The 144,179-nt window shown below is 35.2% G+C and overlaps 1 protein-coding gene and 1 long non-coding RNA gene across 2 annotated transcripts; both read right to left on the bottom strand.

Annotated features, from left to right (window-relative positions):
* Positions 1-20,308: 20,308 nt before the first annotated feature.
* Positions 20,309-30,122, bottom strand: LOC129256749 (uncharacterized). The gene is made up of 3 exons (XR_008584088.2): positions 29,982-30,122; positions 28,144-28,222; positions 20,309-20,425 (listed from the first exon to the last, which is right to left on the bottom strand). It is a non-coding gene; the product is annotated as an uncharacterized LOC129256749 (long non-coding RNA).
* Positions 30,123-78,239: 48,117 nt separating this feature from the next.
* LOC135153460 (atrial natriuretic peptide receptor 3-like) lies at positions 78,240-128,303 on the bottom strand. The gene is made up of 2 exons (XM_064096072.1): positions 128,213-128,303; positions 78,240-78,583 (listed from the first exon to the last, which is right to left on the bottom strand). The coding sequence occupies exons 1-2, from the start codon at positions 128,301-128,303 to the stop codon at positions 78,240-78,242; spliced, it is 435 nt and encodes a 144-aa protein (XP_063952142.1).
* Positions 128,304-144,179: the final 15,876 nt, after the last annotated feature.

Below are 144,179 nucleotides of genomic sequence, written 5' to 3'. Positions count from 1 at the left end.
TAAACAACTTTCGCCTGTATCGTTTGCTTTCGATGATAAGACATCAATATTTGCAAAAATAGGCCTATAGAGAGGTACAACAGACAAAGAAATAATACTTATAGTATAGAAAATGCTGCCGTCCTCTTCCCTCATGGGATTATTTACTATCCTTTAAGCACAAAATCTATCTCTTTTTACGTTTGTATTTTCGTTGATCTCAACCGTATATCAGTTTCATTGCTGTCCTTCCAATTTCCCCTCATATTTACACCGTATTCATTCCCTACAATATTAAATTTGTTCTCCGAGTTTCCAACGCTTATTTCATCACATTACACTTTATCACCAGAGGCATCAAAACCTAAACGAGATTACCGATGTCAGTTTTGTATAATAAAGGAAGCACCCTACACACACCCGCGGCGCCAATAAAACAACCATGCATTAATATATAAATATCCCTTTTGCTTTGTTAGCGCGTAATTATTCCTCAAAATTGAAATGATATCACGGATACTATTTCTTTTAAGTTATGGATATCAATTTTGTTTTCAGAAACATGTCCATCTTACCTTTTTAAAAGATTATCGAGGTAAACCCAATCCCGAATACATCTGAGCGTTGCCTATTCTTTCTTTAAAGTTAATTTGGATTTTTTTTAGGAAATCATGTTTTTAAAGATTGTGTGCAATCGTCGTTAATTCAAACTGAATGATTCATATTCTACTTAATTATAAAGAAAAGATGCGTTCCCGCACAGGCTTATCATTTGCTCTCAGCTTCATGTTGTAAAATTTAAATTTTCCTTTCCAACAATCAAACTAATCGAACCCATCCTACAAAGTATGAAAATAAAAGCAAAATGAAGCTGACTTTAATAATAATATTTTGCACGAATGCATATTTTCGAGAGCTCTTTCTTCTAGAATCCCTCATGAAATGTACAACCCTCAAGCACCCTTGTTCTGCATCAGACTTTAAAACACAAGTGAGTTGAAGCACATAATTCTCAAACAAATGAAAGTTTGACACAGAATCGCGGAAACGGCTGATTGAGATCTGAGAGCAATACCCACAAATCCACGAAAATACTATATTACATTAGTCCATTGATAATCAAACTCAGTTTACATCGATGGCAAGGCACAACGGCAATTACACTACGAACAAAATAGAATAGTAGTATTTTTTAAAGGCGTTTCTCATCCCACAAAATAAAATGTAATGTATTATATTAAAATAAATGAAATCTGAGATCAGGAAGATGGAAGTAAAAAAAAAAAACAGTTAAAATTAAGGTCTTTCTATCTTAAATAGACTATATTCAGTATGATGCATGCAATCTGAATTTATATTCACCTACATTTTTAAGAGGGGGGGGGGTAAGTTAATATTTCAGTAAAATGTGCATTATTACTAAATAATGCATGCAATTACAATCAGTATGCCCTCTGAAAATCATATACATGTTGCAGAAATGCTCTATTCTACTCATTTCATTTTTCCTCTGGCAAATACAAAACGAGTCCAAATAAACACGAATCGGAAATATGCCTCCATGTTTAAGATTTAGTATCAGACCTGGCAGGCAACTTCAGAAATGTGACATGAAAATAGATAAAAAGACGCAAGGCATGATTTTAGATAAGGGTGTAAAGGGAAAGGGAAAACCTCTCGATATGATCTTGCCTAGGAGAAATACCAAGAACAAATAATCAGTTTCGAGCAGAAGTGCTACTCTGCCTGCGTTTTTTAGATATTATGTGCACATTCACATGTCTCTTCCTCCACCTTGTTCTATTTGATCAAAAGCTAGGCAAGCACTATCACGAGGACTTTGACTAATATCACCGACATCCTTAAGACGAATACTGTCATGGCATTCGAATAAAATGCATGAAGGGCACATGCACGACAGTAAAATTGAGGTACAAGGGAGGGTTGTCAGTCGGTTGAATTTCATTATCACACAATCTGATGAGTGCAAGATTTTGTTCTCTTGGGACACCTAACTCAAATATACCCAACCAAACCCCCTTCTAAACTACATGCATGCCTCTTATATGTCCCTATCCCTTGGCATTTTACAGGACATTATACACCAAAGCAATCGTCTAATTATAGGTGTATGACCGACCGGGTTTGATCTCTACAAGACAAGATGCGAATCATTGACATTCAGGATGTAGAATTAAACCCATCATGATTCCAATCAGACTTCCGATAAAACCACTAAAAGAACAACTTCTGCATCCTACTTTATACGAAAATCATTTTAGGATAACGTATTATTCGAAATGTGATGGTAAATCTTCCCATACAGTACACAATAATTAAGGGTGATTACTTAAATTGCTTTTGGCGAATATTGGTTCAAGAGTCATTGCAACCATGCGTGTATTAGATCGGATTTATTTCTTGCAATACATGACTGTGGTATAAAATCCAAGCTGTTTGATTGTTATAAAATACAATTTTTGTTAGTAAATATATTTGACTGTCTACAGGACTGAACATGCTGGATTCCTTAAAGTTCTTAAATAAAAAAAGTAAAGGGATAAGGGTATAAAGAAGTGCAGAAAATGAAGGCGGTACATCAAACAAAGGGGGGGGGGTGTATCTAAACATTCAATATGAACCCTGAAATAACTCGATGTCTCGACAGATTTACAATTGTGTTTATGAAAATCGACCTGGATGGCAAATTAGCTTCGTTATCGACGGGTGACATAGAATTGGTTTCGACTGATGAAATCAGATCCATAGACCATTAATGACATTCCAGAAAACTTCCGCTGTTTGATTGATTGTAATACTCGTCTGTCTTTACTTCAATCCCCATACTATACCAATAGAAAGAATGGGTTGGCAAACGCCAGATGTGGAATTTTAGGTATTTTCAAAACCGTACCGCAAGTCGCTAAAAAGGACTGTGAAAGGAATCAAGAAAGACGTTATTTTGCAACTCCATTTACAGGAGTAAGAAAATGAAGAAAAAAAACGCATTCAATTTTTGTATCAAGACCTTTTTAAGGTTTATTGAAAAAAATCATTGAAACTTACTAAAAGTTCCAAGTCGATCACCATTATCAATCCGCATATCAATGGAAAATATGTTTTTAAACATATTTTACCAATCTATTTATTCCTGATATTGAAATAAATTTCATAAGTTAAAATAAGGAATCCAACGAGCAGCGACGAGGCACAACAGACAAATTTCCTACGAGCAGGAACTGATAATGAGTCTCTTATGTAGCTAAAATCTAACAAAGTGACTTTGATATTTTTTTATTCTTTGATAGCTATTATTGGTGCCTTTATAAAATCAGGAAGATCAATACCGCAACATTTTGCCAATATTTTAACTAAACATCGTCTTGCTAGTCAATGGAAAAAAATATAAATCCTCCAGACGAGTACATTAAATACAGGAAGACTCACGTCCTAAAGCAAAGTCTGTCGTTGTCCTAAAATCCATTTCAAATGTATGTGAAGTTAATTAAAAGTCCTGTGTTTGCTACAAGCAATTAACTTGAATGGCGGTCAATAAAATAAGTGGTTAGTATGAGTGAAGGGAAGCAGAATCTATGTAGTTGCAGACATTAATAAGATGTGATATATAATTCCATTGTTCAATACAGGTTGAAGAAAAGGAAGAAGAAAAGGAAGAAAAAGAAGAACCTGGGAAGAAGAGAGAGAGAGGGGGGGGGGGGGAGGGAGGTGGAGAAAAGAGGAATAAGGGATTGATGGGGATTCTATTGATGCACCATGCAAGCATAGAGCTATTATGCAAGCAAGGCAGTTATCTCTTCTTAATTAGGTTATTGATTTTGGCAGCGTTTCTTGATTGGTTGAATGTTCATAAATGAAATAATTGTGTAAATTCATATTGCAAACAAGATGACTCTGTTGTTAATTTTGCTCTCAATATTACTCACTGAATAGAGGGGTGGATGCGAGACGAAATAATGATGACATAATGGATAATAAAATAAAAGTCCCTCCTGCTTTTGACATGAAGATAATAATGTAGTCTTAATTACGATTAAAGTGTCCGCATAGTGCAGAGGGATGAACGTATATAGAATACGTATATAGAGAGCAACATGTAATAAGAGAGATAGAAAGCAAGATAGAAATAAAAATAAAAGATTTAAAGAAAGAAAACAAGCATGAGAGAGAAAGAGAGAGGAAGCGGGTATAATATAACGGGGTGTTTGTGTTTGTGTGTGAGTGTGAGGGTGTGTGTGTGTTCTCTGGAAAAATATTGGAAGGGAACTGAAGAATAAAAAAAAAGTGAAAGAGGGACAAATAAGTGGTAGTGAGATGAGAGAAGGCAAGTATAACATGTATAAGTGAAGATGACAATCAAAGCTACTTACCAATACCCCTCCTTCCAAAACATACAAAAGTGAAAGACTGGATGCAGAAATTCTATTTCTGTCTCTTCCAATCTCCCAACATTTCTTCTTTATATTCATCCTAAATTCTTTTACGTAATCAAGCATGGCGCCGAGAACAAGGGCCACTCCCAAAGGGCCCATTAGAAATGGAATTCTATATTTACAATCCACGGACTATCGAATGGGTCGCTTGATTTAAGAAGATTATATCTCCTGGGACACACAGGCATTTTTTCATCTTTAGCCGCATGGTAAAAGGATGGTAACCACGTATTCTTTTAAGGGTATTTTCCTCCTATTTTTAAGAAACGCAGTCAAGGGAGATGTTAAAGAAGAGAGCGACAATTCAGAATTGTACAGTTTCAATCTTCATTATCTTGTCAGAATTGTTTTTTTTTAATTCTGGATACCTACATTTATAGAACTTTTAAAACTATTTTACTTATGAATGTTTGGTGAGGCAGAATGAATGTGATGTGTTTTTTTTCCTAAAGAAAGTTTTGGGTCGTCTTTTTTCTTTGTTTTACTGATCTTCCCAGTCCTAAAGCAGTCTCTGACTTTTTTTTTGTTTTCATCATGCCTCAATTCCTACTTTAAATTTTATACCATCGATGGTTGACTACATATTAATTAACAATACTCGTGAACAACGGAAGAGCACTGTAATAAAATTCTATTAATCACATTTTAAACACGTTCATGAGTGTTTCCTCAAGTCATAATAGTTAATAAGACCCCAGTATAGTCTGAAAGCATCATACAGATTATTTCATTGTGATTCTATATGTAATTATTACTCCGATGATACATTTTCATGATTATGCGTGTAGCGGTCAATCGACCATGTAAATACTGTCATAAGTGCCGTAATGAGCCATACATTTTGAAATATGAAGTATCGCGTAAAATTTATTAAAAGTTGCGAACGAACGAACGAAGCCAGAGAGCAAAAAGTCGACATTTTTATTAAGAAATCAAATTTTGGAAAAGATTTTGACACGATATTCAGAAAATCATATCATATTACACCCTTCTCTCTGTCCTTTTCTTTCATTTTTTTTCTTGGTCGTGAAAAAGCCCCCCCCCCCCCCTCCATCTGTACGCCACTTACTATATCGCATCGCTACGTGTATGCTACGTATATGAGGGTCTTAACGATGACTTTCAAATTACCCATACAATCGTGTAGAATTAAACCCACAAAGGATCTCGATTTATTACCGCACGAGTGAAAGAAATCAAGTGTTTTTGCGGACCATTTAGGATAAAATTGCCCATTCGGAAAAGATTGGTTCGTTATACCAGCACCTGAAAGCAACAATACCACACGACTGTTTTCTATTTGATTAGATTATAACGCTTCATCAGAAATATTGACGATGTGCGGAAAAGGGGTATATAAAAATCAAATATGATGGTAGGGTTGTCATAATTTCGCACTGATGTTTCAGGATAATTGCTTGGCTGACAACCACTGTTAATTCAGAGTTAAACTTGAAGCGAAACTGGTATATTATAAAAAAAAAATTATAATCATTTATAGACAGGTTTCAATCTAACCAGAATGCACTACACATATATGGCCATAAAAAAAAAACAGTCACGGCATATTGGTGACGACATTAAGAATAACTGACCGTGGTGACTAGAAAGTCGAATACATATGTACATCAATTATGATTATTTATATACATAAAACATATATATATATTGTTTACAACTGATAGCCAAAAAGAACAGTGTGTAAATTGCCCTTTTCATGCCCATGTAGGAACAGGAAGGCAGACATCTCGGAAAATATTCAATAAAGGTCGATAAGGATTCAAAGATTGCAAATGGTGTGCCTCAAATAAAATCACAATTTCATATGCCAACTCTGTACCTTGGAGCATGGAGAAGATGATCGTAAATTCCCAAAAACAAATCAACTAAGCTATTACAATGCGATGTGATTTCCCATCCTATAGTCATGATAGTCGTTTGTTTCAATTTGTGAGAAGACCTTTGCTTCCTCCTATCATAGTGTAGTTTGTGACATTTCACCTTCTTCACTTCTTCATTGATTTGCTTAATGTCGTGGTATATTACATAAAAACTCACCATACAAAAGGATTTCTCCTGTCAATAAACGATAACTGTGATTATTAATAAGTACAGAGCATTGGTGGATCCAGGGAGGTGGCACATGCGGTACATGCACCCCCCCCCCCCCTTGAGAGTCATAGTTAATATTTTAAATGTAAATATTTCGTTTCTATACAAGTGTGCCCCCGCCATTTTGAGAGGCATAATGTTAATGAGAATATGTCATCCATACAAAAGTGAGGGCCTTTTTGTTTTGCTGGTCAAATTTAACTTGGGATAAATGACTTTCATTATTATATACCAAAATGAATCATACCCGCATATTGTATTTTGCCCATGTCATAAAACCCACTAATTGTTATTGAAATCACTTTTTAGAAAACTTTACAGAAATTGTCTGTTAGCGAGTAAAGATTTTGTTCTTTGAAAATGGAAAGAAAGCACCGAAATCTGTAATAATAATTCCAGCTTATTACTTGCTGTCATTAAAGTCATAAACAAAATCCTTGCATTTCAATTGCTTTGTTATTGATAACACTTTTAGAGAATTTGTCTGTTTGCGAGTAGAGATTCAATTTTGTTTCGTCAAACTAAAACAAGCAAACGAGAATCCCTCTACATTAGTTGAGAAAATGAATGTTAATGTCTCTGGCCGACACTAACAATACATCATCAGATGTTTTACATACATTTATCAATGTTTACGATACCCAACACTGCACGATTAAAAGTATCATACAAGCGTTTACTCAAATATATCATGGCTTTTATTGCGAACAGTGCACTGCTAAACGAGACAAACTGAAAGTTATAATTGCATTTGGTTGTCCCACATGAAAAATAAAAGAGCATTAATTTATGATGATTGATTCACACTGGTGCCTGCAATATATATATATAAACGAGACACAGCCTGAGAAAAAAACAGAGTTATGAAACCAAGCTGAGATGAATTAATATCTGTAACGAGCCCCGTGGGATAGGGCTGACCAAAAACATATAATCGGCACATAGAGATCACAAGAAACTTTTCCATAATATTTAGGAAAGATAGCAGCTTTTAAGCTAAACCGGTAGAATGATATTATAACCAGAAACTATATGTGTAATAGGATGACACATTTTAAAGGCCTTATAATGTGATAGTGGGTGGATATTCAGCCGGGTTTAATGGTGCTATAATTGGCGCGTGGTATTCTTCGGTAGTGGCGGATCCGATCGATATGAAGGCTTTGCTTTCAAAATATTTGGCTAGCCAGAGGTAAATTCCTGAATCACCATTCCTACCACTGTATTCATAAGTCTACTAAAATGTTCAACCTTTTCTCTCCCCTTCCTGTCTCCCATCTACCTTACCTTTCTCCAGAATAAAGGCGAGAAAATGGGTACTCCTGTCTGAGTAATAATAACAAAACGTTTATTTTCAATAGCACTCATTTTTATAAATAGAACAACATCACTCGTGCCTTGATGAGAAATTTGTACTACGGTGAGATGACACGCAATGAGGTGCAAGAAAAAAAATCAGTGAAAAATCCATGTATGGCCTTGACTTTATAGGTCAGAGCAAGGTAATCGTGGACGTTTGTGTTCACGATTATATGATTCAATAATATCAAAAGTCTAATAATTTTGGTTGATATATATGAAAAGAAAACATACGGACCCTCAGACCGAACAACATATAAGTGGCATAAACATACATACATACAACAAAACAAACTAAATTCCGATTCCTCTATTCTTTTCTCTGCATTAACCCAATATGAAAGACACAAAGCACATGCAAAAATACTGTTTTATTATCATTACAACAGCTACAATTCCTCAATGAAATTTTGACATATTATTCCATCTTAAAGTGTATTTTTTTTATTTCCCTAAAGTATGCTAAGTCATGGAATACCTACTTTACAATATTACAAATTTAAATAATGTTATTAACAGAAAAAAAAAATGTTCTAATGTATCAATTTGGTTGCCGTTTGGCAAATATCAATGTGATTTAAAATCTTTATAGTCGAATAACCCAAGTGTGGAAATGGCAAATAAAAGTGCAATAATGTTAAAATCAAGGAATATTATTAAGGCAAAACCATACGAGGATGAGCATTTCCCTTTCTCTTGCCTCTTTATTCTCAGTGATAATCGCCTCAATAAATGCTTGCTGAATTTTTCGGGTGGAACATATTATGCACTGGACCAAATAATATGTCACACTTAGAGAGTCAGACTTGCGTCAAATATATCGTGGGGAAGATTTTATTCAAGGTTGCATAGCAGTTGACAGACTGTCGAAGACCCCTTTTCAAAGAGCTGGTAAAATACATGTAAAAATAGAGCCTATTAGTTTTTCAGAGCATTTATAATTAACGTTATATTCTTTAATTTACTGTAGAATTCGTAATGCGCCATTATGAAAGTCGTTATGTATAGTCTTTAAACAAGTAAGCAAAAATAGTTACTTTGTGAATTATCAACTGTATATCGCCGAAAATTGCTTCTCGTCCCGTGCAGAAAAGTGAAAGTCTGCCCTCTGTCGATCGATAAGTTCCTAGACACAGCTCTCTTAGATTAAAGGTTAGTTTTAAGCATGGGCGGAAATCCCAGGGGGACGTGTCCCCCCTACCAAAAATAGTAGGGGGACACAATATCAAATGTCCCCCTACTATTTTTGGTCTTTTATGATGGAGAAAAATACTTCACAATCGAAATAATACATGTATTTTGGGCTAAATGATCTTACATTTTGGGTGAAATCCTTTTTTTTTTGCTTGTCAAATTTTGTTTGGGTTAAAATGACCTTACATTTTTGGGGATAACTTTTTTTTTGCTTATCAAATTTTCCAGGCCCTGGTCCCCCCTACCTTTTGGGACAGATTTCCGCCCATGGTTTTAAGACTCCAACATCAAAACAACTGAATGAAAATTTGGAACATTAATCAAAATAAATTATTTGGATTTAACATCAAAACAACTGACTGAATATTCGGAACATTAATCACAAGAAATTATTTGGATTTAGCAGAAACAGATATACGAAAAAACGAAAAGGAACACATAAAAGAGATTTTTCATCTATAATAGATCTGAACATCATGGACAGACATTAACTTTGGCAATAAACGTTTAATAAAACATAACACCTAATATTTCACCTGCGAGAAAGGACAATGCTCCAAAGTAATAGTTTCATAGTGTGGAAAACATTATATTCACACTGTTCAATTTCAGCATTTTAACAGTGCGAATTACATCTTTTTTTATAGCCACGATAGTCCACGATGTAAAGTTGTGAAGACATTGTGAGCATACTATGTGACAATTAGTCATTTTCAGCAAGGGATGATGATCTTTGCATACCTTTGCCCCAGAAGTGAGACTAATTTTAATTTAGAAGACTAAAAGAAAAAAAAGAATCCTCTTCTGAACATGTTTACATGAAGGAAAATCTATGACACAATTCTAAGTTCATTGGGACAGAATGAAAATGTGTTTTGGCAAGGAGCTTCCAACAGCTCCTTGGTTTTGGGAAGGACGGGGTGGGGGAGAGATAAAGAAATAATACCGTCGTCGTAGACCACCATTCATAGGACATTCTAAATGCTATAAATGGTAAGCCACACTGATATGGTTTCTAACCTCACCAAAGAAGATGCAATAAAGATGAAGACTAACCACTAGCCCCTAAGGTCTTGATACTTCCTGCAGTGAAGATCAATAAACCCATGTCAGTCTCACAGTACGCTTTTCACTCATTTTCTTAGCTATATCCTCATCAACTGTAATACAACCATAGAAAACAAAGCAGTAGTATGTGCCTTTCACCTTCACAACACTCTAATTATAAAACATCAGTGGGCAAGGTATCTTCCATGTGGATTAAAAATAAAAGCTCAGCATTGATGGGTTACTCTTTTCACTTGGAGGGATAATTAGCAGCCCATGATGGTGAGAGTATGTTGGTTAATGAGGTAGAGTAGGATGGGTGTGTAACTAATGGCACAGACGTAATGACGAAACCTATAGTCCAGACCGGCAAGATATCTTATTTCCGATGGCATACTACCGGTCGACTTGGTGTTAGTCCCTTGGTGTGACTGTAACAAGTGAAGGATGGAATTACACATGTACAGCGGTGTGAATGAATTTGCGTGTGGATCGCCAGACATCTGCTTCATCCCTTTACACCTCGTCTCTATTCACTTCTTGTAGAAAGGTGTATAAAACAAAAATAACATTAGGGCTTCCTCTTTTATATCAAAATTCATCACATCTGTCTTTCTCTCTCTCTCTCTCACAAACACACACACACACACACCCACACACCTTCTCTATCTCACCTACCAACACACACACACACACACACCCTCACACGCACGCGCACCATGACCCTCTATCCCTGCCTGTCTCTCTCTCTCTATATATCTTTCTCTCGCTCTCCCATATACTCTCATCCAACCTCTATTTTAGTTTCCTTTGGATATATTTGATGCCCTCTCCTTCACATGTTCTATGCTAAATGTAGTACACCACACACCTTACACATTATTCCACTAATACACGTCCCTGTCAACGATTTCCTCTTCAATTACTCGATCGAAATATTAAATACGAAGCATAAAATTGGCCCTTATAAAAAACGACCCTTTCTGCACCATGATTTTAATTTCATACCACGCTCTTTACGGATCCTTTCTATTCCATGCATTAGCTATAAGCCTTCATATGGAAAGGTGCGTAGGCATGTATTATTAATAATGTTATTGCTATTATTGTTATTATAATCATTATTAATATTCTAATTATTATTATTGTAATTATTATTATAATCATCATCATTATTATTATTATCATTATTAACATTATTTTGATCATCATCATCACCATCATCATCATCATCATTGTTCTTATCGATATTTCGGAAAATAGCTGAAAGAATCTTAAACATGATAATCAATACGTAAATAGGAAAATAAATAAATACTGTATAATGTCATTTTAAGTAGTCTTAGTGCATGAATAATTATTGAGACAAAGATTTTCGCTTATAATTCAAACAAACAAAATAGTGTGACATAATAACTTGCTGAAAGTTAAGTATATATGCTTGAAAATAATTAAATATTCCCCAAACAAATCATAAGCAAGTGTATTATAACCCTCTTTAATATGCATTACTGATTTTTTTTTTTTTTTTTTTTTTTTTTTGTATATATGTTATTCAACACACCAATACTTTGTGGTAATTCCTTAGAATTCCGAACGGATTCATTTCAACATGTTTATTGCATGTGCGATAGTTTGATTTTTCCAGTTAGCTTGAATCTGACCACACCTACCCAACATGAACTCAATTAGCTTATATAGAACTGTACGCCTAAAGCACGATATTAAACCTGTAAATGAAATAAAATGGAATAAAATTATTTATCCAGCAAACCACTGATGTTTCGTTTATTACATTGTGTTTGGGCAACTGCTTTTCAGTAACGGTGCGGAAATAACATACCTTTATAATAAACAATAATAATAGTAATACTAATTATAATACTAATAACAAATAATCAATCTCTTTCATGCATGGTATAAATCATTTTACACGATATTCGTTGTGATTAGTTTTATTTACGTGAATACCTTGGTTTAATCTAATAAGTTTTTGAAGGAAATACCATATCGTTAATAACCTAAGTACGCAAATATAATATTTCGTCTTGTTTTACTCTATAATTATGATTTTTATCAAAGGAACTCGAAGTCTACATTAAGGCTACATCACTTAAGTATACATTTAATATCTTTATTGTTTTTGACTTGGTCATTTGTTTCATTCATCTTCACCTAATTTACATCCGTTTTGTCTACTTCCATTTGGTCTCACCCCTTATTGTCTAATCCTATAGTTCGTCTATTATTTGGTTTTATTGCATTTTAGCCCTTTATTTTTTTACAATTTGTCTAATTTAAATTTAGGCTATATACTCATAATTTCTGACTTTCATCTAAAAATGGGACATTTAACATGTTTAAGTAGACGCAGTGAATATTAAACCATCTGGATATTAGGCTATAATGGCACAGGCTATAATGGCACTTAAACCCAAGTTGGTATAAGACCCAACGATGTATGGAATATAATAGAATAGTAATAATAAGAGCAATTACCGATTTAAATCAGCTGTTATACACTCTTAAAATAGTTGGGCAAAAATGTCAAACTTTTAACCAACCCTGAGCAACATACTGTCCACGCAACTATTAGTTAAAATCTGCCCGAATTGGGTAATACATTTGCTCAATTGGATAATTGCCACGAATATATATATATATATATATATATATATATATATATATATACATTTTTTTTTCTTGCTTTTTTAGCCTTTATTCAGATACTATTACATTTTTCATACATACAAGGGTAATAAATCAAATACATGTATGCAAATTAAAGTGAAGTACACTTATACAGCAATATAACAAATGAAATAATTTACATCTTGATATAAATTTTTCGAACAAATATTATCATAACCCATAATACCAATAACAAAAACCTCGTACTTTCACATGTATTTACTGTATAATAATACCGTATTGTATGATGAAAAATCAAAAGTGCAGACTTTTTGAAGTGAAGAGGTTATCCCATAATAAAGAAAAGTACTTATACATGTATATCCATTCCTCCAACTTTTGTAAGACAATACAGAAAAAAAAGTCTCTATGTTTATTCTTAGAAAGTATACAATAATCTGAATAAAGATTTTATATATAAAGCACACACGAAAACAAAACAAAACACAACATCAACAAAATAAAACAAACAAAACCTTTTCCACACCCCAAACAAAATATTATTTCTTACACACACACACACACACATATATATATATTTATATTCTTTTTGTATTTTTTTTGCCAACATACATTACCAAGAATGTGGACAGTATGTTGCCCAACATTTAAAAGAGTGTACAGACAAGCGTTATACGACGATACTCCTTGGAGGTTTATGTACACTATACTGCTTTTTTATATGCATAAAACGTGGAAATGTCTTAAATCTTTATTGCCTACAAAACGTTCGTCCGTTCCATCTAGTATATATGACAATGAAATGGTTTTTTATTCAGATAATGATATTGCTGATGCTTTTAATTATTATTTCATTCGAATTAATGCTAAATCCCAACAAGAGATAAATGCACATGTTGAAAATGATTAAAATAATTGTATTAATACTTTTTTGGATCCGACTTTAACAAGTGTTTTTAACTTTGAGCCTGTTAAAGAAGAATGCGTTGAGAAATTGATTTCAGAGTTGGATATTAATAAAGCAACAGGATCTGATGATATTGATGCAATATATTTATCAAAATCTTAAGCTTTTATCGTTTTTTCGATAACGAGGCTGATTAATTTATCTTTTGCATCCGGTGTTTTTTCCGATGAACTGGAAGTATGCTAAGGTTTTTCCATTTTTTAAAAAAGGTGACTTTAATTCTGTTTGCAATTTTCGACCAATTTCTATTTTACCGACTTTAAGCAAGATCTTTGAAAAAATTGTTCATCAGCAGTTATATGACTATTTGATTTCCAATAATATTCTTAGCATAGCACAATTCGGTTTTCGACCGGGCCATTCCACAGCTTCGGCCCTCGGTTTTTTAACTGATGATTGGTTAAATGCTATAGACAAAGGTTAAATTACAGGAGCACTTTTCATTGATTTAAGACGTGCTTTTGATACTGTAAATACGTCTATTTTGTTCAATAAATTGAAGAATATTGGTTTAAGTGATTTGTCTTTAGCATGGTTTGATTCGTATTTAAATAACAGAAAACAATATGTTGCGATAAAAAATGCTAAATCAAATGATCGATGTATTTCCCTTGGAGTTCCACAAGGATCTATATTAGGTCCCTTAATTTTTTATTTATTTATATTGATGATATGTTAAAAGTTTTGAATCATAAAAAGTTAGTAATGTACGCTGACGATACTACCCTATAAAGTGCTACGTCTATTTATGAAATACAAGTAAAACTTCAGAATGATTTTGATGCAATCACTAAGTGGATCAAGTTAAATAAGCTATGTTTAAATGTTGATAAAACCAAATATATAATCATTGGAATTAATAAAAGCCTAAATGTATTAAAAGATAGTGCAATTTCTATTAAGTATGAAAGTATTAAAATTGAAAAGTGTAATAGTTTTAAATGTCTTGGTGTTATTATTGATGATAATTTGTTACTGTGCAATCATGTTGACTATGTATGTAGAAAAGTATTTGCAGGACTTGCCATGCTCAGAAGAGTCAAACCATATATGTTGATGAAGCTTCAATGAAATTATTATATGTATGCCTCATTCAAACACAAATGGATTACTGTTGTGAAATTTGGGGGAATAGATATTTAGGTCAAATTGATAAGTTGACTAAATTGCAAAAGAGGGCAGCAAGACTTATTTTAAACTGTAATATATACACCCCCTCTAATGAAATGTTTACTCGTTTAAGATGGATGCCTTTTAAGAAAAGAGTAGAATACTTCAGGTGTATATTTATTTATAAATGTCTTCATGACTTATCAGCAGATTGTTTTAAAAATGTTTTTAAAGAAATTTCTAAAGTTCATAATGTAAATACTCGACAAAGTGCTCATCATGATTTAGTTATAGGTGAATGCCGTACTGATTATTATACAACTGCTTTATATTATGATGGCTGCGTTCTATGTAATAGTCTCCCCCTAAGTGTTAAAAATGTTAAAACCCTCAATAATTTAAAACTCTCTGTTAAAAGACATTTCCTCAATCTTGCCTAGGCCGATCAACTGGGATGCAATACCATTCCCATTTCAGGACTGATGCTATAAACTATCATCTCTAATACTGTTGTCACTTTATACGTCTGTATTTTAACAATATCATATGGTCTGATGATTGTATATGTATTATCACCATTGATTGTTTTTAATTCTATATAGTTGTATTGTTTGATATCCAGGGCCTCATGGAAGATCAACTTTTGTTGAATGGGCTACCCTGGTGAAATATGAATAAATAAATAATAAATAAATACTGGAAGAAGGAGAAGGAGAAGAAGAAGAAGAAGAAGAAGAAGAAGAAGAAGACAAAGGAGATACAATCCACTTCATTGAGATTGAAGAAAATTGTATTTTTTATGAGTTCAGGTACCATGCCACGTGCACACTATACCATCTTGACTATATGCGAACGAATTCGAAATGGACAAATCTCCTGGCAAATGAAACGAAATGCACCCACATAATGAGGTGATATTGCTTTCCCGTTTCGGCAGTTATATCCAACTTATTATTTTCATTACGAATTTTATATTGATAAAAGTAAAACATTTCTTGAGTGGAAATGATTTTGTTTGTCACGTGGGCGCCGAAATACTCAAGTGATTAGGAGGAGCCCGTGGATCTTGAAGACCCCCCATCTTTGATCAATCAAGAAGGTACTAGCCAGAAAGAAACCCATTTACACACAGATTGAGCTTAAAGGTGCTATGAGCCTCCATGCCCAGTTTAAAGAAAAGTAAATTTGACAGATGGTAGGGAACATAGAATATCTTGAACACTGTGTGTGGAAATTCTGATTGATATTATTAATCAAGTGAGTAATCACACCGCCAAACCGTGTCCAGGCCGATCATATTCTTTATCGGTATACCATCGGTCTGTGGTGTGACTGTTACATTATAAGATCGTACTTATCGTAACATTACAATACACAGTCACTTAATTTCGATGATTTTTATCAGTACATTTTTATTATCCTGAATGACAAGAAAGATGAATCCTAGCATTCCTTAGAAGTGTCAACTAAAGTTATTGTGAAATCTGAAGATATAAATAGGTTTTAAATATTACAGCAATGCTACTGTGTATGTTGAGCTATGCATCTTTGAAGACTTTAAAGAAACAAACTCAAGCCTAATCTCTAGAGCGACAGAGACAAAGAAGTAGAGGAGAAAATTTAATGTTCGAGAGGGAGTGATCAGAAGGAAATTAAAGATAATCAGATGAGATTGAAATGGAGTTTGAGACAGGAAAGGTAAGGAATGTAGGTTGTTAATGACGAAAATATATCCAAGGGAAAGTTGGCATGGTTGTCAAAAAAGATAAATTTGTATATAATGCACGAATTATTAATAATGCAGACATGCGTTTTACGCGATTTATTCGTAATGCATCCCGCTATACTCAGGAGTAGTGATACTGAAAATAATTTACCATTCTTCTTCTCCTTTTTTTTACTGAATCATTCAGTGAAATAAGTTATTTTCTGAGGTCAACAGACTAAGATATCAATCTCGGGTATTACCTTGAAACATGTCTCAAGTCTCTAAAGAGGTGACCCAGGTTACTGTAATGGAAAGATTGAATCTGTTGATTGTTGCAAGAAAAGATCCACAAGATACGCCATTTTTGCTGCATGAAGAGTTGTGAAAATGTTGGGTAATGTGCATTATGTATGGAATAGGAAGGTGAAGATCAGTCAGACGTACTCATGTAATATTCATGGCATAAAGTGATTGACAATGCCTATTCCTTCTCTCTTGATTGGCATGCATAGACATTCCATTGTAAATTTCGTCGTGCTATTGATATAAAGACTTTGTATAATTGAGAAAATTGAAATAAATATTCAAGCAAAGATAACGGTCTGAAAGCGTGAAGTATGCATTTATAGTTATGCTTGAGTAATATCAAGCTGGTTTTTATTCTAATTCAATTTCCAACTGACTCAACAACAACAACAAATACTTCATAGTCCTGAAGGTCAACCATCGTCCAATTGTTGATCAATTATTACAACTATAACAAGGTCATTCATTAGTTTTGCTATTGTTAACTATTACAGGTGAATGCGTTTTCCTAATGCTACTTCCTGATAAAGAGCGAATCGTGTACTGATAGGAAACATGACATCACAAGAAGTCAATATAAATGAATCAATGTTTGCACACTTCATGCAAACACTCCATGTCTTTCTTTAAAATTGTATAAAACGTGTGCAAAAAAGAAATGAATTGAGACAATTGCGTTGTATTGGAGCACTTGTGACAACGAGATTTTGGGAAAAAAACATTTAATCATACTAATTAACCAGGATAAATAATCTGCTACAAAATATTTCACTAATACAGTCAGGTATAATGCAGTATATAGGCTACTGCTATTTTAGATTGATATTCTCCTGTTCATTTGGTTGACTATGCTCATTGTTATTTATATCTTTTTTCAATAAATTCTGGGTGATCTAGAAAAAAAAGAAAATCTTTTGAAAACCAAATCGATGACCATTCTTCTTATTTTAAAAAAATCACAACTGAATTGGAAGAGAAAATTTAGATAATTGGAATTTCACAGTTCAAAGGGAAACTTACATTAACATGTCCAGTTGCACCATTTATCTTTCCCTCACAAGCGTATAAAAAATATCTGTCGGCAAGGCCAACAACAATTTAATTTGTCATTCATTCAAAGAAAATCTTACTCTCTTTCTTTTTAAAGACTGAAATGAAAGTATAAGTGACTCGTTCGACCATAAGCACAAATTGTTTTCTTCTACAAGATGTAAATATTATTTTGCAAAACAAGGCAACGGTATAATAATGATCAAGTATTCTACACACAATATCGCGTAAGATACCCCTAAACCATGTAAACAGGCGTGGTTCTGCGGAGAGAGAGAGAGGCGGGGGGGGGGGGGAGGGGGGTAAATACCCTTTCCCGCACTCTGAACTCAAAACTCCTGCAAAAAATAAAGGTTAAAACTATGAACTTGTCTATTTTGAGCTCAAGCGCTCTGATATTTAGTCATTTTCTCAGTAGTTTCCATTTTGAGAAACCATTCTATTATGAAGAAAATTTCTTTGTAGCCTATGCAGATGAGTGTCCCATTCAGGAATTTCGAAAATGTAGGCCTACATTGTATTGGATGTTCTTTGATCCGTGTTTACACAGTGACTCGGCTCGGGGTTCGACACGCGAGCCGTGCTCAACACGGCAATTTCATGCTGTGTAAACGCGATCAGTGTGATCCACGAGCCGTTTCGAACACGGCTTTTTCGATCAGTCAAAATCGAAGGTTTGAACCCGCGAGCCAGGGGCGGCGGAACGGGGGGGGGGGGGGCAAGTGCCCCTCCCCCAAATTTCCCCGTAGGAAAAAATGCCCTTTTCTCAAAATGGAAAATGCCCTTTTTTCAAAATGAAATGTACCCTTTTTCAAAATGAATACCCTTTTTGAAGTAAAACAAACATTTTAGGTGAAAAAATGTTTAGTATAATGTATTTGTCCTGTTTATGGTTACAAAAATGCTTAGAATGTCCAGTTTTCAGGTTGGAATATCACACATGTTTGGCTCGTGTTTCGTGCTCGCATCAATGATTGTTTAGTAAGATACTCATCCTGTTCATACAAAAATGCTTAGAATGTCCAATTTGGAATATCACACATTTTTGGCTCGTGTTTTGCGCCCGCACCAATTATTGTTTATTAAGGTAGTCATTCTGTTCCTCCTTACGAACAGTGCTCACAATATCCAGTTTTCAGGTGAGAAAATCACAATTTTTCCGGAATTTTTCACCTCGCACTTCGCGCTCGCATTATTAGATTGGTGAGATATGTAGCCCGTATCCTATTCATGAGTCACTAAATGCAGTCTTTAAAGGCTCCTTTTCTGGTCAGTATATACAAGTTTCTGCTCGCGCTTTGCGCTCGCGTTAATTCTTTAGTTAAATTCACATCCTTTTTCATGATTACAAAAATTGCTCGGAATGTTTACTTTTCATATCGTACTACATGAAATTCTAAAAGTTTGAGCTCGTGATTCGCGCTCGCAACATCTCGCAAGAATGCCGTTTTAATAATTGACCAAAAAGCAAGTTTTACAACTTCAGATTGGAATTTTCTTCCATACCGCTCGCTCGCTACGCTCCCTCGCGCAAAATAAAACCTAAATATATATATATATATCTTATCAATCAGAAATCACTTTAAAAAAGACTTTGCTCATTTTAATTACAACAAAACACACAACTTGTTCACACAGATGATAATCTCATGGTGAAAATATCCGTTTGTACCAAATTGCACTTTTGGCATATAGGTGCCCCTTTTGGCTTTGCCCGCCCCAAACGAAAAAACGTTCCGCCGCCCCTGCCGCGAGCCAGTCATACTCACCCATTTTGTCGTGTGTAAACAGAAAGCCGTGTCGAACGCGCATGACCTAAGTCAACTTGACACGGAATATATTTGTGACGTCTATCCTACTTCCGTTCGCGATTCGCGTGCCGTGTCGAACTCGTCTTTTTTGTTTCAATATAAACGCGATCACAGTTGCCCGGTATTAGTAAGGTATAGTGTGGAATATTTTAAGGGGGCGTTGAGATTGGCATTAAAGCCTAATTCCTGCAACAACCTGGGGGCGTTTCATGAAAGGACTTGTCGGACGTTTTATCCGACAAGTCCCATTTTATCCGACAGTTACCATAGTAACAGTACCTCTCAGCCAATCAACATCAGAGAAAGATGTCAGATCTGACAACTTGTCGGATGAAAATGTTGATGAAACACTCCCCTGTTATAACACACCAACCATCCAATATGTCAATGATAATTGTCAGTCTGGTATCACTTTAGCTGGTGTGGCTGTGATATTATACATAGTTACACGCTCAATATTATGTGCATACTCGCTCTTAAAAATAGCAAATATCCTCGCTCGCCATGTCCTCTCCATGATCAATTTTGCTGAAATTATCAATCACTTGTTTTACTTACCGAAGCGAGACTCATCCGACTTCCAAGTTTACGCATCTTATCTCCTTTGCTATTGAAACTAATGTCCTCCCATCGTATTCGCCATGACATGTTTGATAATTCTCTCTCCAACCGATATTTCCTTAAATAGTAAAACAATTATGAAAAGAATTAAAATTGTAGCATACATACAAAAAAGAAGATGGTAAAATTATTATTTCAATGTGTTTGTCATTAAAGTGTACATCTTTAACAAAATAATGTAACGAACCATGCTGAAATAAAGTCCATATTATAATTGTTATTCAATGATCGAATAGGAATCAAAGAATCAACATAAATATCAACAAGGGATAACTAAATATACATATGCATATATACATCTGTATTAATAAACAAATAAACAAATTCATATTATCAATATGATATCTCACTCAATTATCGGTCATAAATATTTTTCAAGATTTCTCTTAGACAATTTCCGTCCGTATATTTTGTAGAATGCTTTGCATTCCCTTATCTCACTGTATCCTCATCATTTATTATGATGCTAAATATGGTTTAAAATAAACAAAATATAGATGGTCATTTGTTATATAAGGCAGTGGGTGGCATAGCGGCATTTTAATAATTACTATCGTCTGTATTTTCACCGGAGCTTACTTCTTATGGGCTGTGCCCTCACATTGGGTTATCGCGTCCGGTCGGGCAATCGCGTAACTTGACTTTTTTTAGAAGCCCCCCCCCCCCTAGATTCCCAAAACATCTAGTTTACCCGACCTTCTGTATATTTGGCTACAATTTTTACAAAACATCGGGTAAACTGGACCCGACGTTTTGGCATTTTAGAGGGCCCTTTTCTCGAATGGTCGGGTGACGCGACCGGACGCGATGACCCGATGTTGATGGCGCGAGCATTTTTTTTCAAATGTTTTTTTTTTTTTTACTTTAATCAAATAAATTTGGCCTTACGCAGAGTTTACTTCCGTCGGGGGGGGGGGGGGGTGACGCGTAATTTTTATTTTTTTAACAAACTCGAAAGCCATGGAGCGAGGTGAGCGAGTTTGTAGTGGGGACACTTTTGCATTTTCTAAAATGATTCCTCCCCCGTGCGTATGACCATGAAAGAAGTGCATCTGTTCTAAAATTTTCTTGGGCATGTGTCTTCTTATCTCAGTGAGATAAGAAGATCTCACTATCTTTTTATTGGTTTGTACGGTTAAACAGAACTGTCACTATTTTGTTTATCTTTTTACCTAGCAAAAGCTCAAACACCACATCCTGAAATAGGGCACGAAGAAAGAATCACTACCAACGACAGACATCTTAGGAATGAGTTTCGATGATCCCTTATTCAACCCGTCCAATCCTTTTTTAGATGCACCTAATTGTTTGGCTCCCCTAAGCTCTTCTGAGATCCACTGTAATGACATTATTACCAATTAGATTACATTCTAAATCTACCTCTCCTTCTTAATCAGTTTCCTAACCTCATATAGATTCAACCCACTCTCCATCATGCTTTCTGCTTATAAGAAGGAAGGAATGCAATGAACAGGCTACATGTGAATGGGGGATTGCAACTAACAGAAAACAAAACTCAGACTACTCTTTCACCGTAAGGCGATCGTGGCGACCATGGCGATCTGTGTAAATCCCGCAAATCGTAGCAGAATCTTCCTCGAATTCTATTTTTAGCCTGCGAGACGATTGCACTGCAACTTCTATGCGACCGACCTGCGCTGAAGGCGATGGTAATACGCTGAAAGTACGACGATGCCACTTTCTTGCGACGATTCGAGGCAGATGTGATGCGCTGCTTCTGCGATCAAAGCGATCGTACAACGAGGCTCATACGCTAATTAGGACCTCGGTACGGTGGTGCTACGAATGAAGCGATTATGTTACGTTCATGATGGGCTCTTGAAACGATTTCAAGCAATCGGCATACTAATCGCGGCACATGACACATTTTTCAGTCGATTGCCAACCTCCGACCAACATGGATGTCCAGAATTTGGTTGGACTTATACATCTTGGCATTCTAAAAACACATCAGTTAAAAGTTGAATGCGAGGACAGGAGAAGGAGGAGGCCAAAAAGATACAGGGTCCGATCCTGGCTGTCACCTAAGTCATAATATACAATATTTTTAAAATTTCATTCAAAAGATGTCGATGCTGAGCCTAATAATTAATATGAGGGATGCATCCAGAATTTCATAAAAGAGCATAAAAATCTTTGATATTCTGTTTATTTTTTTCCACAAAGTTTGTCACTCAAAAATATTTGTTAAATTCCTTTCAAATTTGCTGACAAGAAGTAGTCTACTGATGTGAGAGCACTCATAAAAAGGGAGGGGGAGGGGGGCACAATGCCAGAATCTCCCTAAAGATTGCCTTTCCCAATCAATACATTAGTGATCGAATCATTAACAAAATTTGATGTTGTCTTCTGTTACTGTGGTTAGAATTCAATTTATTTTCAAAACATAATCAATTTATTTATTTCTGCAGAGGTAACCCATTTCGTCATCAAGACATGTGAGCGTCTTTTTTCTCTTTCCAGCTGGCTCAGCAGTAAGATTTTCATCCTCCTCCTGTACCCCCTCCTCTTCCTCCTCTACCTCCTCCTCCTCTACCACCACCATAACCCCTTGTTCTTCCCCTTCGACCGCCGGCCTAAGAGGGGTAGCTTGGGCAGCTTTCCCTTTTCTGGTCCTTTTTCTGGGAGGTATGTTTGAAAACGCCGTGGTATCGCCTCGTAATCTGTTGCAAATATGATAATCCGCCACCATCGGCACGGCGTTTTATAGCAGCGCGGACGGTTGTTGCGCAATCGCTGCCCAGTCATCAGCGGCGCAGCAAAAGCGCAACGCGAACGCCTGTAGCGGGCTGAGAACGTGTGCCACATGGGCCACATGTCACCCAAAGAAGGAAGCGTCGTGGTGGAAGCTGCGTGAAGCGTGTCGAGCGCAAGGCAGTCGCCTTGTAAACGGAAGCAGCGTAGCAGAATTGTCTTGGAAACGGGCCTGAAAACCACGGGCGATCGGTGCCGCTTTTAATGCGCTTATACTACGCTTTATGCGTTGGGGCTCCGTTACAGCTACGAATATGTCGTTTGTAATACGCTCATGACTCGATTGTGATGCGCTTTAGCACCTCCGCGACCTCGCTACGTAAGTTTTGAACATGTTCAAAATTTTGTGGCGACCATAAAGATGGTGGCGATCCTTGCCGCTTCAGAAAAGATCAAGGTACGACGGAGAAGATTGAAAAGATCAAGGCACGATCAAGCTACGTTATACCACGCTTTGTCGATTTTTGACGATCGCAGTGGAATCGCCATCTAGTGAGATGGGGGTATAAGACGCGTCTGGCTGATTTTCTACATTTGCTATCGAGTCATTCTGAGATTTTCATAAGTTTCTCATTATATAGGGGCTATCCCATGGAATTAATAAACTGCAATATTGAGATATATTGAATTACGTACATCTTCCGATAACGAGTGCAATCACCTTCTCTTGGAAGCAGAGATGGATGGGGTTCGATTCCATCACCAATTACTCTATTGACTACTAGGCTCGTGGTTATTACATAAATCAATTTGAAAGTATTTTTTTCATCAATGAATGAAAACATTACTACCAAGTCACAAAATGAGGCCCATTTTTATCCTATGTCATCAATTTTGATCAGTGCTTAGACAAAATTGTAGAAGATATACCCATGAAGCACAATCATGTGCTCGTGCATTAAATTTTGTTCGTTTATAATACTTAGTATCAGGATCTGCACAATGCAAGTAATATCATTTGAAATATAACATGCAAGTAGTCAGCATCATGACGCTTGTTTGTCAGTTTTAGATGAGCATATACTTATCAGTTCTACCCTCACTGTATTGTCTCATTTGCACAATACAAAACCTGTGGTATCAATAATTGAGTTTTTATTGACATTATGGTACATGTTTTGAGATCTTTTCACCAGGTACTTTTCATTAATATTTCAAGAATATTTTTTCCAGACCGAAGTTACGACCACATTTGAATGATTGAGACCGAAAACCCACTACGACAAATAAAGTGGATTTATCAAAAATCAACGAATCGTGTCACTGGGACAAAAAAATGGCAAGTGAGACTACTTTCCTCACTTGATTTAAAACGGTTCATTTTGGGGGATGAAATACGATATCAGTTCATCAATGCATTTATGTTCAAACTGAAAGATCGTGTGTTTCACCACCATCGATAAAATTGTCGAAGATAATAAAATGGTGCGATAAAACAATACCTGTAAACCCTGGATAAATATTAAGATAAACTACTCTATAGTAATAGTCTCCGTAACGAAATTGATGAATGAGGCGCATCTGATATAAAATTATGAAAATTTGTTAAGGAATCCCATTCTGTATTCAAATGACATATTGTGATGAAGTTGCATGTCACTGGAGAAAGAAAAATCAATGCTCAGTAAATTTCCAAATTTAGATTGGGTGAATTTGACCCGCCATGAACCCATGCATTTAATGAAGGCGCCAATCTCATCATTACCACCATGGCATGCACCAACACTGGCTTCTTGAAGAGTGCTTTTCATGGTTCTATGTGCCATCTTGTTGGTCTGGTTAAGGCGTGAACCTATGTGTACAGGGATTGACTGCAGACGTCGGGATATTGTCAGAGGTCATTCCCAAGAGTTAGTCGGAATGGTTTATCAGCCATCTTCAAGTCGATGATGATGGGGGAGGTTCATGCAACCGAATAACAGCCTGGCATTAAAGGAGGGAGCAGCCAAAAGAAGAAGGGATATGCCATCGCTTGGAATATTTGTACAGCATGAATGCTTTTCTAGGTTCGCTGTCACATGCAATTATAAACATTGTGGTCCACTTGAAAAATAAAAAAACCCAACCTTTTCACACATATTTGTTTGTAGTGATTTTATCCTACTTTATATCGAAACACAAAAATAACAACACAACATTTAAAGAGTAAAGTTTGCAAATAATTATGGCTCCGTCATGGATTTGTTGTATATTTTGAAAGTTTAACTTTTCTTGCATTCTTATTCTCATTTCTAGCGAGCAAATAGATCATCGCTGATTAATCATTATCATTACCATTATTAGTATCATTATTTATATTTTTTATTATTTCTACATTTTGCTATTACTTAGGACATTTGCATGCAGTTATAGGGTTTGGTCTATCTATGAAAACACTATTATGAATAATAAAATACCTATCATCATTATACAATCACCATTATGTTACACATTGGATGAGATCAATGAAATAAATATTGGTAAAACTGCAACAACTGTGGAGGACATCAAATCTCCCTTTTTTTTGGGGGGGGGGGCTGTGTACTAAAGTATAGCTACACATAATACAAAGTGAATCGAGGCATTTTACTCTTTTGTTAAGAAAAGGCGCATGCGAATACCAATAGAGAGGACACGTTACCTGAGGGAATTATGGCTATATAATTGAATAAATCATATGGCTATAGTCGGAGAGAAAGGGGCACCTATCATTATTCTTGTAGAAACGATGATTGGTAAAAGAGGCATTAGTATAAGGAGTGTGTTTAAAAGAACTCAAAATAAACAAGGAATGATAGGCCTATAATAAGGAAAATAACAATCAAATATTATGGCATTCTTCACAGAATTCTGAAGTGACTTTAATTGCAAAGTTTATAAAATGGTGCACAAAATAACACAAAGTTAGAGTCAATATATTAAGTGTAATGCCATAGGGCAAGTCATCCCCCCAAAAAAACCCCCACACAATTGTAGAATTTAAAGGGGAACATTGCTTTCATTAAAGCTATGATTGCACTTATTTATGATTATTGTTTTTTTTCGCATATAAACTAAACTTTAGTGACAATATTCAAAGGTAAAAATTACATATGAAAATCATTTGTATAGAGCCCCTAGTCCAACCCCTATCTAAACGCCTCTATAGTCTAATGCTATTCAATGTTACGGGAACATGTAAAGGGGGATGAAACAGGGGTGACAATTAGAAGACGATTTGTAAAATATCGCATATTATATTTAACCTTAAAACCTTTCTCTAAATATATTTATGCTGGGATAAAATTATAACTTAAACCCGTGTGCCGTTTTACATGCACATATTATTCACTAAGAGAACGGAATCTTGATTGCCCTATTTCAAGCCCCTGTATAATAAGTCTGGTTAGTGATGGTGATATATCATTGAATTGACAGCAGCACTAGAATGGTATGATGATTTTTATGCATTATAGTTAAAATAGTAATGACAACTGTGCATCTAGGATGGTATGCAAAAGGGATGAGGCCATGTACTTATCAGAAGTTCAGTTGATCTTTAACTCTTTTAAAAAGAAATCCCAGGGTTCATAAAGACAATATACATTCACCATTTCTTGATCTCCTCTTGGTAATACAATTTGTCTCCCTTTCGAAAAAAAAAAATTCAGTAACATAATTATTGATTCATTTTTCTTCTTTTTAATCAAATCTTAAATATAAATTTACCAAAATTTCCTTTAAAATGCCCAGATATGCACCCTTTCGATGATAAAAGTGTCCTGGTACGGCTTTAAATTCTTGACCAGGTAATTGTAATGACGCCATAACATCAATGAGCGATGCCGAAACATTCATGTTAATAATTTAAGGAAATGCGTTTCACAGCCACACGTTTAAGTACCAGAGAATGGAGTTGAATACCCAGTGTATTCATAAATCACAGATGTGATATACTGAGGTGATAAGATGTAAACAATTTCAAAATTAAGAAGTCTTTTGACTATTTTTTTTCAACTGATGAAAGAATAACAATGAGACAGAATTTGTTTAGACGTATATATTTATATAAATATATAAGATTGAATTGCCAAGTAACATGATAGTCGAATCACTCTATTTTTATTTTTGAATTGAGAGCCTTACATAGATGATTAAACTCGGTTGAAACAGTTTGTATGGCATGTATATATATGATGTGTGAAAATGATGATTTACTGGTGATGCGAAGTTATAACACGTTTCAAAATTGCCAAAGCCTAGTTTTATTCTTTCTTTATAGACTGATGCTCAAATACTACTTTGATACATAGAAAATATACTTTGTCCTATGATATGTAATTCCTTAGTTGTATGGATATCACCATAAAGAAGAGCTGGGTTTAGAGGATGACTCCAACATGGTATCTCTATTCATGAATGATTTCAACCCTGGTTTGCCTACCTTCAGGCCAGGGGCGGATCCAGGATTTTCCAAATAGGAGGGGGGTGCACATTTTACCGAGGAAAAATGGTTTTCAACATAAAAATAAGGAAATTTCAGGCAAAAAAAGGGTTTCACTTTCAAAGGGGGGGGGCTTCTGTTTTAACGCCATCTTTACATTACCAATTTTAATTGTGCCTCTTAAAAGGGGGAGGGGGCACGGGGCGGCTCCCCCCTGTATCTGCTAGTGGTTCAGGCAAACATGTATTCTCGCCCTCTAATTGTCAAAATTTGCAACATGAACCCCTTTGGTAAATGAACATGAGAATGGTGTACACCAATCACAATACCCTTTTGGGAAGCAATGCCATTAAGGTAAAGCTGAAGTGAGTATGACACGTCTTATACCCACTCACATTCTAATGTTAAGCAAACACGAACTTGTCGTCATCCCAGCTATTACAGTTATTATGGGGAATCCAGAAGCTGAGAAGACTCTTCCATTCATTGAGTAGATAGTCTGACAACTACCAATCCATTATCACTCTTTCACTTTAATGAAACACCCTTCATCATCTATCCCTAGTTTGACTTGATGGAAAGTATTATCTTTGACTTACCTCAACACAAAGAGAATAATGACAACAGCACTCAGAATGATAATGGCCATTGCACCCATGATCCAAAGAGTCATTGGACCTAGGGTTAAATAAAAAAATGTTAAAGTAATGATTATATGAGGTGTCGTATTCCAGTAAGCTGTTGGAGCAAGTAAAAATTATGACATAATATTTGCTTTATTTCAGCTATCCTATTCAATATAATCTACACAATACATTATGAAGTTAAAAATATTTTTCCTTTTCTTTCCATAGCAAACTGAATTTATAAAAACGCCCCTGCTTGCAATATGATATCTGGGATATTCTAAAAAGATGTGTGCTTTATCAAATCCTGCATGATTTTATAGGTTTTATTTTAGATATCTATCGAATGATGAAGCAAACTATATGTGCATTAAATTAAACATAATAAGACAGGAGGGGAAAACAAATTGTACAAGAAAAAAAAAACAAGATGCAAGAATTTTTCATTATATTTTTTATATAATGAAAAAGACAAGTGAAACCACGTAGGGAGCAGCGCTAAGTTTATTTCACCTTCGAAGGTAATTCTTGGTTAATATCTTTATTAATGAAAGGACAGCAAAATATGCTGAAAGAGTATATATAAGCCACCAGGGAAATGAAAATGTCAATATTTTAAAGTAATAATTTCGAAAGAGTTTTTTTTTTTAATTCCAGTCACATACTAATAGCAAACTTTAGTTGATTTGAAACACGTTAATCAATTAAGATTATTGTTGAAATCTTCGGTGCAATATAAACCGTTCATGTCACTGATTATAGATCATGATGGAAAGTGAAAGACGTCACTTAATCGCTTCGAAATTTCTTTTCCCCTAAAAATATTTTCAACGTGGAAAAAACGTGCGTGTTGAGCATTCTTGAGTGTTTCACTTGTCGATCGTAGAGTTTCGGCCCATTAATTGGCATCCACCAATGAATCGAGATGATTGCATATCTTAATTGATGTTAGCAGGTTGATGAAGTTTAGTTCTAAAATCTGACATATAGCGGCACTGTCCCAGAGGAAATCAGTAGCCTGTCTCCCATACCCCGACTACTACATATATTAATCATCGCACGTTTTGATGAAACGTTTGATCCATTAGAACGAACATCAGATAAGACGCGGTTTTGATTGAAATTATAATCGAATTAAAATAGATTACGGAACATGACAGATTTCTCTTCACCATGACAGTTCTTCTCTTAAGAAAAAAAGATCATCATTCTACAACTTTGAAAGCGATTGCCTACAAATTTAATTTGATTGTGTTTGTTTCAATATTTTGTTTCAATTTCCACCATTTTCTAATCTAAAGCACATTAAACTTTAAACATTAAAGTCCCCGATTTGAGGAGAATCAATAAAAAAGACAACAATAAAACTATCAAACTGACGATTTGAAAGGTTTCTCTTATCTATTTCAACAGAGGCATAGCTCTGTACTTAAACGGTGTTCCTCAGGCTCCGATATTGAAAAAACGGGAAAAGGAATAAAGAAAAATCTGGATGTGACCGGGAAAATTAAAATGTGGGTAATTAGTAAGCTTTTAATCTTATATCTAGGATTTGGTGCACATACTGCCCAATTTGCTATTCACTAACAAATACTCTGTCCCACATAACCGATGCATTCATTCCAAAGTTGACCGAATTCTCACTCGGGTATTTTGGAAAGATTCACCGCCTATCTGCATACAAATCGATTTGGGGGTATGGAATTTCATCGTAATCTTTTCTAAAATTGTGTCAACCAAGAGAGGATATCAACTGGAAGAAAAATCCTCCCAGAACACCTCGAGATTTCGGATGGAAGGTCTTTACTTACTGTTATCGGTAGGTGGGCACAACTCATTTTCAAATCCACATTTTGGAGTATCAGGTGGAATCACACTACCCGGCCAATCAATTGTCTTTCCTGGTACTGGCTCGTATTGTCTCTTAGCTCCATAGTATATACCTACAACCTGTAATTAAACAAAAATATAACAGTAAATATAAGTACAATTGAGCCTACCGAAGCACATTACTTCAACTATATAACTATTTTGCGAAACCAGACGTGAGAATAACGACTAGTCAGAGGTCTTCTCAAATTTATGTCATGACAAAGAAATGAATGGTATTGAATCATTGAGACAAAAACTTGTTTAGTTTCAATTATAACAACATATACTATGGCAACATGCCAACCAACACACCATTCAATATCCATATAAAAATGCAGTTTCTATAGAAGAAAAATTGAATACAGTATAATACGCAATAAGTAGTATGAAAGACATAGTTATTTTCATACATATATTCTTTCGCATTTAATCCATTTACGGGATAAGAGTGTATAACAGAAGAGAATGAGAAAGAAAATTGAAAAGAGAAAGAGAGAGAGATAGAGAGTGAAGCTGCGAGAGGGGGGGGGGGGGGGGAGTCGGTAGAAAAAAATATAGTATTGAGAGTGTTGAATCTATTAAATGAATCACTATCATGTTATGCGGGTATGGCGCCATCTTTGTATTCCAGCATCCGTGTAAAGGAAGTTATTTGGTGACACTGGTTAGATGCTTCACACGATACAGCTGCCATTGATAATTTATAAAGCAAATCAAATATAGAATAAGTTATTGACATTGAGGAATTAAACATTCGAACAAAAACTCCACTGGCATCCTTTTCCATTTCAGATTGATGTAATCATTGACAAATCTTGGACATGCTGGACAAAATGGTTTCAATAAGGATTTGTAGAACTTGACTGGAAGTGCAGAAACCATTTGCATGAATATTTGTGAGTGTGTATGGGTGGGTGGACGCAGCGGGATTGTGCGCATATGCGGTGTATGTGGTGTGAGTGGGTGTGTGGTGTGTACGCGCGTGTGAGGTATTCCGCTGTGTTAGTCAGTAATCACATTACAGTCATGTCACAGACGATTCATTATGGCATACAAAAATGCGTTTAAAAATGATAATCATTTCTTCTTATCAGGAAATATAGCAAAAAGAAATTAAAACAGTTCTATACTAAACAGAGATTCATTTGCCTCTGGAGCAAACATTATAATTTAATATTTGACTATAAAGAGCTAAACATAAGAAAAATGAAATCAATAAATTTAAGTATACTCAGAGGTAGAGAATGTTCCAGATGCAAAATATATTTACAAATTAATGCATACATCCGATAAACGCCTGGCAATAGGTTAATAGCCCCTGACGACCACTTTTACACAGTTTTGTGCCACAACTAATGTATTTAACCTACATTCTTTATTACTAAAACCCAAATTTATACGAAGTGAATAGAACAGCCCACGGGATCAAGCGCAGGCCCCTTTAATTATAATTTTAATTATAATTTCGATAACAAAATAATGCAACATTCTTGAATGTATAGAAAAGAGGATTGAATTCGATAATACTGCGTCTTGAAGCAAGGCGGCTTTTATTAAGATGTCTAATGAATAAAGTCATGTAGTTGTTCCTGGCTTCAGAAAACCCTCGTATCTATCATTGATTCAACATAATAAGCCCCAAGCTCCTGACGTCTTGCATTCTACCAATCACTACAGACTCATTCAAAATGGCGGCGAGAAGTCGCCAAGTTTTCAGAATCTCGAAGTCATTGACCCAATTAGAACGACCTAGATGTCACGTGTGTTCCCAAGAAGAAAATGATTTTCATTTTGAAGCGCACTGGTACTCCTTGGGTATACGTTAATTCGGTTGACGTGCCGCATGCATTACAATTATAACACGATGGACCAGAGTTAATTAAGAAACCTATGGTCGAGTGAAATCATTCCGAAAAGAAAAAAAAAGCTGGGTAAGTAATACTGGACGCTTCAAGACAGGATTAAAATGTAAGAAAAAGGGAAAACACGTTTGTGAGAGAGTGAAAGAGCAAGATAGAAATATAAAAGAAAGATTCAGGGAAGTAAGAAGAGAGTATAGAAATTCATATGGGAAAGCCAATTTTATGGCGGGTGGAATAAAGAAGGTTTCATGACCACAGATACTTTTTTTTGCTTTGGCTCTCTATATTATGGCAATAAAATGGTTACTGTGAGGGGCCAACTATAATGACACCACTAGTGCATTGATGGAGGGTGTTCATGTCGCACTGTCTGTGGATAAAATCATGTAGGGATAGGCATTACACTATGTACACACATTTCTTATATACAATATTACGACAAAATAAGCTTATGTCAAGTAATGAAGATGTGGTTGAACATTAGAGAGTTGCTGTTTACTTTGGTTTGATACGACATTATCAACATATCAAGAAATGAGAAGAGTGATTACGGATTTGGCAAAATTAGTTCCTCTGTTATTAACATGTAATGTAAAATGACAGCCGAAGTGACAATGAATGTTGGTATGATCATGCTTGTATAGAATTTAAATAAATACATTATCAGCAACAAGCAAGAATGTGGGATTTATAATTCCTGTTTGTTTGTTCAGACAAGTACACAGATCACATGCATAAAATATTTTCTTGATGTCTTCCTATCTACTAGTCTCCCATTACCCCTCCCAAGCTCCCCCTCTCCCTCCCTCTCCCCCTCTTTCCCTTCCCACTCTCTATCACTTTCTATCCTTCTCTCCCATAGATCTATCAAATTCTCTCCATACAGTCATAACCGGATCTTGAAAATGCATTAGTAAATCGACCAGACTCCTTTCTTCAGGGCGAAATGAATAATAATAGATGGGACCACATGGTAATACTTAACAAATTTCTGTAGTCTTAGAAACCAGTTATATTATCATAATTTTGTTTCATATTTCCAAATGTAAAACTATATTGGCCGCTAGTGTATATTAACGATAAAAAGTGATAAAATACAGAACATCCAAATTGCCCAATATGGAGATGGTGAAAGTGAGATAGGGAATGGAAGAGGAGAAAAAGACAAAGATAAAGAAAGAGAAAAAAAGAGGATGGGAGAGAGAGAGAAGGAGAGAGGGGGAGGGGGGATAGAATGGCTAGTTTACAACTTTAAGGATTATCTAGGGAAGAGCTTAAAGAGTATGTCTTTTTTACATGTTGGAAAAGAGAGTTGATATTGGAGTGGTTTCACAGATTTAGCAGCTGCTGTTATAGTAAGAAGGTACTTCCCGCAAGAAAACGGTCCAATTAATCTCTTTCTTTTTTTATTTGTGGACTGGAATTGTTTGGGGAATTTAAGAATCATTTTAACAGACATCACTTTATACTTCAAACATTCGACACAGTCAAATGGGCTTTCTTTTAGAATCTTCATGTAACACACACACACCTACATAATCCCCGCACCATCTTATGACGACGAAGGTAATATTCGGCCTATGATACTATTCAGTCTCCATTTCACTTTGTCTTTCCTAACCCCCTGGCAAGTCCGTTCCTATATTAAGGTCACTGAACAGCGCTCTTTGTGTGTTTTCTGTCTACAATATTAGAGGAATCTTGGGTTTTGCGTTGGGCAATAATCTAGAATAAGAATGCCTGAGTGGCATTTGCAATTATTGTAACAGCAGTAGATGTAAGGGCGATTACTCAATAAGAAGAAGAAGAACTAAAGTAGGCTGAGGGATGGAGTGTCAGGAACACGTGGTGAAAATCTAATTGTAGATTTACCAAGCGAGCTAGATTTACTTCAAACTCGAAAACTCTAAATTAAGATATTTTCCTGTTCAAAATTGTGTGTCCGTAAACATGTAGCACCGGAAACTATCAGAGACAAGTCAATTGTAATAAAATATGTGTTTTTAAGAAGTTTTAGGAAAATCTTCTAGGGATTGCGTAATAAAAGTAAAAACATTATTTGTCGTTTGTTTTTAAGTAATAATAACCAGTTATTGATTTTTATTTTTTTATTTTTTTCGGGGGGCAATCCCACTTTAAAACTCTCACTAAACTAAAATTACCAAGTACTCAGCAGTATTTCCATGGATTTTACGTCGTATTCATCAAATTAGAAACCGTTCATATACATTAAAAAGGGTAAAAATTTCGAACAACTATTTTAGAGAAATAATCCAAATATTATCAGGTAAACTTTTGATGTGCATGAAGTCATCATTATTTTAGCTGAAACTCCAATGCATACCCTGTTAAACCATACGTTATCACAAGCTTCTCGACTATACATTAACGTACAAATAGACCTTCCAATGATATTTTGCATAGGATATAGGCACTTAATGCGCACGAATATTTTAATGGGCCGAATTAACTGAATGAAACTTAGATTTGTTAGCTGCTAGACTGTTAAGTATTGGTTTATACAAGTTAATCTCCTTATGTATCATGTGTATGCTGTTTGAATTAGGACTGATAATGTAACCTTTAGATCATGGTCATGTCGTCCTTGAATGTTATTGTCTAAAGTAAGATTCACCGTAAACCATTCTTAACCAGACTAATGAAGCCCTCGCATTCTCTTCTCTTTACTAATCACACGCGATATTAGATAATGGTGATATGATGCTTTCCTGTCAACGGCATTTTACCCTTCATTAATTCATTCGATCTCACGGCTCGTTACCATTCTTCTATGATATTCTCCATCCCTCGCCTCTTATTACACTGGTAATCCCAACACCATTTTAAGTTATTCCTTTAGATACAACACAATGGTTTAATTCATATCCCGGTTTCGGCATTTTCATTTGTAAAATTAATTTCACCTTAAATTTTAACTATTTAATTACAATTTATACAACTGATTTCATAGCTTCAATCAAATGTCTTCTTAGTAGATCAGTTTTTTTATTGAAATTATCTTGCAATGATTTTAAATTTTTTTTCTTTGGCATCAAATTGATAAAAAATGAATATAGTGAAATCAAATAAGCAAACTACCTAAAAGAGAAAGAGACATTGAAACACACAGACTCACACCCCCTCTCCCCACTACCCCCACCCCCTCTCTCTCTCTCTGCTTTCTGTTTTGTCTTCCATATTTTCTCCATAGTTTTCATTGTTTGGATGTCTATGATGATTAAGAGAAGAGAAGGGAAACTGATGAAAGTGTGCATAGTCAGACTAACAGATTCTAAACCGACCGACAGATCGAGTGTCATTGTAAATAATGTATAATTTGATCGCTATGGAGTTGATTTCATATAATGTGATTTCAACTGAACAATTTTCTAACATTGAACTTGTGATGCCCGAAATCATCTCTTATTAGTCATAGACATTCAGCTATTTCTTTCCTACCAAAGATGATTTGTAATTTGTTACCTTAAGTTTTGAATAGGTTGTATTTATACTCATTTTAAAAGAAAAAGATTGCACATGTGATAAAATATATGCATTATAATCGAAAGTAAATAGAATAAAGGAAATGACACAACATATTTACAAGTGTTCGTTAAATGTTTTGGCCAAAATTTCAATTCATAGGAAATGTTGCATGATTATCATAAGATAGTGCATAAATTCAAGTATCTGTGAATAGTTGATTGTACTCTCGATAAGTAGAGTTTATTGATAACTCTTGACTAATCATCCATCTTTTATTAAAATCTTGCTTTGTACACAGATTGGTAAGGTGAGGGTATGGTGGTAAACCACACACGTCATAAGTTGATTTTGTTGAGGTGTATAATTTTATAGATTCAACAGAAAAACCACGCTTACATCATAAGAATGACATACCTAATGACAATAGACCAGTTTATTCCAACCAAAAATCTCTAAGCGATTATTTTCTTCTCTTTCCTCTTTTCTTTGCAACAATCTTGAACGTATGAAGGGCCAATGTAGAGTGGAACGGGGTAAACGTCATCTTGTTCATCTCATCGTGCCTTAGATTGGAGAGGATTATCCCCAGAGGGTTTAGAAGACGTGAACCAAAAACATTATGCGTCAGACTCGAGTCATCTTCATGATAGCAGGCTAGCATAAAGAATCGAAGAAAAACCAAATCATTTACTACAGGGTTTTGTCGTCTCACAAGTGAACACAAAATATATAATGAAACCATAAAGTGATTTGCCCTACACCAAAGCTCTCATCTTGATGCTAAGACTTGGGAGCCATAAGGATGATCATTCATGCAGATAATATTCTTTCTACTTGACACAGTTTAGTCGAGTGTTTTCTGAGGTTTCTGAGTTTTCTTTGGTATACATTTCACTGAGAAGAAAACGATCCACATTGTGGAAAGTTGAATTTTACAGCACAGACATATCATTGCTTTTTCATCCCAATGAAAAAGGAATAATTTCATGATATTAGATAATTATTTCTCGCAAGATTACAGTGCTAATTCTTCTTTAAAGTGATGAGTTGAAATATTTGATTGAAATAAAATCTAGTACATTAAGTTCACCCTTATACATACATGTAACAGTTACAGGTATAGGTCTGTTGTGTACAAGGATTATATTAGGAGTGGGCTATAAATGGGTGATTTTTGGTTTTACTGTGGGAACAGTTTTTTTGTGTTCCTTTTACCTTATCTCAACATGAAATGACAATATTTTTTGTCTCGGGTCCGAGAAAAAAGTGTGCCGGGCCAAAATCCAAAATGGCCGCCAAAACCCCCCAAAATCACAGTTTTGGCCACAACTTTTTTATTTGGTGGTCATTTTCTCTGGTTTTGGTGTCTATTCATATGTTTTGGGGGGCAGGTAATTTGTTTTTCCTATAATTAGTACTTTTAAACCATTATTTGTAGAGTTAAAAGGTAATTATACCTAAATTTCCCAATTTTTGTAGCCTTTTTTCAGCCAAAAAGTGGGTTTTATCATCCTGGGGTTCTGGGATATTAGATGGTACGAGGTCAACAATAGCAAGCAGCTTCATGTAGCTATATTGCTTTTATTCCTCCACTTTGGGTTTTACGGATATTTGTGAAATATATCTTATCAAATAAAAGAAAATGTCATTTATCCATAGGGTCTATACGGTGTACAATGCACTGTACATACTACACTGCATATATCCATGCATTGACCACCATGGCATATGACAAGGCCTGTATATAAACTATAGTGTCATAGAAATGAGCTTCAAAGGTTTAGAATTAGATTGTGAATTTGATTCTTTGTCAGCTGATGTACATGGTGAAACCAGCAACGTAAATTACACTTACATGTATATATCACATACATGTATATATACGTACATCACATTTTTAGCCATATCTTCTTCATTTGGAGGCTTTTTTAAAACCTGGTTCTGGTGTCTAACTGGCCTATGTTTATAGGGTCAGGTAACTACTAGTATCATGGTAACGCTGATCAACAGCCAATCAGAATAAAGGATTGCATGCAAGTTACCATTAAGTTTAAGTTAACATAATGGTAAATTTTTATGCAACGGGGCCCAGAATAGCTACAGTGTAAATTACCTCTCTCCGCCCCCTGAATTAGCATATTTGACAAAGCATGTCCTCAATTTCTGAGACAAAACATATCTTCAATTTCTGAGGCATCTAATTCTAAACCTGAGAGCTCATATTGTTATGACACTATAGTTTATACAAGCCTTGTTATCTGTCATGGTGGCCAATGCATTTATGCAGTGCAGTATGTATGTACAGTACATTGTACATAAATGTATGTATACTGTATAGCCCCAATGGATAATTGACATTTTTTTATTTAATAAGATATATTTCACAAATATCCGTAAAACCCAAAGTGGAGGAATCAAAGCAATATAGCTATATGAAGCGATTTGCTATTGTCGACCTCGTACCATCTAATATCCCAGAACCCCAGGATGATAAAACCTACTTTTTGGCTGAAAAAGGGCTACAAAAATGGGAAAATTTAGGTATAATTACCTTTTAACTCTACAAATAATGGTTTTAAAGTACTAATTATAGAAAAAACAAATTGCCTGCCCCCCAAAACATATGAATAGACACCAAAACCAGATAAATTGACAACCAAATAAAAAAGTTGTGGCCAAAACTGTGATTTTGGGGGGTTTGGGCGGCCATTTTGGATTTTGGCCCGGCACACTTTTTTCTCGGACCCGAGACAAAAAATATTGTCATTTCATGTTGAGATACATTACAAGGAATAAAAAAAAACTGTTATCATACTGAAATTACAAAAAAAATATTTTTGACCCATGTATAGCCCACTCCTAATTATATATAAATATATCGCAATTTCTTTCATTCCAATATCCATGGGATGTATTTTTAAAATGTGAACATCTAAACTAATGCTTGAAAACGATATCTAGTCATGTTATTCATATGTTCACATGTTGAAGATAAAGAAAAGATATCTATTTGCAGCATTATGCGTTGAATTCAAATGATTCTTTGTTGGTCTCAGGTGTTAATGTAAAGCTATATCATCTTAATTTTCAATACATACTGACGATGTCCCCTCAAGACTTGAAGACTATTCCCATTTCTTATATTCAATCATTGGAAATACTAATTCATTCATTAATACAAAAAACAGTTCTTGCGAATATACATAAAGCAAGGGGAAATTCCATTTCTCTACATTAACATACGCAGCATAATGCATGGGGATCAATACAGCGGCGTATTCCGGTCAATATCTTCTGCATGTTGAACAAGCTAGATTATGCTTCTACATCTATTTCTACCATGTTTTCCTCTTGCTCAAATTAGCATAATAATTCATAGCTTGCGGCTATCATCTCCTTATCCTCATCTTTTCTCTCTTGTCCTACCTCCTTCTCTATTTAGCTTGTAATACACACATATGCTAATCTTGTCCCCTTGTTTTTCTCTTTGTCAACTACATTGCATAGTAATACCATAGGCGCGTATAGAGTGTACATGTAGCTCACTCTCGTTGTATTCTAATTTACCTCACTCGATCATTAAACCCAAACTAACTGATTGAGACATAGAGTTTGAACTTGACAATGGAATAAAGAAATCAGAGAACGGATTAAGGTTAAAGAACTGTATCATTTAATAGCATGGTTACATTTTTGAAATATAGTTGAAGAAGGTAAACTGCACTTTGCTTTTCTCGCTGTGAAAGTGAATTTGCGTGTAATCATGACCTTAATGCACCATGAATCAATCATTGACTATAATACACGACATACTCATCCATACAATACAACCACATTCTTCACCACATCCCATCTTAGTATCGTTCAATGAACTATTCAGCTTCCTTTCAGAGGCGAACGCGGAAAAGGGAGGGAGGCACTCGTGATTTTATTTTTCGTAAAGTAACAAGCATTGATATCGATTAATCAATAGCCCAAGCAGGCGCCCTATAACATAAACTCCATTAACTAAAGAGCATTTAAAATACCAATGTCCAGTAAAGCGTTCCCTCTGTGCCAGCAGGTCAAGCAGTTAAGCGAAAATTGTAACTGGTGACGAATATGACAGCGGGAGGAATGCAACAATGGGGATAAAAAAGTGATATGAGTCCGTGTAGTATTATCACACAGACCAATCAATTTAATCAAGTTTTTACGAATTCATATTCATAATACTGGCAATGTAGCACTGTCCTTTTTATCTCGCCCACCAGAGGTGAAGGCGAGACTATCCAAATGTCGTCCGTCCTTTCATAAACATTTTGACACATAAACTTTGCAACAATAAGTCACTTTTCAACCATGTACTTAGGGGACCTGCATGTTATGGTGCAGTCGCAGGTCACATGGTAAGGTCAAAGGTCGTTTTAAGGTCAACGATAAAGTTTACGTTCAGGTCTACTTTAAAGTTTACGTGCAAGACTCTCTTATGACACATAACTCCGCAACCGTAAGTCACTTTTCATCCAAACTTGGGTTGTAGATATACTTAGGAGACCTGCATGTTATTATGAGGACAACGTTAAAGTTTACGTGCAAGACTCTTATGACAAATACTATTTCATCCCAGTTATTTTACAATGAACTTTTGGTACAACTACAAGTCTGTTGCGTAACGTCGCGAATCGCGATATTTCTGGTTATTTTCACAAGTGGGCGAGACGTAACATCGCTTATGCCTTGTATTATTCTGTCTGGTTTGAAAGATTGATCATTGCTGACAGACAACCTTGTAATGGCGATAGAATATAGTGTCAGGCATGAATGCTAATAGCAAAATGTTGGGTAATATATTTGGCACACTTTTAAAACATCAGAGTTAGTATGGGATAAAGTGGAACTGTACAGTTCTTTAGGAACACTGTGGGGCACAAACTTGTAAGAAGTGTTTTCATGATAATTATCTGTTTCAGAAAATCAGCCCTAAATGATGATTATTATCAACCATGTAAGCATTATGCAGAAGTCAATTCGGCCATCATGCTTAATCCTTGACTTTGATACATATTGGATATCATACAGCTTCTATTGTCATGTAACTCAAACATCAAACTGTTTCAATGTATCTTTATGGCATCAGTATGATAAAAATTAATTCACACAAATAAAATTAACATAAGGAGATATTCCACTTTCTTCTTCACCTTAAAATAATTAATGGTTCATGTAAAGAATATACCTGCAATGACCCATGCACATGCCATGTAAAATAAATGTTGATCATGGTTACGCATCATGTTTCTGAATTAAGCATTGAACTTGATAATCCAGCTTTATATAAAGGAGTGCAATGGAAGGTAACAAACTAAGCCTGTAGGCCTATGTAGGTTTTCAGGGCTGTTTTATTGCGATTAATACAGGGAAACATATAATATTGCATAATATTGCAAAACATAATCGTCTAAAATGAGTGACTATCATTATCATATGGAGCGTTGTGGCCCAGTGGATTAGTCGTCTGACTTTGAAACGGAGGGTCGTGGGATCGAATCGCAGCCATGGCGTAAGTTCCTTCAGCAAGAAATTTATCCACATAGTGCTGCACTCAACCCAGGTGAGGTGAATGGATACCCGGCAGGATTGATTCCTTGAATGCATAAGCGCTGAAAGGCAGCTCGAGCTAAAGCCGGGGTAATAATAATAATAACATCGCGCCTCGGAATATAATATTTCTAGATAGATGGCGCTATATAAATGCCTTTTATTATTATCATTATATTCATCTGGGTGGAAGTGCTTCTAATTATATTTATATTGCCCGCATTTTTTCGGGTATAAACGCAACAAAAGGTAAAAGCGTCCCAGAAAAAAAAACGAAATCGAGATTCAGTGTATTTTTTTTGCTATCATGATCATAATTTTGCTTCATGTAATGTACATGAACGAAAATATAATTATGCTTCTCTTCTTTTATTTGAAGTCCATCTTAACGTTCATATTGCATGCATGACTGAGTTAGAACAATGGAAAGGTGTTATCAAATTTTCATTTGCACAAGCAAGTTGCGATTTTGAGTTAGTTTTTCTAGTTTTTAGGGCTGTCTCTTTGGAAAACAAAGTTCATAACGTAAATATCCATCTTTTCTTCTTTCATATGAGACATCACGCGTTAAATTTGATTGACGCATGGTTGAGAAAAAGTTGCCTGAAAACACGCTCGATTCCTACCTATTCGACAGATCGTTGAAAAACGAGCATTTCGTTTTCCCAATAAAGCATCAGACAATGGGCTGACGGTGAATGGGTTAACTGTTCAGGCCGGGGTAGGAAAACCCTTTATTGTTGCAATAATAATAATTTTGATAATTACATGAAAACATGCTCAATTACTACCTATACGACGGATCGCTGAAAAACAAGCATTCGTTTTCCCAATAAAGTGGAAGACAATCATGGACTAGAATATACGCGGTGAGTGCGATCTTACAGTTGGCTTGAAAATTATGTTGTTTGGATTCTTTCAAACTTGTAAAAAGTTGCTTGAAATTACTTGATGAGGCAGGGTCAGCGACATGTTGGATAGGGGTGACCCACGTAAAAAAAAACCTTCCGAGCAAAAAAAAAACGGCTTCTCCTCTGCACTTGCAAAAGGTGATGCAGCCTGTTCCTGCTTCGCTACACACCCTGTAAAATGTAGCGATAGAATGCAAATGTAAGAAGTTTGAGATACAAAATTATAAAAATTATTACTATTGCAACATTGAATTCCCATTCACAAAATCCACGGCGTTAGGCTCCAATCAGTGTCATAGCTTATTCCAACCACTTTATGAAACATCTACAACAGCATTCACCGTTAGCCCATTGTCTTCCACTTTATTGGGAAAACGAATGCTTGTTTTTCAGCGATCCGTCGTATAGGTAGTAATTGAGCATGTTTTCATGTAATTATCAAAATTATTATTATTGCAACAATAATAAAGGGTTTTCCTACCCCGGCCTGAACAGTTAACCCATTCACCGTCAGCCCATTGTCTGATGCTTTATTGGGAAAACGAAATACTCGTTTTTCAACGATCTGTCGAATAGGTAGGAATCGAGCGTGTTTTCAGGCAACTTTTTCTCAACTATGCGTCAATCATATTTAACGCATGATGTCTCATATTATGAAAGAAAAAAAAAGATGCATATTTAAGTCATTAACTTTGTTTTGCGAATAGACGGGATTAAAAGCGAAAACAAAACTAACTCAAATCCTTTGGTAACACTATGTACTTTCCATTGTTGTAACTCAGTCATGCATGCATTATGAATGTTGAAATGGGCTTCAAATAAAAGAAAAGAAGCATATTATCTTTCCGTTCATGTACATTTCATGAAGCAAATTTATGTTCATGATAGTAAAAAATTACACTGAATCTCGGTTTCGTTTTTTCTGGGACGCACTAAATACATATTTTATGTAATCATATTGACATTTCGGGGTATTTAAACCAATTAAAAAAACATCATATTTTCTGTTTTTCTCTTTCTCTGTGGTTACATGTCTCCTGCATCCTTTACCCCGACATAGATTCGATATGGTATACCAGCTGATTTTATGCATGTCGCGTAGTCAAGAGTGTTTTATGAAAGGACCGTGTAAAGACTCACGAGGGTATGACGGAATAGATTTGAGCGGAGAAACACAAGTGGTCTCCTTCACATTTACCAAAAACGCCCCAAGGGGGTGGTTTACTTAGTCCCCCGTGGCTCATTCATTCAATCCCTCATTTATGTGGTCATCTCCAGTATCCTTCCGTATAAGACTTGGTTTTTATTTCAAGGTATAGGAGAGAAGAATACGAAGAAAGTATTGAAGAGTAAACAAGACAGATATTTAAAATGATATGAGTGTCATTTCTTTTTAAGAAAGTGTATACAGTAAGAGTGAGGTACGCGGTAACTTATTTCTGTGTGTCGTGATCGATGAATTATGCTAGTTGCTAATCACGGAAGGCATGAAACTATCAAATGAAAACAACATTTCTTCACATACTACTTAAGTGGTATCCGTTTAAACGCAGGAAAATAAAAGCACTGAAATCGATTGTTGTATTTTGACAGAACTCTATAAAACAATATTATGTCTCACGGTTAAGTGTCTCCCTTTTTTAATTTCAAGTGCTATTCTAAAATATCAAGATTTATGATTAAATATCATCTATAGGGGCTTTTAGTATAAAAAGGGTATGTTGATCATCTCTTTAAGTTTTGATGATTTATTACTTAGGCCAAGTCGACCCTCTTCTCCAATTCCCCCCCCCTTTTTTTTTTTTCGCCCTTCCTTCCCGGCCTTAGCGTTCTATACTAGGTTACTCCCTACAAAGACCACATCACACCCCTTCACGATCCTTCCATTTTGCCCATATTTGGTATAGAAACATGTTGCTGTACTATAACACACACCCATATCATTCCATTTGAAGGTACTGAGGAGACAGGAAACCACTGAAATAGACATTCTCAGCTGCCTCTAAACCTAGAGCATTTGGGAAATTCAGCTGTTTACATACCCCACCAAAAGAATCCGTGTCGATCATTCCAAAACCTTTCTTCCACATTAATCTACCCCCCTGTCCCTACATCTTCCTCTTCTCCTTTTCTTTCTCTCTTCTGAGAATAGCCAGGAAGAGGTGACCCAATAAAACCACTTTCTTATTCAATGACTGACAGCTCTCACACCTTGTGTAGTTTCGACTGAATTCGATTATAAGTGATCGTATTCTGCAATCTGACAAGAACACACAAACATGAGATTGAACCCCATGAATAAATTCAACATTCAATCAGTGAGTTGTCCAGTTAGAATACGGCCATTCCAATTCTCGGCCAGTGCACACATGCACGCTGTCTGAGCCAATATTCACGTAGCCTCTGCTATTTACTCCTATGTATGTTCCAATACTGTTTAAATATCACCTGGACATTGGAGACGTGTAGACAAGTATGATTATAACATCTAAAATAATCGATTCTGTAGTGTCATTGGTCACGATTAAAAAAATTATGTCTTAGAGAAGAGCTTAGATGTTAAATTTGCTGAAAAGGGTCAACAACAATACATAATATGGCACTAATACTTAAAACATTGTCAACTGAGACCCAAAGTCAAGTCAGATATGATTTATTTCTAATTATTCAAATTAGTATAACTTTCCTTAAATAAAAGAAAAACAACTCTCAATAACTCGAGAAAGTGAGTTCATATCTTCAAGAGATATCTACTGCGTAGACGCACATCCCACTTTGTCGCACCGCGGTGCGACAAAGTGTGATGTGCGTCTACGGAAAACTGGCAATCACTCAGAGGTAGGTACCTTTCAATGCACATTCGCATACAAAACTTGAACTATAAATGGGAGTTGCTTCTAGGCTATATAACGTACGTACATCCTGTAAGAAAATTACTCTTAGCTTTATCAAACTTTTATATATCCTTATTCGCTTCCCTATACAAACAGACCACTATTTATGAATCCCCCCCCCAAAAAAAAATAAACAAACACACACATACAATTTTATCATAATCATTATTTTGGTAACCTCAAGTTTGAGCATGAAAACATGGTACTATATTTTCTATATATCAATAAAAAAAATATCTTGATAACCATTTTCTATGCTATGTGTCATTTTGTCTGTCTATTTTCTTTCACACTACGGGTCGTCAAAAACCGGAGATAGAAACAGATGTTTCGACATGTTCGTCTATTCATAAACCGGTGTAGATCATGACATTGATGGGTTGCATGCTTTAAAATATGTCTGACAGAAATGCTAATTTACTGATTTATGATCACGTGTGTTTGTACCTCATGAAAGGTTCCACTTTCCACCAATTCTTAATCCTAACATAATCCGGACGTCAGTCGTTCAGCACATAATTTTCATCACCCCATACACCTAGATATGATATGTACTCTATGATTTTTTAGAAATTATTTTATGAAGTGGTTCTACACATACTTCAATTTTAGATTACAGTAAAGAGGGCTGATAAAGACCACCAGAATAAACGGAAACTGGCTATTAACCAAGTAATAACAAGTGATTATCAAAAACGTTTCAAGAGTTTCTCACTCTTCCATAAACTCTCTCTTCTCTTTCTGCATAATTACATTTGGATAGGTTAAAACTTATAGCAAAAACGTCAAATAAAAGGATTAAATGTTGTAACCCATCGTATATTTCTTTTAAGATCATGATGACGTAGAAAATATGATTACTAGATGTTTAATCTGAAATGACATGGGCATCTGGGCGGACGTGTCTCGTTAAAGCTATAACTCAGAATGAGTTTTCAAATGATTTACAATCTGCACTTAACAGGATCAAATTCTTGCCGTCTCTTTTCCACAGCAACCGGTAAATCAGTAGTAAACAACCTGGATGAATTAAGGACTTGAATTTATCACGTGTTCAACACCATGATAGCTCCTCAAGCTGTTATCTGATCAAATGAGGGCTGGCTATCTAATTCAATTGCTTGCCCATTCATAAACATATAATTGCGTTAAAATGGTTAAGCGATGTAATAATTGGATCACAATAAGGGTTCTTGGTGCATATCGTGGCCGCTATTTATATAGACTATATATAGGTCTAATAAAGTTAGAGATTAAGCGATTGTGAAGCTGCGTTAAAGTCCCATTTATATGTTCTAATTTTCTTTATTTTCATAATTATGTGTGTTTTGGGGGGGTCATTAATGGGGCTTTTTTCTATGTCCATCCCTCGATCTCAATCTACATGCATACTTTGCAGTAAAATAAGCATTTTTTTAATATGGCTTTGAAAAATCTTTTTTTCTTTTAATACCTTCACTATCTCTGCCATAACCTGTCAACAACCAAGAGAACAGGGATTGAAATCATGTTTAACTCTTAAAAACAGTGCCTCAACAGATTTCTTTAAGAGCCCAAAAGACTGAACCGTCCCTGACCATGCAGACGATGCAGCAGCTCTCCTAGAATAACCCGAGGGTAACACGTGTCTTACCTGAGATGTGAGCTAATAGAAAAGGGGGCTAGTTAGCCTCGCTGCTTCAACTCTCTTTTCTTATTTTAGTCCTTTTTCGCATCATCAATTATGCATCTCCGAGGTAAGAAAGTCGAAACGTGCGTGACAAAATGGGCTTGATAAGCATGCTAAAAGACAGCACGCAAAACATTTCGGTGGTTTTAACAAGGGAATTTTTAACAGGCGATCTAACAAAACGCTTTCATAATAGTCACTGTGGGTGATATTGAATAAGAATGATTATGTTTAATCAGATTTTTTGAAAAAATCTGTGGAAGTTTAAATATTTGGAAGCATTAAGTGAACATAAAAAGTCAAGGTCACGATTTTTTTATTGGAACACGTTTAAATGCTATTTTCCCCCAAATTTTTTTTTTAACATGCGAAGACGACTCTTTTTTTATTTGACAATGTATTTTTATTTATTTCAGTGAAGTATCAATACGGTTCAGTAATATAATATGCTCTGCCTTATCATCCCCTCCTCTATCTCTTTCTCTTCTGTCTCTCACTTTTATCTACTTCCCTACTCTCTCTTCTTCAGCGAACTCTTTGCACTAATATCATAAATGATATGTCACCCAATATAGCCGCTCATTCCAAACACCTGAGAAGGAGAAAGAGAGATCAACATATCAAATCTATATAGAAGGAACTACATATAAATACAGTAGGTTTGTTAGAGGAAGCCAGGCAATATCGAATGAACTGTGCTGTCTTCTTAGCAGCCAGGTTATTGCATGGCGTTATGTTAACTCAGTAAATATTATAGTCCTGTCTATATCCATTCTTTTCCCTACATCTCTTTGACTACACCACATGGCATGAAGCTCGCATTTATTTATCCTCCGTGGATAAATGAAGTTGAGAAAATATGCTGGTTATTGATAACGACCGGGATTTATGATTCGATGACTTCATGATAGCTTCTTCTCATTACATTCCAGATACAATATCATTTTGCAATTATATCTCGTGACGTTCGGAATGACGCACATTCAATTCGAAAATTTAAGTAGAGGATAAACTAAATACATATAAACGTGAAAAAGTGATCCGTCGGCATACATTCAAATCAGGTTTAAATCTATAAAAATATCCAAGAATAAATTTATACAATGGGTAACATCTAATGCTTTAGTCCACAAAGTTTGTCTGACGTGAACAGAAATTATAAATGTATTCGTCAACATGTGTGATGACATTTGTGAACACTATTTGGCAAGAAAGTGTTCCTTTAAGAAATATTTAAAAACATGGTGATATAATTATACTTCTCATTCCTGGGACCACATTTTTATTATGCTTATTATTGAAATAAAATGCCTATATATAAGAAAGACTGTAGATTAAGGTTTGTCTTCTGAGACCTTGGATTCACAGTTTGTCTCGTATTGCAAATGAGAAGAGAGCCCCCATGCGACCGCTCCCGGGCAACCTCCACTCAACTTCCATTTCAGTCAATGTTTGTTTCGATTTCTGTAAACCTCTTCATCGATACCAAGAAAATATTCTCTCTAGCCTTTGGCTTCTCGTGTCACCATTCATTACTCTCCACAGAAATGACTTATGTCTCCAGGCGGGATAAATTTTCGATATGAATGAAATACACTACAAGCAATCCCCATGTGCCTAATATGATAATAATAATCATACATGGCAAACGAAAATGCATTATTCGAATCGTAAGAGTAAATGCATTGCAGCGTACAAAGGCATATGAACAGCAATGATTGGATCTCTACCCAGAAACTTCAGGTAACTTCAAATATCAAAGCTCAATCAGAAATGTTATGAACTGAAGAATAAGTTATAAAAAAGGAAGTGAGATAGCTTCATGCATAACCTTGATTTTATTCACGACAAAATCTCTCCTCGCCTCTAACATTTTCCTGTCATCACAAAGCCTAAATGAGAAAAATGCTTAACCATTAATAAAAGAGGACCTCATCATCTCACTTACTTACGACTCAACAGGGTTGTGTTATTCATAGAAAGAAAGTTTCTTCAGGAGTGAAGGTCGAGGGGATAAGTCCCTGCACGGTTCAAAAGAGATTGTCTATTCACTCGTTAACACAGACGAGGACTAATTAAAATTGTATACCCTCCCATCACACAAAGATGAACTCCATACCAAATCACTCATAAATACCGTGTAACATCAAGCCAGTACATTCCCTTGAGGAAGCACCCAGGTGACTTTCTTATTAATATTATGCATACATATACTTTGCGGTCAGCAAGGTTCACGTCATACAGTGTCCCATTCACAAAAGATGCCTTTGTCTGGTCATTTCTTTTTTGCCCCCCCCCCCCAATAATCCTAACTTATTCATTTTATTTGGCTAACTAGATTAAACATAAAGAAATACTCAATTTTTTCACTCATCTTTCGCATTGTCAAGAACTTTGGAATTTGAGAAGAGAATAGAGTCTCCACAAATCAACAAAATCCAAAAAGCTACCACCCCAAAAAAATATATACATGTATATATATATTATATAATACTTTCTTATTTTATTCTTTGCATTGATTGTGTTGATTAGTGCAAAGATGGAGCAACAATTTTTAAATACATTTTTGTTTAATAATTCCTACTCCTAGATGGCGAATATTGATTAAGAAAGATTTATACATAACATAAAAAAATATGAAATATGAATTGAAGGAAGATTCGTTGAAATTCAAAGAATATGCTGATATCATCAACTAGAGGTATAAGGTTGCATTCAACATGCCTTTGAATCGATGTTACTATTGTTACATAGGTTGAAATGAAATTTAATAGAGATTATCTGGATAGCCACTTTACGACTGACTTCATTTCAAGGCGACGACATAGTTCTACCGACCCCAAAGCACAACTTTAGTTGGATCCTCATCTATAACGACAGCTCCCAAGCAAAGTCTCTTTTCCGCATGATTTCATCTTTCCTTATAAAGGTGAAGCTAGACATTGACCCCATTTTGCTGGCGTAGTACATATCAATTAGAGAATTGCCTTTCCCGCTCGGTTCCACCAGCATACCAACAGGGAACCTCTCTAGAGACCCTCTCAATAATTGCGCTTTATTCTACCATCAATAATGTATCACTCCAAGAGGTGAATAGGCCAATGCATAAATGGGATATCGGTATCAATCGAAAAGAAACATGAAGTCATTCAACTTGAAAGATTGCTACCAATCTGAAAGATTATCCTCGTATCACCTTTATGCCTACTTTTCAATTTGTATCTCGGGTATTGTGAGTGTGGTGCAATGAGCGAAATAATTGTATTAATAAGAACATCAAACATTAAATCAAGCTCAAAGTATCGCACAATATGATAAAATGTTGATTTATTTTCAGGCTCATAAATGATATATGACGTCAGAGAAGAATCATTCACTGTATTGGGCACATTGAACAGTTTAGATAGAGAGTTTGCCACCCTCCTTCCACAAGTCGCCAAATTATCCTATATATTGCCAATTAGGTACCACACTATTAAACTGCGATTGATCGTCCGTAATTCATGACCTAAATTAATTCCCAACTGGAATCATTAACTTAATAAAATATCTCAATGTAGGACAATACAACAAGGCCAATAAAAACTTCCCATAGAAGCTTGGTTAGTCACACGGGATCTATTAAATGTTGACTGAATGGATAAATGGTAAATTGGTAAGGTAGGTAATAAATGAGCGGTACTGTTTGGGAGATAAGATTTAGACGAACCAGGCGCACGGTCTAGCCAATGTTTGCTCCAAACCCACCATCCCCTTCATTTGATATCACCGCTCTATTCGCTCTCTTTTCCTATCACATATTTAACCGAGAGATCCCATGCAATTTGGGAAGGTAAATACTCTATATCACTCAATATCGACTCAATCATTGTCTTTAGTGAACCTTCCAGAAAGTGCACTTCTTATTCGTCCCGCACCCGTGAGAAAGATTTTTCATTCCGAATCTCAACGATCAGCTTACAATGTTGGACCGGTGGCACACGCGATGGGAGGTGTATGTAGTGGCGTAGCTACGGGGGGGCATGGGGGGCACGTGCCCCCCCTGAGATTTGGTGTGCCCCCCCAGGTGCCCCCCCTGAAAAAAATTGGCAGAGCAAAAAAAGAAAGAAAGGGAGAAAGAAAAAAAAGAAAAGAAGGAGAAAGACAAGAAAAAAAGAAAAGGAAAATTAGAGGAGTGAATAAAATATAATGTGAGGGGAAGACTTGCAAAACAAAACAAAATTTCATGTTACTATATAAATTTTTTGCTTGCGCTTCGCGCCCCCATTATTGAAATATATACAGTCTTTGTGGGTAACTGTAAGCAGTCCTTAACAGGTCCCTTTTCGATAATGCTTAATATAAATTTCTGCTCGCGCTTGGCGTTCGCAGTAATCATCTAGTTACATGCGAATCTGACTGACTGATCGGGGAAAATATAGGTGAAGATAATTTCGGGCCCCGTCCCCTATTGGCGATAGTCGGATCCGTGACACATACACACACACACCAGAAAAAATGGTACCCCCCTGAAAAAGCAAGGACCCCCCAGTGCCCCCCCCCCCCAGGATAAAAATCCTAGCTACGCCACTGGGTGTATGTCAAAGTACATGAGCCAGAGAAGGGATGTGTAAACTAGAGGTGACACCATCGTATTAAGTTAGGAATGAAAAGGTACGTGTCTTCATCCAAAACTAAGATGGCAATTAGGGTTAGAGGCTAATCTACCAATCTCAGGAGCATGTGAATGAATGAAAACTTTAAAATCTTGGTTTCCAGTCAGGCGAGGCATTACTAACGATTTGTTAGTTCTAACTGTACCCCTCCACAGACAGACATAGTGCGTGCCAATGCATGGGGTAACGGCACGACTGCAAGAACCCACCCTCAACTCCCCCGGGTCATTTTATGGATAGAGATGAACAGATTTCTGGTATTTGGTCTTTCGAATCTGGAAACACGGTTGAAAAGAAGACAAACTTGTGAACAGCGACAAAAAAGACAAACACTGATTGCAGAAATACTGTCACGCACTGTCTTCATTTTGTTTGTATTTGCTAAACAATGACTTTTCTAATCGGGATTAATCAAACGGATGACTCCTTCATGCATCAAGGCCCCCTTAACGCACTAACGAGACCCCAGCACCAACATATCAAATTTATACCTCTATACGCTATGTTTTCATTCCAAGTAACTCAAAGTAGAACTAATACTAAGAGCGAAGTTTTACATGAAAGCAAAAAAAAAAAAACAATAACAAAAACAAAACAACTAAATTTTCATGTTTTTAACAAAATAATTCATGTATATATCTTGAAATATAAATCGATAGAGAGTTCTGATTTCTGCTGCTTCCGAAATACAAACATCTACAGTAGATGGTAACCTATTCAAGAATAGCGCCATCACCGGTATATATTTCCATGCATAAAGTATTTACCTTTTAAATCATACTATTCGTCTCTCTTCTAAATTACCCCTTTACTCCTCTCTCTTATTTCATTATTCCCACTGGTTGCTCCACGTTCTCTGACCCCTTTTCTCTCACTATATTAGCCAATAATCCATTTTGTTTAAATTTCAGGTAGCTTGTAACAATTAAGTACAGTTTGTCTGACAAATGATTAGATATACTTTTGTTATTGTTGAATAATAATGGAATGTGTGAACTGTCTTGCAGTAAGGCTTTTTCATAATCCATTTTATGATTTACAATGAGATTGATAAATAAATATTTTATAAGATATTCTTATATTTGATAAGAACTGCGAAATGAGTAACGTTTTTTCGTGAATGAATTTTAATGAAAGATTGATACTTTATGGTGGATCCACTCTACTCTCTGTCCATGTTGATGAACTCGATATAAGTCTGTCAATACTTTTCAGACTGAGAAAATCCTTGTAGAACATTGTCTGTTAGATAACTTACACCCGTTCAGTAAATCACTGGCCCGCGCCTGGCCAGCCTTTTATATTCTCCTAATGCAACATTTACCGTGTTTACACTAACCCTTAATCGGCTTTTGCATCGGCTTTTTCATAGCTTGTAAACGCGATTAACTTGCATCGGCTCGCGGTTCAGAACCGGCAATTTGTACCACTAAAGTAAGTAAGTGCACGGATCCAGCGTTGTCTTTATTATGACGTATATTGTTGGTGCGCGGATCATTTCAGGGTTTTGCCCCAAAAGCCGGTTCTGAACCGCGAGCAAATGCAACGTGTAAACGCAGTGCAAGATGAACCAAAAGCCGATTCTGCATCGGCTTTTGGTTCTGAACCAAAAGCCGATTAAGTGTAAACACGGTATAAGTTAAACGCTTAACTGAATCACATTCCATTTTAACGATGGTTCGGAATCCGATGCGGTAAACATAACATTTTGAGTAGGTGTTGATGAAGAGTCCTCCATTTCTCTGAGTTGGTCTAGAAACATACTCGGGAATTTTCCTAACTACAAAGGGGAAGAATGAAAAAACACGGTAAATGCACTGACACTGACCGTCAAAATGACATCCCCCCCCCCCCCAATAAAAAACAAAAACCTAAGAGGTCTTTCTAAACAAAATGGTGAACCGGAAAAGTAGTTTTGTCCGAAGTTTCAAAGCAGATGAAAAAAATCTAATATATCGTTTATCCAGATTCAGGAAAAAACTGCCGTTTTGATTTACCAATTTTCGACAAAGACTTGTTTGTTGTGCTTTGAAGGGCATGCGAAAATGTTTTATGTTCTCGAATGCATCGTGCTTCGTGGAGGCGGAAACTCCTGAACCTCGTTTGGTATTAAACAGACTGCAGGAGATTATCATAAACATTCAGGATTACGCTGAGCCTGATGATTGTTGACAACGACAATGTCACCATCAGGCATTCGCTGCTGATTCAGAAGCCTAGTTACCTCATAAACGTGTAAATGACAAAACGATGTTTGGTATGATGTAAATATAGAGATAGAAAATTAAAAAATCCTTGCGAAAATAATATTTTTTTCGTATTCGCACTGACATTGATTAACAAGATGAACCTTGACCTTACAAGGAATGGTCTATTTCGAAGGTGTTGAGGACGGGTGGGGGGGGGTATGATAATGATGATCCATTTGTTCCAAGCCGTCGTATAATTATTCTTCACAAGAAATACTTCAAACCTGTATAAAATCTAAGACAACTGTTGTTTTTTTATTTGTCATTAATCAACTATACAAATTTATGCTTGAAGAAAATCATTTGCATATTAAACACTCATTTTCACTTGATATTTCAATCAATGACTTTTCTGCAGATGTCAGCTTTGACACTCTTGAAAGGTTTTTAGTACGACTAATTGGAACGTCATACATGTCCTTTTTATGTGTTTCTTCTGTTGTTTTTTATTCGTACATATTTCATTGTTTTGTAACTTTTGGTTTTAATCGTTTTCTACAATGAATTACAATTACAGACCATTCAACAACCACAACTAATCTTGAATTTATCAATCAGACCCAGTAAGAATGACAGAATAAAAATAAAGAAAAAACAATAAATAACAACTATAAGATGAATAACAATGATTTGGTGTTCTACTGACTAATTATATACCAAAACGACTATTTTGGCACAACAATTGTCTCAAGGAAATCACGTTGAGATGCTGGACAAAAAAATTTGTCGCAATTTCGAACTCAAATATTGAAAAAGACCTCAAAAAGTCATAAAACGCGGGATAATCTCTTTGTGTGTCGAAAAACTGCGCAAAACATCGAAGTGGTCACGATGTCCCCCAGTCGTTTTAGGATAGAAAGTGTACTCAAAGCTGAAAATAGTCTGATTGGAACAGATAAGTAAAATCAAATTAAGAAAACACTGAATATATAAAACAAAAAGTCGGACAATAAATAATAATGTTGTGGTATTTTAAAGCTGTAAAGCTATTTCTGTAAAACGTACGTTTTCATGAACAAGCGATGGATTAGCTGATGTCGCCATTCTTTCTTTATTCTTTTGAATGAAATTATACATATATTTTTTATTTTGTCTTCCAAAACTGTAAAAATATGGTTGACTACTAACTTACTATGTTGAAGATAATCATTAATGCAACTTATTTTTGTTACAAGGGATACACCTTATACACACATGTACTCATATATGTAAAATGGAACGATTGTGGTGAAATAACTCAAGGGAAAATAGGGACATGACATCATCAGCCCATCTATGGCGAATTTAAATTCATATAATTTATTTCAAAAAATATTGTAAAATTGTAAGATTTAATTATTTCGTTACTTTTGATCAGAGTTTGATGAAAATGTCAGTGCTTTTTCTTGTTTAGTGGTACTCAATTTATTCAGATGTTATTTTGAGCCTGGAGTGCCCCTTTAAGACAGAGAGAGAAACAAACAAACACATGACCTTGATCTAGTGCGGAAACCAAAGCATGTCAATATACATTATAATGTTGTTGTAATTAAGATCATCTGATGCATTCAAAGCGACATTGTTGAATATCTGAACGCTTCCTTACTCTAAAGAGACTCTTTCATAAACATTTTCATTTGGATTCTCATTATTTTTGTAGTATATATACAATTACTATTGATATTATCATGCGCTATAAGTGAAGAAATAATAAATCCATTAAAAAGGGATAAATAATATTCATCATTAGTTTCACACGGAAACTCTTTGAAATCGTCTTACGTACCATGCATACTCTGTTCTAAATTATATCTGATACATATTTTGATTGGGTTTAAGAACGGTCACTTTACTTTCATGAATATTTTTCTTGAAAATAAATTATTTAGTTAAAGTATTTTTCATAGTAAGACAGTTCATTGTATCATTGATGAAGTATTCGTGTTTTCCATTTGTGCCTTATTTTGAACAGGAACACTGGTCTGTGATGTATTCCTCGAATCATTGAATAATAATTGAAATCTCCAAGAAATCTCCTTTTCTCTCTTCTACACACACACACACACGCCCACACACACACACACACATATATATATATATATATATATATCAACTCCTAAAATAAGAATGGAAATCTGACTTTGATCGATGATCCCTCCTCGGTTTTAGTGAATATCAATGTGTAATTAATTTCAATGATTAGATCATTTTATTCTCTTTAAAATAATACCCTACATGATATGATTATGGTTCACATGGAGGTGCAGTGCCTTGAAATGCGGGGCAAGGTCAAAATTAAAAAGTTGCAAAATGACACAATATTGAAAGTCACTGTTCTTTTTTCCGTGGTGATGAGTGAGTTTCTCAGCGGTTTCTTTTGACTTTGATCGATAATCCCTCCTCGGTTTTAGTAAATATCAATGTGTAATTAATTTCTATGATTAGATCATTTTATTCTCTTTAAAATGATACCCTACATGATAGGATTATGGTTCACATGGAGGTGCAGTGCCTTGAAATGTGGGGCAAGGTCAAAATTCAAAAGTTGCAAAATGACAATATTGAAAGTCACTGTTCTTTTTCCGTGGTGATGAGTGGGTTTCTCAGCGGTTTCTTTTAATTGTTTTCATGCACCTTAACATCAACATTAACATGGAATCAAACACACCTCTGCACAAGCAAACACGTAACAAACAAACAAACATACATGGGTATTTCAAACCACGACTCAAACCATGTTATCTCACAGAACCATCACTACATAAACCATAACAAAACATAAAAAAATGAAGAAGCAGGGGCTTGATTTGAATGGATTTTCATCAATATTGACACAGACAAGAAGCATGTTCTGTATAAATTGACCCTTCATGACTATTTCTGCTCGTTTTGCAGCTTTTCAATTCAGACCTCATTCAACACTTTTGAATCCTACTTTCTTCGTGATGGCATGATCATAACAAGCATATTATAATTTTAAAGATAATTAAATGATCTTTTGAATGATATTAAATATGCATTGTGTAAAATTGGAAGTTGGGAGAAATTAATGGCCAAACTCAGATTTCCAAACTTTTTTTGAGGGGTTTATATATATACAGTGCGTCCCAGAAAAAACGAAACCGAGATTAAGCGAGGATTTATCATAACTTAATCACAAAAGACAAATGACCTACCAATGTAAAGCTTAGAATCTCCTCTTTCATCTGATATTACTTTAATTATTCCCCATTCGCGCATGAGTGAGCAAAAACAATTTGAAGAAAGGATACCAAAAACTCATTTGGCGGGGGGTGTCTCAATTTCAAAAAGAAAATCACATGCCTAAAAAGTTCAATATCTGCCCTTTTATTTGATACCTTAATCACAAAAAAATGGTCAAGAAGTAAAAAAGTTATGTACTCGAAACAATGCTTGTATTTCCATAATTTCATTAAATAAACGTGTTTTCACCGGTTTCCCACGGAAGCTATCGCATGGTTAACAAAAGACTTAATGCATGGCTGATCGTCAACAAAACGGAGTGTCAAGTGAGTTTGAACGCTAGCCTGGAGAACATCTTAATTTTATGAAATTATTGAAATTCAAGCCTTATTTAAAAAAAACAGAACTTTGTTATTTATTGACCCTTTTCTGTAATTGAGGTATCAAATTAAAGAGCAGATATTGAACTTTTTAGAAATGTGGTTTTCTTTTTGAAACCCAAATATAGCCCGCATAAATGACTTTTTGGTATCCCCTCTTCAAAAATGTTTTTGCTCGCTCATGCGTGAATTAGAAATAATCTAAGTACTTTCAGATGAAAGAGGATATTCTAAGCTTTACAATGGTAGGTCATTTGTCTATTGTATTTGTGATTTGTAAGTAATGATAAATCATCGATAAATCTCGGTTTCGTTTTTTTGTGGGACGCACTGTATATATATATATATATATATATATATATATTGTAACAAAATGAAACTGTTTTTAATCCATGTATATAGTTGTATATCGAAATTCAGTAATCGTTTGTAATCGATTATCTACAGATTTTCTTCTAACATGCATTTAAGCACTACTTGCTTAGAAATAAGTCGATGTTTACACCTGTACGATTATGTTAATTATGTATTTTTTTAATTATTCTTTACTTTTCGGGTATAAATAGTAGTGAAAATTACCATTACCGTTGCTGAAAAGTTTTCTTTCATGACTTTAACTGTTTTTAAAACAAGATCCAATTCTATCGACTGAGGTTTCTGCACAAATATCTGTACGAAGGTGTTGGAAGTACTGACTAGAAGGAGTGAGAAATCTGAATTTACGGAGATACTGAAACACTGAGATGAGTGAGGAACTGAAAGTACTGAAATTATTGAGATACCGAAATACTTAAATTACGAAGAATACTGGAATGACTGAGATAATGGAGATACGGAATAACGGAGATGTTGAAATCCATGAGATATAATCGTAAGTTATACTGAGAAGGAGCAAAGAGTCAGAAGTGAGAAAAACGGACTTAACACCAATCGGTTGTAAATTGCAGCCGAAACGAAAGAAAGTCGGTTCGGCTACAATATTATGTATATATATATATATATATATATATATATAAATATAATCACAAATAGTTTAGAAAATGCCGTAGAAATAATATCGTAGATTTTAAAGGAGCATAGCTCTCAAAAATTAAAGGTAAACTGACACTCTTCGTCAGTGCCCATGATGTGACAAAAAAAAAAGAGAATTCAAAATCCGTTTCTGTCGTCAAAAACACGTCTGTTCATAAGGGGAACGGAATAGGGGGCTGGGGCATATACTATATGATTGTTATTTTGTACAATTTGAATCCATGAAGTGGCACAACGTCCCAAAATCACGTGAAAGGTAAATGTTAAGTATCTTTTAATTTAAATAAGTGTTTGATACCGCAAAATGGTAAATTAGCCTTAAAAACGGACATACTGTAACTTTTCGACATGCACTCATCGGAGCGAAATCGAATGAATGACTAACACGCTAGAGCAAAACAATATATAATAGAACCGAAACTAGGCAATGGACGCTAAATGGCGAGCCATGCTCGGCTGTCAAGATAAACAAGTTAGGCTTAGTACCAGCCGTAAATTGAAGCGAAGCAACTATAACGCAAGGGTTCTTACGAACTCCCTTCTGGCGGCACAGAATCAGGTCTGTTAGTTGGATATATGCTGCCTCGAGCATGCGCAAATGAGTGAAACTCCTTGCTCGGCTGAGCACCATAAACCAAGATGAACAGTATTGCTCAGCGCATGCTTGGTTGCTCAGCAAGTGGTTAGCCATAGCCGAGCTACTATACCACCATCCGTCGCAGTACAAGCGGTACGTTTCTGCGCGCGGTGGTTGCGAACGCGCACTAATTCGACAATTTCGGATAGAGGCGCGCGCATGCAGAAAACGTACCGCTAGTACTGCAACGGATGGTGGTAGTGTGCCACTTCGTGGATTCGGTGACGACATGGTAAGCCCCCGGTAAGCCCTCCACTTTCAAATCCGGTCCGCGTCCCCTGATATACACATCATACTTTGATCAGATAGTATCTTATCCTGCACTGTTGCCCAATGTATACAATTCGACTTAAGATTAATTCCTCATCACTTCTGATTGAGAAAAGAACAAACATTACAAATAATTATGTAACAATAGCCTGTCTACACTTCAATTCCATTCCTATGTGGCTAACGGACCAAACTCGTACGTCTATTATCATTATGCTCGGGGAGGATGAAAACATTCAATTGCTATTATTGAAAACCTAACGTTTCTATAGCAATGTGGCTCCACCCTAAGGCTTAGCGGAGAGGTAGGGATGGGGGAGGGGGAAGTGTGTGGCTTCTCAAGGGAACATGTCTGATTCTAACATTAGGATGATTTCCTCCAGGCTCTGCGTTCATTCTCACACTAACGTCGAAAAACCAAGCGGGAATTCAATTATGTGTGCTATCATGAAGAAATTGAATTATCCCCTTTTCCTCTCGAGCGATGCTTGGCCTATTTTTATAATGTGCACTGGAATGGTAATGAAATAGGTTGTGACCATTTTATATGTTTTAATAGTTAAAAACTCCAGATTTTGCTCAAACATTATTTGGACAACATAAACTTGAATATCTCTTCCTCTATATCGATCCATCTATTTATTTATCTGTAACGACCCAAATTTCTATATTTCCATCTAATAATATTTACCACCTATATATCTCTATCTATCATATCTGTCTATCTATATATCTACCTACCTACCTATCTACCTTACTTTTAACCAACGAAGTAACTATTACATCATTTTTTTATTTCAATCTATACTACATGACGGATTAGATGACTCTTTCCTTCTCCTTCCATAGAGGTGTACATAATCCACATATCCAAGCAATAGCCCCGCCCCCGATAACACTCCTGATCTCATAAACTACCTCTCATAAATATTGTTTTGATATCAATTAACAGGTCCGATCAAACTCTGCCATGCACATGATTGTAAGGAAGGACAGACCGGCAAAGAAAACACAATATGGAAATGTTTTCATTTCACGGCACAAACGCGTACCACTGCTATATGGGACATTATGTTATGACAAAGCTGTCATTACACGTTTACTCTTTTTGCAGTTGACATTTAGCCCACACATCATGCTGTAGATATTGGCTTCGTATTGATGGGTGTGTTATTTTATCACTTCCATCTACTGTAGATATGAACATATTTAATTATTCAATTGTATTTTATATGAACTCAAAATACTCCCATTTGGCTCAAATTGATAATTATTCTTTTTTACCTTAAATCAGTTCGTCCACGGATAATACCCCTTAACATAGGTCGAATAAATTTGGCTTCGTATGCTTCAAATGTACATGCACTCTAATCATGTAAATGGTGAGAACAATTTGTCAGGTTGCTCATTATGATAATTTAGTTACTGCATTATACTAATTAACATTTTCAACCATTGATTTAGATTTTATATATCTTATTATAATGAAAAAATATGTAAATTTGCTACGAATCTACAAACATTTTACCCCAATTAACCAACACAAATATTAAACATTTTAAATTGATGTGCAATGGAATTATTAAACTTTATTCATATAATATCACAGCAATACAGTAGATGCATGTGACTGGCGCGAACATACTCGAGAACAGATGGAATCAGAAATACTGTTGTCACTCATGCTAACACAAGAGGGAGCTCTTTCATGAATATTTGACGTGCCTTGATGAAAGGTGGATGACTGCGGGTTAACAGGATGGTTACAGAAAGATCAGAGTTAGAGATAGGGTTGTGGCAAGAGCCTTTATATACAATAAACCTGCAATAAAATGGAAGAAGTGAGCTGAACGAATAAACACAGAGAAAAAGAACGAAGGAAATCCGGGGAGGATAAAGAAAATATCACACAACTACACATAATCACAATTGGATTTGTACTAGACGAGTTGTTTATACGTGTATACATCAAAGGGACACAAAGGAGTACAGAGAAACATAAAAAAATAAAACATCACACTGATAGAGAGACAAGACGAGTATTTGGAATAATAATGTATTTTTATACGAAATGAAGTGAAAAGAGAAAAGGGATGACAGAAAGAAGGATTGCTAGCGAAACTAGTAAGTTTAAAGGACCAATCTCAATCCCAGGGTTCTTTCTCATGCCAAATCGACCAAGACACTCATGGACTGGTTTGTCCGGCAAATATGATTAACGAGTACAGGACACGGTATACGAACACCTGCAATCGACTTGATTTTACAAGTTGTAATTTGTATCCGCCATTTTCATAACTAAATTTGGGTGATGTATGTACCGTCAGGTGACGCAGATGGAAAGGATTTATTTGATCAATGGTTTAGGATTAGGCACTCATCATAATTATTCTCTTATCTTTGTGTGGCTTTAACTTACTCATTATTTTAATCCATACTTCATTTGTTTCTGCTTTCAACTAGTAACACTATTTACTTTAGTTTTTTTTTATTTGTCTGTATACCATGTACATTGGCCTTTCAATTTGTATCTTGTCGCCTATCCACCTCGCTTGGTGTACCCCCCCCCCATTCAATCACTCTCCGTCTCTCTCGTTCTCCCACCCCCTCTCTCTTTCTCCCTGTCTTTCTGTATATATATATCTATCTATCTATCTATCTATCTATCTATCTATCTACATTTCCAACTATCTATCCATGCATAAATGACTAAAACTATATCCATTTCCGATTACCAATATTCACTCGTTAAAAAGGCACAAGTTTGAATAGTTTGTTTCTTGTGTGATTCCATTGAATGTTTTAATAATTTTTAATTTTGATTTAGTTTTAATTGTTAATGTGTTTTACTGATCCCCTTCTTTTAAAAACCTTTAAAGCTTCCAACTGTTGGAATCTTAGCAGTGTGTTTTCATCTCAGTATCTACCTTGTTTAACCATTTCAATTATTTTGCTGTGTTTCATGTTTTTGATGTCATGTTATTCTTATTCTCTTGTTCTATAATTTTTCATTTGAATTCCAGTCGATTACAAAATATTGAGTGACCTTCCGCCAATTTAATTTCACGCCTCCTCCAAGGATCTGACTGCATGAATACTTGAGGGTAAATGGAATGCAAAAAATTAGGGACGATATAAATCGATAATGATATGCTTACCTCAAAAGTTCCGTTCTCAATATCGGTCATTTCCAAAAGAGAGTAATCAGAATCGCGATCTCCATTCTCATCAATCGATATTTCACCAGATATTCCTGAAAACAAAAGAGGAAGAGCATTCAATGTTAAAATATCCATATCCCATAAAACATCGAAGATAAAGACTGCAGTTCGGTTTATCAAAGTCATAAAATAAGTTGTAAACCTTTTTGAAATAAATTATGGCTTAGTAAGTGATAATTAACTCTGCCATTAAACATTCATCTATAATCTTCCCGGAAGATCTAGGAACTTTGACAATGATTATCAAATACATGGACCATGCGTTGACACTGGCTTATTTATTACTTGGGCGGCAATCGGATTTCTCATGGAATCTCCACAAATTGTTAATATTACAGTATCCTTTGATATCTGGAAAGCAAGAAAAATAAGAGATGAATATTGCTTATAAAAGTAAGACGTTTCGGGTCTCTAACTCGAAGAAAAGTAAATGATTTTGCATTGATATATTATGTTAATTGCATCATATTTAAGGAGATGAGCAATGACACTACGCGTAGCATGCATTCTACATTATATTATTGGGGTTCGTTGATTTTTTTCTCTTTAATCAAAATGACCGATATAATTCCTGCCCATATCGATGTCCTCAAAATAAAAATTTCAATGTTTCCGATCAATAAAAATAATGTTAGTCCATACGTCACCTGTCACAATGTAAGTGATATTCTGCCGTATGATATCCATGATCAAATAGTGATCCGCGGTGCATGAATACTTTATATAGGCCTTGTTTTATTCCTCAACAATATCAATTCACTCTGCATCTAACTAGCACATTAACTTAATATATCCTGACGATCTAATTTTGTTTTTAAGCTCCATGCGATTGAGCCAGATTTATTTTCATCACGTCACGCTTCCTTTTCAAATTATATTAATATTTCAACAAAGTTATTTTTCAGGAAATGATGAAACCATGCCTCAGTTCAAACATCGTTTGTTTTTTAATTAACGAAACACGGTTTCTGCTTGGCCGTCTATGTTCCGATATTATCGAAACTTACAACTTAATATTCATCAACCATCCTTAAAATTTAGCCAGTGCCATAGCCGAATATTCATAATCGAAACTTGATTTACAAATATTTGCAGGAGTACATAGTAGTTTGTCAAACCATTGTCCCAAATAACTCAATTATTTGTATTATTTCCAAACTTTGTTTCCATGAGTAATCGAAACTTGCCATGTAGGCAGAGGATGAAAAAACACGTAATCGAAACTAAAAGTAAGTTTTAATAGATTTCAAATTGATCTGTCAATATAATATACCTTAGCGTATAATGTTTGCTTGTTTTATTTTCTCATTGGTGTTCGTGGTATTGAATGCTGCACTAGTGAAGCAAGCACAGGTTTCATGTCCAGGTTTCGAAATATAATTATCAGATCTAAGTTTTTTTTAAGACTCATGCAGTAACACCTGGTCCACCTCCACGCGCCAGGTGGGGTGATTAAAACCTGATTAATTTCTTTTATAAACGTGGATCATGGATCTAATAACCTGATAAGAAGAATCACTTCAATGGATGCGAAATATAGGAACTTTTGCGTCTGATTAATTATTTTCAATTATTTATTCAATTACTTTATTTTGTTGGACATAAATGTTATCTACTCCTACTAACCTTCGAATGTTCTGTTCCACATACGGCTTGTGAGGAGGGCGCCATCTCTCGGATCAGCGTCAGGATCTTCGAGGGTTTCATTGAGAGCGATAGCGTACATGAGAACAGCATCATGGAATGCTCCAACGAAACTATTCACCTGAAATAAGAATATAATAAAGAGATGATGTCATAAGGTAAGCAGTCAACGTTTACTCGCAATTTTGATATTGACCAAATCCATTAAAGTTGTTATCAATCAAGTATCTATTTTAAAGACGAAACACTATTTGCGAGTAGAGGAGTGTCTGCTCATTCTATAAATAACCAACTAGTACATAAATTTGAATTCAAAATGCTATACAAATTGTTAAAATGGCAGTTTGGAATAAATGAAGTACATTCATGTCTGATATCTATTCACTGAAGCAATATTTCAAGTATAATTATTCTTTATTGATCTATAGTATTATTAGGATTTTCAAGATTGAATCTTCATTCATTGATCGATTTGAATATATTGACTGGTATCCAAAGCAGATGTTTCATTCTCGTGGTTTTATGAGTTGTCTGGTTACCACTTTCTTACACATCCTTCTATATAGAAAGCTGAACATTTACAGCGTGTCTGTTGAGTATCTACGTATTGTGTGTTCAAGTTTGAGCACACAAAGCAAAACGCAGAGGTTTCAATCCTGGGTGCTTTATACCCATAGATCAATACCAAACGCTATACATGCAAGCAGACCACGCAGGGGATATATGACAAGGGAAAATGGGAAAAATATCCCCGAGGAATTATGATGGAGAAGTTTATCAGGATTGCTAATGAAACAAAGTTGATGCACAAAGAATCGAATAGAATGGGAAAAGAGGAAGGAAAGTCAGAGAGCTGAGGGAAGATTAAGAAAGTATCCAAGGAAACACCAACTGAACAGAGAGTATGGTACAAAATAATGGGTTAGAGAATATAATTATCGCAGTTAAAGAGGAAAAGTGGAGAATCCAGAGGGGTAGCGAGATTGGTTTGTAGAGAGTTACTATTTCGTGGCAGACCTCCTCAGACCTCATTCGAGAAATACATTTTATCCCTCGTTACATCATTCTCTGCAAAAACACGATTGATCGACCAATCTAATCTTCAGGTACGTTGAAATACACCTCCCCATTCTCCTCCTCGCGCCGCCCGCCCCTCCCCATTACCAACCATGCAGCGTCACCCACACAATCCGTCTGAGCCAACGAACGGACATCCCTCTGTTTCTTCAACCGCAAGATAGCACATTATAGGGGCCATCGATGAGGGAGCAATATAGGGGGAACGGAGATGGAGGATGGGGATGAATCCAGGCGATCGAAATGGATGTCCACAAACTTTACAGACATTCCTCGAGAGAAATGAAATAATGGATGGGTAATGACAAACGTGGCCTACTTCCATTTTGCTTGTAACAGATTCCTCCTGATTTCCAAGCACAAATATAGCCCTCCAGCTGAGCGAATGCTTTCCCCTATAACTTCTCGGTTAAAAATCCATGTTACACATTTCCGGGCAGCTAGGCATTGCTCTTATTTATGAACACCACCATTCTCAGATTTATTTTTTGAGGAATGCGAATCTTTATCATCATCACCATCACTCTCATCTTCACTGCAATTATCATCATTCCATCAACATCATTATCGTAATAATCATCACCATCATCTTCATTATCATAATTTCAATATATAATATTTCCTATCCTCCCAGGGTAGCCACTTCAGTTCTAACATGTCTAATGAACTGTTCTCAAGCGGGCCCTGTTTATGATGTACATCACTATCACTATCGATGCTGTTCTTATGATAAAGGATGCGAGTTTCTTTATATGCTGTAATGATATGAATATGAATGGTATATGATGAATCTGTAGTTAATTGCTCAGGTGATACATAGTTATAGTATCTATTTCTGATAAAATTAATTATGAGAGTGGGCAAAATGATATACCCATACTGCTATGTCTCCTATCAGGTCATCTTCATAAGCACTTTGTTGTAGTATATGGGACTAGTCAGGCGCCACAAATCTTTTTTTTTACACTCTGTCCTTATTATTCGAGACCAACACATCCCTATTTCATTTGTTAAATCGAGCCTCTGTGATTGAATGAGAGATGGTAGATTGTTTATGTAGTTGACCAGTCAGACGTGCACGAGTCAATCGATTGATTCCTTCAACTAACCGCCATTTCTTGTATCGATCTTACTCCATATCATATCACATGAAGCAAAGTGATTGGATCGCAATGCAGTCGAGTGGTCGGATGGTTGTGTCGCTATATTCAATTAAGTCAATCCAAGCGAATAACACACGAAAATCAAAGGAGACTGATATTCACACAAAATACATGGAGAAATAATATGACTAGCATGCATATCGAATAGAAAGACTTGACGTGTTTCGACAAAATTCTCGAGAAATCCCTTGAAACTCATCGTTCATGAATAATGGAGTGTCGAAAAATATGTTATAAAACTGATCGGGGGGGGGGGTATCTTCTTATCATTTGACAACCAGTCAGTTTGACTATTTTCGCCATGCTATTTCGTCGTGCCATTGTCATCTATCTTCTTCTTCTGATATCCTTCTCCTTCTTCTTCTGTCTTGTGTTGGATTGGCAACCAGTCAGATAATTACTATTTTTGCCACTGCTTGATTTGGAGCCTTCTTTGTGAGGATGGAAATTTTTTTCCCTTCATCCTTTTTTTCTCTATTTTACTTTCTCTTTTTTTCTTTTTTTCCTTCATATTTTTTCTTCTCCTTAAGACTTGTTTTTTCTGTTAATTTTTTTCCATTTTTTTTTTTTCTTTTCTTTTTTTTCACTTCTCTTTTCTTTTCTTTTCTTTTGTCTCCTTTCTTTTTTTTCTTTTATTTTCTTATGCTTGTTTTTTTTTCTTGTTTTTTCCTTTTCTTGATCTTGTTATTTTCTTTTCTTATCTTTTTTTGTCTTCTCTCTTTTCTATATTTCTTTTCTGTATCGCTAAACTCATTGTAAGTCTTCATACCCAGGCGGTAATGATTAATGATAAAATACATCTAACGCAAAACATCATTTATCATTTGTTTACATGGGTTTTTTGTTATAGGACAGTTAAAATGTTAATGAATTAAAGTTCACGATACTATGAGTTACTTCTTGGTTATTCATAATTTTTCAAAACGATTTACATTCTTTTGAAATTAGTAGGCCTATGCAGGGACAAAGAAAACTATGAAGTAAATATTTTCTAAACAGCGTTGGTTTGCTGTATGCATTAATGCAATATACCTTGCCTCCAATCATGTTTCTTTATTCATGTAGGGTAATTGATCTTACTAAGCCAACACAGACATACATGACATCTCATGTGTAACGATTTCTTAATTCGAATGGAATTTTAATGCAGATAGATAGATTAATGTTTATTGTATAATCCGTTCTGCTTTCAGGGATTTAAAGGCATAAAGAAAAACTCAAATGAGCGATCTATTCATTAGAATGCATGCCTCATTAAACATGTCTTTAAAGAGAAATATATGGAAACATTAACATTCGTGGCCGGAATATCTTATCAGGAACAAAAATAAGGTACAAAAAACCTTACGAAGAAGATCCATGAAATATTTCTTTAACTTCATCCGGATGAACACTCACATGCAATCATTAACATCCAGTAGATCAAACGATGGTGTAAATTTATCAAGCCTGACACTTTGAATACAAGGAAATTCAGTTCATTAACAATTATATGAGCTCGACAATGTCATACGTATAAAGCTTGACACTTTGAATACAAAGATATTCCATTCATTAAAAATAATATGAGCGCGATAGTCTCATACGTATCTTGACAGTCCCTGACAAAAAAATGTGAGACCATCTTCACACTATTCAAATGCTTGGTGAACATGGTGAATATTATATTATCAATGTAAACTATGTGAACACAGAGACCCGTCCATGCTAGAAAGAACAGTGTCACACAGTGGTGTGACATATAGGAAAACAATGTGAAATCCCCTTCACACTGCTAAATTTGAGCATTTCAACAATGTGAATCACATATTCACATAGTCGACCATGTGAACACACTGTGATCAGGCCCAACTCAATGCTGTGATCACACTGTGTGACATTGTGCTATTTCCAACAAGGTTAAGATCGAAAAAAAAATAATTGAATGATTTAAAATCTCATATTTACAAGTGTAGTAAATCTTACATTGGCAAATTCATCATTGGACATTGACGCCATAACATGCATAAGGGTCACAATCTTCCTCTATTTAAGCACCATATATTTTCGTTTCTCCCTCTAAGTAACTTCTTGTCTTTAGGGCTATGAATTTAAGATGAATTATGGATGTCATATAGTGAAGTATGATCTAACATGAAAATATGCTGCTCAGAGGATTAAGTAAATATATGTTGAAGGATGAATGCAGATATAAAGAATTTATCTTTTGAAATGCCATTACAGTATTACAATTTCATCATGAAACATGTCCTGCATAAGCTCTTCATGAAATTGTACATTATTGTGATTTCTTGATTTTTTTATTCAAAATTGCTACCACCTGAACGAATAATTAAACTTCTTCTCCTTTAAGAGCAGATTGTGACTGGAATATTGAATGGTGTTCTTGTTTGTCAATCATAAACCGCGAAATTCAAATTACATCTGCAGCTTTTTTTTTCCAACATATTTCCCTTCATCATTTGTTCTTGCTAGTTACCGTAAAATAATTGGATATATTATAATGAAGTGAGCCAATATAAGGTTCTCCCGTTTCAATATATGAAAATAGCTATACGACCCAGTTTAAATCGCACGATGTCACAGTTAAAATGCATAGTATGACCGATTGCCTGTTTGTGTCCGGCAAAAGGCCGCATTTTCGTCTTCTGACCTACTGTTTCTTTATTTTGCTTTATAGCTATAGTGAAATATATTTATGAAACATTGAAAATGACTCTGGTAAAATACATGAAAATCTGCAGACGAGCCTCGCTGAAAATATGCAGACAAATAATGCTTAAAGATATGATATCAATTATTTGATTTGGTACTGTAACATAAGAATACAATTTTAATGTAACTTGATATGCAGTTTCATAATACTAAATCTCTACTCAGTTATTCTGAAAGCTTATAGTAACATCCCCCCAATTATCTACTAATCTGTCACTCTTGCGCTTGCAGTTTTAACCGATTGATACCCTATACTCGGGTGATCTTCCCAGTCGAAAATGTACCCTTAAAATTCAACATGAATACCCGTTTTGTAAGACGAATTAAGGTCTATTGACCCATAATGCAGGACGGAATGCTTACCGTTAATGGAACAGAGATAAATTACACTTGAATCTAGATAGTCACGTTTGAGTCCTTAAAGAGTAGCATGTTAGTCAATGGGTTATTGATCATTTAAAAGCTTTATTCTGACGGAGAGTAGGCATGGCCAGCGGTTTGCAATTTGCCCAGTGGCTTGGTCTGATTGGAAAAAAAGCATGGAGGAAACATCGTTTAGGCAATTCCACTAACAGTCATGGTAGTCGATATTGGTCACTAATTGATATGTAAAAGGTACATACAGGATATACTGCATACAAAATAACAAAGAAATTGAAAAGAATTTGACAAAAAAATTATCAGTTTTGGAGGTGAAATCTTGTGAACATAATGTAAATTGGTAATGTCATTTCATGTAAGTATTGGAAATCCGCTAAATATCCTTATATCCAATGAGTAAGATGTGTCTGTTTTGATATGTTTGGGAACTGTTGACTAGGGTTATTCTGAAGAAAAGTGACAAATGCTTAAAACATTTTTTTCCCTATATCATATAGGTGTAACTCCAGGCTAGTGATTCAATCTAATTTTGCTGTAACCATAGTAACAAGTTTGAACGAAAAGAAACAGTGTATTTCTTAGTTTGTTAGGGCTTTGTATTTCATGTTCAAGACAGGTAAAGAAAATATACATTTCAATATATTTAACTCGTTTTTATTATGTATAATTATTATTCTTCTCCTTTCCCTCTATTTTATTAAACAACCTGCCTTCACACTACATAAAAGGTTGTATTAGGCCTACATTTACTTTTCTTTGGGGAAAATACAGAAAATCTAAGAGCACAGAGACACGATAGCATTCCTGACTAGTAAGAGCTCGATCATTGCACTATATAGGGGGACAAAATGTGAATTCGAACCGAGCACACAAATTGCAATTGAAACGCGTAACTGAAGAACAAATAGGCAATCTATTCAAAAGGAGTTCTCATTTAACACGAGACAATCCATCACCTAGGGAATTCATCCTCTGACTTGAATTAGATTCTCCATTTTGTCAGCATCCTAACATGGATGTCTTTCGCTGCCATCATCCTCGCACCAAGTCATATTCATTCAAACCAAGATGTTCTTGTCAATTCCACAATTTTGGATTGATTAAATCCATCCATTTCAGATCCTATAGAGGGGAGGGGGGTTGTCATTTCGTATGATGGCATTTTCGCTCAGAGGGTGTCATGGAGCATGTGTTGTAGATCTCAAATAAAGTACTTTCTTATCCCTTTCTAGCAAACTCATATTTTTATAAAATCAAATAAGCCTTTGTCATTACTTATTTCCTCTTATCATTTTTTCACGTTTCTTTGGTCATCTCTTTTTATATCTTCTCATCTGCAACAAGACAGGAAATTAAATCGAGTTATTTTGCAGGTGTTCGTACACCGGTGTATATTCTTTGCTGCTATTTGCGTGATATTAGCTACAATAATAATATGATCATTTATTTCAATTCCCTTCAGATTTTCTGCAGCATAACAGTGCACTATACTTCTGTTGAATGTTATATCAATATTACAGAGACAGACTTGAACGTTTAAGACATTTAAAAGTCTGCAAAAAAGACTACCACTGAGTAAAGCCAAACCAACGGTATGAATAAAAACAATCGAGATAAGAATACCTTGCTTCCGACGCTATTCGATTAGACTGTCACCGATACCAAACCAGCCATTTTTTATAAGCAGGCCGACAAAATTAACAGACTCATCTTTTTTCTTTCACACAGCAGATGTTGTTTAAGAAATGAATGATAATTTATTCGGAACATTATATGGTTGATGATGATAAATGAATATTACACAATTGATACGAGACACATTTTTTTTCTCACTCTTTCTCCTCCATCGCGCCTCACCCCCACCCCTTTCACTCTTTCTCTCCTCACTCTCTCCCTCTCCCCCCCGTTCAGCAATTTTCATGAACGACTAGCTGGGCGAACCAAGAAACTACCACAGCGCCACCTACAGTTAACCATCGGAATTGTTGCATTGCTTGACAGGGTTTCTCTGACAATTTTGTTTCATAACTAATCTACATCGGTCATCATGAAGATTACTTCTCGAGATTAATCATCATGTTGTCATACGTGAAAAATTGATATGACACGAACTTAATCATATAAATGAACAAACAAATATACTTAATTCTTGTCTATATTTTCCACTGATCTTCTGTCATCCCTTTTAAAAATACATTTATTTCTGTAAAAATAAATATGTAATATAATATGTTGATCAATAAAGCTACAGATAGCAACGATTCCAGTAAATCAATTATATTAATCAACTCCATACAGAAAATTATTTCTTTCTTTTCATCTGCAACACTTGAAATGCTGAGGGGAGTTTTGCGGAGTAACGTAATGCAGGACAGTCTCATAAAAAAATAGATACATTCGGAATTTTTTGTGTAGGTGTGTTTGTTTGACATGGGACAATCGTAGACATTGTGGGTATATACGCATGAAGTTGTTTTGCCTATAACTTTCTATAAATTATATGAAAATTGACTGAATTAGTCCACTCGATAGGCATGAACCATAAAGAAGACTGGTTGAAAAAAAATCCATTTAAATGATAATCATCTTTCCGCGAGCAGAAGAGATAGGATTATGCAAAGTGCTATGGATTTCCACACATAATCTGAGCGCCATTTCTTCTCTGTATGACTAAAAATAAATTTCAAAATTTCTTCTGCATTTAAGTAGATTTTGATGGAAGTGGGGTTTATGAAAGAGAGTGTGTGTGTGCGTGAGAGAGAGAGAAATAAAGAAAGATAAAGTGTGTAAAAGAGGGAGAGAGAGGGGGAGGGATAGTGGATGTGTGAGTGTGTGTGTTTTCTCTTACAAAATAAAAATGTCTGCTTGGACACAACTCCTTGCTTTCCCATTTGTGCATGATTTCAAACAAAATTCGCAATTCATTTTCAGAACCTGGGAGCGTGACTTTTCGGACAAGATTAGACTATATTATGAATTTGGTTAAATGGATGTTAAGACCACAATGGGAATTTCATACTACATGTATCATATTTGTAGAATAAGGTGATTGCTTTCATATGAAGATTCTTGGAACTAAAGAAACGCTATTCATTTTGTGAAAACAATTTAAAAATAAAACGTCAAACACATTGCATTAAATTTATACAGTGAAAGGAGAATTTTATTACTTGTCAATATTATACCTTTATAATGGCAAGGGAGAATTCACTGAAAACTACATTGTATCTGTATATAATGTATAAACTGATCAGGTATTGTTTCAATCTAAAACAACAGTTTTTTAATATAAACAATCTTCAATTTCTAATTTATTGCTTGAGAGATGAACAGTGCTGCTTAAACTTTTTTTTAACTCTCTTTAAAGCCCATCTTTAGCTTTGGTAAAATTCCCAAAATACATCTCTATTTCAATCAACAATGAATTACTTTGTATGCCCTAAATCAGTAATAAGTTTAATATAGGTATTTCCGGCCTATTTCGACAAGATATTCGATTACATTATTTAGCATTCAAATTCCCGTAATTTATGCTCCACCGTTTTTCCTGTATTTCAACTTCGTTCGTTTTTATTTGTTATCATTCAAAAAAGTGAAACTATCATTCAAATCAGCTTTCATTTGATTCGGTTTAGCGATGTAACAACCGGCATTCAATGTCACAAATCATGAGTCTAAGAAAGAATTCTGTGTTAGATCTCGAAATCATTTTCACCTATAGGCAATCAATTTTGAACTAACGCCAGTCAAATAACCCCCCCCCCAAAAAAAAAAAACACGAATAAATAACGTGATCTAATTTCCCCGTTATACATACACTTCATTTCTTTTCTTTCATTGCATTCACGTGATTTTTAATTTTCATAATATTTCTGTTTTGTGGTCTAATTTTTTTCAACTTCTTACATAATTTTATCTTTTTTTAAAATACATTTTATGATGCAAATGGGGAACAATAAAACACATTTTCAACTTTTTGAGAAAATGACATTTCTTTGATCATTTCAACCTACAATACATGGGAAGTTGCATATGCCGTCACAAATAAAATAAATATTCTGATAAGTTTTTAAATCTTTGATGAATTTCCTTGAACCTTTACGATATTTCATTATTATATTTTCTGCTACTTTTACAATAAACAAATAGGGAAGGGTACTTTCTAAGCACGAAAGTCCACTACTCGTCCGACTCTCGATTGAATGATTTCAACTTAGACATCTTTGATAAAAATATTAGACTAAATTTGAAGTCACTTACATGTACGCAACCGGTGCATCCTAACAAATAACACAGTGAGAACATTTTGGTAAAGCCTAAAATAAATTTAAGCCATAAACAGTATAAATGGCGTTCAAGTGTTGAGCGTCCTGAAAATTGTCACCACCGCCGTCGGCTAGTCCTCCTATAATAGGTTTCAGTTAGACTGATAAAACTGACAAAGCCAAGTCTATTGTACACTCTTATTAAATTGTTACATTATCTTTCCAGATTCTTGAGTCTTTTCTTTTGTGTATATTTTGCCTTTGGCATTCAAATGTATAATATGCTTCAACCTGAATACGTGCACTAAAGGCCTCATTACATTAGCATGATAAGGCAGCTAAAAATGAAAAAAAAAATGCTCGAGAATTTTTGGTATATGGGGTCATTTTTTCCATGTCATGGCTTCGACGTAAAATAATTTAGGTTTTTTAATGAAATTAAAAAATATTTATATATTTTCAAGCATCCCTCTTTGCGCAAATTCCTTCTTTAAATCATTTTTAATTCATTGCTTACCTTTATTTCCTCCTTTTTTTTCTTCTCGGCCTATATTTCACATTTTCATTTTATTTTTCGTGTCAGCACTCATAACAGTGGAAAATAAACCATAAAATTGTCTTGCAGCATTTGTGATGTTCTAAAATCTTCTAGTTTATTTTCAAAAGAAAATGATACTTGCAGTGCCAAATACAATCGGTAAGGAAGTCCAATATTCAGACAAAATAAAATAGGAGATTGAAGAAAACTCATTTTATTTCAGTAACCGGATCTCCAAGCAGAGTATTTCACTTTATATGTAGATTGTAAGCTGTTTGTTTTGTTTGATAGTTTGGTAAATGTGATACTGATTTCTTTTCTTTTCTTCTTTTCATTCTCTTTCACAATCTATTTTCATTTCTACATTCCCACATATTTCTAATACCACATTTTCAATTGTGATATGAACTAAAAAGAATATTATACTTGAAATCAATACGATTGACTTTTAGTAACAGAAAGCCAAATTGACCACAGGCGATCGCGTAATCAGAAAAATACGAAATTGTACCATCGACATTCTTATCATCATGGGACAAGCTGAGTCGAAATAATGCATTGGAATTGTATTTTCGACTGAGCTAAAACTTATGCCTGAATATTCTCAAATTCCATTGATATTCAAAAGCAAACAACAATCTTCGGATAAATAGTTACAATTATACAAATACACCTGTTCCTCATAAATATCATCCGAGACTCGAAGATTTGTTGATTTTATTAAACGAATTGTTCTCATCGGCAAAATTATGATATCAAACTATAATATCTACTCGAACCCCCCCCCCCCCCTCCCCCAAAAAAGCATATCAAAGTATTTTACGCAAATCATGCAAACCATAGTCTATATAGGACAAACGAAAACTTTAATACAAGCAGTTACGATGTATTTTGACATTTCTTTATTGATAACAAGACATAGTAATAGTTAAACCCCCTTTTGTGGGGGATTATTTTGATTTAGTGAGATGCTTTACCATTGGCTAAATCCATGGTGTTGTATTTCCCAGAAGGCTTTACACTGCATGGCGACTGTTTAATGACATCGCTCTACTGAATCTAAATGTTTTGGTGTCTGCATCTGAACGTGTCGTATTACCCCCTACATCTTTTCCTCTTTATACAAATTCTCTGAACGCATCATGAATGATCAACGTTTACAAGCAAAGTTTAAAGACATTAACTTGTTGACCTATATGGGACAGAAATAACCAACTACATTAACACAGAATAATAAGGTATACTCGTGTAATGGTTGAGCAGAGGGCCGAATATTATGACAATGGCTACAATACATATATATGTGTATGCGTGTGTGGGTGGGTGTGTAAAGAGAGAGGGCGTACTTTAGGTGGATGTATACTTTGAAAACAGTGATAATAGAGGTGAAAGGCAACTCATTATCTTTTAAGATACTAAACTGTTGAACATAGGTCAATTATATATGCGTCTGTGTTCAGCAATGGCGTGGTCTTTGAAGATAGATGAACCATTTATTAGTACCAACCCAACATTCATATAATCGTGATACATGTTCTTTGCGGTTACAGATCAATATTTAGAAGTTTCGTTATTCGGAAGATCCGAGCAAAGATTAACTATTCCTATGATTCAGGATTGTGAATCCGATAATAAAACAAAGCTCCATATTCCCATTGATAAATACTAAAACGAAATAACGTGTTATTCCAACCGATGGCTCTAATACGAATTAAATTTCTTGTAGATGATTAGTTCTTTTGGTATTTACGAATCTGATTTTATCATCGGATTAACAGACCTTCGGAATAAACAAACCATATTTCATTTTAAGACTAATGGACATCTTGGTATGCCTATCTGCAATTATCGTTTCGGAATAACGAACATTATAAAAAAAAACGAGCTTATGCCGTTTTTTTTCTGTTTGTATGGATTTGTTTTATTTATTTATTTTTTTTTCGTGCTGCTGGTACCATAATTTCACAGCGTAGACAATATTGTGACTATGACCCGTATTCTGAAGTCGGGTTTAATTCAAAGTCAGGTTTAAAGATGTGGTTCAAGTATGGAAAGCCAATTGTTGAATCATGACATTAAGAGATAAAACATTTCAGCTCATTTGACTCTCAAATCAGTCTCAATTGTCTAGGAAGTATGAATAAGTTATTTGTCTTCACCATTGAAGAATCAGGACAGAGCACAGTACATATAAGAAACAGACAATATAATCAGCATTTTGACACTTTCGGATTTCCATAATTTTAGCACAAATTAGACCATGGTGTGAATTAAACCCGACTTTAGAATACGGGCCATTGAGTTCTTACCATCGATAGCCATTTAATAGCTGGATTGAGCTCGTATGCACGCCCACAATGGAGGTGCCGTGGCCGAGTGGTCTAAGGCGCCTGACTATTATATGGAAAGTCCGGGGTTCGATTACCAGCCGTGGCACTTATGCTCCTGAGCAAGGCATATGAAATCGACAATGCTCTTTTATGTAACTACGCGTACACTTGTTTAAAAATAGGCACCTTTCGCAATCCTCTACAACGCGAGATTAGAGTCGGGTAACTCAAAAGTTAACAATTAATCATGGACTCGATTTTCAGATTGATTGTACGTTACAGTCAATACAATCAAACGTAGAAAACTGTTCTACAATCATTGCTGAGCTGTGTGTTACAGGCCCTATAGATCTTGCTTTTCGTGTGCAAAGCTCTTTCATACGATACCAGCATGGAGCTATAATAGCTCTATGATACCAGCATGCCATGCAATTTGCCTGGCTGAGCTCGCGGCGGGACTGTACCTGTATCATGGCTATGACTCCAGCTGGCTGGAGACATGCGAAATGTAGATTATGACATGGATAAGAAAGTGGTTTTTCAGACAAATCGAGTACATATTGAGTAAGGAAAAACTTACCGAATTAAGGCTTAGATATAGATCATTACAGTCCATCGAATCGATATTGCATTTAATGTACATTATTGGTGGATCACTGGCAATTGATTCCATGAGTCAGATCACCTCTCCAGCCGGAACCATTTTCGCATGCGTTGACATATACACATCATGCAATAGGCCATAAACCGTCTGGAAAAACATCTAAATTTGCGGGGTTTTCTTCATTTGCCTGCTCTTATACACAAACGATATGCCTCTAGCACACAATGTAATGGGCAGTATGTTTTACTTTCCGCAGAAATGGGGGATTTCCCGGGGGGTACACTTCCGTTGATGAGTGGATACCAGGCGCGACCATGGGGTTTTGAAAAGCACCCTAAACAATGGAAGAAAGTCTTTTCCAGATTATGAAAATGCATCTCTTAAGTATTTGGGTTGTGACACCCTACAAGTATTGGAAATATATCCCGTTTTACAGTATTTTAATCATCGTTTTTGACACCCTTATAATGCTACATATGCCTATACGTAACGTACTTACCCACTCTTTCCCTTTTTACGTATGGTCGCGCCTGGTATCCACTATTCAATGGGAGTGGGCCCCCCGGGCGGCTTCTCGAGCTCTGGGAGGAACCAAAAGTGGATTTGGAAAGTCGTCCTAAATCGGATAAATCGCTGTTACCATAGTAGCAACCAGAATTTTGCACACGAAACGCATATTGAATGTTTCCGTCGCAGATGCGAAACGAAAAAAAAATATCATGTCACACAATTTGCATTGCAGGACAGAATTTTACGACCATGATGACGGGCCCAAAAAGTCTCTTTTAAAATCAACTACCGTCGTAAATAAGCGTGCGCGTCCTCAAACGAAAGGTCGGGAATAATAATTACAAGACGCACGCACGCACGGCCTTTGATGGGGGCCATACCATAGCGCCATACCAACACGTAAAGTACTTCACGAACGCACACGCAATAGAAACACGTGTGGAGGTCGCACGAACCCGGAAGGCAAAAGATATTCATTCGAGTCAACCCTTTCTCTCTGTCTCCCTTTTCTATAGCTGATTGATAAAGTGTATGAATATGATTGTCCATCTAACGTTGATTCTATGGAGGGTAACTACTGAACTTTCTTTTCAAATTGGAAAGAAATATCACCAACTTTGGAAGTATATAAACTGGCGGAAGAATTAGGTTTTTTTACCTTTTCAGGTGAATTTGATCTCTCAGGGGGTGTCTTCATAAATTTCGATTTATTTTTAAATGACCCGGTCGCGGGACCCTTTTCTGGTCAGAAATGTATAGTGAGATACACATCCTATCCACTGGTAGTAAACATTCGACCCCCGAATTTCATAATTTTTTTAATGATTTTCTTTAAAGTGCCACTTCAACACACGAGTCTATGGGAAATGTTTTAGGCCCCTGAAACCTGGAACTATCTGCACGCTTGGCTTTTTGCCGAAGTTTTATTTTTTCCGGTGGTCTCAAAAGAACGCATTGTAGCTATATCCAGCCATGGTTCTTACCTCCTCGTTTATCTCATCGTAACTGAAGTTGAACTCGCTTTTTGCCAAATCCTTCACATGTAGAGCGAAATCATCGAAGACTTCGGACTTGTTCTTGTGGAGTGTAAAGGTCATTAGCGCTCGGTAAGCTGCCTTGGCTTCTTCATCGTCTCCATCACCACGAGCCCATCCAGTGTCACCAAAGTATGAACTATCGAAGAGGACAATGTTGAAGAATGCATAGGAGCCATCGGTCATACCAAGACGATGGGCTGCCAACATCAGTTTACGAACAGCATCACCAGATGCACAGATGATGACCACTATTTTAACAAAAGATAAAAGGAGAGAAAAAGAACAATCCATTACTAAATAAATCCCATGCCGACATTTATACAGAGAACATGACAGGATAAAGGTATAGGCTTATAGTGATAGTTGTTCATTAGCATTTGAATCTTCTTCAAATGACACATCATACTATACTTGCAATTATTACTGTACTTTTCATTTACAAAGTGGGCTACACATAGTATTACAAGGGAAGCAGTGATGTTTCGACCAGTCCATTTCATGCAGAATTTTTAAAGTCAACAATAGCGTACCGAAGTGATGACGTCACACTTCAGTAATCTATACATGATCACTGAATTATCTATAGTCAATGGCTGACTTCATGTTTGTTTTGATAACAATGATCTATAAATTATAAACCTATCTCTAAAACTTCGACTAAAGCATTGGCCACGAGGAATTTTGCTTTTTGTACAATGTAATGAATTTACTGTCAATCACATGCACTACGCCGTTTGGTTTGCTGAATTTAATACAGGCCATGCAGACGGGTCCATCTACCCATTTTATAATCAAAAGGTAGAATAAAGCGAACAGTAAAAAAGAAGTCATACATCTTCACCTAAATCAAACGACTACGTCCATAGAAAGTGTATCATGTTAAGGAAACGATAATGGCTGGAGAGGTTCAGGAGATAGAATTTCAGAAATCAAACCGAAAATTTTTCAACAAATTGAGTTCTGTTGTTTAAAAAAAAACCGCCTAGGATTCTTCGAATAAAAAAAATCAGTTTTTTTTTTTCACTGCCAAAGGAAAATAAGATCAAGTCAGATATGGAAATGTTTTTTTTTTTTAAATACATTTTCGATGTATGACGAGAGTTTGCTCGATATTTCTGTTAAAGATAGTAAGATGTGACATTATTATTAGATCCTTCGTAATAAAACAAGTCAATTTGTTTAATTAGCTGGAATGTCATATAATAATACATCCATCATATGAGTGGGAATATAAAAGAACAATAGCTATTTTTGGACGTGTATGAATTGACTGGTGTCAGTATGATTATCTTACTGATATTAATAAAATTTATACAAGATATGGAGAGGCCAGTTTTTACGCTATCCGTCTTCTGTTTAAGACATTAATTAAATCAACGTATATCCCAGATATTTCCATCCATCCTTGGTTTCGCTGTTTTGGTATGTCATTCGTTTAGTGAATTCAAGGTGAATAAGATGATTGGTTGTATTTATTTCTGTTTTTACTTTTATCAAATTTCACTCTACACATTGTTAAATTTGATTAATTCATGATATATTGGATGCTTAACCCAGAAAACCTCAATATATGAACAATTTTACCGGTAAGGTATCGGCAGACAAAAGCGGTGCGAAATCTATTATATTTTTACAGATTATAATTGTGTGCAGTGTACGATTCATCAAAGATAAGTAGCTTTCAATGTCAACAATTATGATACAAACGTAACTAATATTACAAGATAAAGCTTTAATCTTATTTTATATTTGATCCTTGAAAGTAATAGATGGTATAAAGTCGGGTTGACTGGTCATTTCATGGTTGTGCATTCATATTAAGGTAATTGCGTTTGGAGGAATCTAATATAAAGAAAACAAGTTTGTATACCCATAGGAGAAGACACTGGACTACCGTATAAAATATCATTACTTAATGACGTTATTATTATGATAACACTCAGAGTCGTGGCGTTAATCTTTGCCAATCATAAAATAACTACCTGTACCCCTGGGATAAGTCAAGTGTTGTTAGCTTATTCGAACGGAATGGTCATGTTTTTTACTTAGTCTGCATCAGAGTTATGAGAGAATTACATGTGTACCAGATTGTTATATTTTTCGTGCATGTGGCTATGAATAAAGATGGCCATGAGTATTTCTTGATTTTTTTATTTTTCACATATATTTTTGGCTGTCTTTTTTCCCCTAACGTATGTTGGGTTTGGGAAGGTAATTATGAATCAATTCTTATTTCCTCCAGGAAAATGGTTCACCCCTAGACGCCGATGTAAAATGAGGAACATATCATGGTTCTCCCAGTCTGTTTACCAGTGTATATACTTTTTTCAAATTATGTACATCATAACTCTAATAATTTCACTAAGACCTTGGCCATCGATAAAATGGGATCTTAAAATGCATTTTATGGAACCTTGGCAACTCAAATCCAATCAAATTTGGTTCAGATCTGTAGGTATGTGGCGATAAAATAATACGAGTAACATGAGTAAGGTATCTCGTTAGTTCATTATCGGACTGCGACACGATATAACTATAAGAAAATCACAGACAACAGTGATGCGGATTGATGCTCATGTGCATTATGATCACTTATTATTTAACATAAAGTAGTAATTTTTTACAACGCAAATTTATCTAAGGCTAACCTTAAACGAAAAACCCAAAATATATGGGAGTGATATAAACAAACAAACATAACAATCAAAATAGTTGATATTATTAATTTTGAATTGATAACACTGCTTACTTTGAACATGTAATATAACCAAGAATCAGCTGAGTCACACATTACAATAAAAACCTTAGTCTATAAATTATCACAACAGTCCATCGGTGAACGTAATTGTGTTAGTAAGAGTTGACTAATCCAACACATAACCACAAATTTGTCCAGTTAGCTTAACAATGTTAAAGAGGCTTGGATTTATTTAGTAACAAAACGAGTTGTATTTGATAAATTTTAATCTTTAATAATGCGGTGGAAGAAAATATAACATAACGTATCTATTGTATAATGTCTTTCAAAAAGGTGTATATCATTTGTCTAATTTGTATAATCTCGCAAGCTCCACAACGCTTGCCAATCTAATTACGCGTTAAATCTCGTTCTACAATTACATAAACTAAGGTTTTCCGCGTGCAGCATGGTCTTTGGTTGCAACATTTCCAAGTTAAATATCTGATAGTATGGAGCCATGGACACCCCCCCCTGTATACACTTGTCAAGAAAGATCTATGGCCATCAATACTTTATGAAATTGGAAACGTTAGGAACAATAGGGAGGTATCGCTTGCAGTGTAATGATTGAACAGGTCTCTTGTAGGTATGGGGAAGTAAAATAGAATAAGAAGATCTTATTCCTTTCGAAAATATAACATTACTCCAGTCCTATCTAAGCAACACCACCATCTGTTTGAATATTTGAGGGCAGATTCAGAGGATAGTATGTCCAAATGATGATAAAATGTAGGCAGTGTTTAGAATCGAATTTGTACCTGCGAATCTACTATATAGAATAATGTTTTTCAATAAAGATATACATGAAAGGTGGCTCAATAAAAGTGTGGATCACGAACTTCTTTGCAGAATGTACATGAACATATTCAACACGAACCACAAAACACATTAATCACGCTGAGAAAGAAGATGGAATGAGAGAATGAGAGAGGGTTGGGGTTTTCTCCCATCTTTTTTTTTGGTTTTATTTCATTCCCTGCATTCCAATCAATTCAGATTTGTATAAGACACTCATCAGTCAGGCTTCGACCCAGGATACAACACATATTTGACTTTGTCACAGCTGTTGAGAGGGGCAACATAGGGGTAGAATAGATAAACTGATCGAGAAGACAGGGGAAAAAGCCACTATACTCGTATCATATTTATTCCGTGTAAAATTATGTATGGAATTAGATGTAGAATATCCTTGTAAATGCCATGCATATCTCCAAGTCATAAAGATTTCTCAAGCTTGTCTACAAGCGCTTCCTCACTCATATGAAACGCATATATAATGGGCGAAAATAAACTGGAAATCCTCAATAAATCATGAATAATTTCTAGGGGGTACGTAGAAATCTCTATTTGGATGTTCTAAGTATTAAAAAAACAGTCCAAGATACATAATGTTACTTTGAAATTCATTAAGATATTTTCAGAGAGAAAATTAATATTTAATTAATAATCAATTGGTCATTAATTTCTGTTCATAAAATACATTTTGCTCATAAACGGTTTTTTTTCTTCATATCCTCAAGGCTTTTGTGATATTTTTTTGCAATGAAAGTCCACTTTAAGTAGATACCATGCAACTACTTAAGTATCAGTTTGAAGAAATACATTCCCTTAATTCTCAAGTAAAAATTGCTTTGTAGCCACTAGTTTATGATAATAGCAATTAAGCAAGGAAATGTATATCAGTTATAACTATAATTTGCAAAAGAATAGTACAATGAAAAATAGGCTTGATTAGAATTTAAAATGCATTAGAGTGTTTAATATAAAGCTTATCCGTATTTATATATACTCTATGAAACAAATAAAATCAATAAATGTAAAACAGAAAATAGATTACTCGTGGACGAGTAAGTTTAACTGGTAATATTTTGATCTTGCTGATAGACAATACATGGATGAGAACTGCCAAGATGACATAAATAAAAGGGTGTAGACATAAAAAATAAATATAAGGCAAGGCAACCTAATCATGCCTTGGAGTATGATTAATAGATAGTGTAATTGGATAATATTGTCGGTAGATTTAGCAGGGTGACCAATACAAGCAACCTGAGGGTGTACCATCAAGCTTCATATTCAATCTGCTTTGACCGTGATGACCACTACGTTTAAATTGAGAAAAGGGGAAAGGATGTTTCTCATCCTCACAAAAACAAACACACACACCCAAACCCACCATTATGTTTGATTTGTGCGATTCATCCAAAGATCAGATACGCTTTCTATTAAGCATACCAATAATACAGAAGTATGCACTCATAATGCAAATGTTGCAGTCATTGAAATGCCAGGCATGTATCTACTGACTTTGATTTCGTGCCCCAGTAAGACTTTTGTTTTAAAAGTAGGAGTCAGATCGCAATAAAGAATCAAGATTCTTTGCTTTCAGCTGAAACCCCAAAAGTATAATCTCATTTACTTGTCTTGTAAATTTTCCTATCAAGATGTCAACAAAATATACCGAAATAAATTTTTATTTATGGTGAACGAGTGAACTTGTTCTACACTTTTTTTCTTATTCAATTTATTTAATTTGATTATTTGTTTTTAATCATGATTGTATAGGAGCTTGGACTCATGGATATGCAATGAATGTATTTTATAGATATTCCAAATCAAAAGAGTAAAGGGTTCCGAGATATCATTTTAATGTGTGCCTTCAACGTCTTATCCAAGCCCTTATAAAACTGCGTAACAAGAAATATTGTAGATGGTTGTGTGATAGAAAGAGTTGGTTTTAGTTGTTGTTCTTTTACTATCATTATCCTTACTACTTATTTATTTAATCATGTAATCATTTGTAATTTATTAATCTATCAACTGAATTATTTTCATTTGGATATGAAATATATACATATATACATATATATACATATATATATATATATATAAATCAAAGAGTTCTGCGTCGGCGTCATAATGTAGAAACAAAAGAAGACTTAATAGAAACGCCGTGAGGAGACATAATCTTCATATATATATATAAATATATATATATGTGTGTGTGTGTGTGTGTGGGTGTGTGTGTGTGTATATGTATTCTGTTTATTTCTGTACATTTTATTAATACCCATTCAAATATTTTTAATTTATTTTTTGTGGGTGAATTTTACTTTTTCCACCCAAGATGCCCATTTTTTCTTGCGGAATTTTTAGATAGTTTTTAGTTTCTTTCGAAAAGTTACATGTGTTCATTTACTGGCTTTGGCGTTGTAGATGAAATGTAATCAAGGTAAAATCAAACTTTCGAGAAAGTTTTTAATGAACTACGAATTGAGAAATGGACGAATAATATGACTCTCATCACGTGAATGCGATAAATCTCCATTTTCCTGGAATATGATATTGGATTTGACAGTAACTGTATTTGTAACTGAAATCACGCATAATTAATTTTGATGACAGTCCCAATGGTGATTCTCCAGCTGGGGAATAATAAATAAAACTCAGATGATTTCGGGAATAAAATGGTCTGTGTAATTCAGACAGAAACAGAAGACAATAAAATCAAATGTTACAAGATCATTCTCCCTTATCCTACATAAAAAAAACTAGAACACCCCTAATAAGATCGCTACGAAAGTTAATAACACCACGATTACCACTGTTAGGTAGCAGTGTTGTTTTATGAAATTAATCAAATGATATCAAGTGGTCCTTGGAATGTATAGAGCTGAAGATGACAATTTTACTCAATCTTATACGATCTAGATTACCTTCATGGGTTTTACTAATATCGAACTTTCAAGTAGAGACACGAGGAGTGATAATGGTATTCCTGGAGTGATTGTGAGTGGATTAATCTTGTTAGTGGCTTGTAATATGTCTAATCTCTATCGATACATCAAGCTAATGGACGTCCACAGGCTGTAGAATTCGATCATAGCACGCTCACAATCAAAGTCTGCCTTCAAAACCCAGCAAGGTCTCAGATTTTTAGGATAATAGACCTTGTAGAATCACGACGCTGCATATTTGGAACTATCAATACCTAGTGCTTTGGTGTACGCATCGCTTTGGTTCACTTAGCTGTAGGCTCAACTCTTATGACTTCCTAAATGGATATCACCTTACCTTACGGCTTTATTCGCAATATAGGGAAATGGAGGCTTGTTTGTCCTGCTGTTCATCGATTCTTCTTTTGCTCACTTTTAGTATGACTTTCATGCCCACTCTTACGAAAACAATCTAGGTACGACACGAGATGGAAAGGCGGAATTACTTCTATGGTGCCAGTTTGATCTAACCAAGATGTGAAGTAACCCCCCCCCCCAAAAAAAAAAGAGCTATGTCTTTCATTCATTTCATTTTAATAGAAAAAAATTGTAGCTGACTCTTGAGGATCCCTGTCATTTATATACTGTAGCTGCTTTGATCTAGCCCCAAAGGAATTATATTGGACACATTTTTAAAAGAATTTTGAAAGGAAATAAGGAATGAAACGCAATGAGAGAAGGCAAGACAAACTGCCTTTGCTTTTTTGAAATTGTAAACATGCCATTAAAAAAAAAAAGGTTGTTGATCACGTCGCGTGCAATAATGATCCACCCTCATGCTTTAATGAGCAGCACAGAGTCAGAAAGGGTTAGTCGGAGAGCCAACTTCAATCTTCACGCTCTACTGAATGTTGATATTTACTCCCAGGGTGTCTTTTCTTGAAGATAACACCGTCAGAATTCTCGAAAATGAACATAGCTTCAAGGATGATCAGAATTCTTCATTTTACCCGAGTTGGGTTTGGAGGAGATTAGAAGATATTGGGAACGAGTCTCTACGATATGGAGGCTGAAATATGTCAAGCAAACAAACTCAATTTGTACAGATATATGGGATGTGCGCTAACAAGTATTTTGTTACAGTATCGAGAAATTGCACGAGACGAAAGAAAATGAATTTTACATGAGTATAAAGAGAGAGAAGCGAGACAGGAATTTTTTTTGTTTTAATGTACTGAAAGAGGGAGAAAACTATTTCAGATTATGCATGTTGATTATATGCAAAGGTTAACAAGTACAACTGACGGGTAACGATAATAGTTTGTTAATTATTGATTATAAACCTTAATAAATAATAGATAGGTCATATTCAAACGAGTTTAATTCTAAATCACCTGGCTTCAGTTTCATGTTGCATTTGTTTTTACTTGGCTGAGCAGAGGATACTGTTCCAGTAAAGTAATGCCTACTGAATGTTGTAAATCAAGTTTCCTTATTCTCCCTCATCGTGTATCGAGACGGTATATATGAATGAACATTTTGTAGCGACTCGTTCGAAAGGTTTCAAGTTATCATTACCCATAGCACAATGCGCTTTTTTATCACACATTTTTTTATATGATTCCAAATTGTATTCTGATTTAATATGATTTAGTACTTCATGGGGAAACAATGAATTGTGGTGATAGTGCACAGGCCCCTGGTTGGAAGGAATTTATTCCTTGAAACGCGGTGCGCGTATAGCAGCTGCTCTGCTAAAGCCATATTAATAATTCTGCATTTTTATACTATTGAGCGCTTAGAGACTTCTGATAAAGTAAGTAGTGTTGAACATTATGTAAGCTAGTATAATTCTTCTTATCATTATCATCTATTGTGGCATATTTTTTTTTAAATATATGTTTGATTTTTAATATTTAGTGAGGTGATCGCATCATATGAAAATTTGGCATGTAATGATTGCTTGGCTTCAAATCGGCAAAAATAGATCATCATCGGCACAACGTCATAAAATTCAAATCCGAACTTTAGATTGGTCAATGGTTGCCTCAATGCATGTAGCTTTGCCACCTTTACCTTTATGCAAGCGTGGAGAAATGCCAGGCAAAATGATATCTAACGACTTAGCATAATGCACTCATTCATGTAATGTTATACTGTACTATTTAGACCTTTTTTTAGAGTAAAATGATTACATAAACAAAATAATAATGAAAGAAGAGTGGAAAAGAAACATTGTTGAATTTATCACACACCATGGAAGCTCAGCAAATAAACTAAGGGGCTAACATTTCAAAACTTTATCTCCACACAATGATAATACAAAAAAACTTAATAAAAAAAATCGAATATGACATAGGGAACTCAATAACTCCATGAAAAAAAAATGTTAAAAGATTTGGTACATATCATATTTCATCTCGATTTGATTGACAATTGCATAGTAAATTGTAAAATGAAGCAAATTTAAAACATAGGCACCTCGACACCCGAAAGCATTTGTCTTTGAAAAGTTTATTATAGAGAAATTAGAAAACACAACTAAAATGAATGTTATTCCCCAATGGGTTTCCCCTGAAGATTACAGCACTTGCGGAACAATTACAGCATCAATCATCTTGTTTCGATTGAATTAAGGCCGTCAGGACCCAGAGGAGAATGGGTCGGGATGCAATGTCTATTCACGTGTCTTCATTGATGAGGAAGATGGAATTCAGAAATGAATCTTGGAGAAAGATTCACGCCATCGGAGCGAAGATAGGCTTGATAAACGATTGCCAGGATTGCGGTGACGAAAGATGGTGTCTCTAGTGTGTGATTAAGAATAGCAGCCGCCCGTCGCCATTTCAAAATACAGAAATTGTTTTATCACACTTGGCATGCTTGGAGGAATCTCAAACAATATACAGGTAAAGCTCAATACAAAATTACTTAATAATACTTTGGGTGTATTTTATATATTTTGGCACAAGTTACAAGTGTCTTTATAGTTAAGGTCCCTGGAATCATTACATGAAACAGTGATTTTTTTTTCTGCCAACTGTTATAAACAACTAAAATGCTTGCATCGCCTGAACAGATTAAAGTTAAAATCGCCGATTCTCTGTCGTACTGAATAATCATAGAAAATACAATATTCGATAATTCTATCTTGCATAAACTAACAAACAATAAGAATTGGGTTGAAGGATGCTTTTGAAGCTCATATTAATAAAAGATGACTGAAAGTTGACTGAAATTGATATCAAAGTGAAAGATATATGGACGGAGAAGGAAGAAATAAAGGATGGAAAACATATTTCAATAGGCAATCGCATAGAATGACTTGAGACACCAGGGGAAAATAATGGAAAAAAGTACTTGTGGGTTGGTCCCCAATAAGGAATATCGATGGAATAATGTGAATTTGTCTCCTAGGCACAATGATACATACCGAAATACAGAACGGAAAATAATATTTGGGAATTCTTTACAAAAAAATCATGATCAGAATGACATTTCTCCTGTCTTGGAACCCTCCCCTAGATCAAAAATCGCAAACAGGTCGATATAGCCATTAGCAAACGGTACGTCACTTGGTCGAATATCGAGAATGTGAAGATTAAAGGACGAACATCAATGAAAAGCAAGCGTGCAGGGACACCTTAATCAAGACTTCATTCTACGAATTTGACAGGGTACTGTACATGACAGTCATGATGGGCGATAGGATAAAGTGGGATAAAAAGGAGAGTTCTATTAGTTCTATACAAGTTGCCACAGCTCATCAAATCTGCGTTTTTTTCTGTCAGTTTACGTTCAGAAAATCAACTTGTGAATATACATGCGATGGGGGGCATTGTGAGTCGCGTGATGTATATCCATACGTAAATCGAATCCTTAAATTCGTGAGCTCACTCTCAATGCAATGATGGCAGTCCTGAAATAATCAAATGGAAATTGAGAGGAGTAATGGTGTTCACTGTATAAGGCACGATACCCTGTACCAGTGCTTAATCATTCATTTTCTTGCCTTCCACACATAGGCATATTCCAACCACGTTCTAGTTTATGATGAAAGTCATGTGTCATAATCAATAAAACACTCAAACTTTGCATCAGGTTACAAATGACACTTTACATCGGTTTACACTTAATCAAGATACATTCTTTTCTAAGCCATCATGTTAAAGTGACTTAATATCTAATGAAGAAAGCTATGATACCGAATGCGATGGCAGTGCAAGATATCCCTTACTAAAAGGTTAAAATATTGCCTAAACTCGTACAGAAATCACAATGCATATGAACACATCCAAACGAACATTTATGATTACTATACTTGCTTCTCTAAGTAAAACGATGACGGCCGAAAAGAAAGAAACTTAACCAAATATGAAATAAAACGAAAAACAGGAACCATAACAAAATCGATGAAAATGGCTACTTCTCTTTAGGCACACTGGCAACAATTGATCAAATAATGCACATATCAAATAGTTTTGAAAGGTTGCTACGTCAAAGATGGCGATTAGAATGCAGACATCTGCAGAGTTTGCAAAAAATGAAAGGAATCAATGCATCCATGCAATCACTCGCAAAATATGCTACATATATTCACATTTTATCGCCTAAATCTCTTCCAGAACAACTGTATATGCTTTCTTATTTTTCTGTGTAAATCAATATCTAAAAAGTAGAAGCAAAAAATCAAACAAAACGTTGTCAAAGTATAGTGGTTATAAAGATTACCAGAAAAAAAGGGAGAAAACACAATAGAATAGGATGTTGAAGGAGAAAGAGGGGGAGGAAGAGTGAAGGTCGACTGATAAGCACAAGACTTTATAGGAAACATTAAATGTCGCAATGCTGTGTTATCTTATTGCCTCGATATTTCCTACATTATACATCTTGCATAATTATGTAGGCTGCTCCGTATGTTATCAAAAACATCCATATTTCATTCATCATCCTATTTGTCAAAGCGAAGTCATATTCCTTGTAATTATACAAAAATGGAAATTAGAAAGTCAAAAGGGGCATAAGCTTTCGATCCTAGCAGAATCTTCGTCGGAGGCAAATGGAAATTATAATCTTGCTTATCCTATATTTTGAAGAAAAAAGATTAAAAAATGGGGCATCTCAATCAAAAGTCTAAAGAAAAATCATGTCCAAACAATTCAATCAAAATAATCACGAAGAGAAAAACAAATGCTTTCGGTTTGTAAGAGATTCAGTTGCCATAACACGGCGCGAATACCGCCTAGATGTCAATCGTATTTTGTTCTGGTTGAAATTTATTTTGTTCTTGCTGAAGATAAATACATTTCCTGAGAAATCTCTAGATGAATTCAAACGTGTTTTTTTTTTATATTCTAATCCCCGTTTAGTCCTGGTGAAATCTAGAGGTGAGTTTTCTCTGACCACTGCGGCTAGAGAAAGAAACTTGAATAATCGCATGGGTAGACAAATGTTCACCCTGATTAGCCTGGTCACTATACCACAACTCAACCAACTGTCACCAACCAAACGTTACAATCCAATTAGGCTGATCATGAGTGACATGGTACATCCTAGGCACAACTATAGGATTACAAGCAACATGATGGAGTCATCAATTCTACAAGATGACAAAAAATGGCGATAATAATAATAAAAAAAAGTTGCTCGAGAACTTCTCCTTTCTGTCGATGTTTTCGTCTTTCTCCAAGTCTGGGTCATATTAAGAGTCGATAAATCAAGATTAACTGCGATACGCTGGAGCATTACCAGACCTGTCCCAAAGGATTCTTCCATTTTCCCTACCAATAATCCAATGTCAGCTTAGACCAAAATGACAAGTGAATATAAAGTCATACAAGGGAATCTATCGCAATGGTGATGATACATATCTAATTAACATGGTAATATCAAGCCCCCTCCCCCCTTGCCCCGGCGTAAGGTCAGGAATATAACCCGCCTTTCCTTTCAGGGAGCGATGGATGATGACATACAACATATATCACCAAAGCTTGATTCTTATTCATGTTATTAGGGAATGGAATTATTGGTTAAGAAATGTCCGAGTGTGATCTTTGAATTAATAACATTCTATGTGGTGTCGAGGAACCAGATCGAAAGGATACTCTTTTATTAGACAGTAGGGGGAAGGGGCAACGTATTTTTTCCGGTAAACATTCCGAACAGTAAAAATATAAATCGATTCCAAAAGTCATCACTCCAATCACCTCCTCGGATTCGCCATTTGGTTACATATATTTTAAATGAAACAAAATTTAGTTTTTTATCAGACTTCATGATATTGAAATTCTCTCAAAAAAATAGTACATTCATATTATTCCCAGGGTCGCCATTATATTAAACAAAATGTAGACACAAGGACTGGGTGTTAAATATCACATGTTATTTTGATAAATCCTTTTAAGATCAGTGACACGAAAGGGACAATATCCCATTCAAGGAGCATTAACTGAACGTATCGAATATTAAACAACCATATCTGGAATATGAAGGTTGGCATCAATATCACAACACGATAGATCAAAAAAAAAAACATTGAAAAAGCGTATACAAATGGGAACTCAATATTCGGCAAGGCGCACATTTCATTTCCCCATATATTTGGAATTAGCAACTCTAACACTTTGACCTTGTTAAGCACACATATAACATTTTAGATTATATACTCGATGAATGTGAGGGATATAACTATCGATTTTGATGCTCTTAGATATTTTGACATTTTGCACAAACAAGAATTTTTAATAAAATCATATACGAAAAAAAGCCTTGTTGAGTGGAGTGATACATTGCTAAATAACAAACCGTCATGCAGACAAGGGCACAAAGCCATTTGATTAATCATCTTTATGAGCAACAACTTGTCGCTTCTAGTCTCAGTCTTGCTATTACCCAAATTATTCTGGAGCTTACCATGCAAAAGTGTTGAAGGCAATATCAATAATTATTGTTTTTACTATGATTACCTCTCATTTTAGTGGCGACAGGTAGTTATTTCTTTCCTTTACGTATACTGTGAAATAATATCTGGGGATATGAATGAATATTAAATCTGGAGGCAATGCAAGAAGACTATTTGGAAAAGCGAGAGTAATGTAGGCCTACAGTCTTGGCTTTGTCCCATCTTAAGAAAATACATCTTATTTAGACTTGGTTAAACTTACTTTCTCATCGCTTTTCCATTCTTTTGGTCTTGGTTAATATATCGCACGTCAATCCGAAGGGAATTGATGGTTTAAGAGCGATAATACACACGTTCTATCTTTGAGTATTCATTTTACAAATAAACTAACTTCTGTGTTTGACTTCAGGCAGATTATAAGGAAAGTATGTTCGTACCAGAGAAAATTATCGATGGCAAGGGATTGCCTTAAGTATTTAAAAGCAAATGAAAATATAAGGTTCGTTAGAAACTCCGATGATTAAACCCTCAAGTATCCTCCAAAGATAATGATAACAAAAATCAAACATGATTTAGTATGAAGAATTCATGATATGCCTTGAGAAAAATTTCCAACATTGTACAAATTATTTATTAAAGATTACTAGTGCCTCAAAATATCTCGAAAATTGTTTTGGCAAAATGGCAAATGCCCAAGGGTAGAATATTCATATATATCTGAAACCATTAGGTCGTCATCAAAATCCGATAAGAGTTCCATCTCCTGCAATCTGAAGGAGTGATGATCTAGCTCTAAGTGCGCCATTTGCGATTTCCTCTAACCAACGAAATAAAATCGACATTTTATCAAAGGAAAGAAGGTTATTTTTATATAGCAGGAGATTGTAGTAGAGGTCCCGAAGCACATTGCAAACTGAAGCTCTCCTCGAATAAAGTGAGATTATGTAGCCATGACAATGGCATTGCTTTGTCTATAATGGCTTATTCCCCAGGGGATACTTCAGCAACTGACTCGTCAAGGGTTCATTTCATCAAGACGTGGAGTGTTTTCTTTAAACTTTAAATGGTCACTTTTGAACTAGAGCAGATCAAATCTCTTACTCAATTTCAATTCTTAGAATATGTTTATTATCAGACAGACTCGAACTCTTTTTTTTTATTGCGGCTAATATCGAATAAGCTTGGATGTATGATGTAGTGCTTCCTTATTAATGATGATAACAACATACATTATAGAGTTTCGAGAGCTGTAGAAAATAAGATGACATGGCAAGAACAACAAAAAGTATCTAAAATACAAATTTGCACAAAATGTTTAACTTCTCACAGATGTTCGTTACAACCATTTGCAACGGTTGACGGAGATGTTGCCGTTTGTGTATTTGCCAAATTACCTTTTAATTTTACACATTCATGTTTCATGTTTTGTATTATTTTCCTTACAAAACAAAAAATATACAACGCGCATGTTCCTCATAAATGATAAATAACCAACCAAGTAATTGCTTCCACACGCAATTGAAATTTAGTCTTATTACAATATATCATCTTCTTTTTACCACATGATTGTAAATTTCTGACAGCCCCCAATAATTATATATAATTATATTAGTTGTTTTTTATATTACAAAACGACACCGTGTCATTAAGCTTGTATATGGACTTTCTTTCTCTGAGAGATATTTAGAAACATCTGCATGAAGAGGTTTTCCTATTCCAATCGAACTTTGCCTATGGCCAACGCTGTTGAATTTTTACTCGAGGGCAACTTTGAGGGAAGTACCATTCCTTCAATTTTAATATTAGTTTTCAATTGATTTATGTATGACTCGATGAAAAATTCTTACAAGGAAGAAAGCAATAGTGACATTGAATGCCTAAGGATAGTTAATCAATCAATATATACACGAAAGAGCACGTGAATAAGATTTCATTTTTGTGTCAAATTGAGCAATGTTGCTGAGAGCCCAGGCGATTCATCTTCTGACACTTATTTCATGTGATTCCCTGGATGTTTATGAAAACCTTTTATCATAACACCAACTCAAAGTGAAACGTGGCTGGGAGATGGCATTTGGTCGCAGTATCTTCCCCGCAACATCTCAACAAAGTTCTTGAATTAATTTCATTACACTAGATATTCAATGTTAATATTCTAGTTGTAGATGGTTATATTCGTAGTCTTCCATGTATTCTGTTCACATAAAACTTATGTTAAGTGTGTTGTCTTTTATAAGTCTACAATCCTCAATTTATTATCTGTAGAGGATCGAGTTTTCAAATGTTTAGACCAAGATCGCGGTTGGAAGGGGAATGGTATGTTGTTTAATGGCATACTGCAGAACAAGAAGAGTTTCATATCTAACGAAGAAAACGTCAGATTGCGTTAACATCACACATTCGCCCCCCCCCCATCACAAAATGTTGCCGTCTAAATAAACTGTGCATATATGTCAAGTCATTTGACGCCGATCGTCCTATCCTAAAATAATCGTATTCACTTTACATACGACTACAATGAGGCGTGGAGTACAAGAAAGCATTTATTGCGTGTCACTCTCAGCTTTTATTGATATCATTCCCTCTGCATGGTATGGCGATGGCGAAAGGATATATAAACACATGTCCCGGCGATATATTACGGATTTCTTATGACCCTTTCACAAAATGTAAATACTCACAACTTGCACGTAACCGTTATTCTCTGGTTCATATTTTGTCCCTGCTTGATTGTAGCAATTGAATTCCATATTTTCTTACATTACACATGAAAAAAATACTGTGCAACCCGAATTAACCATGCATTTATTATTGAAATCAGAGAAAACACGGAAAATGAATAAAAGCGCATGGAGATCGCGTAACTTATACCGCATCAAAGGCTTTAAACATGAAATATTGATTTGTTCTTTTTTAAATTTCAGGAAAAATCATTTTAGACAGCATTTCCCCATATCCCCGTGGTATGAAAGGTGAATTTATGCTTCATTCCGACGAACTTCGTTAAATGATATAGGACCCAATCGTTGCTTAAGAAATGCCTTATTAGTAGCCTAATGAACGAAAATCAGAACGAACGAATGAATTAAGAATTTGTTATTTGTATATCAAGCAAGGTCAATAGATAGCCCTTATACGCTTCAAATCAAGACGTTTCGAAATTAGTGCGGCTTGAGCAAGGCCATGATAAATCTCACAATACACAACTCCATTTTATGTATGAATAAGAAGGTAACCTCAAAGTAACCAAAAATAAAACAATCTCACTGATTCTAACAATCTTCCAGATCTTCGAGAAATTAATACATTGATAAAAGTTTATTATAACCGTGATTAAAAGAAAACCATTATAGACTAGACAAACCAAGGAATTTGTTTTCTTGTCTTCATGTTAATTATTCCCTATTAACTGTCTCTATTCCTATCTTTGTTCTAATATTCTACCCCCCCCCCTCTATCTCTCTGTCTAAAAAATGCCAATAATGGGTACTATCGAGATTATGACCACTCAAGAGTAATTATATCAAATATGTGGCTTCCACTCCTTAATATTCTCACAATGGTCTCTGCATATTCCCTACAGCATATGCAGTAGCTCTAACATATCCAACCATCCTTTGGAACCTGAGAAACATCTTGAGACAACAATATCCTTTCAATTGAAGGCAGGTGATTATAAAAAAACTATTTATAAACCATTGTCATGATTGTGGAAAGAATACATCCAATACGATCATTGCTTATACTAAAAAATATCCCATTATCTGATTAAACGTCAGCATCATTGTATTCTTGTTTGACTTTAAATTTGTCGGTACATTGATCAACAATAGGTTATCAAAATTCCGAACCTGTTACGATTCATTGAATAATAACTATGAATAGCAATTTTAGCAGAAATATTTTATCAGGTGTTGAAATATATAATAGTTGCATTATTTGTCATCCAGAAAAAAATCAATTCCAGTTAATTTTGAATGATGGTACTACTAGGTTCAAGGTCCATGATAGTTTTCAAAATGTAGTTCTGTTTTAAACTTGATTAAGGAGAATACTACAACGTGAAATGTCATTTAGAAGAGGATTTAAAATACCTTCGGTAGAGAAAGCACTAAAGCAAATTAAAACATACAGTATACTAACAAGTAATTCACGGATCTCTGAAATGGGGAGAGAGTATTAGCTTGAAATGATGCTGAAAAAAATATGTACAGGAAATGTGACCTGGAGTCACTGGAAGCTATAATATATGTGATTATCTAAAAGTGGCTATGGCATTTACATATGGGCAGCAAACAGTGATGGAAATGAACAAAAGCAGAGGGTTATATTGTGTATGAATTACACATGTAGAGACAAAAGGACACATGTTAGGCTAAACGAGGAATTGTTGGAAAGATTGAAAGGTAGCTTGCAAATCCTTACCATCCTCAACATTGAAATTTAATCTGACTCCCATTATTCACCTGGATGTTTATTTTTACTCTTACCACATTAATGGTTTGTAAGAGATACCATCTGCTTTCGTATTACAAAAATGTTTCGAATGTCATTTGAAAATAAGCTATTGACAATTTGGTCATCTGCAGAACATTTAATAATCACTTATTCCAATCAAATGAGAAAATTGTAGTTGACGATGCATATTCATTCAGATTGAAAAAAAATATAATGGATAATTCAGAGAGATAAAGTGTGTGTTTGCATGAGAGAGAGAGAGAGATTAAAGAGAGAGGGGGAGAGAGGAGATGCGTTCTTGCTTGCCTCAAAGGTCCCGAATGACCTTTAAAAATATGGTCACTTGGTGATAAAAAAAAATTCCTAAATAGTCGTCCTATTCAGTAATGTTTTTTACTTCAAATCAACACACAAACAAGCAATCAACCTCGTGTACATGATTATTTGATGATATTGCCAGTGTATATTGCTTTTATCAGAGCGACAGATGATATTGCTTCAATGTTCCAATGCCGAAACGAGATTGAAGGCCTTCACTGTTGTTAAAATATAGCTCACTTAAACAGAAAAAAGTCGATAGCTCTCAAAAGAGGAAGCCCATGGGTTTTGCGCTTTGCCGAACCACAATAAAAAATGATCTGGAGTAAGTATGGTGAGATACGAATGAAATTCCCTTTACACCGATGCATGATTAGTTTTCTTTCTTGGCATTTCTTTTTAGTTACTGTCAATGAGACTAATGTAGCCGTTTCAACATATTTTATGTCCTTACACACAATGCACGCCTAACCACAAGTATAACGAATTTTTCCCTTCTTATAAAGTCATGACAACACATACAACATATTTTTTATCAGGTTAAATATCCCTGGAAAGGGTTTATCATTTATAGTGCTCTGATTTAGTGTTGTAGTGCCTTGATGCTCGGCCTTGGCCTTAAGGCGCCTTAAGGCCTACTTTTTCAAAGCCTTGGCCTTGAACATTCAAGCCTTGGCCTTGAGAGGGCCTTGGCCTTGGCCTTGAGGATTTTGAGCCTTGAAATTTGAAGGCATTTTCAAGGCATTTTCAAGGCTTTTTCAAGGCATTCTGTATTTTGCACTTTCATTTGTTTTATATAAGTAATTATAAATGTTTCAATTGTTCTGTATATTTAATGACACTAATGGTCAATACTACCAGTCAGCAGTAGCAGCAGCATTAGTATGTATGATTACAGTGCCATCATTATCACCATTATCAAGAATTAACATCACATATGTAACAAAAAAATCAGCTGCAGTGATGAAAAATAACATTATTCATTGGTAATGTGTTGTAATCATGACTAATTATTTGACAATATTAATAATAATGATAATGATGATAGTAATATTATGAAAAAGATTATAGTGATTTGATGACAGGAATAATTCTGAGAGATGTGACTGCGATTTTGATACCAATTTTCATACTTTAAAAATAGCTATCTCTAAAAAATTATAACAGGGTTGATTTCTATTCCATTAGGATTTTCCTTCTATTATTTTCTTTGGCCGATAAGAATGTTTTAAGTCTTAATGATATTCTGAAAAGATTTGATAAACTTGAACACTATTTTCAATTTTGTCATATCCAAATGGGCTATGTCAATGGCATGATGAGCCAAAAAAAATTTGGCTCGCATTATTTGAATAGTAAGTTATATGTATCATATTTCTGAGTCACTAAATGCAGTCCTTAACAGCTTCCTTTTCTGGTCAGTATATTATAAAATTTCAGCTCGTGCTTCGCGCTCGCGTCAATTCGGTAGTGAGATACACATCTTTTTCACGATTACAAAAACAGCTCGGAATATTTAAGTTTCATTTTTTATTTAAAGGTAAATTCCAGTTCTGGTAACGATCTCAAAATGAATTTTTACAGAATCTAATATAATGATCACCCACGTGTCTGTTTGTATGAATAAAAAAATATGTGCCAAAGGATTCTGGAAGAAATTGTGTAATTGCTGAGAAATAAGCAAAATAAGCGCGGATTCGGCGGGGGATTCGGTCACTTCCGTCGGGTCTTTATTCCAGCAATAATAATACACTGTCCCACGTGTGCCTATCTGTGTTGGCGATCTTCAGTGTGATCGTATTTCAGCTTAGATTTTATGATTTCAAAAGGTTCAGTTTGCGTAACTGTACCAGATCTAGATCCACGATGATATAGTCATACTTAACCTTGGTTTTACAGACTTTCTCACGAAATTAGTGTTTTACTGCAAGTACTGTAATTTAGCTTTCAGCCTAATGTCCAGAAGTTTGAGCTCGTGATTCGCGCTGGCAACATCTCGCAAGGATGTCCTTTTAACAGTGATTAGCGCCATAGTTGACCAAAAATCTAGTTCTACAATTTTAGAATTGATTTTTTACATTTCTTTTTTTTTCGGTGCGCTTTCTCGCGGAAAGTAATGCCTAATTCAAAATATCTATCTTATCAGTTAGAAATCACTTAAAAAGGGCTTTGCTCAACTAAATTTCTATATAGCACACAACTACTTAACGTAGATTATAATCTCATTTTGAAAATATCTGTTTGCACCAAAATGCCCATTTAAGTGCCCGTTTTGGCTTTGACCCCCCCCCCCCTTAAACAAAAATACTTTCTTTAATACACATTTTGGGGGCACTTGACAGTCTCTTACCAGGTAAATAATCTCGAACATGTAAATGAACATAAATGTCTCATCTATTTTACTAAAGCCTTTACAACCTACGAATTAAAAATACCAATCTAGATCATTATTGATAAAGATATTGAGCCAATATAAATTGAAATCTATTAACTTCTCAAGACCAGAAAGGGAACAACTTATTTCTTTAGTTCATTAACAGGTATCATACAATTCGATGGTGAGATTGAATTTCAGGCAGTGAACCGTTTCGCAATACAATTATGAAAAGTATGGTTGCGAAGTCATTTGTAATGTTTCAGCCGAAGACAATATCACAGGAGCTGGCAGCAATAAATACACACTGGATGATATTTTTGTTCACGAAGGCGACAATGATATACGACAATCGAGTGAAAGAAATCTTCGCTATTTAGATCGTAAAGTCCACACCAATCTCGAGAAGTGGAAAGGTCACGATGAGCTGACTCATTCAAGAGAAGAACAACACTCATATATCTTACCTGTACTCATGCTCATTATAGTTTTTTATTTCCAAGTTTCTACTTCTCGTGCAATTATTTCATTTAAGACACATGTAATATCTTTTTTCCAGGTTTATGATTTAATTGATAATACTTAATGATTATAACATTCGTACCGTTTTACATGTTCTTTTGAGTAGACCACCAATTTACTTAACCCACACTATCAATCACGTCGATATTAATCTATTTTGAATTTACTTATTGTTTACTAAAGATAACGGTATTTTTTCATGAATACCTAGTTTACAAACTGTCCGTAAAGTCCCTGTCGAGTCAAAACAATATTTTCCCCGCGCAGTCAAACCATTATTTCTTTTGATTTCAATCCTCAGTCTTTATCAATTCTGATTCTTATACCTGGTCTTACTGTATACTACCAATTTCCTCAATTTATTATGATATTGTGTACTATGCTCTTTTTAATGTTCTATGAATTTGATTGCAGACTGGTCCTGGTTACATGGAGCTTGGTCGGGGAGGGAGACCCTCGGGTCATAGTTATCGAATTAGCTTTTCCCATGCAGACCCAGGCAGCTAAGCTATATCCACCCATGGTTCTGTTTTTATTCATATATTGTTATTATGTATTGTACATATTGTAATTGCTGAATTGATAATAAATAAATAAATATCGCATCAAAGAAGACATTTTGATAACTATTTTTAATAATTCTGTTGGCACAATATAACTCATTGAGAAATAGGGACGCATTTAATAACGATTTAAAAATTCACATTTTGAAGATTATATGGACAGATTATTCTCTGAAAATATTTTCCAGGTTCATGTTAGATAATATGAAATGGGATATTATAATGCAGTGTAAATAGAAATTCATTATTTCATATCATTATCACCATAGCGGGTGTAATGCCCCTGTGTACTTACAAATTTCGTTACAAGTAAAATATTTGAATATATTATAACATTACATTTCCTGTCTTGTAGGTCTATAATGTGGTTGTATATAATATTCCTGTCATTCTAGGGATCGAGGTTTGTGATGCTACTCTTTACCACGGGCAGCGCGTATAACCGTAAAACCCGTTAGAGGTACCCTAGTTTATTACAGTGAACGCTTTACGTTATGAAAATAATGAATTGTAGTTTGCCAGCAAATTGGAGATAATTCTCAACCTACGTGACTATCTGCCCTCCTCAGCCTACTCCTTCATGTCATGTGTGTTTTCCCCCTCGGTTGCTTTCACCTGGGTGGGTGTGTGATGTAAGTGCCAATGAGTGTGTGCGTGCGTTGTGTGCGCATGCTTTATAGACAAGTCGTACTACATAAATTGAGAATGGTAAAGAAGATGAGCAAACACTTATGAGATAATCTTGATCTCATGAAGGAAATAACATAACGGATTTGAGTGAAGTTAATTTCAGGGAACATTATTTAGGAGTGGCTAAGGCACTTTCTTCTTACTATATTTGATTCGAACAATCAATTAATAAATTAATTGAAAATTCTAGGTCACCGTCTTTTCATGACGATATTGCTACATTCCATGCATGCAAGGAACATGTGAAGCAAATATTTGGAATATATTCCAGCTGCAGTGCATACCATGAACAAAAATGCACAAATCAGTGAGTCGCAGAGCACGGAGGGAGAAAGAATTTTCTGATATCACGTCAAATTGACATGTACATTTTATTCTATCTTACTCTCACCCCATCTCCTTCCCTCTCTCTTTTCTCTCCGGCATTCCTATATGATTCTATAAGAAATGTAAAGTACATAGACGGAACATGTTGGTGGGTAAGCGTATACCTTGCTTCGTGCTTAGCGTATCAGTATTATTGACAAGAGAAATAGCGGCAAACCCACGGAAGTTGGTGTATACACCGAATCCTCTCGCCTGCAGATTGACCCGCATGGAAAAAATGAATTCCTGTTTCTACTTTCAAAGCGCCAGTTTCCACCTTACATCTCTAGGAATAACACATATTAAATGTTTAACAACGTAATATAAGATACAAACATTATATTCAATATCTGCTTTTACTTTACATGCTTTAGATATGAGCAAGTTCTATCTTGTTAGTCTCTCTTTTACTTAATACATCATGCTAATAAGACGCAACACGCTAACATAACCTAGTATAGCTTTTCCCGTTTATGCATCCAATAATGCAAAGGTGACATGCAATCACCTGAGAGAACATTGTTAATATCTCAACTATAATAAAGGAAACGGTTCTGACGTGTTCTTTAATAAGACGGTGATGGGTTTAGACATAAGCAAGACATTCATCCATATTGTGCTACTCTCAACCCAGGTTAGGTAAATGGAGACCTGACAAGCTTGTCTTGTTTGAAAGGCAGAACGCGTAACACCTAATTTGCTACAAGCAATGGTAATTACGTTGCACTCTTATCTTAAGTCAGGCTAGAGTACGTCTGGAAATGTGGTTAAAAAAGTAAGTATTACGCGCCTAGTGAGAAAGCAGAAAAATAAGTATTTCGAATATTATTTAATATATACCAATTATTTGGATTCGAAATTACTAGTATTCGTGACGGGTCAAGGATCAATGTTCATGTCAAAAATTCTAAATATTCGGTTTTTTTTCATCGCTCAGCTCCTACAGCTTTATCAGTTCAGATCTTGACACTTGTATCTCGTCCCATTCTACGAGACAAGGAAACAGAATAAGCCAAAGATGGACCAGAAAGTTCAAGGATACGACAGCCAAACTGGCGCCAAAATTAGATTATTCCATTAATTGAATCAATGAGTGCGCCATGACTCGAGCTGCTACATGCGCTTGATTTTGCTTTGAACATGTTTAAGTAAAGGCCTAACCAGAAAATCGATTATGATTGAAAAATCGTGGAGGAAAAAAATGTAGCAAATTCCAGCAGCATGTAAAAGCAGTTGGTATAAAACGTATGAAATGCTAATTATATAATGAGCCCAAAGTGTCGCGTCGGTGAGGGGGTAGGAGGATTAAAATGCAATGTTAACGTGATATAGGTTCAGGGTCGAAATGTGTTTTGGCAGCAGGAAGATATTTGAAAAGGGTACATGTAGGAGTAGGATGAAAGATCGCAAGTAATATTACGAATAAAATAAATGTAAGAGTATGCTTTGAAATATTAAGAGAACAATGTCATCATATTAAAATATTTGTATGTTTTGGGATTCCAGATTGAGGCCAATCTCATTCCGCCATATAGATTTCAAGTTCCAGTGGTGGTGTCAGGCAAATGCGTTGGACAAAACATTATTATGGCAGTGAACATGGTATGCATTCATTGAACAATTATGACTTATAAAAGAATGTGGATATTGTATATTATCTGTGGAATCACCGGGTAATTCAGCAACTAACCCCGAGTAAAATGCACTTACAAGTTTACTTCTATCCATAACTGTGTTTATGTAATTAATGTTCCTATTTTAAAACAGCAGGTTGAACGAAAATACTAGGTTTAGTAATACCTTTAACTTACATTCAAAGAGCCATCTTAACCTACATCCAGGTAGTATTTTGGCTCGTTTTTTTCTCATCTTAATATCATTTTACTTCTATAATATGACTGCCCAAAGTACAACGTACGTGATCATATCACCTGCTCAAGGTGGATGTGTGATAAAGGACTGACTTCAACGAGACACTGGCCTGTAAGCTACCTGCCTATTATCATACATTCCATATCATGCATTATCAACGTTTAAACAACTATTAACAAAAAATGTAGCCTTATTTGCCGATCTTATAAAGAGCCTGATCAGTTAAAGTGAGCATTGGGGTGAAAAATTCATTTTTATATTCTTATGATGTAATCACTGCCGGATATTTCAATGATAACTAAGGTTACTAATATCCGTATTTATTTATTTGGTAAGGTCCGGAAAGCGACTGGAATGACTGACTTTCGAATAGGGGTGTTGAACACTGCTGTCACGGACGGACGCTTTTGAGTAATATTGGTTTGGTCCTATTTTGACAATCATTAGATTGCCTTGAGTTTTGTTTGCAAGTAATTGTAGATGAAACACAAGTTTGCTAGAATACAACAAAATATTGGGAAATATTTGTCCAGGAATGGTCATACCGCATTGTTACATTCATGTTTATGCAAATTTGCCCGTCCGTGACAGCCAGAAAATTAAAAAGTTTTATGTTCTATTGCTCGAGCAATAAACTTAAACAAAAACATGCTAAGCTATCTCACTAGCAAAATACCTAAAACGTGTATGTATAAACCCAGATCAATAAATATTCATATGCGAAAGTTGAATTTGAATATTGTCAAGGACGGACAAAATATTATCACGGACGGACGTTTTAATATTTCAATGGTATATGTAGGGGATTTCTTATTCAATTATTTTGTAATTGTGTTTCATCAGTTTGTGGAGATATTTTATTACATAAATCCAATAAATGGTATTGTAATTCATAAATATACCCCCAAGTATCCCCTCCCCAACACACATTCTCACAAACTGATTTTCATGCCCTACTGATGAAGTCTCGAGGGGGCATTAAATGTTGCACTGTCCGTCCGTCCCCCTAATTTGTTTCGGCATGATAATTTTAAAAAACAGATTTAAGATATTTTTGCTGTGTAGGTAGATCTCACTAGAGTACAGGTAATTTTCAAATTTGGAGTCCTCAAGTCTAAGGTCAAAAGTCAAAGCTCATAATATAAGCGGATTGGTTTCTGGCTGATATTAATATTCGACGGAATTTAAAAACGTTTTGGTATGTAGGTAGATGACACTGAAATACAAGTCAAGTTCGAATTTGGAGTCTGTCGGTAAAAGGTAAAAGGTCACAGCTAATTATATATGCAAAATGGTTTTGGGGTGATAACTTGATAAATATTTAACAGAATTTAAAAAAAAATTGGTATGTAGGTAGATTACACTAAAATACAAGTCAAGTTCAAGTAGGAGTCTGCAGGTCAAAGGTCACTGCTCATGCCAAATGGTTTCCACACACTCAATAAGGCAATGCTTACTGACTGCATTATAACTGGGACATTTCTATCCTGTGGACACAGATAATTTCTATAGTTTTTCTAATTTTTTTCAAGTTTATTAGTGAATATGAGTATTGGGTGCTGGGCTGAAATATCAATTTTGATTGGGATAATGCCCATCTGTAACACAAAATGTCAGTTTGTTACACGAAATGTCCGTCTGTGACGCCAAATGTCCATCCGTGACACTGGAAATGTCCATCCTTGACAAAACTTTTTTGTAAAGTTACAGCTTGCTTCAAAATTACATACATAATGTCAGGGAAGTCGACTTATTAGATTAACATCTGCAATGAAAAGAAATTATCAGCATTGTTTCATTTAGATAGACACAACAAAAGATCACTGACAAGTGTAGAAACCCATTACTCTTTGCAATAAACCATAGTACGCATTGACAAATTTTACCACTTAATTTTTACAAGTCTTTAAACTTTCAGAATTTGTTAAATGTCCGTCCATGACAAACTGATCAGGCTCTAAACCTGAATACCCGCTGGTTCTTGAAGTAATCATAGTATGTTGATTATTTGTGTCATCCATAAAGGTCCTTGGTAAGTAATTATAAAGTGCACTTGAATAGTCATTGTAAATTACCTTTATTACGGAATAGACCGTTAATTGAACGTGAATGCACATTTCTCAAAGTAGATGACATAATACGACCGTATATCGAATCATAGTTTTACGATCCCCCAAAAATGACTTGAAAAAATATTTAATATGAACTCTGATATTCTCCAAACGCAATTTCTTAACGGCAAACGGTAAAAATACAATTATTATTCGCAAAAGGAAATATGTTTTTAAGAGTAGAATTTTTTTCAACAGAAGTTGCTTACCACACTCTGACGCAAATAGATCTATCATCATTATACAAACGTTCATAAAAAATAAACATTTAAATGATAATTTGTGACAACTGATTTCTTATTGGGTAACCAAACAAAAAACATGACGAATACCTTGCTAATTTTGAACAGAAGAGTATTCGCTGGAAATGTGGTTGCCCTACTTTTGGGAGGATGAACAGTCACAAATATTCATAACTATGGGTCAAGTGCATTTACGTGCTTGCGCAACAAGTGAACAATTTATATCATATAACTGCCTCCTCTTCCTGCAACGAAGACTTATTTTTCATTTTAAACCCCTTGACCCGTTGCCCCATTTGCCAGCTACAAATTATTTTTAATTGTGATATACTTTGCATGGAAGAAACAAAAAGTCAGCTGTATTCTGTTGTTACAGCTCCACTACATATCTTTATGTGATTTTTTTAAAGGTCTGAAAAAAAAAACACACACACACACCCACAAACAACCCGGCGTGTTTGTATGTAATTTTTTTAAAGGTCTTAAAACACACACACACATACACAAACACCCCGGCGTACAGGCGGACATATGCTGTATTTCCGGACATCTGTAGGCCAAATGAATAGTTTTATGCTTGCTTTATTCAAACATCTACAATCTTAACTTAATGATTTGATGACATTATACATTGAAAAAAATATCTAAGACGGCTTGTAGTTTGGTTTTATAAGTAATTATGCAATTGTGATATTGAGGAAATCATATCTTTACACTATCATCTGCTAAACTACAAAAATATAATTTTGAAATGTATAATTATAGGAGTACAACATCCTTACACATACTTGTAGACCAACAGGGGCCGTGGAGGCGCGTGAAATTTGTATTATAAAAAATCAGATTTTATTTTTTTCCATTTTCAACAAAACTGAAGAGCGTATTTTTTTTATTATTTACGTTTGATTCTATACTTTGTTGAATAATTTCCGCGCTTTATTATTATTTTCATACTCCTTTGATATCTAAAATTGCATATTTTAGTTTTTTTTTTAAATATTATACTGTTTTATGTGCTTTGTTAAAATATCTGTATCAATCCTTGTTTGCATTGTTTCAGACTAGATGTAATATTTTTAAAGAGTTTTACTCCTCCTGAAAAATGTATTCATTTCTACTGACCTTACACACATTCCTCTCGAAACCACTCTTCCAAATTGCTTCTCAATATTTTTTTCTCGAGTATCAATATTTTCAATGTGAGTGAGCATGAGTGTTGTGATAAAGCTCGACGAAAAACAAGAGATCGTGTTTCTAAATCAAGTTTATCCTCTATATAAGGCACTACATACGTTGCGACCTTGTTGGTCCTCTTCCATAAGATGGAAGCTATCCCATAGGAAGCTAGATTCGAATGAAACAACTGCATATGGCAGTATCAACGCTGAAAGAGAACCCGAGTACGAGTGTGGAAGAGAAGGTGGTATGTTTTGCGTCAAAGTGGTCGAGCAGGTGATTGCCAAGTCTCCTCCTCAATCTTGACTTTACAAAGTGTGATCAATCCCTGATTTCCCGTTAGAATTGAAAATGATATCACATGCTTTGCTGAGGCAGTTAGTTACTCGGGTAATCCATGCATGAATACTCCCTATACACACCCACATTATACCCTACACATATTAGCCATTATGTCACACGTTGCAAAAAAAATCGAAATATATTTAGCACGTTCAAATTAGATAAATCAAATAAAGGACTGAATTTATCAGCTTCATGGAACAACGTAGGCCTACTTTCTGCAGTTGACGGTGTAGTTTAAGAACTCACCCCATATATATACTGTAACTATATCATAGTGCATATGCTTCCAGTACGAGGATAAAAATATCAGGTGGCAGATAGTGACCAAAAGTTGCCTGGCAAAATGAATCACTCATGAACAATTTTAGACAGGGCAGGTGAAGTGAGATGTATTTCTTTAAGATTCCAAGCACTTTTCTTGCAACTGATGTGGAAATAAAATAAAATCTTAGAATATTCTCCGATAAAAAGTAAACTCTACGCTGTTGATATTGTATACATAAATATATATATATATATATATATATATTTACAGATGCGTTAGATATGTTAGACAATATCATTTGAAATCCATGCATCAAAATGATATAAAAAATATTTTCCCTGTCTAATAATAAGTGATATTGCAGCGGAAATCATTGGTTTTATTTATTGTGTTTTACTATCTGTTTATGACTATACTTTATACTTGTCAATATCTGTTCTGTTGTATAAGAATTTTATTTGTATTTATCTATTGATGAATTTTTGTGTATTTTAAAGAGGTGTGTAATAAATGAATCCGAATCTGATATTGCGAGGGTCCTTCTTCACACTCTAAAAACAAATCAGTCAAAAATGACTGGTTAATAGGGTCAGCTGGGAGCAACTGTTATTCTAGTCATATTTGACTATTTTCTAGTCACATTTTACTAGAATAGAGTTATTTCTGACTAAAATATATGTCAGAAATGTGATTATCAGTGATTGCCATATCAGTTGCTCCCAGCCGACTACTGGTCTAGTCAATTTGACTGATCTGTTTTAAGAGTGCATGTTCTTTGTTTGATCTGAGCAGCAAGATGTTTTCTCCGTTGCTATAGCAAAACCATATTCTTGTTTCGATATCATGCCAATTAACAAGCATGCAGTATGAAGAAAAATGGTAGGCTTACCATATTTCCATTTTGATATGCATTCTTAAATTCTTACAGACATGCCCGGCATAGTAACACTGAAAATTTCATCAAAATCGGATGTTAAATAAGAAAGTTATGACATTCTAGAGTTTCGCTTACTTTCACAAACAGTATTATGTACATGTACATCCTGATCGGTATGCAAGTGAGGAGACTGATGACATCATCCACTCACTATTTATTTTGTATTTTATTAGACTAAATATGAAATATTCTAATTTTCTCCTCATTGTCAAATGAACAACGATTGATTCCTCTCTGAACATGTGATATAAGCGTTGCTTAATACTGTATATGGTTCAGTCAAGTTGGTCCTAATTGTCAAATCTGTAAAAAATAAAATATCGTATAATTCAAACAATAAAAAAACAAAAGAAATAGTTAGTGAGGGACATCATCGACTGTCTCATTTGCATGTCACTGAGTTTTGCATATCACTGTTTTGTGAAAAGTAAGCGAACTTTAAAATGTCATAACTTTCTCATCTTACATCCTATTTTGATGAAATTTTCAGCGTTATGCTAGTTTGATTTTTCTCTATTTATTCAAATCAACATTTTTCTGGGTTGTACTTGACCTTTAAAGAGATGCCGGAATGATTTCGCTCTTAATAAAATTCACAGCAATTCAATATTTTATTAACTATTACATGACAAATGTTAAAGGAAACAGAATAAGTTTTATTATCACTAGTCTAGAAACAACCCTAAGATAAGGCCCAAACATATTATCACACTTTTTATCCATAATCTATCATACATGTATGTAACTATAATAATTCATTCCCATGCTTTGTTTGATTAAATCTATTCCTAAACAACCACCTGCGAGAGTCTAAACTCTCGAGGAATTATTACCAAACCTTAATTGGGGTTAACAATAAAGCTTGCTGTCAGAATACGAAAGTTAAACTCAGCGTCAAAATGACAAGTTAGACTATGGTTGTAACCACACTTAATGTTTAACATGTTTAAACCAGGCTATCATTAAGAATACTTTATTTGTGAAATATTTTTTTCCTCAATTTCCCGTTCAACGATTTTGTGTCATATTGCTCAGAATTTTCCATCCCGTGGATATTCAATCACTACCTGTACGGAGAAAATGTACAATCTTAACTCTTAAAACTATATTCCCAATGGAACGGAATACCCTCTCTCTCTCTCTCTCTCTCATCGTTACGTATCATATCTATATATCTTCAAGTAATCAAACACCGTGGTCAATTTGCTTATCATCATTGGTCACGTTTCCTGGATGACTACTATATATTTGTAGAGTTACTGTGTAGCCACTTCGTCAGTGAACCTTCCATCGAAAAGTGTATTCGCCCTGAGACTGACAATTTTAAGAGGGTATCAAGAGTGTGAGATGTATTAGCGAAGAAGAGAAAACAGGCATAAAGTGAAGCCATGTGTATATTTGCCCTGAAGTCTGCATCTGGGGGAAAACAGCACCAAAGAAGTACATAATGTTCTGTAACTTCATCACTCTTATCTATTGTGGAATCTTCCTTCCTTTTGGAAAGGGGCATCTATTAGGACATTATGAAAAGACGAAGTACATGAAGTACTTCCGTATCTAGTAAGATATTATTTCATTCGCTTCATATGTGACGACATTGAAATTGACTCTTACGATATCCCATCTATATCAAGAGTATTTCAAAATAATGGAGGAATAATTTAAAAAGTGTTAATCATCTCTAATTAAAGAAAGATATTAATTACGAACGAAAAGATATCGAAAAGAGTGCGATAAGCAAAATAACAAAACGCAAGTAGCTAACATACGAAGTCACCGCTGAACAACGCATTCGGACTGAAATCGCTCAGAACAGGGTGCGAATCCTTTCATATGGCAAGACACCAACTGCCTTACTCGACCCGGGTAAGATGAACGGGTAAAGGTTGAAGGTTGGAGTGCCACGAGTATCAGACCTGATACTTTATAAAAAAACCCATTTTTATTACGATTATTATCATTATTATTTGACATGGAAGAAGTCTAAGTGTAGATAGTGATCATTTAATCCAAATATTTCTTCGTTTCTTTCTAAGCTGTTAAGAAATTACGTTTATTGCAGCACATTGTTAAGTTATCAATCAAACAAGCGACGTTCTTTTTAAGTATATACCTGCAAAGCCCTGGATCTTAACTTCCATTAAAAAAGCATAAACCAATCATCAATCAATCAATCATGTTTCTATTATAGTAACAAAGGAAGAAGTGTATATTACACAACGTAATTTTTGAAAAATTAATATACCGATATATCTTATTCTCTCAGTTACCACCTCGTGGTATTTATATCTGTAATATTATTATAGACAGCCAGGGACTTACATTCTCCTGAAACTACAGAAAAGATTAATCAAACAAAATGTTATTACAGATGAACAGTAAAAAGCATACAGTGATAGACTAAACAAAGGAAATATGTCGAATTTGTTTTTAGCAGTTTCTACTCCCAGCAGTTGCTAATGCTAATGATTGATAGCGCTTATTTGATTGATGAAGGTTCTATAAATGCTTATCATGCCAAAGTAAATGCGCCTTTTCCAAAGTTGTCGTTCTGCAGATCACCCATGCTCCATCCAAGGTCTCGTATATCTCAGGGAGAAGTTTGCCTCGATGTCATCTCTTAGGATTCTTCATGTGTAACCCTCAAGACTTTGGCAAACATTGCTTTTCGAATCCTCTCGTCTTGGTCGTATCATCTAAGTTTACTCAGGTCTTCATGCTTCTCTTCATATTACATAGACCTCGAAGCAACTAGTTTGATCCAACACACCGCCTATTTCCCCATAGTTTTTGGAAACTATTTGAATATCATATTAGGTGATGTTTCTTGGCTTTCTGCAACTAGCCATGTTTGTCTAATTCCCCTGTAATAAGCGTGTGCTTATTTCAAGAGTGTGCCAACGTCCAAAACTTAGCAATGTAGTTGCTTCCTTGCAGGGATGAATGCCATATCTTTTTATGATATGTCTTCCAGGTCCATTATCTGGGTGTGCATTGTGTATCAATCAAGAATTAAAAATTAGAAAAGCAAATAATCATCAAATCATGTCAGATCAAGTAAGGGTAACATCAACTGATGAATACTATTGTAAATAGTGATGTCGGTGATAGCCAACGGGTGCTACGAATTCTGGAACTTGAGTGTTTGGTCTTCTATGTCATGTGTATTGCTAATTGCTATAAAATAGAATAAAAATTCACACAGTAGACTCTTATTTTTCTTTTAAATATACATTTTTTAAAGCCATTCTTTAGTGTCGTATTATGTAGTATCGTAAACGTTTTCCTCAATACTTTAAATCAATATATTTTGGTTCGTATAGTTTATTATTAATATGAATGCGCTCTTTCAATATGTAACAAATATACACAAGTATGACAAGACTGACATAATTTCGTTGTGAAAATAAATGCATTTGTTGTTCAGCTATTTCAAGTCAATTAAGTATAAATACGAATAACAAAACCATGTACATGATGTAGAAAAACAAGGCAATAGGTTCACGCGTACTATGCCGAGAGTTAATATAATATTTACATGTAAATGGGATAGAGTATAAAGTGTTTAAAAATATGAGAAAAGTAACACATAAATAACCCACAGACATGGCAGAGTATTTATTTAGAAATAAGTGGAGTTAAAAGCGGAAGTGAATCTCTTTGCTTCAATTAAATGCACAAAAAATGTACTGTATATAAATAGAACAAAAAACGAGACAAAGAAAGGTAGTGAACTCTCAATTGTAATAACCTTTTCAACTATTTGATGTTTTGTCAGGTTGTTTCACTATTCAAACCATCCAATCAATACCTCGACTAAACATTGAAATCAATCCCTTCCCATCATATCTTAAATAAGTGGAATTCGACGCATCCAATATCGTATCGAGTATTCTTGAAACCATAGCAACCGATAGATAATGGACGTCACGATACAATCCTATAGCCACATCCAACTAGAGCCTAATGCCATCCATTTACATAATTCATCATCAAATAGCTTCTTCAAACAACCTTCTCTCTAACTCTACGGCCAACCAATGGGTATATCCTATGCTACACAACGCAGAGAGTGACATTTTGTTTTAGTGTCACACACGGCTAATAGTTGTGACGAGTTAGAATAAATAAAAGACTATGGAAATACATATCTCCGGGGTTAATGCAAAAGATCAATACATATTGTGGTGATGAAATAAAAAAATTTCATCCATGATCGAGGGGGAGAATTCAATCGAAATTAAGAGTGGTTTCGCCGCCTAAAGAGACATCACATTTTGTAAAATTGTTCATTTAATTGGGTTTAACCTGAATTAAGTGGGGTTCCAAAAGCATATCGAGTTAATAACCAAAAGTTAATGTCGATTTTTTACGGGACATGACAAATTTCATTATCTTTATCAGTGGTAAATCTTTCACACTGACGTTCTCTATATAGCCCAATTTCCGGCAGCCTCGCCAAAAGAAGACGAAGTAAATAGCTGGGAACTTCGGACAGTATCATAAAACGGCTAGATCGATCTTCTAACATTTCATCTTACAACGGAAAACCAGCAAACACGGGCTAAACTTCCTACGGAGATGAAGTCCATTATTCGCCTAATTCATCCTACAAACTGATCAGACTACGCCAGTAATACACGTGGCACGTAATCTTCTAAAGTAGATAGTATATGACGAAGGAGTAAAGTGCACCAGCTGCAATGTCGGAACCTCGACATTCATGTTCATAGAATCGTGAAGATCTGTAATGAAACGTCGTCATTGAACGACCTTCACAACCCAAGGCATCCCAGCCTCGACATCCTTTACAAATCAATAAGTGACGATTCGTGTCAATCACGACTTCGAAATCAGGTTTACATCGCCCAGGGAACCTGGTCACCGCCTTCCCCTTCAAGTTGGATGATCATTAAGCCATGCAGTCTCATGTCTTAATCGAATGTTCTGTCAAAAGTTCAAAATCGTTCATGTGAATGTGTGGATATTTAGATGACGCAATGGTCAACATGGTGTACTGAAATATGCACACCACTTTGGAGGCAAACGTTGTTTCCAATAAGTGTGGCTTCTTCTTTAATGACCTTAAAGGACAAGTCCACCCCAGCAAAAAGTTGATTTGAAAAAAAAGGGGAAAATCCGACAAGCAAAACACTGAAAATTTCATCGAAATCGGATGTAAAATAAGAAAGTTATGACATTTTAAAGTTTCGCTTAATTTCACAATAACAGTTAATGCACATCTTGGTCGGTATGCAAATTGGCAGACTGACGACGTCACCCACTCACTATTTATTTTGTATTTTATTATATGAAATATTTTAATTTTCTCCTCTTTGTCAAGTGCAACACAGTTTTATTTCTCCCTGAACATGTGGAATTACCATTATTTTAACAGTTTATGGTTAAGTTAAGTTGGTTCTTATTGTCAAATCTCTAAAAAATAAAATATTGTATTATTCAAGCAATAAAAAACAAAAGAAATAGTGAGTGGTGGACATCATCGACTCTCTCATTTGCATATCGCTGAGTTCTCCTATGCATTTAGAGAGTACCTACATGTAGGCCTACTTAGCTCTAAAAAGGGGAGGACTTATCAGAACAAAGTTTCAGTATTCAGGGTAGGCCTATTATTCGGTATGTTTATGACACTCCATAATCCCCATAATGTGCTAAATATTAACCCACGAATTGGTTCATGACATTGTCGTAAATCCATGACGTCATTCTATTCAAGTAGGGGATGAAACAATAGGTTTCCCCCCTGAACAATATATGTTCACTGCTTGGATTTACGCCAGTCATGCCAGTTGTTTATGAATACCATCGCTATATACAAAAAGGATAATAAAACACCTCAAGGTGGATGATAAAAACTAGCAGAGTATTCGAGAAGAATCCATGCATAATATGTGAAAGGTGATGATTAGAAGATGAGTTAATAAACAGACACACTTCCTCTCTCAGAATGACATTCAAGATGTTATGAATAATTGACTGCAACGCCTTTTCATGAAGTTGCATAATTGGAGAGGTTTTGTGTCTAAAATGGTATTGTATTGTCAAAGAAGACACTACGTCGATGGACCTTTTGAAACTTGTGTTATGTTTTCACCTGAAAACGAAATTTGAATTATTGTCAGACTTGTTATTCTCAATTTACGTAGATAATTGCTGGTATCCATTTCTGTAGTGCAATACAGGCGCAAAAAATGCAAGTCATTACCATAACCTGCGGACTGGAATGTCAACACCTTAAAGTATCAATGGCGTTAAATACACTTTAAACTTAGTGCCCTTCATGAATGATTGGTGCTAGGTCGTGGAGAAGAACAGCTTATTTCACATCAATCCAAGTTATTATATTTCCACCCCTGATCAACTGATCTCTTGAAAAAAACCAACCGCCGCATAATTTTGGGGGTGGGAATTTATCGGCCGAACCAGTCGAATTTTTCTTCACATATGAAGATAAGGATGAATGTTTACAAGTGCCAAATTCTATAGCTGGTGAAATCTGAAACGGTTTTTCATGATTACAGATGAATGTCCTACAGAACCAAGCCGGTTTTCATTCTCGAATCATGTTCAACAAAAGCTTCTTGTCCAAGAACAGAGATGTCACTCTGATTTCAATCAAGACAGTCAAAAATGGAAACAAAGTAAGGGATAGATCTCGAAAGTTAACTTTTACCTCCCCCTTATTCTTAACTTCTTTTTCCTGAAAAAAGGGTCAAACTTTGTTATCTTTAAAAATCATTTTCGTATTGATTTCATGTAAAACTAAATATGATGATGACGATGACGACGCTTATAATGATAACGATGGCGTGATTCATTGTTACAGCCGCATGGTTTTCAGTTGAGATGTTTAAATATTAACATGATAAGATCAAGCTAGTGTAAAGACATTATAGGCCTATTACTTTTTTCATTACATTTAAAAAAAAATTAAGATCAAAACTAACACGATAGAGCAATGACGAGTTGATAACGTACACATAAGATTCTTAGTTTATTATTTTGTGATTTTGGTTAATTCAACCGTGGGATAATTAACATATAATCATAAGTTTTCTAGGAGAACGCTACAACGGCACAGACAGAACTTATCTTAACGTTCTTCGTCACATCAATAATTACAAGCATTGCCCTATATGGATGCTTCATTTGTCATTTAAAAATCTAAGGAAAAATTTGGTGAATTATCATTCTTTCATTGAGCGAATCTCAATATGGTGGAGCCAAGTTTGATCAAGTTTCTTATCATGATGTCTCTAGTATTTGACGTCTGGTGGCTTTGGAACTTAATTTTCTGCCTGACTAGATCTTAAGGGTGTCCAATTGGGTGAGAGACAGGGAACTAAATACCACCTGCCATGACATCTAAAATAATATGGGTCATCTCTTCAATAAACTCAAGAGTTCAAAACCACAGACAGGGTGGAAATGTAATAAAAACAAACGATGAAAATCCATAAGAACATGATATATAAAAACGAATGATGAATGCAATACATATTACGAAACCTTCATTTTCATCATCAAAATAATCATTCTAATCACTTTACATACATGTAGTCCACAGTCTTAGTGATACGATTTGTGTTTCTTTTTTAGATTTAAAATGATATATTTTTCATATCTTAAAAATGACAAACATTCTAGGAATGTCTATTAAAAATATCAACCTTAGAGCCTCATTATCTACGTTGTATTACTATGTCTAAATAACTAAATAATACAAAATTATAAGCCAACATTTGAAACTATATCATTAGGCCCTATACTATGTTTTAACTTATGATTCTAGTAACGGCAATGTCACCTCTCCTGTTATATATTATAAAACGTTATTCAGTATTGTGTAATATCTCAAATAAAATACCCATTTATATGACTGTGTAAAAATAATGCGTTCCCTTTTCTATGCGGAAAACTAAATGTCAAAATTGAAACACGAAATCCGCAAGTACAGGGCTATCAAACAATCGACGACAAAATTAAAATACATAACTTCATGCAATGTAAATAATCACATGCGTCTTGGATCGATCTCCGAGAATGTTCCATTGAAATCATATTATCTCAGCAAACATACCACTAAACCATACAAAGATGTGTGGAGGTCCCGTGGCCGAGTGGTATACGGCGCCAAATTTCACACACGAAAAGATCATGGTTTTATTCCGGACGGCACATACCCCAAAACATTGTATTCAATAAATATATATATAGGTATTTCCTAATTGCCACCTTAATTTCGGAAATGCATATGGAAGACATTAGAAGTAAAGCCAAGTTTAAGGTGTGAATCCTTATATTCATCAATCATATATTTATTTATTAATAGGCCTGCGTGTTTGATTTTGTATTCAGGTAAATATCCATACAATCTAAAACACACAAGATTGTGACACAACATCGCAACAACGCAAGTAAGTGGATACCAAAATTTAATACATCGAGTCTTATGTTATCATACTGACCGTTCTTCATATCATTTGCTGCAAGGATATTGGTATGGAAAGTGGTACTAATGAAAGGGATGGAATCATTAGGTCCTATACGTAATTGTTTGTCCTGACTACAAATTACGTGAGCGAGCAATAGAGATCTTACCAGTAATAGGACAATAAGATGGAGGCGTGGAAGTGACATTGATACCCCGGATGGGAGCTTCTAGGTGCCAAAATGGAATGAGATAAATCAAGTTAGCATGGGCTGGAGACAAATCGGCAACTGCTGGATTTAAGGATGATCGTGTAGAATACAGAAGACTGTGGGTATCTCGTTTTAATTCATTTCCTTATGTTTTCCTGAAGATGGCTTTCCAGAGAGATTCCATGGTAAGTTGACGACAGATATCGTTTTTCGAAATTGCACCGCTGAGAAGTGATAGATAGGGAGGAATGACAGGGTACGAAGGGAGTGGAAACCCAGAATAAGGTTGGGTTACACAAAGGCATAAATCTCTTACTCTGGGGAAGTTTTATTCCATGTCTGTAAGGCATGCCAGAAGAATAAATCCCGTGTTCTCTATCTGTCTTTTTCTTACTTTATGTGTCAATACCTTTACGCTGATTTCAGTTAACTTTCATTTCTCTCAAAAGAAAACATGTATCTAATTGAAATGAGCATATTCATAGAGACTAACAACATGAATGCTTGCTGTAATGAAAATATCACAGGATTTCATTTGAATACCAACGTTTGATTATTGGCACGACCTTATGGCATGTTACATTATTACCCATATTTGCATACAAAGTAGGCTGCACATGTCATTTGCTCGCTGTCACCATAATTATAACCAATACGAATATTAAAGCAATCCGACAAGGGATTGATTAGACATCAGTCCTAGAAGCAGGAATAATAGAAAATGAAAAGGGGAACAAGAAGTGAAATTTCCAGGCGTCTTGTCGAAATTCCATCCATCTTTTGACTAAACATGGTTCATCAACGCATTCTATTTTAACTTCAACTATGAAATCTACATGAAAAATGCGTGTCAACACTAGGTGAGGAAGATGAGCCTTCTGACCTAGAGAGTGACCTTTTCGCCTAGTCTTGCTTTTTTGTTTTGTTTTTATTAATGTAAAGAGGGTGCATTTAGACATACAAAATACTACGATTCCTCAAATTAATGATCATGTTGATTGGTATAAATTTCAGGATACGTATATTCTTCAGAAAAATAGGAATAACGGTTGTTGGTGATACATCATTTGTCCCTTCTTATATGCATCAAAATCGAACATACAAGAGTGCAGAGGTTATAACATAATTATTCTCCGAGTTAATAATAAGTCATTACATACATTACACACGTTTGAAACACTTATGTAATTTTCATATATACAATATGCATGATTTTTTTTCAAGAATAATTCCAGTATAGGCAGACGTCTTCTTTAACCTAATTTTGATTAAACAAAGATTCGCAAGACGTCATATATACATGTACATTATCATTGATGGAAGTAAATTCCCCTTGTGAGTGTTAAGATTATGTTCTTTCCTTGAGTCCCTACCATCCCCAAATGTCAACCTTATAGCTGTATAGTGTGGATCGTAAATAACTTGCAAGCATGAGCTAGACAATAAATGGCATTTTGCTACGAAGTAGCATTAACCGAAATTTTAAAAATGGAGTAAAACAAAATAATAATTACAAAAATGGAACGATTCTGAAGTTATTATTTTACTGATATATATTTCAGCATGCGTCATCCTTATATGTCAAAAGTTTGAGACTATTGCATGCATCGAGTGTCTATATTATTCATCATTCATATCTCCGCTTTTGTTGTTTCAATGTTTGTTTTCGAAATTTCATTGTTCTAAAATGGGAATAATATCAATCCCCAGAAGAAATGTCCCTTTTCCTCACAAAATGAATACTTGTGTAGTTAACAGTTCACTTGATATACTTCAGACATCTTTTTTATTCAACCTAGAAGAGCGGAAGACGATCAGAATATTGCCACAATTATTAGATTCCATATTGAATTATGATTGATAAAGTGAAAAGAAATACTATGCAAGCAATATAAGAATGGAATACAATACTCAACAACACATTTGTTTCTTTCAGTGTAGCGCTCAAATATTTATCTAGTTATTAGGTAGAGTATGAGATTTGTTTATATTCCGTTTTATCCTCTCTGAAATCTATCATATTTCATACAACGATAAGAAACTATTGACCAAAGAAAAGACCCGAAGAGGATTTTATGTATCATCAAATGTATCTCTACTTTTCTATCCTTAAGATTGATGAATTACAAGGAAATACACCATAGTGTGAGTTACCCAAATGGGACAACTTCATTTCGATACACCTGGTTACCCGCTGACAGTTTTCCAATGGTAGATATCAGTGTAAAAATTATAAAACAACCTTATACCAATAAAACCATGCGAACTATATTGGTTGGCAAAGTTGCTCTAATAGTACATCATTCTTTATAGAACGATGTGATTTATTCCATTATTGGTCGTATATTATGTAAGATCAAGCTCATTGGTGTGAAGGATGAAATTTAGGTCCAATGTTCAAACAAGGAGATTTAATATTTCGAAATTCACAAATATTTCAGACATATTTCAACACAAATATAGCCACCAAGAAAAGGAGGATAATATAATAAAAACTGTATGCTAGAACAGGCGCGTAGCCAGGGGGGCGGTGGGGCGGTCGCTTCCCCCAAAAACGCTCCCAAAAAGAAAAAAAAAGAGGAAAAGGAGAAAAAGAAAAAGCGAAAGGAGAAAAGGGAAGAAAGGTTTAGCTTTTGTTGTTTTTTCCTTCTTTTTTGGGGTCAAAAGAATAACAACCTAAACGAGACGTTCTTCTCTCTTCATGCTATAAATTTGCTTCCGCGCTCTGCGCGGGAAAAATATCAAAATTGCCATTTCCTTTTGTTTCCCACACCTTTTCTCTACTCCGTTTTTCCCCTTCCCGGCCGTGGAAATCGTATATTCTTGCCAGAAATTATAAAGTATACATGGGTGTAAAGAGTATGAAAAGTATTTTTTTTTTAAATATATTGCATTGATACAAAATTTTGGCTCTTCTGTTCGGAGCGGGTAAACATTACCGTCACTCCCGAGTCCCCAAATGTTTTTTTTTCTTCCGCTTTTCAGCAAGTAATTTTTGGCAAAGTGTCTGCTCAAAGGGGGAGGAAATAAATTCGTGCCGTGCTAGTTGCCATAGTATGTACGATATTAAGCTTTATTCTATTTCGCTGCACATCCATCTCCTGTCTTGTTTTGCGTCACTGAATTGAAATTTTGAATATCACTGAACTTTCTTAATAAAAAAAAGAGGCGCTTAATACGAGCGAATTTTTTTTTCTTCCAAAATAAATCACAGAGGTTTCCGTGCTTCGCGAGCATGGGAAAGGAAAAGTCCCTCTTCTAGCTTGCATCATCCCTTTCACATTTTGAGCTCGTTTTTCTTCTTAATTGAGCTATAAGTTAGGTTAAAGTTTCAGATAAATTTCTAAAAATCAAAGCGTTTGCCTTTAGCGGGAAGGAATAGGGCCTATTTTTTTCTGTATATACCCATTTTCTACTCTGTTTTGCGACTTGAGTTAACGAAATTTAATGTTGATAAAAACCTTTTACACTCAAATCTGATGTGACCAAGATAGGCATATATTTTTTGTTCTCTATTTTTATAAAACGTTTTAAGCTTCCGCGCTTCGCGCGGAAAGAGGAATTATTTCAAATTCTCAAATCTTTTCCCATTTTTTTGGGGGGAGCTCATAATTTCTTTCGAAAACAATTTTTTTAATCACAGCAAGTCTATTCGAGTTGATAAGGGTACTAGAGATGCAAGAGACGCCTTCTTTTGATTTGAATTTGATGAGATATCAAAAACTTCGCGCTCCGCGCGGGAGGGGGGAAACTCCCCACTCCCTGCACACTCCCCCCCCCCCCCCAGAGCGCGCTTTGCGCACTCTGTAAGTGTTGGCACGCTTTGCGTGCTATTACCGCCCCGTCCAAAATTAAATCCTGGTTACGCGGTTGTGCTAGAATTCGAGTACAAAAATTGTTAAAATCTGAATGAAATTAACATGGAATCCAACAAGGAGAGACATATTATTAATAACATATTACAGATCGTGCTTTTTCTAGTTAAAACCAACACAATTTATTTTAACTTGTAACAAATTTACAATTTGAATGCATCATTTTTTAAGGATGTTGCATGTTTGCTATGGACTAGTTTCATCAAAATTGCACATGCTGTTTTATTAGTATCATGTGATATCTCTAAAACAAAACAATACACAAAAATACATTTACCTCTTTGCAGACTTCTTTGTTTATTTTTTGTTTGTTAGACAAGGCAATGGTAGGGGTTGGTAAACGTTTAGTGATTCCAAGGACTTGGCCGACACAAACCCTGTTGTATTGTCATGTACCCAGATATTACGTAATAAGTGCCCTTTCAATGCTACTGTATGTACCACACACGAATGCCATGAAATGGGTGCGAGTCCTATAGACCACCTTCTGAAAACCCCATTAAACCTCATTTTAATTTCGTGTTGTTAAATCAAGTACCAACCAACCATTTAGGCCTAGACTTATTCATCCATTAAGACATGCTTGGTATGAGTTTAGTGTGTTTAGAGCTCCATTGTTCGTGTTTTCTCTAAAGAAACGTTTTATCATTGTGCAGTAAATATAATATCGGGGGTAGACCAAGAATGAGAAGAAGGCGTTCCACACGTTAAGGACGAGGTAAAACAAAATCGATAGTCGGATAGAAGTTGTTTCTTGCTCTAATTCAGTCAACATAATCACCGTGATCATTGTAATACGCTGAATAACATAGTGTATAGCATGTAATGATCACATCACGCGAGCGGGAGGTAATGTCAACATTCGATACTGAGGTGATGACTATTCACAATACTAGATTAAAAAAATATACAACCTGATCGTGAAATATCTCGGTCAACGCGCATTAGCAAATATGACACAGTTTCCCATAATGAAGTACAGTATTGCTTCAGGAATAAGGTATATTTTTAGGTTTGAAAATGAATATTTTTTATTATTCATAACGGAAATACTGGAAGAATAGGTTAAATAAATAGTCTGTCGTGCTGCCTTGCTGAACTTATAAAGTGTCAACGAAAGAGTAATTTGGCACAAAATTCCATCATGTAATTGAAAATGCTATTTTTGAAATTGCATCTTTAGTGTGTAAAATAAATTTTCTGTATTAATCACCATGCTCAATGTAAATCAATGATAATAACAATAACCACTTCTTTACTAGCAAATAACACATAGCTATGCATGTCCTTGTACTTAAAGAAAATCAAGAACTAGAAAGTTAGTACAGAGTGTTGGGCATAACGTCGTCCAACAAAATCTAAGAGCAAATTTGAAGAAAAAAAACAGATATTGACGCAATCGATATAAAAAACCGAAGTTCCTAACAACCATTTAAATTTGTCTCTGTCTAAGCTTCCGAAAATCTTGTATGCCTTACTCGGTAAATTATCACGAGACAGCATTGTTCTAAGCCATTTTAGCAGTTGCGTGTTAATATTTCATAAACAACCACCCGCAATGTTTAAAACCATGATAAGCCTGCTTGTTAATACCAGTATGTCTTAATTAATTGAGCCTATTATTCTCTAACATACAGTTATCATTAATGATTTATGGACGATGAATTTTCATACTTTACTGGTCTATTACAATCCAAATGCGTATAATACATTGAGAGCGCAACGTGGATGCTTCATTGGTTCCAAATACATTATACTTCAATTTCTTCAAACATGGCTCCGGGGATAATCTTGTTTTTCCTTAACTGTGGCTAGCACAGGCTAGTGTTGCTTTAGCCTTAGAATTGAAATCCGAGTACCATCTACTCATGATGCAGTATAGGTGAATCGGGACTTTACAGACTCATTAGTATAACACCTCTGTAAGAAGAGGGAAATGCACTTGGAAGTGGGCTTGGAAAACATTACAGCGCGAAAGGGCTGCATTTGGCAATACTTGACTGTTTCAGCCAGATTGTATTGAATTTCTTTCGTTAAATACAGAAATATAAACTTTGACTAGGAGATTTAAGTAGAAGAAGCAGTTTGTATGGAATGTAGCTATTAGGACCACACATCTTCCTTAGATATAAACTCATCAATCAATGTCAGAATGTTTGCTAAATTTAGCAAGAGATGACATATGTCCAATCCCTGTCTGTCTTATTATGAAATTGAGGGTGAATATCATTTGTTAGCATGAAATGGACCGTAAATACAATTTCCTATCATGAAATTAGGGGTAAACATAGCCGAAAGATGATGTTGCATCGTACACTCCACATTCAATAGTTGCAAAATAAAAACATTTTGAACATACAACAAACAATTGTCCCCAATCAGACGTCTTATCTCCACTCTTTTGGAAGTAGTAGCTATCAATTAAATATCCAAACTTCTACTTGAATATGGTACAGGCTTTTAAAATACTGAACATTATTATTACACGTAGCCTTATTTCTTTTTAAATCTTCGATTCGTGAAATATTTATTCAGATGAATAAAGGGTAGATGTGGTGAATATTAAAAAATCTATATATTTTTTCTCTATATCCATTATATTAAAACGAAGTGCAATATTAAAAACAGGAACATGAGTTTATTTTTATTATTTTCCAAAATGTATATACCTTGTATTTTACAATTTGCTTGAATCCGTGAGTGGGTTTGGAGGGGAAAAACACGTGTAGATTAGTACACAATGCCACTACATCTTTATAATGGGACTGTTGATTTGATTATCTTATCATCTCCAATACAATTTGCTTGAAATTAAAACCCTGAGAGCTTTGGCACGAAATCATACGTTGTTCACGTCACAATACTTCTAACTTTATTGAAAGAGAGCAAAGCTCATCTTCCCTTTTTTTAAATTTCCTTCTCCTTCTTCTCTCTCTCTCTCTCTCTCTCATTTTTCCCTTTCTGTAACTATTACTTATTCCCTTTCTCTTCCCTAACGTTATTTCTTTTTTATTCACTTCTCTTCGTCCATTTTCCTTATTTCTTTTCTATTCCAGATTTCTTCCTTTTCATCTTCTATAATTCGGCGTCTTTTTTCTCATGCTGGTGTCGAAACGTTGATTAAGACTCGCTGAACTCGATTCTAATCATATTTCCCGGATAACGTTTCTCGGAACGAGATGGTCGAGTTCGAAACAAAAGATGCACTTGTTTGCAACGAACCTGTTGCCATTTAAGATGTATGATTGACGTTTATTGCTAACTAACAAGCCAAGCAACAACAACAAAAAAATAATGTTCTGAATTTCTTCTTTGTGTTGCTTCACTGGATTCAAGGCTAGGATGCACCAACGTAAATAACATCCAATTATTCTCCTACATTACAATAATCATTGCATCTCGTTTCTCCCGCATTCCACATTGATCAGTGATATTCAGCGAATGTGTAGTAACGATCTACCTGCAGTTCAACACACACATCGAGAAACTATATCCAAGCTCGCTATTTATGTATCTTTCTTCGCAAAATAACATGTTTATAACATAATATCATGCTTTATAAAAATGCATTTTCTTAAACTATACCTGTTCGCGTTCACAGATAAAATTGGTCTATAACTTCAGGTTTACATTATTTTGATGGGTGCAACGACAATTGTATTACATGAAACCAATTTAAAAACGATAACGGTCTTTTAATGTACAAATACCCTTCCTTAAAACCACTACATCATAATTCAAATATGAAAAAAAAAATGAAAAGGGGGTTTAAGTATAATTTATGATCATCCTAAAGTAATTGATTACCTGAGCATGCTCAATAAGCCCAGCAAACAATTATCATTCGGTATATGCTTGCCCTCTCGAGCAATGAATAGGATAATTAAATTGTCTCCAATATCCTTGACGGTCATTTGGGTTTTTAATGAGCTATTAGTTATGGTAGCAGGTTTCAATCCCGAATAATTTCTCATTAGTCTGGCAAGTACAATACTAACAAATGCCTCACAGTAGATTAGTACACACTAGAACCTACATTACATTCATATTTTTAAACAATACTTTGTCACATCTAAATTACAGTTTTAGCATACACGTGTAGCTCCTTATATGACTCGTAATTATACTAAGAAAACAAATTTCCAGTTATACATGCACGTACAAAGTAGAACGGGGAAATTTACCTTTTAAAGTAATCAAGGCCCCGTCAGTATTGAACATAATAATTATTATTATTATGGTCAAAGGTTAAGATACGATATACGTTGATATCTTTTTAAATGTTATTTTGAAACTTCATATTACTGAATCAGACTCTCTTCTTCTAGTTCCGATCCAGTTTAGTTTCTAGTTATTTCTTTTTACAATAATTATGTACACTATAATGCACTATTAATTTCACCTTTGTTGTTACCTTAAAGTAAATTTCTGTTCACGAAGATCCGTCTTTAATTTGAAATGTGGGTTTTGTCTATTGAATATCTGTTGAATTTTCTTCCAAGAGCTAATGATTTTGAAGATGGTTGGAATGAGACTCAAAACAATCATCTTATCACACGTCGTAATCGTCTGATCCTCATGGGATAGACCAACATGGGATGAAACATCGTGATGGACGTGGCGTTTCGACCCTCCCCCTCCCTAATCCCTCTTCTCATTCTCTGCTTTCTATCCTCTGAGACCTGAACGTGCCTTCAGATCTAACTACATCATATCCAAACCAATCAAACAACTTACCACAACCTATCCCGTCCGAAGCCCCTTCAATAATCAAAGCTATAAGTGAAGCGTGAGCTTTACTGACAATATTTCATCAAGAGATACGTCCATCAATTTGCAAATAGTATTGAAAAAGAAAACTTGGGATATCGTTTCAAGATAATAAATGAAATAGCGGCTTTTTCTTGCATTACATTCACATTAAGAATTACATGTGCAAACGGATGTCACGAGCCTAAAACATGTCTTAACTTTCTATGGTTTTAACAACCAACGAGTTATATATATATATATATATATATATATATATGTGTGTGTGTGTGTGTGTGTCTGTGTGAACAGTAGAGTAAAATAAAGGATGAATCAAAGTATACACTATGTTGTAAAGCTTTCGGCCCTAGCCTTCTTCAGTTTTTATTTGCTAAAGAAAACACATATTAAAAATCATAAAATAAGCAACATAACGAACCTAAATAAAAGCAAATTAAAGCAAAACCAAAACAAATATGAGAAATCTCATGGTAATTACACGGAATAACAAAGGTAAAGTGAAATAGTACCTGCCATATGGGTCATATATATATATATATTATGTGCGGATCTTGGAAGCTGGTTTTTATATTAAAAATATGACAAATGAAAAAGAAACACGCAAAATATGCGAGTTTAAGGCTCCCATAATTTCGTTCGTTAATGATCAATAGAATGGTTCCTTCAAGATGATTTTCAGCCATGTTTGATTAAAAAAATGTAATATGTCGAAATTATGTTCCACCTTCGTCTTGTGATGAGAAAGCAATATGTCACCTGTCATCCGTTGATGACTTTGATTCAGCGTTTCTCCTCTTTAGTGGATAATTATAATTATTTCAAATGGTACTGAGATAGGAATGGCCGTCGGACCTAAATGAGCATTATCTTGGTGTATATAGAGTTGATAATACCACAACCTACTAATCACTGGTGTTACTATAATAGAAAAGATGATTGGTATTACGGAATTGCAATTATGAAAAAAATGTTCTATTCAAAAATTCATCAGTGATTTGATGAATATCATCGCTGACAAGTTGTTAATTTGTTGTTAATCAAGAATGGCTTAGCGATAATCATTTCCTTGTTTTCGGTCGTCATACTTAATATGAAAATGATTTTGTTGCCATCGCTATCAAGAGTGACCAAGGCAGTTGAATTTGACATCAGCTGGTGATCTCGAGAGGTGAGTTAATAAATATTAAAAGCCTTGACGATGGAAGGGACATTAAAGCTCACCATTTTATTAGGATTCTGGAAGCAATTTCGTGAAATGTTTATTTAAAAGGAAGTCAGTCGTTATCATATGTTAACATCATATTGCAAACAGTGGCAAATTTGACGTGTATGCATAGATGGTTTGAAGTAGCGGAAGAAATGTTTGTCCCAGTGGAAGATGTTTCATAAACTACCATGTCTACACAATGTATGAAATGTTGCTCCATAGAAAATTAAGCTCGTTGAGGAGCTGTTGAGAATACTATTTTACATAAAATCCCCCAAAAGTAAACTCGTCCATATACGATAAAACATTCAATACTTCCTCTCTCAGATGTCGTATTCAATCGAATACTCGGTTATTTAAGGATTCCAAAAATTAACTCGCATAAAATAATAGTTAAGTAATTCATCGTTGATCCTATTCATCATTAACTACAGTAGTATGATCGCTTTCAGTCAGTGTTTAGATAACATGATTCACACTACCTTGCTCGTATCATATTATATGCTCTGAAATTCCATTTTCTCCTTAATTTTTTTTTCTTTCGCAGGAACGACGAGTGTGAATACAATCGAATTTCTGGTCGAAATTTAGAATATTCTCTTCTCGGTCTGATAATTACACACAGATAAATCGATAAAGGGATGGACGAAACCCCGGCCAATATGAGTAACCATACCTTGGCTGACATGTAAGTCAATATGTAAATATACATGCATGCATCAACCTTGGTCGGTTCGTTTATATTATCACAACAAGCTAAGAAGCGTACTCGATGTGTTTAAACAATTATTTTCCCCGGTTTGCTCTCAAAATAAGCGCCGATCAAGTATGCGATACCCATAGAGCTATTACAGATGATAATACATATCAAGTAGATTAACGTATGTGCAACTGCTTTAAAAGGCATACATTACTAACTTCTCATTATTATACACTTTGATATATCAGGGAGTGATGAACGGTACTTACTACAGTATTACAATCACTTTGTTATAGTATTTTATTGCCTTCTTGAAAGTGACGAATGAATATTAAATCAATTTCACAAAATGAAAACAAATGTTATTGGGAATACACAAAGTACACCAACTTTCTAAACTAATAGATGAAAACCGGCACCATTGTTTTACCTAAAAAAAAAAAAATTAATTGTAGCTACTCAATAATATCAAAACATGTATAAGCATAAAAAACATTCTTTTCAACTGGATATTTTTTTGAAATAATGTTTTCACTGGAATAACATAAAAATAGTAAAATATACATAAACATTAAATTTTGATTTACAAGTAATTTAACCCACTGGACATTCCTCGGGTAAATTTTCCTCCTTTCATTCTTTAAGTTACACTATTAGAATAATTATAAAAAGGTGGTCTAATGCTATATCGGGAACACCTTTCAAAAGGTACACCAGAAGGGTGCAAAGTTTCACCAGTAAAAACAGTTTCCCGTGTGGTATTGCTAAAGGTACTTAATATTGAACCTCTTTTCCATAATGTGTAGGCTTAAATCTTAATGTGTATATAAAATGGAGAGCTTAACCTTTGATACCCTCTTACAGGTTATTTTAAGAATGGTGTCATTGGTGTCATTCTTGGTGTCATGAAAATCATGATGCAATTCATACTTGGCCCCAAGCTGGCAAAACACTATTATTTACATTTGCTTTTTATAATATTAACTTTTAGGATGATCCTTACTCTTCAAATATATGAAAGTCAGTCTTAATTTCAATAATTAGTAGATTCTTGGGGAAACTCACCTCTTGCATACCTTGTTACCGTCCGCTGTAGTAAATCCGCATAATCCAGATTGTCTACAAATTCATCAAAATCTTGATTGGTCACATTCATATTGAATCCTCGACTGACCACCCCAAAAACAGAACCAGCCATAAACATCATATCACGGATGAAATTGTTCCCGTCATGGTATAGAAACACTGCTCGTGTCCATTTGTATTTTTGGAAAATTTGCCCAACAAAGTCGCCCATTTTACTGTGAGGGGGCATAATATTAGTAAGCGTTTTATCGTAAGGGGGGCCACTGTATCCACTTGCCTGGGCACCTGCTGTCAATTGGGGAACGTTCCAATGGGCAGAAAAACGTCCTACGGGACCGGCTGGATATTCACAAACGGGACCGAAGAAGCCCATTACACGATGTTCGATGAAAATGTCAGCAGATACAAGCTGGGCAGTGTTTATTGAGCAATGTGTATCATTAACATGAAGAGTAATATTATGATTTGGTAGAAGTTGTCTTTCCTTGACTTTCTCGACCGCAATTCTCATAGCAGGGACGACCATTTGAAGGTGATACGGAAAAAGACGCCCTTTCTTAAGCCAAGGATAATCACCCTTAATATCTGTTAATGGGTATGCAGGGAGCATGACAGATAAATTGATATCCTCACCTGTCTCAAGTTCCCTACATTCCATGAAACTCACAGAATGTAACAGTATTATCAAACCACTTCGAAGAAATATTCTCCACAGCTGCATGATGTGCATTCCCGCCATGTTCAAAAGTTTACTAATATAAAGCAAAGGAAAGATAACAGGCAAAGTTGTTCCACTGTTCAACTATACGACCTTCTGGTCTTGCAAGATTGTACAAACTCCGTACATGGACCGTTATTGACAGAGAGAGAGAAGAAGCGTAAACAAAGTTAGCTTAGGGATACCAAACCGGCGTACACCGACCTACCGGACATCCTCGATACTCAAGTTGTCTGAATGCGAGCAAACTTTAAGTAGAAGTGATAAATGCATGCCAATCAACCCATGTATTCCATAACAGAAATAATTGATATGAATTTAGCGAGTGATGACAATTTAGTACAGGTGAGCTAAAACCACGGCACAAGTCAGTTATATACTCTGCGGAATATTCAGGTGCCTAAATACACAGCGGTAAACCAAGAGCGAGAGAAAGAGAGAAGCGCATAGAAAACGGGCTATCATGTGTGAATGCAGTGAGCGAGAGTTTTACGTGTGTGAGCTGAGAAGTAAAGCGAACAGGTCAGTACGGATGATTCGCATGGAGACCAACTACCAGACACGCAATGATAACTCCATTTGAAAAGGGGCATTCATCTGCTTTAGCCCCCATTCTTAAGATACGTTTTGACACTACACTTGCATATTCAATATGAATTCCACAATGAATTAAGTGCACCAACACATCTGGTTAAGAGTGTGATAACTGGAACCTGTTGTCATGCGCAGAGATCTACTGGAAGGGAATTAAGTTAAAGATATTGGCAATCTTACGATGTCAGGTTGCTGATTGAGCATTAATCGATATTGATTTTTTTTCTTGGCTTGTTGGACTTGGACTTCCAAACCAGTATTCATATATAAGAAAATACATCTGACAACCTAAATCATGTGTCATCTTCCTCTAATTTTGGGTGAACCACTTTACTGGTTTTCTCTTATCTCTTGTTTTAAATCATTATGGGTGTAATAGAGATAGATTAAAGGCAGTTGAATGATTTTTGTTCCAGTGTTTGCCAGGTTACAGAATTGATTGAGTTTCCTTAGTACTGAAAACTTTAAATCACCACAAAGCCGTTTGGTTTTTATAGGTATTTTGATATGGAAATCGTAAATTACTGTGAAACAATAATGTCCTATGCTTGAGGCAATATCACAGTCATTTTATCAAAGAAGAGTTAATAACATATAGCAACAACATAATTAAGATAAATAAGAATTAAATGGGAAAAATCACAATGTGGAATACATGGGTAAATAGTTATAGATGTTTGAAATGTTTTATCTGCATTACATTGCTGTTAATTCAATTAAATGACCCTATATAGAACTATGTCCCCCCCCCCCTTTTATTGGTTTTATTTTCCTACAACCCCGTCCCCTTTTGCACATAATAGGAGGAAAAACATAACGAGAAACAGAGTCACTGAAACATATACAATTATTCTTCTTTGCGCTTTTGTTCGGCGACCTTGAGATTACGTATCTTAAGATTGGGGGCTAATAGAATCCTTATTACTAAAACATTTGCATTTTTTCGGGAAATACTAGTAGTAGGATCATCGTCGGTTGAAGAGAGTTTAAAATCCTTGGAAATTCATAGCTTGGAGACCAAGCGTATTTGAATGCATGCTATTTTGCGGATGGAAGAGATAGCTTAAAGTTAATGGTCCGCGTACGAATATCTTGTATTATTGTCGCACAGTCCATTTAGTTATTTGATTCTTCAAAATCAAACAATCAATCAATCTGTACTGATCAGTATCTAATTTGACTGAGCTAGATTCCAGTGTGAACTCCAATTGATTGGCGTTTTATCTCGCTCATTGATGAAAATACGAGCATTTCATCATGATGAAAAGAGTTGAAGGATAGCTGATACGGATGAATGTTCAGTTAGGATCAATTCAAAAATCTATATGTAAATATACTGTTATACTCTGCCCACAGAAAACAAATTGACTCATTATATTTGCCAATGAGCAGCAGCTTTGTTACGTATCACCCTGATTAATTTCTATGACATCAAGTAAAAATAATCCTAATCAAACTACAATTCATCATTCCATCCTCCATTAAAAAACTAAGCCCAGTAAAGATGCCATTGCCTGTAGAGGGTAGAGGAGTGAGATGTATGTAAATGCTGATTTGGTGGCGTAATGATGGGAGCTGCATCCGGGTTGTCTGACAACCAATTTTCGATGCTAGTGCTGTATCGGGTTTCAAAAGGTACATGCATGATGCAAATTTTGATATGACCCCGCCAGAAATATATTCATTTACACGATCAATCTGACCCACACACTGAAATCATAGATGTTTGATCCGTGCTTTTAAAGCACTGACGGTTTTAAGAATCGCATATGTCTAGAGGGTCTGCTGATTTACCAAGTATTAAAGTCCATTGGTTCTTTGCAGAGAAGGAGGGTATATTCATTCGCCAGAATCTAGTTTTTATAGATAAATACTTTTTTTTAGATATAGTAGAGGAGGATTACAAATGTCGAAACCTTATAGAATTGAATTCAAGATCTGTCTAGCAAACATAAAGACTGGGATTGGGTAGTGTATTACAATGAGCACATCAGCATCAGGGAACAGTGTTTCAAAAACATTGTTGAGATATTTATATTCCGGATGGCGGAGTGTTTGTTATTCTGATATCCTGTATGCAGGATGGCAACGCACCTCATGGAATGTTTTCACTCAAAGCGCACATAAGAAGACGATGTACATACATTTTCCAACCCTCAAAGTCGTGTGTTTCCATGCGATATCATCATGCACATATTAACAGTTACAAATGGACTTACGGTGTGTGTGTGTATTTGAGTTTTGTCAGACGTGTATCAATCAGATATGATTATTTACGTCTGGGACCGACCTTTAACGTCACCATCCGAAAGACGTGACCAGTGCTCGAACCTCGAACCTCTGCATCAATTTGTAACTTCCCCACAGCTTGGATTACAGGCGCACGCCACAACGCCCAGTTACGGTATCATGCTAGCTCCAAATAAAGGTTAGTGCCGAAAGTTGAATTCTAGACTTCTTTTTGAAGTACATTCAATGAATAATCAACAGGGCATATTGCGGGAAGGTACTTAGTAAATGACCAAAGTGACTCGTTAAAACGGGCCCCCGCTGAGGGAAAATTACCAACCAGTCACATAACTAGATAACGAGTATTTGATTGTTAAGACTGGGGACGACAGTAACTCCGTGTAAGATTAGCTCATCATGTTAGTACAGTGGCCTGTATATGGTGTACCTAACTCATTATTACCATGGCTTCGGCCATTGGTAAGCTTTATTTGTGAGTTACAATACCAGTTGCAATATCATCATGACATCCCACAAGTCCACATTTTATTTTTTTCTCGTTACCCACCATGTACTATCGGAATTGGTATATAACGCTCATTTATTAAACAATAATGCACTTATGAATGTATGATTGTGCCATCATGGCTTACTTTCTTCGAATGTCCTAATAATTCTTATGAATAAATTCATCTGATACTGCAAATATTGCCAGAAGACTGTACATATTGTCGAATAAACCCTATTACCACCTGACATGTTGACAGTGTAGATATATTATTAGCAAGATATTTAAACAATGCTTTTTATTTGATAAACAATGAAAGGTATGTCAATCAATTTGAACTGACCGAATGCGATTTTTTTTTCATCATAGACTTTCGCCAGACGCATCTAATCATTACTTGATTTTGTCCTTGAACAAGATATATAATAATATAAAAGGTGGAGCAAGTTGTTAATTAATTTCCCTTGGTAATTCAACAGCTCATGGATGACCAGAGATTAATCAGAATACATCGATTAATATTGAGATCATCAAGAAGGTCGACGTAGGTCGGACGAACTTTGTATTATTAAAAATATTGAGATTATATGTATGAAATAAAATTTGCTTTATCCTTTGCTAAAGTTTCGAAGGATCACGGTGTCTCAAATAACCAACCATAATGGATATTTCATATATGTAGTGTATTTTATCCTTGAATGTATACTCAAATTGCTAATTAAGCTCAGGTCAGTTAGATGATTATGTGTGTGGAAAACGAATCATACACGCTTCAGTAATCGGTCATGACTAGAAATTTGATAGACTTAACAATACACCCAACAACGACATATACAAAATATATTACCAAAACGAACGGAAATATTTTGCTTTAATACAAAAAAAATAATGAAGCCAATTTGTCTGTGTTGATGTGATATATGATGAATTCAGAGTGTTGTCCAGTGAAATAATGGATATTTGGATGAAGTGTTGTTGACAGGAAAAGGAAGAAGAGAGAAGGCAAATCATGCATCATTCATGTCATCGATACACCTCTCACTTCGGATTATGCATACACAAACGCGATCAAGCCTCAATCCGTTGTTACATTAGAAAATGCAAGCTGTAGGCGATTCTTTTAATCACACTAATTCATCATTTGACTCCCATTACCATATAAAATCGATACTATCCCATCGAGTCTCATCGACATGGCATTCGAACATAGCCAACGGGAAATACATAACGCGTCAAAGTGAAAATGGCGTCACCATTTGGCAATGTATGCTCAAATCATCATGGCAATCTCCAAAATATAATCAAAAAACAAATTGAAGAAGAAAAGAAAGAAGGAGAAGAGTGAGAGGAGGAGGAGGAAGAAGAAAAAGAAGAAGAAGAGGAGGAGGAGGAGGAGGAAAAAGAAGGAGACGAAGAAGAAGACAACGAAGACAAATAGTGAGAAGAATAAGAAGTAGACGAAGAAGGAGGAGAAGAGGAGAAAGAATAATGAGAAGAGTAAATGGAAGGAGGATGAATTCAGAGAAGTAATATCTTGGTGAATATTTTTTCCCAAAAAATGTTTTTTACAATAATCATTTAAAAAGAAAACTGAAAATAATAACCGAAAACAATTCATATATAACCTTCTGTATTATATCATGCTTATTATAATCTCGTTTTCTTGTTCTGCCAGTCAAATAAAAGTTTCATTAGCTGAGTGGGCTATCAACACGCCCATCTCTGATTCATGATGCAACCCTTTTTTTAAGTTTTATTTGGAAATAATGAGTAGAGTACAGGCGTGATTAAGATATGTAATATATTCCTTATTAATTTTTCATTACTTTGTGATTTATAACCACCATAACTTAGTCCTTATGAAAACTATCATTGGCTGGTCGTTACCCTATGAACAGGTGACAAAAATGATTTATCTATTTATGATGCCAAACGATTGCCATTATGGAATATGGATAGCAATCGTACAACTTCAATGACAATGGGGAGGAAGTTGGATTCATAATTAAACAAGGAAATGTGTGTCATTTTAATATTACATTGGTGAATTTCAGAACACATCATGATATCCCAGGTCCTACAATCATTAATATCATGGCCAATTACGAATGGTCCACGCTCATTTCGTCTAATTTCCGTTTGGTCTCATCCCACATGGTCTAATCCCACTTCATCTACAGTCATTTCGTCTACCAACCACTTGGTTTAATTGATATTTGGCACATTTCCCATTTAAGGTCAAGTCCACCCCAGAAAAATGTTGATTTTAATAAATAGAGAAAAATCTATCTAGCATAACACTGAAAATTTCTTCAAAATCGAATGTTAAATAAGAAAGTTATGACATTTTAATGTTTCGCTTATTTTTTCACAAAACAGTGATATGCACAACTCAGTGACATGCAAATGAGACAGCTGATGATCACTCACTATTTCATTTGTTCGGATTATTTGAATTATACAATATTTCACTTTTTACAGATTTGACAATAAGGACCAACTTAACTGAACTCTATAGTATTAAACAATACTAATTCAACATGTTCAGGGAGGAATCAATCCTTGTATCATTTGACAATGAGGAGAAAATTAGAATATTTCATATTTCAGACAATAAAATACAAAAGAAATAGTGAGTGGATGACGTCATCAGTCTCCTCATTTGCATACAGACATGTAAATGTTTTGCGAAATTAAGCGAAACTTTCAAATTTTATTTTTTTATTCAAATAAACTTTTTGTTGAGGTGGACTTGTCCTTTAAGCTATACCATAAACATATAGAGAAAAACATGTATGGCCTATGATCATTTCGTCTAATATGCACTTAGTCTAATACCACATAGTCTATATTGTTTATAGCATACTTTTCATGTGACATAGTAAATATATAATAGGTAGACGAAGTGAAAATAACTGGGTATTAAATTAATTATACTTCGTGGGTATTCATGAAACTTATTAGATCAAGACAAGTTTAGGGTAAACAACGTGGCAAATATTTGATGGCAAACAACATTGGTTTAATCCACTTGGTATTAAATTGTTTTAGACCAATAATATGTGTATACCAAATATAATATCATTACGTCCGTTGACATATTTGTTAATTTTTTTGTAGATAATATAAATTAAGTTGTGATTTTTTTTTCAATTACTTAGTATAATGTAGCGTTAAAGCTAAATTACAGTAGTTGCAGTAAAACACTAATTTCGTGAGAAAGTCTGTAAAACCAAGGTTAAGTATGACTATATCATCGTGGATCTAGATCTGGTACAGTTACATAAACTGAACTTTGTGAAATCATAAAATCTAAGCTGAAATACGATCACACTGAAGATCGCCAACACAGATAGGCACACGTGGGACAGTGTATTATTATTGCTGGAATAAAGACCCGACGGAAGTGACCGAATCCCCCGCCGAATCCGCGCTTATTTTGCTTATTTCTCAGCAATTGCACAATTTCTTCCAGAATCCTTTGGCACATATTTTTTATTCATACGAACAGACACTTGGGTGGTCATTATATTATATTCTGTAAAAAGTCATTTTGAGATCGTTACCAGAACTGGAATTTACCTTTAAAAGCTCGTTCAGTGTAATTAATTCATTCGTCGTGAACATGCATTCAATATAATTGCAATTATCGTTGGCACTATCATTCATTATCTCACAACGGAATTATTTATAAATCCTATCTCGTATCTTTTTCATAGATTATGCAGAAATACCCTTGAAATTCATCAATAGTCAATAAAATATCATAAATATGACTTTCCTCTACATTAAACTCCAAACGCAGAAATTAATATTTCTTCAGTATTAAAGATTAAGTATCAGAATAAAAAGTTCGCCTCAGACAACCTGACAAGAAAATGAAAGATTAATTTTTTTTTAAGAGATATTTTTCTATGTTTTGTAAGATCTATAATTCATTTCATCACACACTGTATGCATTGAATCATCTCGGGGGACCAAGCATTTCCCTGTAAATAACAGCTTAGCACCACCTTAACTATATACGCTTCGTTTCATTTTACAAAAAACGTTTGGCAGTGTGAGAATAATGAATAAACCATAACTTGATTTTACTCTTACAGTTCCCTTCTACACTGACATTACTGCCATACATCCTCATATTTTTCTTGTAATTATTTCTGTGTTCATCTTCCTGCACAGATTATTTTATTCAAGCAGATGTATACCTTTTAGATTTTCAATAATAATATGGAAAGCAAAGTTAATGAACGATTAATTAACCCAATGGATATACAGTAAATCATCCAAAGCTCTGCATTCTACAAGAGGAAGGAGGATGGATGAAAATGCCAAAAATAATCCTGATAATGATAACCCTGTTTTGCCCTATTGTGATCACACTCACATGATTCTCCATCTATCTGTCTATACAAAATATTATAATAAATGAAGGGCGACAAAGTAAAGAAATGAGAGTTTGAGCTTTTAAATTGGTGCACTGCAATTTTTTTTAATGAGTACTCTAGTGGTCAATAAGTCGTGTGAAAATGTCTTCTCGGTCAAACATAGACAGAAAAATCAATTTTCAAATTACAAAGCTTAGTAGACAATTTATGAAAATATCAATATTTCTTTAGGAAGTATAGGCCTCGTTCCCCCCTTTAAAAAAGCTAACCGATACGTCAATTATCTACGACATCACACGCAGAATGAGCAATAGCCTGACTAGGCAAGACCACAGACCAGGGGAGCGTTTCATCAACATTTTCGTCCGACAAGTTGTCAGATCTGACATCTTTTCTTGATTCTGATTGGCTGAGAGGCACTGTTACTATAGTAACTGTCTGATAAAATGGGACTTGTCGGATAAAACGTCCGACAACTCCTTTCATGAAACACTCCCCAGGGGGGCGTTTCATCAACATTTTTGTCCGACAAGTTGTCGGATCTGACATCTTTCCTTGATTTTGATTGGCTGAGAAGCACTGTGACTATGGTAACTGTCGGATAAAATGGGACTTGTCGGATAAAACGTCTGACATGTCCTTTCATGAAACGCTCCCCTGGTCCCACTGGCCGACGGACACAAAACGTACTCATAACGAATACAGCGGACAAACACAATTTCGGAGTGGCTCCATCCGTTTTCATCCGCTCCAGACAATGGACAAAAAATGCGCGAACAATGAAATCACAGTGGACGGATGCTCGATGGATATAGAGCGTATGAAACACGTATGCAAAGCGGATGGCAAGTTTCTTGTCCGTTTTGCATCATCTGTGCATCCGTAAGTCATGTAAGTGCAGTGGGACCAAGCCTTAATTTTTACCATGTTAACTTCCAGTTTTTACAAACCTCTTCGAATCGAGATTACCGCAAATCATGTATGTAGACAACCAATCCGGTATAGGTCTTCATAATGATTTGCAAGTCTCAAACCGTATACGTATTTTATTAATCTCACTCAACAAATTGGCGCAATGTTTTCTGAATCATATGAAAGGAGAAAGCCTCGCCCTGGGATCAAATTCACGTCAGACAAATTGATAAGTTATGTCCTTGTTCTAAATCCCATTTACAAATCGACTTTATAACAAGTGTATTATCTATGATTAGATTAATTCGAATTATAATCCCTACATTGGAGTCACTGAGGTGGATAGCAAACAGAAAAATGAGGTGAATAAAGGCCAGGAAGATAATAAAGTTTCAACTCAATTCATGACGAAATATATCTTACATATCGCTTTTCCCTACTGATTATGTATCACACATCAACTTCATGTCTAGTCCAGAGACGCTCTAAAGAACCAGGGACTATATCACTTCACTGTTATGTCGCCAATTGATTGATGTACGTAAAGACAAATATGATTGAAATGTTTGCGATGTTAATTGGAGCTAGTAATTCTATTAACAAATGTCATAGGCTGTGGTACACGCCATCCTTCATGCTTATAAATAGTCCAAACACAAATCAATGTATTTTATTTCTAACATTGGCCTCCTATTTTGACCGCCTCCTTCCTCTTATTTTTGGAGTCCCTTTTGTTACGGAGACCTCTCGCTTGTTTTAATGTCATTTAGCAAATAGTATAGCCCATCGCATCATGACAAAATGCATCACAATATTTTAGACTCGCTGTCGAAGAGAAGGAGTAATTATCTTATTAATGAATATGATTATGGAAACCTTGTTACGTTGGGTCTTCTGGAAGAGATGACTTTTACTGCCGCAAATCAATTTAACCAAAGAGGGAAACAAGTGATCATAGCGATGATTCAATTATCGAGCTTTGGGTAATGGCATATAACTTTAAACTGTCTTTAATATTTAATGATGAATCATTGATGATATAATCATATTATTGACGATAGAAAAATGGCAATGTTATGAAGAGAGAATTAGAAACTATTTGAGAATCCAGGAAGCTATATACTTCAGTTTCATCATGAGCTGGCCTTGTCTCATATAAAAATCTTATTATCATGAGTTAGCTCAATTGAAACATACTCCACATCAAAAAGAGTAACTAATTCATCTGATATTAATAGATGATGCACAGTCTTGACAGGATTTAGTTTAGTTTAGTTTACATAGTCGACTGAAAGTCATTTCCAGGTAAGTTAAATCTTCATTTCGGTTATCCCATGGTATCAGTAATTAAACAGATTAGAATTGAAAGATGGAAGTTCAGAATTTGATGTACATGTAGCTGCTTTATAGAATGTTGTTTTATTACACTAGTATTGACACATCCAAACAGATCCATCCGAGGGAAAACAGAACAATCTCCTCGACAAACGAAACTAGGCTAAGGTCACAAACCCCCAAAATAAGCCTGCTCAGCGACTGGGCGGCGAGTTTTTAGCCAATTTCGCCCCGGAACCGAGTGGCGACCGTCCGGGCACCAATGGTTTCGGGTGCATCGCTCGGTCGCCGCTCAAGATTGAGCGCGGATTTAAAATTCTGGCGGCGCCTGCTCACTTTTCACTCGCCGCCCTAGATTCGCTCGGTGCCCGGGTGGCGCCGTTCGGGCACCGACGTAATCGAGCGGTAGCCGTCGAACGATTTAGGTCAAAAATTGAACTCGTTGAATCAAAGGCTGTCGAGCGGTCATCGGCCAGTCGCCGGCCACTGGCCGCTCAGAGATCGGTCGATGATCTGGCGGCGTATTCAAGATCGGCCGGGCGATTACTTAAAAATATGCCGGTGGCCGGTGAGAGACAGCCCGGAAATCGGTATGTCGTCAGCCGGTCACTGCTCGGACGCCAAAACAGACAAGTTCCCCGATTTGACCCAGATTTGGCCTTGAGTAATGGGTAATCGACAGGGCACTGCTCGGCCACCGACAAGTCTTTTTCTTTCAGCCCGCTCGAAGTCTACTAAAATCGATGCCTAAAATCCAGCGGTGCCCGAGCAGGCTACTAATCGGTCGGTCGCCGCTCTAAGTTGTGACTGAAGCCTAATCCTTTGAATGTATATTTATCGCACATTAATTTGATGTGCAGGCTCTTAAAAAGGATAGATTATCATAAAAGATATCGTTGAAACCATACCCCCCCCCCTTTCACAAACAAAAATGAGATGCAATAATAAGCTTGATAGCATGGAACAAAGGCTGAATAACAGCAAGCAGTGGCGTACCGTGGGTCACGGCATTGGGGGGGGGGGGCACCAGCAAAAATTTCAAGTCACATAGGGAGCGCGCGAAGCGCGCTCAGTTGTCAGGTATACTGATATTCAGAGCTAAAAAGGGACATTATAAGCAATTTTTTGTAATCATGATAATAACTGTCTCGCTAAACAAACAATGCGAGCGCGAAGCGCAAGCTAAAATTTTTGTATATATTGACCCTAAACAGGGAAATTTTAAGGACTATATTTTAGAATCCATTAAGAGTATAAATATCACACCATAGTCATCTAATGCGAGTGCCAAGCGCTTGCTGATTTTGTTAGAATTACATTTAAACACATGAAGCACCTTTTGTAGTCATTGTAATCATGATTATCATACGCATCTCACTAATCAAATACCGCGAGCGCGAAGCGCGAGCTAAAAATTTAGGAAATTCAGACCTGAAGAGGGGCATTCTAAGGCTTGTTTGTAGGAATTCACTAAGAACCTACGTATTTTACTAACCAAATGACTTTGATAGTCAGATCAGAAAAAATACATTTTAAGTACTGATTTTAGGAGTTCATGAATAGCACAAATCTCACCAATCCACTATTGCGAACGTTAGCACGGACAGGACATGTTTTATATTAAGACCTTAAAATAGGGCAATCACTTTAAGTAGTCATGAAAAAGAAGAATATGTCACTACATAAAACAATAATAACTCGAATTGCGAGGAAATATATTTGTTGTATATTGATTTGAAAACGGGAGGTTTTAGTACAACAGGGTTATACATGTATATCTCGTCAAACAGTGTATGCGAGCACCAGGAACAATGAAGACACAATGAAGCAAATAATGTTTCATAAAGTTATGAAACATATATATTACACTATAATGAACAATAATATTTTCTTTCCTCACTAAGTTTCTCTTCCCTTTTCCCTCTTTTTGTCCTTTTCCCCCGTTTTTTTTTTTTTTTTTTTTTTTTTTGCCAGCCGATTGGGGGGGGCACGTGCCCCCCCATGCCCCCCCCCCCGTAGTTACGCCACTGACAGCAAGGTTCGCGAATAAACTGAGAAAACCATGAACAGTGTAATCGAGCCAGAAGAGTGTTGATTTTGTGCACTATTATAAATGCAAAGCATTTAAGCATTATGACTGTGCAGCTGACTTTTCATCCCTTGATATGTTTAAATCATAGCTTTCTATAATGTCTAAACATACTGGGCTCAAACGATTAACGGGATGCTCCGGGATAAACAAAAATTATATGATTTAAACAGATAAAGAAAAATCAGACAAACAAAAAAATGAAAATTTGATTAAAATCGGGCAAGGAATAACAAAGTTATGGCACTTTAAAGACTTGCAGTATTCCGGCGAAAAACAGTTTTAGGCATGTCTTCATGAATATTCAATGACAAAATTGATGATGTCATATCCCCACTTGGTTTTTTGTATTTTATTATATGAAATTGGGTTTATTCATTTTTTTCCCCCAAGAACTGAAAAAAACTTAACTTATTTAGTGCATTAGATATTTATTGCTGCAACCTATTTCATTATAAAGGAGACACATCATTTACACATGTATGAAAAAATGAAGCAATTATGATGTCATTTAATAGCATAAGAAAAAGGAAGGTGGGGATGTGACATCATCAGCCCACCTAATGAATATTATTGATGACGTGCAACTATTTTCACAAAATTATGCAAAACTTTTATCTTCAATAACTGCGTTATTCGTTATCCGATTTTGATGAAATTATCAGCATTGTGCTCTGTGAATGTTGCTCTATTTATTTAGATATAGTCCTACATAATATTTTCTGCCCGGAGTACCCCTTTTTAAGTTGCGATTTATTACATCGCTTCTTGACTCCCTTTTTAATGCGTTTCAATGGAAACGTCAATATTCATCAAGTCCATTTGAAAAAGAGTCCATCCTTTCTAGGATGATTCCATTGAAAATAAAAACACCAGAAAAAGAAGAAAATGGGCAGGTCTTTGAAATTATATATAAATGTCCCCCTATTTTTTCAGCAACATAAATAACATAGAAGGTGGCTTACTAAAAACTAACATTTACAATTGCATGGTGTATCATTTCAACCAACAATGTTAGTGCTGTTATTTTTCCTCTCATACTGCCATTAATTCAATCTTCTTTCAGACAATCGTTGGGGTAATCTTCTCCACCTTGTTTCGAATCATAACGTCCTGAAAACATCAATATACTTTTAAGGGCCTTGATTTGAATTCCTGTTTTAACGCAACGTATTGTTTTATATGAAAGAAGGAAAAGTAGAATAAATAGAAATTACTTACTTAAAAACAGTAATTTGGAGCAAGAATTCTGGAAAAAAATGGCGTGAGAAGGGATTGGGCCCTTGAGCGAGAATTCTTAAACAAAATGGCATGAGAAAGCATTGAGTCTTGGAGCAAGAATTCTATACGAAAATGGCATGAGCAGGGATTGCGTTTTGGAACAAGAATTCTAGAAGAAAATGACATGAGAAAGCATTGAGTCTTGGAGCAAGAATTCTAGAAGAAAATGACATGAAAAGGGATTGAGTTTTGGTGCAAGATTCTAAAAGAAAATGGCATGACCAACAAAAAGTTTTAGCCTATATGTTCATATTTACACAACATCAGAGTTCGTAAAATCGGTATTGAATGGATTCAAATGGGCAAAACCGAAAAAATGAAGCTTTCATAATTCAACAGCTAGTAATAACACATAATATAACATTCTTCTTGTCAGAATCATGTATAGTTGATATAGCTGTACTCAAGTATGCTGGAGTGTGCTTATTATGATCACTATTATACAAACATTTGACAAAGTCTGAGGTAGGTTAATCTTTAAATATGTATTCTAAATTTTCATCTGGAAATAGTGCAGTCCGTTCTTGCTTGTTCTGTATTTTATGTATTGAGCAGGTTGTCGCGCCAACATCATCAGACTAATTATTTCGTGACCAGACGAAAAAGGTGGTCATGAGAGTTTAACCCTTTGCGTGCGGGCCCGCGAAACCGGATACCTCTCCCTGCGGCGGAGCCGTTTTTGTACATTGCTGATATTTGGATCTGTGGCGGTGTTTTCCTAATCTGTTGCTAATTGCGCCAAACTGAAGTATTTTCAGGATTTTTAGTAAATGTAAAGATGAAAGATCAAACATTTTTCTTTCTAGAATTAAAGGTCTCGCTTCTCAAATCAACAGAATAGTTAAGAAATTTACGAGGAAAAAGTCGTGTTATTTTGTAAAATCTTCATTTTTTCCCCAAGTCAATAGGCACTGTGTACAAAATTGCGTAAGGGCAATCAGCACGCGCGGACAAGTCGGGTTCGATCGATACCGCTTTGTTGTCTGCTCTAGTGCTTTTTTCATTGCCTATTGTCACGCTACTCATGAATGGTCTCTTTACCTCCTTGTATTCAGATCATTTGCAAAGTGTATAATTACGACGATAATCCGTTTTGGGTGAAATCACAGCATACCAAATACCTTTATTTTCCAGAATGAATAAAAAAGGGTGATATTCCCTTGCAAGTACGATGATGATGCTGCGCAACGAAAGTCCGAAACTATATTGTGATTTTTGGCTTCTGGGCTTCAAGACGGTGGCCTCAATGTTTCACTAAAAATCGCCCTTGGTTTCTTCTTTTCATAAATTATAGTTTGTAATAAAAAATAATTTTGTTCCTGAAGATTGCATACCAGTGTTCGATTTGTTTTCCTGTTGCAATTTCAAAGAGCGAAGGGGGTAAATGTGACTCAAATCTGAAATCACACCTCCCAACGCTCTACTCGTCTCGTTCTACGTTTCATTTTTCTATCTCCCTTTTCCCTCCAAAATAACGATGCTACCGATTACTGTTCGTCACAATGAGAGAAAGTAAATTTTATTATCTATTGAAATTGTAGCATAAACTTTTAGTTCATTGTTAGTTTTAGCGTTTGAACTGATTATGCTATTGTCGAATTTTCAGTGCAAAAAAATTCACATGGGAGAGAAAGAGAGAATGAGATGAAGAGCTTCCAAAACCTAACATGACAAATTCATTCTATAAAATGACGTGAATTTCAAATTGAGGTGGGGGACTATAGTATTCTAATTCTTTTATAAGTAAATATTTATGCAATAGCAAAAGCGCACATAATGGTTTACATTATACCTTTTTGGTCTATTTCCTCTTTTTCCCCTTCCATTCTTTCTGTCGATTTATCATTCTCCTATACATGTATCTCGATTTGCATTTTCTATTCTTTTTTAAA

The sequence above is a fragment of the Lytechinus pictus genome, chromosome 3, assembly GCF_037042905.1.
Source record: "Lytechinus pictus isolate F3 Inbred chromosome 3, Lp3.0, whole genome shotgun sequence".
Taxonomy (NCBI): Eukaryota; Metazoa; Echinodermata; class Echinoidea; order Temnopleuroida; family Toxopneustidae; genus Lytechinus; species Lytechinus pictus.
Note: the sequence above shows the minus strand (reverse complement) of the source record. Positions and strands in the feature narration are given on the sequence as shown.

Coding starts and splice junctions, on each gene's coding strand:
- LOC135153460 (XM_064096072.1), bottom strand. CDS start 128,303: ATGAATGTGACCAATCAAGATTTTGATGAATTTGTAGACAATCTGGAT. Junction 78,584..128,212: donor GGTAACAAGGTATGCAAGAG/GTGAGTTTCCCC, acceptor TTGTTAAAATAG/TGGTCATCATCTGTGCATCT.